At 42.1% G+C, this 144179-nt stretch overlaps 1 protein-coding gene and 2 long non-coding RNA genes across 3 annotated transcripts; all 3 read left to right on the plus strand.

Moving 5' to 3' along the window:
- The first annotated feature begins 10553 nt into the window (after window positions 1-10553).
- Window positions 10554-11796, plus strand: LOC145859314 (uncharacterized). Its single transcript, XR_014379513.1, has 3 exons — window positions 10554-10595; window positions 10725-10805; window positions 10900-11796. It is a non-coding gene; the product is annotated as an uncharacterized LOC145859314 (long non-coding RNA).
- A 24543-nt stretch (window positions 11797-36339) lies between these two features.
- LOC123725439 (B-cell receptor CD22) lies at window positions 36340-44503 on the plus strand. The gene is made up of 9 exons (XM_045690944.2): window positions 36340-36689; window positions 40319-40522; window positions 40700-41038; window positions 41121-41369; window positions 41646-41909; window positions 42227-42317; window positions 42471-42510; window positions 42640-42720; window positions 42824-44503. Exons 3-9 carry the CDS (start codon window positions 40909-40911, stop codon window positions 42890-42892), a joined length of 924 nt encoding a protein of 307 aa, XP_045546900.2. The 5' UTR covers window positions 36340-36689; window positions 40319-40522; window positions 40700-40908; the 3' UTR covers window positions 42893-44503.
- Window positions 44504-61289: 16786 nt separating this feature from the next.
- On the plus strand, window positions 61290-62825 carry LOC106572572 (uncharacterized). The gene is made up of 5 exons (XR_014379514.1): window positions 61290-61415; window positions 61505-61544; window positions 61676-61756; window positions 61926-62008; window positions 62226-62825. It is a non-coding gene; the product is annotated as an uncharacterized LOC106572572 (long non-coding RNA).
- The last annotated feature ends 81354 nt before the right edge of the window (window positions 62826-144179 follow it).

Raw genomic sequence — 144179 nt, forward strand, 5'->3', positions numbered from 1 at the left:
ATACATCCCAAACAGCAGTCATACAGACACAGTAGTGGTATGTGATACCAAATGTACTATTTCACATAAGAGGACATACTGGACACTGAACAAAAATATAAATGCAACATGTAATGTGTTTGTTTCACGAGCTGAAATAAAAGATCCCAGAAATGTTCCATATGTACAAAAAATGTACATCTCTCAAATGATGTGCACAAATTTGTTTACATCCCTGTTTGTGAGAATTTCTCCTTTGCCAAGATAACCCATCCACTTGACAGGTGTGGGATATTATGAAGCTGATTAAACAGCCTTATTATTACACAGGTGCACCTTGTGCTGGGGACAATAAAAGGCCACTATAAATTGTGCAGTTCTGTCACACAAGACAATGCCACGGATGTCTCAAGTTTTGAGGGAGTGTGCAATTGGCATGCTGACTGCAGGAATGTCAACCAGAGCTGTTACCAGATATTTTAATGTTAATTTATCTACCGTAAGCCGCCTCCAACGTCATTTTAGAGAATTTGGCAGTACGTCCAACTGGCCTCACAACCGCAGACCACGTGTAAGGCCACAATCAACAGCACGATCAACTCTATGTGAATGAGATGTATCACGCTGCATGAGGCAAATATGCTTTTTGTTCATATGGAACATTTCTGGGATTTATTTCAGCTCATGAAAAATGGAACCAACACTTTACATGTTGTGTTTATATTTCTTTTTGGTGTAGTTGAAACAGAGACCCGAGATAGAGAATGACTGTCATTATTGTCTCTAAAATAGTTTATTCAGATCCAGGAGGGCAGTATGACATGGAGTTACTCTGTCTGTCACAGGTAATACCGTGTTAAATACTAGATCAAGATTCGATATAAATGTGCCTCATCAATCTACGGACTAACGTAATTTGAATTCAAAGAAAATGAATAGTCTAGGTATTGTAGGCTAGTTCAACACATATCTTGATTTGTGTTTATTCAGTATTAAGATCAGGATGATAGTCTGTACAGACTGTAATAGGAATGGCTTGCATCATTTCTTCAGAAGAGAACTCAGTAAATTCATACAGTATTTTCATGTGTTGTATTTCTCTCCAGATCTTCAGGTAAAGATTACAACTTTACTGTTTTCAAGATGGGTGACCCTGAACTGTGGCACGTGTACTCTGACTGACAACCCCACCTACATCTGGTATAGGAACGGATACAAAGTAAAAGAGGACACATCCAGCCTGTACTCAGACTACATTAGTGATGCAGACAGTTACTCCTGTGCTGTAAAAGGCCATGAGAATCTCCACTCTCCTGCAGTGTGTGAGTGCAGATTCAATTACAGTATTCCTCCTCATTAGGCTATATTCATTCAGTTGGTGAATTACACATCTGAAACACTCATCACACAAAGATCTGAAAAGAATACAGAAAACACTATATTGTCATGTTATTTTAAGGTGTTCGTGGTCAGAACTGTTGGAGTGTGACTTACCCCCATCAGGGAGTCTGTGCCTTGAAGGGGTCATCAGTGGATATATCCTCCACGTATGACAGTGGTTATGATACGATCACATCATCACTCTGGTTTAGTCCTAAACATAATGCCAGCTGGAGTGATAAGTTGATCCCTGAGGACCTAGCCACAGACCCAGGGTATGCAGGTCGTGTGGAGTATGCTGGAGAGAAGGAGAGCGGTCGCTCCACCCTGAGAATCACAGATCTGAGAGAGGAGGACTCTGCTGAGTACAAGTTCATATTCAACACAGAAACCTCAGGATGGGGGTACAGCTTCCCTGGAACAACTCTGACTGTCACAGGTAACAGTGAACTCACAATCTACAGGTGAATGTGACTCCTGTCTGGTGTCGTGTCTTTGGCATCATTAAAACTGAAGACCTATTTATCAAATAACTCTCTGTAATTATTATTACGCGATTAAACTGATTAATCTTGTAACTGTAATTAACTAGGAAGTCGGGGCATCAAGGAAAATATTCAGATTACAAAGTTATAATTTTCCTAATATAACTTTCAGATATTTTAATATCTGATCAATTAGTCTTCAAATTAATGAATTATTATTTACGTCACGTTAGTCTCATTCCAAACATCCTAAATTGTTGGTTATCTGCACAAACCCAGTCTTCACTATGAGTCATCCATACATCAATTGTCTTAAAATCATTTATTTACGAACTAGGTAATTCACAGAAATGCATAACAAACAGTAGATATGTTTACAAGGAAATGATAGGAGAATGTGCCCTAGTGGGCTAAACCGGCATGGTGGCTTGTTAGACGAAAGGGGAGTGGGGGGGTCAACTGAGGAGACACTACAAAGTTGAATATTATAACAATTGAAATGCTAAGCCTTTGCACATGAACGCTCACTCATTCGGGAACAATTGCTATCAATATATATATTTACGCTCAGTGTGTCGTCGGCATCTCTGTTGAAAAGTTTGTTTCTGTTGGAGAGTCTGTCCGCCCTCTCTCTCTCTCTCTCTCTCTGTCGTGGTTAGAATGGATAGTTCAGAGTAACATTCATGTCGTTATAGAATAGCTGTTTCGGCGGTTGTCGGTCTTCGCGTTCAATGATACCGAATTCCTAGCTGCAGACTAGTAATTAATATCAAAGACTTGTTCTTATTCTGTCGGTATCATTAGTCTAAGAGTTTAACCACGTGGTATGGTTAAAAGTTCATCAAGAGAAATGCATGGTCTCAAACCTTGGCCCCCTCGTTATCGAGGTAAGCTGGTCTCCTCTCAAACCTTGGCCATCTCGTTATCGAGGTAAGCTGGTCTGCTCTCAAACCTTGGCCCTCTCGTTATCGAGGTAAGCTGGTCTGGTGATAGAAAACCTTGGTGAGGGTTTTATTCGGAACATCGAAAAGGCTGTCTCATGACGCCAGGTCCTGTCTGTGCCCCTGGGGGCATGCCAAGGACTTAGTGAAACTTTAACCTCTCTAGGCTAGGCGGGACGAATTCGTCCCACCTACGTAACAGCCACTGCCAGCCTGTGGCGCGATTTTCAAAACCTTAAAAATCCTATTACTTCAATTTCTCAAACATATGACTATTTTACAGCCATTTAAAGACAAGACTCTCGTTAATCTAACCACACTGTCCGATTTCAAAAAGGCTTTACAACGAAAGCAAAACATTAGATTATGTCAGCAGAGTACCAAGCCAGAAATAATCAGACACCCATTTTTCAAGCCAGCATATAATGTCACCAAAACCCAGAAGACAGCTAAATGCAGCACTCACCTTTGATGATCTTCATCAGATGACAACCCTAGGACATTATGTTATACAATACATGCATGTTTTGTTCAATCAAGTTCATATTTATATCAAAAACCAGCTTTTTACATTAGCATGTGACGTTCAGAACTAGCATACCCCCCGCAAACTTACGGGGAATTCGCTAACATTTTACTAAATTACTCACGATAAACGTTCACAAAAAGCATAACAATTATTTTAAGAATTATAGATACAGACCTCCTCTATGCACTCGATATGTCCGATTTTAAAATAGCTTTTTGGTGAAAGCACATTTTGCAATATTCTAAGTACATAGCCCAGGCATCACGGGCTCGCTATTTAGACACCCGGCAAGTTTAGCACTCACCATAATCATATTTACTATTATAAAAATGTCATTACCTTTTGTTGTCTTCGTCAGAATGCACACCCAGGACGTCTACTTCAATAACAAATGTTGGTTTGGTCCAAAATAATCCATCGTTATATCCGAATAGCGGCGTTTTGTTCGTGCGTTCCAGACACTATCCGAAATAGTAAAGAAGTGTCGCGCGCTTGGCGCAATTCCTGACAATAAAATTCAAAGTATTCCATTGCCGTACGTCGAAGCATGTCAACCGCTGTTTAAAATCAATTTTTACGTCATTTTTCTCGTAGAAAAGCGATAAAATTCCGACAGGGAATCTCCTTTTCGGCAAACAGAGGAAAAAATCCCAAAGGCGGGGGCGGTCGGGGTCACGAGCATAAGCCCAGTGTCCCTTGATCGGCCACTTGAGAAAGGCGATAATGTGTTTCAGCCTGGGGCTGGAATGACGACATTCTGTTTTTTCCCGGGCTCTGAGCGCCTATGGACGACGTGGGAAGTGTCACGTTAGAGCAGAGATCCTTAGTAAATGATAGAGATGGAAAAGAAGTTCAAGAAATGGTCAGACAGGCCACTTCCTGTAAAGGAATCTCTCAGGTTTTGACCTGCCATTTGAGTTCTGTTATACTCACAGACACCATTCAAACAGTTTTAGAAAATTTAGGGTGTTTTCTATCCATATGTAATAAGTATATGCATATTCTAGTTACTGGGTAGGAGTGGTAACCAGATTAAATCGGGTATGTTTTTTATCCAGCCGTGTCAATACTGCCCCCTATCCCTAAACAGGTTAAACAGAAATACAATTCTCTCACATTATCATTACATAGCATCCCATCATCTCACAAATAGCTTCATCCTTTTTCATTCATTTTATACAACCAGTCTCATACCTGAGACTCTTCTATAAACATGGTTATGGTAATGTGGCGGTATTGTCTCTCATGAGTTTCACAAATTGTACCAAATGGACCAGTTTGTAGCTGGATTCTTCACCGATCTTTTATACCTTCTCCAGAACATAAATGTTGTTCGGTTCTGTCACGCCCTGACCAGGTGAACTCGGGTATTTTGGGTCAGGGTGTGTCATGTTGGGTATTTTTCCTTGGTTTGTTTTCGATGTTTGCATTATAGCCTTGTGTTAGCTCTATGGGGTTTATTTCTATGTTGGGTTCTGTCGATTCCCAATCAGAGACAGCTGTCGCTAGTTGTCTCTGATTGGGATCACATTTAACCTCTCTGGGCTAGGTGGCACCAAATCGTCCCACCTACGTAACAGCCAGTTGAATCCTGTGGCACGATTTTCAAATACCTTAGAAATGCTATTACTTCAATTTCTCAAACATATGACTATTTTACAGCTATTTAAAGACAATACTCTCGTTAATCTAACCACACTGTCCGATTTCAAAAAGGCTTTACAACGAAAGCAAAACATTAGATTATGTCAGCAGAGTACCAAGCCAGAAATAATCAGACACCCATTTTTCAAGCTAGCATATAATGTCACATAAACCCAAACCACAGCTAAATGCAGCACTAACCTTTGATGATCTTCATCAGATGACAACCCTAGGACATTATGTTATACAATACATGCATGTTTTGTTCAATCAAGTTCATATTTATATCAAAAAACAGCTTTTTACATTAGCATGTGACGTTCAGAACTAGCATACCCCCCGCAAACTTCCGGGGAATTTACTAACAATTTACTAAATTACTCACGATAAACGTTCACAAAAAGCATAACAATTATTTTAAGAATTATAGATACAGAACTCCTCTATGCACTCGATATGTCCGATTTTAAAATAGCTTTTTGGTGAAAGCACATTTTGCAATTTTCTAAGTACATAGCCCAGCCATCACGGGCTAGCTATTTAGACACCCAGCAAGTTTAGCCTTCACCAAAATCAGATTTACTATAACAAAAATGTTATTACCTTTGGTGTTCTTCATCAGAATGCACTCCCAGGAATTCTACTTCAATAAGAAATGTTGGTTTGGTCCCAAATAATCCATCGTTATATCCAAATAGCGGCGTTTTGTTCGTGCGTTCTAGACACTATCCGAAATGGTAAATCAGGGTTACGAGCATGGCGCAATTCGTGACAAAAAAATCTAAATATTCCATTACCGTACTTCGAAGTATGTCAACCGCTGTTTAAAATCTATTTTTATGAAATTTATCTCGTAAAAAAGCGATAATATTCCGACTGGGAATCTGCGTTTCGGTAAACAGAGGAAAAAACAGAAAGACGGGGGCGACCAGTGCACGCGCCTAAGCCCACTGTCCCCTGATCGGCCACATGAGAAAGGCGATAATGTGTTTCAGCCTGGGGCTGGAATGACGACATTCAGCTTTTTTCCCGGGCTCTGAGAGCCTATTGGAGCCGTGGGAAGTGTCACGTTACCGCAGAGATCCTTTGTTTTGGAAAGAGATGTCAAAGAAAGCCAATAAATGGTCAGACAGGCCACTTCCTGTAAAGGAATCTCTCGGGTTTTTGCCTGCCATATGAGTTCTGTTATACTCACAGACACCATTCAAACAGTTTTAGAAACGTTAGGGTGTTTTCTATCCATATCTAATAAGTATATGCATATTCTAGTTACTGGGTAGGAGTAGTAACCAGATTAAATCGGGTACGTTTTTTATCCGGCGGTGTAAATACTGTCCCCTAGCCCTAAGAGGTTAAGTTCCTCTTTCCCCCACGCTGTTTGTGGGGTGTTGTCTCTTTGTGTTTGAGCAAGTAACATATCGGCATTGTCTTGGTTTTGTGTACGAGTTTATTTTCAGTGTAAAGAATAAACATGTGTTCGCTCCCAGCTGCGTTTTGGTCCGCTTCCTCGTCACCCGACGACGATCGTTACAGGTTCTCCAGTTCTGTGAGGAGGAAGAAATTCCTTTGTCCTCTCTATGAAAACTCACTCTCTCTCTATAATGTGGCCATGAGGAGAGGGTCTCCTCATAGGAATTTACTACCTCTTCTGACCACAGCAGCCTGGGTGTGGGAGACAGAGGTAGGGGGATGGTGCATAGCAAAGGGCTGGTGCAGAGGGAGGGGGGGTATAGTGCTCGATGTACCCAAAGATTGCAACGTCATGACACTGGTGATGCAACACTTTGGGAACTTTCCCCAAATTCCAGAAATCCTGGTTGGAGGATTAATTCCTTCTGATTCTGGGAATATTCTGGAAAACATGGGGATTTTGGGAGAGTTACCATAATTGTTTAACCCTGTTCCTGCTACAGTGACAATGCAGCAGTGGGTGTTAATTAATGTCTTATTTTACATTGATACAATAGGAACCATCTGCGTAGGAAAGTATTTGTTTATTGTAATAGAGATCAGGTGAGTCAGGGTTTTAATGATGTTTTTTATTCCAGGTCTTCAGGTGCGGATTAAGGATCCAACCAACATCATAGAGGGAAAGGATCTTTGTCTGTTCTGTGAGTCCATATGCTTTCTGCAGGACAACCTCTCTTACATCTGGTACAAGAACAGACAACGTCTGATCGGTCATGAGACTAAGTACCTGTACTTAACCTCTTGGGGCTAGGTGGGACGCTAGCGTGCCACCCGTGGTGCACTCCATCAACAGCAGGTGCATTTCAAGAGCGGCAAATTTGAATCCAAATAAATGTCAAAATTCAAATTTTTCAAAAATACAACTATGTTACACCATTTGAAAGATAAACATCTCCTTAATCTAACCACGTTTTACGATTTCAAAAAGGTTTTACGGCGAAAGCATAAATTTAGAGTATGTTAGGACAGTACATTTACAAGAGTTGTGTGTAATGTTTTGTCAAGTCAAAGACAGGGTCACCAAAACCATAAAACCAGCTAAAATGATACACTAACCTTTTACAATCTCCATCAGATGACACTCCTAGGACATTATGTTAGACAATGCATGCATTTTTAGTTCTATCAAGTTGATATTTATATCCAAAAACAGCGTTTTACTATGGCATTGATGTTGAGGAAATCGTTTCCCTCCAATAACCGGCAGTCAAGTCAGCGTCACAAATTAAATAATTAAAATTAGAAAACATTGGTAAAATATTATATTGTCATTTAAAGAATTATAGATTTACATCTTTTGAACGCAATCAACTTGCCAGATTTAAAAATAACCTTACTGGGAAATCACACTTTGCAATAATCTGAGCACTGTGCCCAGAAAAATACGCGTTGCGATACAGACTAGACGTCATGTTGGGGAGATCTAAAATCGAAAATACTATGTAAATAATCCATTACCTTTGATTCTCTTCATCAGATGTCACTTCCAGGTATCACAGGTCCATAACGAATGTAGTTTTGTTCAAAAAAGCTCATCATTTATGTCCAAAAATCTCCGTCTCGTTAGCACATGATGTAAGCCAGCCGGACTTCTCGTCATGAACGAGGGGAAAAAATATATTTCCGTTCGTTCAAACATGTCAAACGTTGTATAGCATAAATCATTAGGGCCTTTTTTAACCAGAACATGAATAATATTCAAGGTGGACGAATGCATAGTCTTTTATAACGTATTGGAACGAGGGTACCCAACATGAAGTAGCGCGCCAGGTGTCTAATGGGACATCACCGTTCCATGGCTCTTGTTCGGTCAGATCTCCCTCCAGAAGACTCAAAACACTTTGTAAAGGCTGGTGACATCTAGTGGAAGCAATAGGAAGTGCCAAAATATTCCTAAACCCCTGTGTTTTTCAATGGGATAGGTTTAAAGTCAATACAACACATCAGGTATCCACTTCCTGTCAGAAAATGTCTCAGGGTTTTGCCTGCCAAATGAGTTCTGTTATACTCACAGACACCATTCAAACAGTTTTGGAAACTTTAGAGTGTTTTCTATCCATATATAATAAGTATATGCATATTCTAGTTACTGGGTAGGATTAGTAACCAGATTAAATCGGGTACATTTTTTTTATCCAGACGTGCAAATGCTGCCCCCTAGACCCAACAGGTTAAAGCCGGTCAGCAGTGAGGATACAGGCAGATACTCCTGTGCTGTAGCAAACCATGAGGATCTCCACTCTCCTGAAGAGTCTCTCACTGTCACATGTGAGTATGTGGGATATAATTCTAGAACTATACACTGAGTATACAAAACATTAAGAACACCTGCTTTTTCCTTGACATAGACCAGTTGTCCACAACTGGCGGTCCATAGGCCGAATTTGGTTTGCGGGTGGTTTTATTTGGCCCCCCACAAGTTTTCTGAGCAAGGTAAGAGTACACATTGTTGCATTATACTATGTGTACTCTTACCTTTTCTGTCATCCTCTTTACCAGATGGCCAAAGGAACACCTCGGTGTCAGTCAGTCCCTCTGGTGAAATAGTGGAGGGCAGTTCAGTTACTCTGACCTGCAGCAGTTATGCCAACCCACCTGTGGACAAATACACCTGGTACAAGAAGAATGTAACCTCACCAAAAGCATCAGGACAGAGTTACAGCATCACTAACATCAGCTCTGAGGACAGTGGAGAATACTACTGTGAGGCCCAGAATGAAGTTGGAGCAAAAATATCAAAGCTTGTTCCTGTAAATGTTTTGTGTAAGTATTGCATATCATCTCCATTTTCTACTCTATTTTACTTTAATTGTGATTTTACAGAAATATCTTCTGAACTCAAAAGGAAAGTATTGTGACACACTTTTCTATCAGATAAACCAAAGACCACCTCAATATCAGTCAGTCCCTCTGGTGAAATAGTGGAGGGCAGTTCAGTGACTCTGACCTGCATCAGTGATGCCAACCCACCTGTGGACAAATACACCTGGTACAAGAAGAATGTAACCTCACCAAAAGCATCAGGACAGAGTTACTGCATCACTAATATCATCTCTGAGGACAGAGGAGAATATTACTGTGAGGTTGAGAATAAATATGGACGTCTCAACTCTTCTTCTGTGTTTGTGGACGTTCACTGTGAGTACACCTAATCTTCATCTCTTCATTGGTTATCACACAGGTTAACAACAATAAATAATAGTTAGCAATGTTAGACACTTACCATACCATATGACATAGAATTAATAGGCATATCATTAGTAATATTACACACTTGCCATACTATATGACATAGAATTAATAGGCATATCATTAGTAATATTACACACTTACCATACCATATGACATATAATTAGTAGGCATATAATTAGTAATATTACACACTTACCATACCATATGACATAGAATGAATAGGCATATAATTAGTAGGCATATAATTAGTAATATTACACACTTATCAGACCATATGACATAGAATGAATAGGCATATAATTAGTAATATTACACACTTATCAGACCATATGACATAGAATTAAATAAATATTGTTTCATTTTGTTATTCCCTGGTTTCCCTTATATCTCCACCATGCATTTATAATCTCATGATACTACAGCAGTGTTTCCCTGGTTTCCTCTATGTCATATCTCCACCATGCATTTATAATCTCATGATACTGCAGCAGTGTTTCCCTGGTTTCCTCTATGTCATATCTCCACCATGCATTTATAATCTCATGATACTACAGTAGTGTTTCCCTGGTTTCCTCTATGTCATATCTCCACCATGCATTTATAATCTCATGATACTACAGCAGTGTTTCCCTGGTTTCCTCTGTCATATCTCCACCATGCATTTATAATCTCATGATACTACAGCAGTGTTTCCCTGGTTTCCTCTGTCGTATCTCCACCATGCATTTATAATCTCATGATACTACAGCAGTGTTTCCCTGGGTTCCTGTGGTGGTGGTGGTGGTGGGGGCTGTCCTGACTGCTGGAGCTCTTCTAGTCACCATCTACTGCTATATGAAGAGGTGAGACAGCCATCTACATATACTGTATTAGTAACATATCAAACTCCACAAGAGGTCAGTAGAGAGCAGAACTCACTCTGTCCCTCATTACAGGAGATCCACAGGAGGAAGTGATGCCACAGCAGACACACAGGTAATAATGTCAAAAACCTAAGTTATTTCAATCCTATAATACCACAGACATAGACAGTAAGTGAATGGATTCATGTATTTGTGTTTTATGCCGTATTGAGTGTTTGTGTTTCTGTGTCTCTCTCAACAGAGTGTCCATCCTGATCCTAACAGTGAGACGTACACAGCTCTGAACATGAAGACCAGGTCATCAGAGTATGACACCCTTGTAGTAAGTCGCTTATAATGCAGTTTGTGTGTCCATGTACATAACAGTGTTAGAGGGAGTGCTGTGTAAAGTGCTCATTCAATGTGTCTTCTTTCAGAATGTGAGGGGACTCCCCAGTGACACAGCCCCTCAGATAGATACTGAGCTCTCCGATTATGAGAAATGAAGAGAACCACCACAGAACCTGGACTGAAGAGAACCACCACAGAACCTGGACTGAAGAGCTCCAGCATCAAACCAAAGCTAGGCCTCACAATGCTATTCTATTACTATCATATTGCTTTCTAATCTAGAATGTTTAAGACAATGAGCTTTAACTTTTGAGTAAATGATGGAATTTAGATTGTTCTCCTAATGATAAATACAGTATGTGCACTACCGTTCAAAAGTTTGGGGTCACTTAAAATGTACTTGTTTTTGAAAGAAAAGCAAAAAATGTTGTCCATTAAAATAGCATCAAATTGATCAGAAATGCAGTGTAGACACTGTTAATGTGGTAAATTAATATTGTACCTGGAAATGGCAGATGTTTTATGGAATATCTACATAGGTGCACAGAGGCCCATTATCAGCAACCATCACTCCTGTGTTCCAATGGCACGTTGTGTTAGCTAATCCAAGTTTAAAATTGTAAAAGGCTAATTAATCATTAGAAAACCATATTGCAATTATGTTAGCACAGCTGAAAACTGTTGTCTGATTAAAGAAGCAATGAAACTGGCCTTCTTTAGACTAGTTGAGTATCTGGAGCATCAGCATTTGTAGGTTCGATTACAGGCTCAAAATGTCAACTTATCTGTTTACTGTCTATAGATTGTATTGCTTATCTTTTTTCATGGGATTTTATCAATTCCAGATTTTTATAACATATAAAGTTTTGGCTTGTCTTAGTGACACAAAAAGGAATTATATTGACAGGAGATTTTAAATATTTGTAGCTCTCGAGTTGCTCCTGATGTGTTAAATACGTTTTACTTCGTATTGCTGTCAGATATTATTGGGCATTTTATATTTTATATTATGTAATACCATATTGTTCAGTGTCATAATATTATTAATTATTACGTATTTTAGATATATTGACTACATGTTGTAAATAAGCTCAAATATAGACAACAAATAATTGATTCTTTTGTTAATTTACATTGAATCATAACTATCCATTCAGCTTGTTTCTTGTATTTCTGCCTGTTGGACACATGATGGTGCCATTGAACCAAATAACCATGAGTGGCTACACACACACACACACACACACACACACACACACACACACACACACACACACACACACACGTCTAGACCTTGCCAGATTCGTGTGGTACGGGTATGTTGCTCCCTAGACTACTGCAGGAGTACTCTAATGTAAGTTGTCAAACAGATTTCCTGGGTGGTAATGATCTGGATGGACTATTTCTACTTTGATCTTATTTCTTTGGGAATGGTTTGTACTCCTAATGGTGTCTGGAGCTCTACCCCTCTGCCCTATCAGACGCTCAGAAGTCCATCCAGCTCGCCCCTGATTGGCCAAAGGGATACTTCCTCAAGGGAAGTGCACTGATGGGGTTAAAGGTCAGTGTCTGAGCTCTCTACTGTGAAAGTGGAAATTGCTGACAGTGTGTGTGTCTGTCGGTGAAATCTGACTCTCAATCTCTTTTCCTTCATTTTATCTCCCCTCTCTTCCCCCCTGCTCTCTCTCGCTTCATCTCCCCTCTCTCCCCCATCCTCTCTCCCTCCCCTCTACCTCCTCTCACTCACCCCTCCTCCCATCCCTCCCATCTTCTCTCTCCAGCTGTATGGTGAGGCAGAACAGGCCATGGATCAGGAGTTAAAGCTGGATCAGGAGTGAGATGAGTCCTCCACTGAGGTCTTCAACTGCAAGGTCCTGCAGCTCATGGTGAGGGGAGACAGGGGTCAGACTCCAGCGTAATGGAGTTGGTGGTAGTAGAGTTGGATAACGCAATGTGTCTGAAGCTGAGGTTTGGTTTTCTGTCTCTCTCTTTCTCCTGTAGGATCTGGGTTTTGAGGAGGTGCAGAGATAGTTGCTGCTGGAGAAGTTTACCACGGTGCAGGCTGCTCTCGGCTCCCCTCTCAGGACTCCAGTTGTGGACCCCTCCTCCCCTCAGAACTCCAGTTGTGGACCCCTCCTCCCCTCGGTACTCCAGTGGTGGACCTCTCCTCCCCTCAGGACTCCAGTGGTGGACCCCTCCTCCCCTCAGAACTCCAGTTGTGGATCTCTCCTCCCCTCGGTACTCCAGTGGTGGACCTCTCCTCCCCTCAGGACTCCAGTGGTGGACCTCTCCTCCCCTCGGGACTCCAGTGGTGGATCTCTCCTCCCCTCGGGACTTCAGTGGTGGACCTCTCCTCCCCTCGGGACTCCAGTGGTGGACCTCTCCTCCCCTCGGGACTCCAGTGGTGGACCTCTCCTCCCCTCGGGACTCCAGTGGTGGACTTCTCCTCCCCTCGGGACTCTACTGGGTGTGTATGTTTATCTCTGGGTGTCATACCTGGGTTGTTAGTGAGACTCTAGACCATGTTATCCCACTGAGCTAAAGTCTAGGCATTAGCTCCAGGAGCTAACATGAATCTCCAGGTCTAAGACAAGGTTCTCATCATTACAGACCGGCTAAGTTCACTGAAATCACACCGAGTCTGTTGTTTGGTTATTCCATATCTAAATTATACATAATTTAACGTGAGTGTATATATACCTACAGTTATAGGTTCTATAGACTGTCCAGAATAGCACCCTATTCCTACATAGTGCACTACTTTCAACCAGAGCCTCATGGTCTTGGTCAAACAGTGCACTGTGTAGGGGATAGGGTGCCATTTAGGTCACATTCATAATGTTCTGTTGTTGTAAGGTTGCTGTCGTGGATTTATTCTGACCATGGTCCCCTCCCTTCCTCTCATCCTCAGGGGGACCCCTGTCCCTGTCTCTGGGTGGGGTACGTCACCATGGACCTCACTGAGAAACACATGTTGGACCTCTTCAAAACGTATGACCATCATGCCCCATTTCTATCTGTTTTAGTTCAGTATCTATGTTTCTATCTGCATGTTAGAACACACTTGGGAAAGGGTTGGGAATCGGGACCTCAGTCTCAGGGACCTTATTACCAGTTTGTTATTCTGTTTTTGATCCAAATGGATGAGGACATGATTGGGACATATGAAGAGAGACAGGAGGCTGCAGTAATGTTGAGATGCCAGTACGGAGAGCTCTAGTCTAGAACACAGGAACCTTCAGTTGCACTTTGATGGAGATGATGAGGGATGGGTCACATTGTCATGGGTGTCGTAGGGTGTAGACTAAAACGCAGCGGGTAAATGTATACTCATCTTCTTTTTATTAGTGAAGAAGGAAAAACACAAACAAGGTATACAAAAACAAACGAACTAGACAGTCTCGTCAGGCATACAGCAAAACAAGAAACAATCTCCCACAATTCCCAAAACAAACACACTCCTAAATATAGGACCTTCAATCAGAGGCAACGATAGACAGCTGCCTCCAATTGAAGGCCCCAATCCCCATACCTAAACATAGAAATACAATACCCTAGCACAGACATAGAACTAACAACATAGAACTAACCAAAAAACCCCGGACTAATAAATCAAATACCCCTCTACATGAACACTTACTCAAACACACCCTGAACCACATAAAACAAATACCCCCTGCCACGTCCTGACCAAACTAATAAGAACAAATAACCCCTTTACTGGTCAGGACGTGACACACATTATGTGAGTAAACACATTAAGAGACCATATAGAACAGTCAACACTTTGTTATGGATCTGTATTGAAAGAAAACACTACATTGAAAATGGGCTGCATTTAGCCTCTTTAAAAAAATGTAGACCCACTCCTCAAATGAAGAAATGCAAATAGCTATGCAGTCTTTAGCAGTACATCCCTTTCTGACATGCTGTTGATGCATGTGATTGTCTTAAATCCCTGACTACTTTCACAACGTGTCAATCAATCACTAAAATCACTAAATCATATACTTGTGTATACGTACTGTATCATTTTATTTTTACTTACATTTTTTACCTCTGTTTTGGTTGTTACATCAGGGCCAGTATTCATTAAGTGTCTAAGAGTAGGAGTGCTGATGTAGGATCAGGTCCTACCGGTTCATATAATAATGATCTAAAAGGCTAAACTGATCCTAGATCAGCTCTCCTAGTCTACTCTGAGAATATGGACCCTGGACTGTTTTAATGTATCAGGTGGAGTTATTCACCAGCTATAGAGTGAGTTGTTGTTTATGTTTCTAAGACTGCAGGGTGGGAGATGCAACAATGGCCTTGAGAACAGCAGGAAGTGTGTTGGTGGTCTTTCTCTGGTCTGTAGCAGGTAAGGTCTCATTCATAACTGTTTTAGTAATGTTATCTTAATGTTATTCTGGTGTGTTCAGTGACATCATCTGTTAGGGGCTTATTCTGTTTTCTGGAATAGTTGTCTTTCACACCTCACTGAGTGATGCTTAGGCCCTTTCTGTGGTTTCCATTCACACTCAACTCAACAACTACTGTACGGCAACAAAGTATGGACAAACGCTGTTAGTGTGAGCAAATGGGTCTGTAATGTATAATCACTATAATGTGTGACTGTGTTTCAGTGGTACTGGGTCAGTATGTCTGGAGTGTGACTTACACCACTCAGACTATCTGTACCTTGAAGGGCTCAACAGTGGAGCTGTCCTGCTCTTACACATATCCCAGAGGTTATACAGTCACAAAAAAATTCTGGTTTACCAAACTTTATACCGTGACTCTGAGTGATGACCCAGACCACAAAGGTTGTGTGATTTACCATAGAGATAATAAGAATGGTCACACTCTGACAATCACAGACCTGAGAGAGAAAGACTCTAAAGATTTATAACAGATCAGACTGGAGGGAAATATACTGGTGATCCTGGAGTCACTCTGTCTGTTACAGGTACAGTAACATTCTATATACTGGTGATCCTGGAGTTACTCTGTCTGTCACAGGTACAGTAACATTCTATATACTGGTGATCCTGGAGTCTCTCTGTCTGTAACAGGTACAGTAACATTCTATATACTGGTGATCCTGGAGTCACTCTGTCTGTCACAGGTACAGTAACATTCTATATACTGGTGATCCTGGAGTTACTCTGTCTGTTACTGGTACAGTAACATTCTATATACTGGTGATCCTGGAGTCACTCTGTCTGTCACAGGTACAGTAACATTCTATATACTGGTGATCCTGGAGTCTCTCTGTCTGTAACAGGTACAGTAACATTCTATATACTGGTGATCCTGGAGTCACTCTGTCTGTCACAGGTACAGTAACATTCTATATACTGGTGATCCTGGAGTCTCTCTGTCTGTAACAGGTACAGTAACATTCTATATACTGGTGATCCTGGAGTCTCTCTGTCTGTAACAGGTACAGTAACATTCTATATACTGGTGATCCTGGAGTCTCTCTGTCTGTCACAGGGACAGTTACATTCAATATAGCTAAACCGTCGAATTACATTTAGTTATGGAGAATTGTCTTGGTTTGTATAGTCTGTATAACGTAGGATGTCTTCCATCTGTGTATTACAGTGATAACTCAGTGATAAAGGGATTTACAGTGAAATTGTTTTTTGGTCACACTTTAATTGGATGGTCTGGATAGTACATCTGTAGATGCAACTCCATGTACTCCATCAGCAGTGAGGATGAAGACAGTTACTCCTGTGCTGTAAAACGCCATGAGGATCTCAGCTCTCCTGCAGTGTGTGAGTATATACACTGTGGGGATATACAGTACAATAGTTCAGTATTCTACATTCAAGCAAAAGAGACAGGTCTTACTTACCAATCATCATTATAGATAAAAAATATATTTATTTTCCTCATTGTTAATATTATGTTGACTAAATCCACTGTATTTTACATCAGATAAACCAAAGACCATAGTGTCAGTCAGTCCCTCTGGTGAAATAGTGGAGGGCAGTTCAGTGACTCTGACCTGCAGCAGTGATGCCAACCCACCTGTAGACAAATACACCTGGTACAAGAAGAATGTAGCCTCACCAATAGTATCAGGACAAAGTTACAGCAACACCAACATCAGATCTGAAGACATTGGAGAATATTACTGTGAAGCTGGATTGAAATGCTTACTAATGGGTATATTTCCAACAATGCAGAGTAAAACAATGTAAATAGTGACACAAGGAATAAATACTCAGTGAATAACAAGTAAAAATAACATGTCTATTTACCAAATCAAATCAAGTACCTAGTTGATGTGCAGGGATATGAGGTAATTGAGGTGTTTATGTACATACATATAAGGGCAAGGGGGATACCTAGTCAGTTGCATGACTGAAGGCACCACTGAAGGCATTCAACTGAAATGTGTCTTCTACATTTAACCCAACCCCTCTGAAACAGAGCAGCACGGGGGGGGGGGCTGCCTTAATCGACGTCATCGGCGCCAGGGATCAGTTGTTGTTGGGGGTTAACTGCCTTGCTCAAGGACAGAACTGCATATTTTTCCAACTAGCCTGTTCAGGGATTCGAACCAGCGCTCTTAACCTCTAGGCTACCTGCCACCCCATAGGTAGGAGCAAAGTGGCTAGGCATCAGGACAGATAATAGATTAAGATGTAGCAGCAGCTTATGTGGAGTAGTAGCAGCAGCATATGTGGTGAAAGTGTGTGTGTGTGTGTGCGTGTGTCTGTGTGTTTTTGTGTGTGTGGTGTTAGTATCAGTATACATGTGTGCTCATGTTATGTGTGTGTTGGCATATGTCTGATTGTATCACACAGTCGTCTGGAACATCTGGTACTCTCATGCGTGGTTCAGTGTTGCTTGCGTCGAAGCGAGCATAGAAGGCATTTACTGTAGCTCGTCTGATAAGCTTGTGTAACTGGGCAGCTCGCGGCTGGATATCCCTTTGGAATCCGTGATAGTTTGCAAGCCCTGCCACATCCTTCAAGCTTCAGAGCCAGCATAGTAGGATTCAACCTTAGTCCTGTATTGACGCTTTAACGGTTTGATTGCTTAACCTAGGTCGCAGCGAGATTTCGTATAAGTGTCCGGATTAGTGTCCCACTACTTGAAAGCGGTTTTGCCAAAGGGAGGGCAAGGGAGGGCCTTTTATACGTGTGTGGAGTAAAAGTGATCCAGAGTTTTGTCGCCCCTAGTTTCACAGGTGACATGCTGGTAAAAATTATGTAAAAGTGTTTGTTTTCCTGCATTAAAATCACCTTCCATGAGAAACTCTGCCTCTAAATGTGTAATTTTTTGTTTGCTTATGGCTCTTCATAGCTTGTTGAGTGAGGTCTTAGTGACAGCATGGATTTGTGATGGTAAATAGAAAATTATGAAAAATATATTCTGAGCAAAAATATAAACGGAGCATGTAAAGTTTTGATCCAATGTTTCATGAACTGAAATAAAAGATCCCAGAAATGTTCCATAAACACAACAAGCTTATTTCTTAAAAACATTTCCGCACAAATTTGTTTACATCCCTGTTCGTGAGCATTTTTCCTTTGCTAAGATATTCCATCCACCTGATGGGTGTGGCATATCAAGAAGCTGATTAAACAGTATGATCATTACACAGGTGCAACTTGTGCTGGGGACAATTAAAAGGCCACTCTACATTGTGCAGTTTTGTCACAAAACACAATGCCAAAGATGTCTCAAGTTTTGAGGCATGCTGACTTTAGGAATGTAAACTTTAGGAATGTAAACCAGAACTTTAGGAATGTAAACCAGAACTGTTGCCAGATAATTGAATGTTAATTTCTCTACCATATGCCGCCACCAACGCCGTTTTAGAGAATTTGGCAGTGCGTCCAACCGGCCTCAGAACCGCAGACCACGTGAAACCTCACCAGCCCAAGACCTCCACATTCAGCTTCTTCACCTGCAGGATGGGCTGAGAAGAGCCACCTGGACTGCTGATTTAACTGTTGCTTTCCTCAACTGAAGAATATCTGCATAAACTGTCATAAACTGTCTCAGGGAAGTTCATCTGCATGCTCTTCGTCCTCACTAGGGTCTTGACCTGACAGCTGTTTGGCATCGTAATCGACTTCAGTGGGCAAATACTCACCTTCGATGGCCACTGGCATGCTGGAGAAGAGTGCTCTTCATGGATTAATTCCGGTTTCAACTGTACTGGGCAGATGGCAGACAGCGTGTATGGCGTAGTCTGGGCAAGCGTTTTGCTGATGCCAACATGTGAACAGAGTGTCCCATGGTTGCGGTGGGGTTATGGTATGGGCAGGCATAAGCTACAGACAACAATCGATGTCAATTTGAATACAGAGAGATACTGTGATGAGATCCTGAGGCTCATTGTTGTGCTATTCATCCGCCACTGTCACCTCATGTTTCAGTATCATAATGCATGGCCCCATGTCGCAAGGATTGTAAACAATTCCTGGAAGCTGAAAATGTCCCAGTTCTTCTATGGCCTGCATACTCACCAGTCTCCTTTTGAGAATGCTTTGGATGCTCTGGATCGATGAGTACGACAGCGTGTTCCAGTTCCTGCCAATATTCAGCAACTTCGCACAGCCATTATAGATTAGTTGGACAACATTCGACAGGCCACAGTCAACAGCCTGATCAACTCTATGCGAAGGAGATGTGTCGCACTGCATGAGACAAATGGTGGTCACACTAGTTTTCTGATCCACACCCCTACTTATTTTTAATGGTATCTGTGACCAACAGATGCATATGTGTATTCCCAGTCATGTGAAATCGATAGATTAGGGCCTAATACATTCATTTCAATTGACTGATTTCCTTATATGAACTGTAAGTCAGTAAAATGTTGTTTTTTTCAGTGTAGATGACAACTCTCTTGGTAAACAGAATTTTCTACTGTTTATCACAAGGTATTCTAACTCAGGCAAGCAAAACCTTGAGACTTCCTTAACAAAGAGACACACCCCTCCTCCCTTCGACTTACCAGAGTCTACCATCCATTCTTGAAGATGCATACACTCTTAGAGAAAAGGGTTCCAAAAGGGTTCCTTTTAAGTTCTAGATAGAACCCTCTTTGGTTCCAGGTAGAACCCCTTTCAGTTACATGTAGAACACTCTGTGGAAAGGGTTCTACATGGAACCCCAAAAGGTTCTACCTGTAATTCAAAAAGGTTCTTCCTGGAACCAAAAGGTTTCTTGAAAGGGTTCTCCGATGGCGGCAGACAAATAACCCTTTAAGTTTCTAGAAAGCAGAATTTTATTGTGTAGACAAACCAGCAAGATGTATAACTCAAGAAAAACGTATGATATTACAGTTTTCCAGGTCCCGGTGATAGGATAGAACATAGCTCATCCAGTTTGTTCTCCAGTGATTGCACGTTTGCCAATATTTATTTATTTTCTATTTAACCTTTATTTAACTTGGCAAGTCAGTTTTAACCTAATTCTTATTTACAATACAACAGAGGGCAATGGCGGTCTATTTGATCGCCGAATAATCTCATCAGGATGCCTGCTCGCTTGCCTCTCTATCGCCCCCATCTCCTCTTTCGAGTCCCGGGGGATTAGGGCCTGGTCCGGAGTAAGCAGAACGTCAATAATTGCCATCTCGTTGAAGTAGAAATGTTTGTCCATATCAAGATAAGTGATCACTGTGCTGATGTCCGGAAGATGTTTTCGGTCAGAGGAAAGTTATTAAGATTAGCGTAAAAAATACACAAAACAGCAGAGTAGGTCAAAAGCCTGTAATTCAGCTGCCATCCACTGCAGCTCCATCTGCTGTTCACAAGGGCCAACACTGTAACATAATATGATAGTGGCATGTTCTGAGGTACAGACATCAATGTTTGTGTGCTTATTAAATGTGACTTTTTCAAGCCAGTGTCACGTTTCATTAGTTTGTTATGTTGTTATTATGTTGTTATTAGCCCAACATTATTGAGGACATTATTATTAGGTACCGGTACTATACATAATGGCCAACAGTGTCTGTGTCCCAAATGGCACCCTTTTCCCTTAATAGTGTACTGCTATTGACCAGGGCACATAGGGTGCCATTTGGGACACAGTCAGTGTAACTGAATATGAAAGTGGCATTATATAACTGGCCATCGTATGAAGAGACGCTGCAGTAATTGTTGAGATGCCAGTAGGGAGAACTCTAGTCTAGATACTGGAACGTTCAGTTACACTTTGAAGCAGCTGATGAGGAGTGATGGGAATGGGTCATATTTTGCCTCTTTTAAAAATGTAGGGCCCACTCCTCAGAAGAATAAGAAAGGCAACCCTGTTCTGACATACTGTTAATGTATGTTAATGTCTTTATGCCTTGACTAGGCTACTTTTAAAATGTGTCAACCACAGAACTCACACTTACAGTAAGCAACTTATTGTTTCTCTGCACTACCAGTAAGTGTTGTTGGTTTAGATGAACTAACTCAGCATCACCTTCCTGTCATCCATAGACCTCTACAGACTGAACCATATCAGAGTTATTTATATGGACATTATACTGTATGTCCTTCATTAGCACTTTATATTCACAGAATAGTATATGGACAACATGCCCCTCGCAGGTGCCGTGCTAGAGCGGGCATCCAGCCTGGTAGGAGGATGCCTGCGCAGCGCATCTGGTCGCCGGTACGCCTCCGAGGACCAGGCTACCCAACTCCCGCTCTACGCACGGCTACCATCAGGCCCCTGCACAGCCTAGTCCGCCCTGTACAAGCACCCCGCTCGTGCAGGGCTACTAGTTCCATCCAGCCAGGACGGGTTGTCTTCTGGGAAGACTTTCCACTAGATGTTGGAACATTGCTTCCATTCAGCCACAACAGCATTAGTGAGGTCGGCACTGTTGTTGGGCAATTAGGCCTGGCTCGCAGTGTGCGTTCCAATTCATCCCAAAGGTGAGATTGAGGTCAGGAATCTGTGCAGGCCAGTTAAATTCTTCCACAAACTTCGACAAACCATTTCTGTATGGACTTCGCTTTGTGCACAGGGGCATTGTCAGGCTGAAACAGGAAAGGGCCTTCCCCAAACTGTTAGCACAAAGTTGGAAGCATAGAATCATCTAGAATGTCATTGTGCACTGTAGTGTTAAGTTTTCCCTTCACTGGAACTAAGGGGCCTAGCCCGAACCATAAAAAACAGTCCAAGACCATTATTCCTCCTCCACCAAACATTACAGTTGGCACTATGCATTTGGGCAGGTAGCGTTCACCTGGCATCTGCCAAACCCAGATTCGTCCTTCAGACTGAAAGATGGTGACGCGTGATTCATCCCTTCAGAAAACGTGTTTACACCGCTCCAGAGTCCAATGGTGGCGAGCTTTACACCACTCCAGCCGACTCTTGGCTGCTCTGTCATGGGAACCATTTCATGAAGCTCCCGACGAACAGTTGTTGTGTTGATGTTGCTTCCAGAGGTAGTTCGGAACTCGGTAGGGAGTGTTGCAGCCGAGGACAGACAAATTTTACGCGCTTAAGCACTCGGCGGTCCCGTTCTGTGAGCTTGTGTGGCCTACCACTTCGCGGCTGAGCCGTTGTTGCGCCTAGACGTTTCCACTTCACAATAACAGCACTTACAGTTGACCGGGCAGCTCTAGCAGGGCAAAACTTTGACAAACTGACTTGTTGTAAAGGTGGCATCCTATGACGGTGCCATGTTGAAAGTCACTGAGCTCCTCAGTAAGGCCATTCTACTTCCAATGTTTGTCTATGGAGATTGCATGGCGGTGTGGTTGATTTTATACACCTGTCAGAAACAGGTGTGGCTGAAATAGCTGGATCCACTCATTTGAAGGGGTGACCACATACCTTCGTATATATTGTATATTCCGGAGTATATTAATGCCTTGTTTCCTTTTACTCCAGATGTTGTGTTGGAGATGGATCCTACATCTGTGTCAGAGAGGGAGAATGTCACACTGACATATAGAACCATATGTACACTGGACCCCATCACAGCCTACAGTTGGTATAAGAATGGACAGCCTATACCAAACAGCAACACCTACTCTCCTGTCTATATCCTATTCTCAGTCAGCAGTGAGCATACAGGCAGATACTCCTGTGCTGTAGAAAGCCATGAGGATCTCTCCTCTGCTGAAGAGACTCTGTGTCAGATGTAAGTACATGGGGTTTAAATCATTAGTTTGGTACATTAACATTGTAATTATTTTTGATCTATCTCCAGTTGTATTCTTTATTAAGTGACATCATGTTGGAACCTCAGAGCATGTGCTTTTCATTTTTCTCAATGTAATTATTTTAATCTATCTTGTAAAATGCCCCGATGTACTTTATTTGCTAAATCTAATGTCTCCAGAAAGCCAAGATAATATATAATACAACCAAGATGTAAATGTATTTTTAATGGTCCTTCATCAGATGGCCCAAAGAACACTTCAGCATCAGTCAGCCTCTCTGGTGAAATAGTAGAGGGCAGTTCAGTGACTCTGACCTGCGGCAGTGATGCCAACCCACTTGTGGACAAATACACCTGGTACAAGAAGAATGCAGCCTCACCAAAAGCATCAGGACAGAGTTACAGCATCACTAACATCATCTCCGAGGACAGAGGAGAATACTGCTGTGAGGCTGAGAATAAATATGGATGTCTCAACTCTACTTCTGTGCATGTAGATGTTCATTGTAAGTACACCAATCCTTCTCTTTTGATCTGAGATTGACACATTTTATATTTTATTTCACTCATACAATCATAAGTCCAAATGTCATGATGTTCCTCATGTTAAACACTGTTTTAAAACACCGTTTTGCTACATACTGTCCACCAGACGGCCCAAAGAGCACCTCAGTGTCAGTCAGTCCCTCTGGTGAAATAGTGGAGGGCAGTTCAGTGACTCTGACCTGCAGCAGTGATGCCAACCCACCTGTGGACAAATACACCTGGTACAAGAAGAATGTAACCTCACCAAAAGCATCAGGACAGAGTTACAGCATCACTAACATCAGCTCTGAGGACAGAGAGGGATACTACTGTGAGGCTCTGAACATTATAGGGAGAGAGACTATCCCTGTCCATGTTAATGTTATATGTAAGTATGTCACATTCTGTCCATTGTTGGTGCTCTGTAATTTTACAGATTTCATTCTGACATCATGCATTTATAAACCCATGATACTGCAGCAGTGTTTCCCTGGGTTCCTGTGGTGGGGGTGGGGGCTGTCCTGACTGCTGGAGCTCTTCTACTCACCATCTACTGTACTCTGAAGAGGTGAGTCTTTCATTGAGATATACTGTTAGTTACACATCAACCTCCACTAGAGGTCAGTAGAGAGCAGAGCTCACTCTGTCCCTCATTACAGGAGACACACAGGAGGAAGTGATGCCACAGCAGACACACAGGTAATAATGTCAACAACCAAAGTTATTTCAATACCAATGCAGCAGACACAGGCAGGAAGCAAATACATGTATGTATGAGTATTTGTGTTTCTGTGTCTCTCTCTGTTTCTGTGTCTCTCTCTCTCTCTCTCTCGACAGTGTCTCCATCCTGATCCTAACAGTGAGACGTACACAGCTCTGGACATGAAGAGTATGACACCCTGGCAGTAAGTCTGTTATAATGCAGTTTGTGTGTTTGTGTGTCCGTGTACATAAAAATGTTAGAGGGACTGGTTCATCAAGTTCTCATTCAATGTGTCTTCTTTCAGAATGTGAGGGACTCCCCAATGACACAGCCCCTCAGATAGACACTTAGTCCTCTGATTATGAGAACTTAAGAGAACCATCACAGAACCTGGATTGAAGAGAACCACCACATTACCTGGATTGAAGAGAACCACCACATAACCTGAAGAGCTACAGCATCAAACCAAAGCGAGGCTTCACAATACTATTCTCTTACTATCATAATACTTTCTTATCTATTAGGTTTACCAGACAATGAGCTTTAACTTTTGAGTAAATGCTGGAATTTAGATTGTTCTCCTAATGATAAATACAGTATGTATATAGATGATCAATACAGTATGTATATAGATGATAAATGGGATAGATTATGCTTCTGCTCTTTTTCTATAAGATTTTGCCATTTCCAGATTTGATTACATTTCACGTAGAAATATGTTGAACCATTCATTAGCTCTGCTCCTTCAGGGTAGCAGTAAGCTATACCACTCCCCCAGCAGGAACACAGAACCTAACTGGTGGAGGCTGGGGTGGTGGGAGGAGCTAGAAGCCAGCTCATAGTAGCAGCAAGTGGCAGCAGGATGAGTGAGCAGACCTGGTCAGCCTAAATAAACCACCAAATATGGTGGACGTAAATGATACTAGCCTCTAATTGGTGCAATCTCTGCTGATGCGTCAGCTGAGACGGGCACTCAGGTTAATTTTCTGAACTGGCTCCGCTTAATTTCAGAAAGAAAACACCACATAGAAATATGTTTAACCATTTACAGTGCATTCGGAAAGTATTCAGACCTCTGGACTTTTTCCAAATTTTGTTACATTACAGACTCATTCTAAAACGGATTAAATTGATTATTTCCCTCATCAATTTACACACAATACCCCATATTCACAAAGCGAAATGTTTTGTCAATTATAAAAAACAAATACAGAAATACCTTATTTACATAAGTGTTCAGGGCCTTTGCTATCGGACTTGAAATTGAGCTCAGTTGCATCCTGTTTCCATTGATCGTCCTTGAGATGTTTATACAACTTGATTGGAGTCCACCTGTGGTGAATACAATTGATTGGACATGATTTGGAAAGACACATCTGTCTATATATGATCCCACAGTTGACAGTGCATGTCAGAGCAAAATCCAAGACAGGAGTCGAAGGAATTGTCCATAGAGCTTAGAGACAGGATTGTGTTGAGGCACAGATCTGGGGAATGGTACCAAAACATTCTGCAGCATTGAAGGTCCCGCAGAACACAGTGGTATCTATCATTATTAAATGGAAGAAGTTTGGAACCACCAAGACTCTTCCTAGAGCTGGCCGCCCTGAGCCAAACTGAGCAATCGGGGGAGCACCTCAGGGAGGTGACCAAGAACCTTCCCGAAGGACAACCATCTCTGCAGCACTCCACAGATCAGGCCTTTATGGTTGAGTGGCCAGACAGAAGCCACTCCTCAGTAAAAGGCACATGAAAGCCCGCTTGGTGATTGCCAAACGGCACCTAAAGGACTCTCAGACCATGAGAAACAAGATTCTCTGGTCTGTTTAAACCAAGATTGAACTCTTTGGCCTTGAATGCCAAGCGTCACGTCTGGAGGAAACCTGGCACCATCCCTACGGTGAAGCATGGTGGTGGCAGCATCATCCTGTGGGATGTTTTTCAGTCGCAGGGACTGGGAGTTTAGGAAGGATCGAGGCAAAGATGAATGGAGCAAAGTACAGAAAGATCATTGATGAAAACCAGCTCCGGGAGAGCTCAGGACCTCAGACTGGGGCAAAGGTTAACCTTCCAACAAGTCAACGACCCTAAGCACACAGCCAAGACAATGCATAATTGGCTTCAAGACAAGTCTCTGAATGTCCTTGAGTGGCCCAGCCAGAGCCCGGACATGAACCCGATCGAACATCTCTGGAGAGACAGCTGCGCAGCAATGCTCCCCATTCAACCTGACACAGCTTGAGGGGATCTGCAGTGAAGAAACTCCCCAAATACAGGTGTGCCTAGCTTATAATGTCATACCCAAGATGACTTGAGGCTGTAATCGCTGCCAAAGGTCTATCAACAAAGTAATCCGCTAGCGGAACGCCTCACCAATATCCAATGGTATAGAGTGGCGCGAATTACAAATACCTCAAAAATGCAAAAACTTCAATTTTTCAAACATATGACTATTTTACACCATTTTAAAGACAAGACTCTCCTTTATCTAACCACACTGTCCGATTTCAAAAAGGCTTTACAGCGAAAGCAAAACATTAGATTATGTCAGCAGAGTACCCAGCCAGAAATAATCAGACACCCATTTTTCAAGCTAGCATATAATGTCACAAAAACCCAGAAGACAGCTAAATGCAGCACTAACCTTTGATGATCTTCATCAGATGACACACCTAGGACATTATTTTATACAATACATGCATGTTTTGTTCAATCAAGTTCATATTTATATCAAAAAACAGCTTTTTACATTAGCATGTGACGTTCAGAACTAGCATACCCCCCGCAAACTTCCAGGGAATTTACTAACAATTTACTAAATTACTCACGATAAACGTTCACAAAAAGCATAACAATTATTTTAAGAATTATAGATACAGAACTCCTCTATGCACTCGATATGTCCGATTTTAAAATAGCTTTTTGGTGAAAGCACATTTTGCAATATTCTAAGTACATAGCCCAGCCATCACGGGCTAGCTATTTAGACACCCGGCAAGTTTAGCCTTCAACAAAATCAGATTTACTATTACAAAAGTTTGATTACCTTTTGTTGTCTTCGTCAGAATGCACTCCCAGGACTGCTACTTCAATAACAAATGTTGGTTTGGTCCAAAATCATCCATCGTTATATCCGAATAGCGGCGTTTTGTTCGTGCGTTCCAGAAACTATCCGAAATGGTAAATCAGGGTCGCGCGCTAAATATTCCCTTACCGTACTTCGAAGCATGTCAACCGCTGTCTAAAATCTATTTTTATGCAATTTCTCTCGTAAAAAAAGCGATAATATTCCGACCGGGAATCTCCTTTTCGGTAAACAGAGGAAAAAACACAAAGACGGGGGCGGCCAGTGCACGCGCCTAAGCCCACAGTCCCTTGATCGGCCACTTGAGAAAGGCGATAATGTGTTTCAGCCTGGGGCTGGAATGACGACATTCAGGTTTTTCCCGGGCACTGAGAGCCTATGGAAGACGTAGGAAGTGTCACGTTAGAGCAGAGATCCTTTAATGGATAGAGATGGCAAAGAAGTTCAAGAAATGGTCAGACAGGGTACTTCCTGTACAGAATCTTCTCACGTTTTGGCCTGCCAAATGAGTTCTGTTAAACTCACAGACACCATTCAAACAGTTTTAGAAACTTTGGAGTGTTTTCTATCCAAAGCTAATAATTATATGCATATTCTAGTTTCTGGGCAGGACTAATAATCAGATTAAATCGGGTACGTTTTTTATCCAGCCGTGAAAATACTGCCCCCTAGCCATAACAGGTTAATGCAAAATAGATTTGGGGTTTAAAATTCAATTAAGCTGCTTTATTTTAGGGGATTAGTGAAGGCAGGTAATTTTGTACCCTTAGGACAAGGGGAGTATACAGAATGTTAAGACTACACAAGGGTTAATTTGTGATGGAACCTTCAGTAGCACATTGATGCAGCTGATGAAGAGTGATGGGAATGGGTCACATTTTGTCTCTTGTAAAACATGTAGGCCCACTCCTCAAATAAAGAAATGCAACTACAGTATGCTGACTTTAGACCATTTTCTATTTAGATACAGTAACATCCCTTATGTGACATGCTGTTGCTGCATGTTAATGCCCTGACTAGGCTACTTTTAAAATGTGTCAACCACAGAACTCACACAGGCTACGCCTGCTTCTACTAATACTTACAGTAGACTACTTCTTGTTTCCAACCATTACCAAGAAGTTGACCTACTGTTCAAGACCTCTCCCCTTCACTTCACTCTGTAAGTACACTTGAAGATATCTTGAAATATTGTTTTTGGTAATTTGTTTTTAGTCATACATCAAGTATTTCAGGGTAATGTATCGTTTAACTTTTTGTTTTAATTTGACCTGTGTTTTGCCTGTTACTTCAGGGTTCATATTCATGAACAACCTCAGTAGGAGAGGTGATCTAGGATCCATAAAATTATGATCTAAAAAGCAAATCTGATCCTGGAACAGCACTCCTACTCTAAGACACTTCCTGAATATGGCCCTGGCCTCTGTTGATGCGTTTAGTTTAGTTTATTCATGTGCATTTATTTTTTGGTTTGTTTGTTTAGGAGTAGTATTAACATGAGACACAGTGATGGTGGGTTGTGTTTAGGAGTAGTGTTAACATGAGACAGTGATGGTGGGTTGTGTTTAGGAGTAGTATTAACATGACACAGTGATGGTGGGTTGTGTTTTGTTGGTTTAGATGCACACTCAGTGTCAATTCCCTGTTCTACTTTCCTGTCTGTCCTCTGACAGGCCTCCTGAATTATATCAGAAATCTGTATATCATCATTAGACTATACAGAATATGGTTCTCTGTAGCTCAGTTGGTAGAACGTGGCACCTGCAACGTTATGGGTTTGGTTACCAGGACCACCCATATGTAAAATATATGCACATGGCTGTAATTTTCTTTGGATAGTTGAGTCTACTAAATGGCATAATTTATGGACAGCAGACTACAATAAACTACACCGTCAATACAGCAGACTATGGTGATGTTCATTGATGCCTCTGCTAGATAAAGCTACTACCAGTACTGTACAACAGAGGAGGCTGGTGAGCGGATAAATAGGAGGATGGACTCATTGTATTGGCTGGAACGAAGGAACACCCTCCATTTTATTTTGTTCCCATTACTGCACAAATGAATGAGGACCTCAAATGAGGACTAGAGAGTGCAGTAATGTTGAGATGCCAGTAGGGAGAGCTCTAGTCTAGAACACTAGAACCTTCAGTACCAGGAGTAATGGGAATGGGTCATATTTTGCCTCTTTTAAAAATATATTTTCTGACATGTTGTTCATGCATGTTAATTTTTTATTTAACCTTTATTTAACCAGGTAGGCAAGTTGAGAACAAGTTCTCATTTACAATTGCGACCTGGCCAAGATAAAGCAAGCAGTTTCACACATACAACAACACAGAGTTACACATGGAGTAACACAAACATACAGTCAATAATATAGTAGGAAAATACATCTATATACAAAGTGAGCAAATGAGGTGAGATAAGGGCAAAAAAGGCCATGGTGGCGAAGTAAATACAATATAGCAAGTAAAACACTGGAATGGTAGATTTGCAGTGGAAGAAAGTACAAAGTAGAAATAGAAATAATGGGGTGCAAAAGAGCAAAATAAATAAATAAATAAATACAGTAGGGGAAGAGGTAGTTGTTTGGGCTAAATTATAGATGGGCTATGTACAGGTGCAGTGATTTGTGAGCTGATCTGACAGCTGGTGCTTAAAGCTAGTGAGGGAGATAAGTGTTTCCAGTTTCAGAGATTTTTGTAGTTCGTTCCAGTCATTGGCAGCAGAGAACTAGAAGGAGAGGCGGCCGAAGGAGGAATTGGCTTTGGGGGTGACCAGAGAGATATCCCTGCTGGAGCGCGTGCTACAGGTGGGTGCTGCTATGGTGACCAGCGAGCTGAGATAAGGGGGACTTTACCTTGCAGGGTCTTGTAGATGACCTGGAGCCAATGGGTTTGGCGACGAGTATGAAGCGAGGGCCAGCCAACGAGAGCGTACAGGTCGCAGTGGTGGGTAGTATATGGGGCTTTGGTGACAAAACGGATGGCACAGTGAGAGACTGCATCTAATTTATTGAGTAGGGCATTAGAGATTATTTTGTAAATGAGATCGCCGAAGTCTTACATTTCTTAAAACCCTGACTAGACTACTTTTAGATGTATCAACCACAGAACTCACACTTACAGTAGGCTACTTCTTGTTTCTCTGCACTACCAGTAAGTGTTGTTGGTTTAGATGAACTGACTCAGCATCACCTTCCTGTCATCCATAGACCTCTACAGCCTGAACCATATCAGAGTTATTTATATGGACATTATACTTCATTACCACTTTACATTCACAGAATAGTATTTGGACAACAGGCTACATTAGACTATATATGGACAACAGGCTACATTAGACTACAGTGCATTCGGAAGGTATTCAGACCGCTTGACTTTTTCCACATTTTATTAAGTTACAGCCTTATTCCAAAATTGATTATATTATTTGTTTTCCTCGTCAATCTACACTCAATACCCCATATTGACAAAGCAAAAACTGGTTTTTAGAAATGTATTAAAAAACAGAAATACCTTATTTAACATAAGTATTAAGACCCTTTGCTATGAGACTCGAAATTTAGCTCAGGTGCATCCTCTTTCCATTGATCATGCTTGAGATGTTTTTACAACTTAATTGGAGTCCACCTGTGGTAAATTCAATTGATTGGACATGATTTAGAAAGGCAAGTTTGGAACCACCAAGTTTCTTCCTAGAGCTGGCCGCCCGGCCAAACTGAGCAATCAGGGGAGAAGGGCCTTGGTCAGGTAGGTGACCAAGAACCCGATGTTCACTCTGACAGAGCTTCAGAGTTCCTCTGTGGAGATTGGAGAACCTTTCAGAAGGACATCCATCTCTGCAGTCCACCAATCAGGCTTTCATGGTAGAGTGGCCAGACAGAAGTCACTCCTCCATGAAAGGCACATGACAGCCCACTTGTAGTTTGCCAAAAGGCACCTAAAGGACTCTCAGACTATGAGGATCACAATTCTCTGGTCTGATGAAACCAAGTCTGAAGGAAACCTGGCATCATCTCTACGGTGAAGCATCGTTGTGGCAGCATCATGTGGCAGGTAGCCTAGTGGTTTGTTTTCAGTGGCTACCTGCTGGGGCGGCAGGTAGCCTAGTGGTTAGAGCGCTAGGCCAGTAACCGAAAGGTTGCTAGATTGAATCCCCGAGCTGTCAAGGCTGCCAAGGTAAAAATCTGTCGTTTTGCTCCTGAACAAGGCAGTTAACCCACTGTTCTTAAGTTGTCATTGTATATAAAAATTTGTTCTTAACTCACGTGCCTAGTTAAATAAAGGTAAAATAAAACATTTGCAGAGAAGAATGTGAGAAACTGCCCAAATACAGGTATGCCAAGCTTGTAGTGTCATACCCAAGAAGACTCAAGGCTGTAATTGCTGCCAAAGGTGCTTCAACAAAGTACTGAGTAAAGGGTCTGAATATTTATGTAAAAGTGATATTTCAGTTTGTTATTATAGGGTATTGTGTGCAGATTGATGAGGGAAAAAAACTATTTAATCCATTTTAGGATAAGGCAAAATGTGGAAAAAGTCAAGGGGTCTGAATACTTTCCAAATGCACTGTGTATATGGACAACAGGCTACATTAGACTATATATGGACAACAGGCTACATTAGACTATATATGGACAACAGGCTACATTAGACTATATATGGACAACAGGCTACATTAGACTATATATGGACAACAGGCTACATTAGACTATATATGGACAACAGGCTACATTAGACTATATATGGACAACAGGCTACATTAGACTATATATGGACAACAGGCTACATTAGACTATATATGGACAACAGGCTACATTAGACTATATATGGACAACAGGCTACATTAGACTATATATGGATAACAGGCTACATTAGACTATATATGGATAACAGGCTACATTAGACTATATATGGATAACAGGCTACATTAGACTATATATGGATAACAGGCTACATTAGACTATATATGGATAACAGGCTACATTAGACTATATATGGATAACAGGCTACATTAGACTATATATGGATAACAGGCTACATTAGACTATACAATATGAACAGCAGCATTCAATACTGCTAGCTAAGGCTACTGCTGCAATTTACACAAGGGTCAACAATGTAACAGAATATGACAGTGCCATGTTGTACAGTGTTTTTTTGCTTAAATGTGAATGTGTCAAGTAGTAGACAGTGTTCTGTTTCACTATTCAGATTTATTGTCAGTTTGTTATGTTTTATTAGCCCATCATTACTTAGAACATTTTTTTAGGAGATTGTAGTAATGTTGAGATGCCAGTAGGGAGATCTCTAGTCTAGAACACTGGAACCTTCAGTACTACTTTGATTCATCTGATGAGGAGTGATGGTCATGGGTTTTAAATGGAATGGGTTCTAATTGAATGACATCATGGAACTTTGACCTGTATATACAGAACTCAGAAGGGCAAGGCAGCACATTCTAAGAAATGGTTAACATTCTAAATAGTAAAGAGGGCTTACCGTTGTGTCAGAAATCACCTAGAAACCACACCAAGCCCTCTGTAGTCGACACATTGTTTAAATGATTCTCTGTGTAGTCAAAATATCACATTGAAAAAATGACACATTTAGCTTATTTAAAAAATGTAGTCCCACTCCTCAAATGAAGAAAGGCAACTAGATATGCAGTCTGTTGCACAATTTCTATTGAAATGCAGTAACATCCCTTTTCTGACATGCTGGTTTGGTTATCATGCGTGTTAATGACTTAAAGAGGAAGGAGAGGACAGTTAAATGTGTGTCAACCACAGAATTCACACTGACTCACTGTACAAGACCTCTCCCCTTCACTCTAAGTACTCTTGACAATATCTTGAAATATAGTTTTGGGTTATTGGATTTTAGTCATTAGTCATATTCTTGAGGGTAATGTATCATTTTACTTATTGTTATGTTTTGAGCTGTGTTTTGGTTGTTACACCAGGGCAAGTATTCATAAAGTGTCTCAGTGTCGGAGTGCTGATCTACACAGGGATGAGATGATTAACTAGGGTAAAAAAGACATGCAAACAAACATTGTAACACTGCACGTGGGCCTGTGTGTGTGTCTGCGTGTGACACAGTGGGTTTATCTGAGAGCTCTTCAAGACCAGACTGATAGGGAGTAGAGTTGACATCTATACTGTGTAGGATGTGTGTTTTAACTTTTCTACATCCATAACAATCATCTCTCTAGACTTTGATACAGACTCCATTGGCCTAATGGATCTTCACTACAGATGCAGGGTAGCTACACTACATGACCAAAAGTATGTGGACAACTGCTCATCAAACAACTAATTAAAAAATCATGGGCATTAATATGGAGTTGGTCCCTGCTATAACAGCCTACACTATTTTGGGAAGGCTTTCCACTAGATGTTCAAACATTGCTGCTTGGACTTGCTTCCATTCAGCCACAAGAGAATTAGTGAGGTTGGGCACTGATGTTTGGGGAATTGGGTTGGCTTGCAGTCGGCGTTCCAATTCATCACAAAGGTGTTCAATGTGGTTGAGGTCAGGGCTCTGTCAGTTCTTCCTCCTCGACAAACCATTTCTGTATGGACCTCGCTTTATCCACGGGGGCATTGTCGTGCTGTAACAGGAAAGTGCCTTCCCCAAAACTGTTGCCACAAACTTGGAAGCACATAATTGTCTAGAATGTCATTGTATACTGTATCGTTAAGATTTCCTATCACTGGAACTAAGGGGCCTAGCCTGAACCATGAAAAACAGCCCCAGACCATTATTCCTCCTCCACCAAACTTTTGAGTTGACACTTTTTTGGGGGGCTGGTAGTGTTTTCCTGTCATCCACCAAACCCAGAAACGTCCGTCGAACTGCCAGATGGTGAATCGTGATTCATCACTCCAGACAACACGTTTCCACTGCTCCAGAGTCCAATGGCGATGAGTTTTACACCACTCCAGCCGACGGTTGGCATTGCGCATGGTGATCTTAGGCTTGTGTCCGGCTGATCCGCCATGTTAACCCTGTTCTAGCAGGGCAGAAATGTCTCAAACTGGAAAGGTGTCATCCTTTGAAGGTGCCACATTGAAAGTCACTGAAGTCTTCAGTAAGGCCATTCTACTGACAATGTTTGTCTATGGAGATGGCATGGCTGTGTGCTTGATGTTATACACCAGTCAGCAACGGCAGTGGATTAAACAGCTGAATCTACTCATTTGAGGTGTCCACATTATTTTCTATATATAGTTTCCCCACAGGAACATTAAACCAACAACTTGACAAAATGGGGACATTGTTGGTCCCCACAAGGTCAAATGCTATTTTTAGGAATCAGTGTTAGGTTTAAGAGCGTTTCTATTTATGCTGGTATCAACCCTTGTGTTGCATGGGCCTAATTCAACTTTCCGCCCTGTTTCTATATTGTACATCCAACCCTTCTGGAGACGGCGGGAGAACACGAAAGGCCCAAGTTCAACAGGAGGAAGACAATTATTGATAAAGTGCTGAGGATAAGAAGTTAGAATTAGGTTTAGGAGTTAGGGAAAATAGGATTTGAAAGGGACTGAATTGTATGTCCCCACAAGGTGGAATGCGCAAGACTGTGTGGACGTTTTAACTACTCTTTGTCCGTTTACTATAAAATAGTAAACGGACAATAAATGTTGTTAGTCCCCATACGATCAAATGCTATTTCTAGGGGGTTTAGGGTTAAGATTTGAATTAATGTTAAATAAGGTTTAGGAGCTAGGGTTAGTAGGTTTTGGGGTTAATGTAATGGAAAATAGGATTGTGAACAGGACTGAATTTTGTGTCCCCACAAGGATAGTTGTACAAGACTGTGTGCATGTGTATGAGCCACTTGCTGTTTAGCCTCACAGCTTGGGGATAGGAGCTATCATTGAACCTGGTGGTCAGTCTTTAGGCTGCTGTACAGCTTGACAGACCATAGATGGTTGAGCATTTATCTACCTATATTTAGGGTTCTGAGATAGAACAGCTTCAGAACAAGCAATGTAGAAATATGTATTTACAGCACATCTGTAGATGTTGATCCATAGTGCAATAGAGTATTCACACACACAACCATATACAGAGGTAGGATCTTACATTATCTTGCATCAACAGGAAAAGTGAATTCTGTGGATTATAATTAATGTGGTGGTTGACACTTTTCATTAGGTAAAATCAAGTCTGACATTTTATATTACAAACATTAGCGTCACGTTGTATAAATGACAGGAGACGGGTGCAGGAATACGTAATAGGAGGTTTTAAGACGCGTACTACAAGTGCACAATACACGAAAGCCGAAACAACAAAGCACAGGTACTCACAAGACCAACGGACAAGGGAACAACAATTGACCAAGACAATGGTGAACAGAGGGCAGATTTATAAAATTACTAATCAGGGGAAATGGAAACCAGGTGTGCGTAATTAGACAGTTCAGTGACGCCTAGAAAGCCGGTGATGTAGACTTCCAGAACTGGTGCACGGAATAAACAGCTGTACTGCATGGATCTGTGACAGTTGGAGGCCTTTTTAAATCTTGAATACACAGCAAGTTTGCATTTCCAGGAAGCAGGAACATTTTCTAAAGTGATCAAATTAAGATCCTACATCTGTAGCACAAAATAGCGCAACACAATATGAGCCTGGTTCATTTTCAGTAATGAGGCCCTGTAACCCATTTACAGTTTCTCCTTCAATGTATCAGGTGGAGTTATTCACCAGCTATAGAGTGAGTTGTTGTTTATGTTTCTAAGACTGCAGGGTGGGAGATGCAACAATGGCCTTGAGAACAGCAGGAAGTGTGTTGGTGGTCTTTCTCTGGTCTGTAGCAGGTATGGTCTCATTCTTATCTTTTAGTTGTTCTTTTTAATAATCTACAAACATTTCTAAAAGGTTAATACTCATAATATTATTCTGGTGTGTTCTGTTAGGCATCTCCACTTAAATAGTTTTCTGTGGTTTCCATTCACACTCAACTATAGCAACAAAGTGGAGACAAACCCTACTGTTAGTGTGAACCAATAGATCTTGTCCTAATTCTGATACCATTGTGTTGTGTGACTGTGTTTCAGTGGTACTGGGTCAGTATGGCTGGAGTGTGACTTACACCACTCAGAGTATCTGTGCCTTGAAGGGGTCAACAGTGGATCTGTCCTGCTCTTACACATATCCCAGAGGTCATAAAGTCACAACAACCTTCTGGTTCACTAAAATTGATGCTTTGGAAAATGATGTAAATCTGAGAGATGACCCAGACTACAAAGGTCATGTGACGTACCGTAGCGATAAGAATAAAGACTGCACCCTGAAAATCACAGACCTGAGATTGAGTTACTCAGCTGAGTACACTTTCAGATTCATAACAGATCAGGAAGGAGGGAAATATTCTGGCTATCCTGGAGTCACTCTGTCTGTTACAGGTACAGTGATATTATATATAGTGTTGATCTGTTTAATCACTCTGTCTGTTACAGGTTCAGTGATATTATATATAGTGTTGATCTGTTTAATCACACTGTCTGTTACAGGTACAGTGATATTATATATAGTGTTGATCTGTTTAATCACTCTGTCTGTTACAGGTACAGTGATATTATATATAGTGTTGATCTCTTTAATTGGTTCAGGATAATTGTCTTGATTTGTATTTAAATAATATAAATATGAAAGTATGGTTTTTTTGGAAGAAGCTAGCTAGCTAACGAAGAACAACAAAGAATATCTAGTTAACAGAAGAAAAGAAAAAGAAAATCAGGACAGAAGAAAAAGGATATCAAAGTGAAACAGTTCTCTAAAGACACAAGAGACAATAATACAAGAAACAACACTTCTGTAGCTTGTCAACTATGTGTCTGTCTATCCCTGTTCTCTCCTCTCTGCACAGGCCATACAAACGCTTCACACCGCGTGGCCGCTGCCACTCTAACCTGGTGGTCCCAGCGCGCACGACCCACGTGGAGTTCCAGGTCTCCGGCAGCCTCTGGAACTGCCGGTCTACAGCCAACAAGGCTGAGTTCATCTCAGCCTATGCTACCCTCCAGTCCCTAGACTTCCTGGCACTGACGGAAACATGGATTACCACAGATAACACTGCTACTCCTACTGCTCTCTCTTCGTCTGCCCACGTGTTCTCGCATACCCCTAGAGCATCGAGCCAGCGGGGTGGTGGCACTGGAATCCTCATCTCTCCCAAGTGGACATTCTCTCTTTCTCCCCTGACCCATCTGTCTATCTCCTCATTTGAATTCCATGCTGTCACAGTTACCAGCCCTTTCAAGCTTAACATCCTTATCATTTATCGCCCTCCAGGTTCCCTTGGAGAGTTCATCAATGAGCTTGACGCCTTGATAAGTTCCTTTCCTGAGGATGGCTCACCTCTCACAGTTCTGGGTGACTTTAACCTCCCCACGTCTACCTTTGACTCATTCCTCTCTGCCTCCTTCTTTCCACTCCTCTCCTCTTTTGACCTCACCCTCTCACCTTCCCCCCCTACTCACAAGGCAGGCAATACGCTTGACCTCATCTTTACTAGATGCTGTTCTTCCACTAATCTTATTGCAACTCCCCTCCAAATCTCCGACCACTACCTTGTATCCTTTTCCCTCTTGCTCTCATCCAACACTTCTCACTCTGCCCCTACTCGGATGGTATTGCGCCGTCCCAACCTTCGCTCTCTCTCTCCCGCTACTCTCTCCTCTTCCATCCTATCATCTCTTCCCTCTGCTCAAACCTTCTCCAACCTATCTCCTGATTCTGCCTCCTCAACCCTCCTCTCCTCCCTTTCTGCATCCTTTGATTTTCTCTGTCCCTTATCCTCCAGGCCGGCTCGGTCCTCCCCTCCTGCTCCGTGGCTCGACGACTCACTACGAGCTCACAGAACAGGGCTCCGGGCAGCCGAGCGGAAATGGAGGAAAACTCGCCTCCCTGCGGACCTGGCATCCTTTCACTCCCTCCTCTCTACATTCTCCTCTTCTGTCTCTGCTGCTAAAGCCACTTTCTACCACTCTAAATTCCAAGCATCTGCCTCTAACCCTAGGAAGCTCTTTGCTACCTTCTCCTCCCTGCTGAATCCTCCTCCCCCTCCCCCCCCCCTCCTCCCTCTCTGCGGATGACTTCGTCAACCATTTTGAAAAGAAGGTTGACGATATCCGATCCTCGTTTGCTAAGTCAAACGACACCGCTGGTCCTGCTCACACTGCCCTACCCTGTGCTTTGACCTCTTTCTCCCCTCTCTCTCCAGATGAAATCTCGCGTCTTGTGACGGCCGGCCACCCAACAACCTGCCCACTTGACCCTATCCCCTCCTCTCTTCTCCAGACCATTTCCGGAGACCTTCTCCCCTTCCTCACCTCGCTCATCAACTCATCCTTGACCGCTGGCTACGTCCCTTCCGTCTTCAAGAGAGCGAGAGTTGCACCCCTTCTGAAAAAACCTACACTCGATCCCTCCGATGTCAACAACTACAGACCAGTATCCCTTCTTTCTTTTCTCTCCAAAACTCTTGAACGTGCCGTCCTTGGCCAGCTCTCCTGCTATCTCTCTCAGAATGACCTTCTTGATCCTAATCAGTCAGGTTTCAAGACTGGGCATTCAACTGAGACTGCTCTTCTCTGTGTCACGGAGGCTCTCCACACTGCTAAAGTTAACTCTCTCTCCTCTGCTCTCATCCTTCTAGACCTATCTGCTGCCTTTGATACTGTGAACCATCAGATCCTCCTTTCCACCCTCTCCGAGTTGGGCATCTCCGGCGCGGCCCACGCTTGGATTGCGTCCTACCTGACAGGTCGCTCCTACCAGGTGGCGTGGCGAGAATCTGTCTCCGCACCATGCGCTCTCACCACTGGTGTCCCCCAGGGCTCTGTTCTAGGCCCTCTACTATTCTCGCTATACACCAAGTCACTTGGCTCTGTCATATCCTCACATGGTCTCTCCTATCATTGCTATGCAGACGACACACAATTAATCTTCTCCTTTCCCCCTTCTGATAACCAGGCGGCGAATCGCATCTCTGCATGTCTGTCAGACATATCAGTGTGGATGACGGATCACCAGCTCAAGCTGAACCTCGGCAAGATGGAGCTGCTCTTCCTCCCGGGGAAGGACTGCCCGTTCCATGATCTCGCCATCACGGTTGACAACTCCCTTGTGTCCTCCTCCCAGAGTGCTAAGAACCTTGGCGTGATCCTGGACAACACCCTGTCATTCTCCACTAACATCAAGGCGGTGACCCGATCCTGTAGGTTCATGCTCTACAACATTCGCAGAGTACGACCCTGCCTCACACAGGAAGCGACGCAGGTCCTAATCCAGGCACTTGTCATCTCCCGTCTGGATTACTGAAACTCGCTGTTGGCTGGGCTCCCTGCCTGTGCCATTAAACCCCTACAACTCATCCAGAACGCCGCAGCCCGTCTGGTGTTCAACCTTCCCAAGTTCTCTCACGTCACCCCGCTCCTCCGCTCTCTCCACTGGCTTCCAGTTGAAGCTCGCATCCGCTACAAGACCATGGTGATTGCCTACGGAGCTGTGAAGGGAACGGCACCTCCATACCTTCAGGCTCTGATCAGGCCCTACACCCAAACAAGGGCACTGCGTTCATCCACCTCTGGCCTGCTGGCCCCCCTACCTCTGAGGAAGCACAGTTCCCGCTCAGCCCAGTCAAAACTGTTCGCTGCTCTGGCACCCCAATGGTGGAACAAGCTCCCTCACGATGCCAGGACAGCGGAGTCAATCACCACCTTCCGGAGACACCTGAAACCCCACCTCTTTAAGGAATACCTAGGATAGGATAAAGTAATCCTTCTAACCCCCCCCCCCTTAAAAGATTTAGATGCACTATTGTAAAGTGGTTGTTCCACTGGATATCATAAGGTGAATGCACCAATTTGTAAGTCGCTCTGGATAAGAGCGTCTGCTAAATGACTTAAATGTAAATGTAATGTAAATGTAAAATAGGAATGTCTGAATTGATGATTTGAGAACGTCCGCTCCTGCCTCATTTCAACTAGATAACAGGTCATTGAGGGTTTAATGTTGTTATCTACTCCAGACCTGCAGGTGAAGGTGACCACTACATGGTGGTCAACGACACTGACCTGTAGCACCACCTGTACTCTGACTGGTAACTCCACCTACATCTGGTACAGGAACAGTAAGATTGTACAAGCGGCCTCCTCCCCCTCGTACTCAGTCTACTTCAAAACTGAAGACAGTTTCTACTGTGCTGTAAAAGGCATCAATTCTCCTGCAGTGTGTGAGTGTGACTAATACACTATTTAAAGTCTGTCAAAATCATCCGATACATCATTGTTCAGTATTGATGTTTAGTGAAACAGACATCAAATAGGGCTACTATTTCATTTAGATTAATGGTTGTTGATTTTACAGTTCTAAATACGTACACTGTTTGAAAAATGTACTTGTGTTTCAGCTGTTAGGGCTCAGAGTTATTTCCATGTGACTTACACCCATCAGAGGATCTGTACCTTGAAGGGGTCATCAGTGAACATATCCTGCTTTTATACATATCCCAGTGGTCATACAGTCTCTGAAACAAACTGGTATATAAAAGGAAAACTTCATGAGGCCCCTCAAATCCTGAGCCTGGGTTATGGAGGTCGTGTGGAGTACCTTGGAAATATGCAGAGTGACTCCACCCTGAGAATCACAGACCTGAGAGAGGAGGATTCAGCTGAGTATAAGATTAGATTCAGAACAGATCAGACAAACTGGGAGCCCACCTTCCCTGGAACAACTCTGACTGTCACAGGTAACACTACATGACACATCTTATCAATACTGAAAACGATTACTTAGTGATATACTCAGTGTTTTAATCCTCTTTCATTTAGGTCTTCAAGTGAAGGTGACTCCTGCCACTGTGACAGAGGGACAGACGGTGATACTGACCTGTAGCACCACCTGTACTCTGACTGACAACCCCAACCCCACCTACATCTGGTACAAGAATGGACATGTAACCACCCAATCTAACAGTCTGTTCCTTAAGCCAGTCAGCAGTGAGGATGCAGGCAGATACTCCTGTGCTGTAGAAGGCCATGAGGATCTCTACTCTCCTGAAGAGACTCTCACTGTCACATGTGAGTATGTGTGATACACCTCCAGTTGTATTCTTTTAGTAACATCTTATCTATTCTTTCTATCTATTATTTCAATCTATGTCCAAGTTCCATGATTGTACTCATCTCACTACTGTAGGGAACTACAAGTACTTCACAAACACTGTATTGTTACATTAATGTGTAAGTTACACATATTTATATTAATATTTATTTTATTTTAATAATAAGTAAGTTATATGATGCACCTCATGTAAAGCTCTATGTATGAACAATGTGTTACATATTGTCCACCAGATGGCCCAAAGAACACCTCAGTGTCAGTCAGTCCCTCTGGTGAAATAGTGGAGGGCAGTTCAGTGACTCTGACCTGCAGCAGTGATGCCAACCCACCTGTGGACAAATACACCTGGTACAAGAAGAATGTAGCCTCACCAAAAGCATCAGGACAGAGTTACAGCATCACTAACATCATCTCTGAGGACAGAGGAGAATATTACTGTGAGGCCCAGAATGGAAGAGGATCTATGAACTCTACAGCTCTGATGATCATTGTAGCAGGTATAGTTACATCTTCAATACTTCAATACAAAACTACATGGTTCAATCTAATGTTAATACTTTGAATTTGGCTTATTTTACTTTGGTTTATAATTAAACACTGAGTATACAAAACACTAAGAACACCTGTTCTTTCCATGACATAGACAGGCTGACCAGGTGAATCCAGGTGAAGCTTTGATCCCATATTGATGTCACTTGTTAAATCCTCTTCAATCAGTGTGGATGAAGGGGAGGAGACAGGTTTTACCAAATTATATTTGTTTTTAGTTTATTATATCATGCCATGTACTCATATCATCCATATTTTATTATAGAGAAACAGACCTCAGTTCTGACTGCAGCTGTAGGAATCACAGTGGTTGTTCTGGTTCTCATCCTCTGTCTCCCTTGCTTCATGTGGTTCAGGTGACATACATTTTTTTTCACCTTAGCACCCTGATTTGTTATGAATGCATTAATATATTCATTCATTCATTAATGTGCAAAACTTGATTTGTAACATGTCAACTTCCACTGGAGGTCAGTAGAGAGCAGAACTCACTCTTTCCCTCATTACAGGAGATCCATAGGAGGAAGTGATGTCACAGCAGACACACAGGTGATGATATCAGCTATGCCTCCACCTCCACACCTGGTGACATGAATTTACTATGTCACAACAGTCTCTCTCATACTATTTTCACTGTTACCGTGACAACGCTCTCTCTCTCGCTTTCTCCCTGCACAGAGTGTCCATCCTGACCCTAACAGTGACACGTACACAGCTCTGAACATGAAGACCAGGTCACCAGAGTATGACACCCTGGCAGTAAGTGTGTGTGTTTGTGTGTGTGTTTGTGTTTGTGTGTGTGTTTGTATCCATAAAAATGTTATAGAGTTGTGTGTAATGTGTTCATTGTGTTTTCTTTCAGAATGTGAGGGACTCCTCTAGTGACACAGTCCCACAGATAGATGCTGAGCCCTCAGATTATGAGAACTAAAGAGAACCACCACAGAACCTGGACTGAAGAGATCCACCACAGAACCTGGACTGAAGAGAACCACCACAGAACCTGGATGAAGAGCTTCAGCACCAAACCAAAGCTAGGATTTACACCTCTATTCTCCTGCTATCATATTGCTATCATATCTAAACGGCTTTCCAGATAATGAGCTCTAACGTTTTAGAAAATGATGTCATTATTTTATTTTCTTGTTAAGGAAAGGGAAACGGGGATACCTAGTCAATTTTACAACTGAAGGCATTCAACTTAAATGTGTCTTCCGCATTTAACCCAACACCTCTGAATCAGAGCGATGCGGGGGGCTGGCATAATCGACATCCTCATCTTCGGTGCCTGGTGAATAGTGGGTTAACTGCCTTGCTCAGGGGCAGAACGATAGATTTATGTAATTATGCTTATTGGTGACATGTCAAGAAGTTTTTCCTAAGCTTTAACTTCTGAGTAAATGCTGGAGTTGAATTCTCTTTCCTTGTAATGATAATTATGTATATCGATGATAAATAAGATAGATTATGCTTCTGCTCTTTTTCTATGAGATTTGACCATTTGTAGATTTTCTGTAACACAAAAAGCCCACTTTTCTGTTTACTCTCAGTAGATTAATATTATGTTTCTGCTCTTTTTCTATGGGATTTGCCTTTTCCAGATTTTTATAACAAAAATAGGTCTACATTTCTCAGTGACTAATGTGGATAATATTGATAACAGCTTTTTATTACTTCTAGCTCTTGGACCAGGTTTCTCCTAATTATTTACTTTGTATTATTGCACTTTTTATATTCATTATTATTTTATATTAGGTAATAGCATATTGTTCAGAATCATGATATCACTTATTTTATTATCAAATTATTAATTATTACCTATTTTAGATACATTAAATATGTTTACCTTTGCAGTTTTTACAATTTGGTTTAGTGTCAATACAGTATAAGCGCCATGTTGTAAATAAGCTCAAAGTTCAAGCTAAGAAATACATAGATTATTTGATCAACTATTAATACATTGATTCATAACTTTTTCCACTCTGCTGTTGTTTCTTGTATTTCTGCCTATTGGACACATGATGTCACCATTGAACAGATCAACACCCAGCACTGTTCCTCACAAACTACATGCACGCACACACACTAGTGGTGCACCAGTCAGCTGTTTGTTAACCCGCAACCGCCCGTAACTGCTAATAACCCATCTGCAACCTCACGACTATGTGATAAAGTGAAAATCTGAGGCCCTCACTAACCTGCAAATATAGAAAATTCGCTACAGGCTACAGTCAAAGACTGTGAAGGATTTTTTGACAAGGGGGGCAGGATTTATTTTTTGCCTGATTTAGACATGTTTCTGATTATCATTTCAGACATTTTGGTGGGCAATTTGTTCGTCAACTTGTCCATAATTTCTAGATGCGTGCAGCCGCGACACATCATTCATGGCAGGTGTGGCAGAGCGCCATCTGTTTTGAGCCCCACCTGTTTAGCTTTTTTTAGTTGCTTTTTTAATGTTATTTTGGTATTAATACATGACACATATCGGTTTGCAAACAATGTAAAAAAATAAATAAAGCATTGAGTTAATAAAGTCACATACCAACATGGTCTCTTTTATCCTTTCTTGAGTAAAGTAGCTCCAAAATGCAGGTGTTTCAGCCTAGCTCAGTGCTTTCTGTGGTGGTGGGGCAGCCAGCGGAAAATACAGAGCGTAGGGGTTGGTAATGTTCTCTAGTTGCGCCGTGATTGGCTCAGTGTTCTGTCACTCATGGGGACACTACGTCACTGCAAAATCTACGGAGAGAGCTCAAAAATTCAAGCCCCTTGGGTGCTGCCATAGAGTTACATTAGAAGTGCCCATCCAAGGTTCAAGGTCATAGGCCACAGACAAAATTACGTCAAATCACATTATATCTAGCGTATCTCTGATTGGACTGTTCATGTCAACATCATACTTTTAAAATCTTAGCTAGCAAGCTAGACAAGCAGTCATCATCATGCATCAAATCGGCAATCTACTGGCAAATCCTTCTCAAACCTTGTCATATGATGAGAAATTAGAGATACAACGTATCGGTGCTCATCGGCCATTGGACATAAACATTACACAACAAGCTGGAAATCGCAAATTCAACAATGAGTGCTAAGGTGCCACTTCAGCCCCGGGTTTGATCCCAGGCTGTGTTACAGCGCGGCTGTGACAGGGAGACCCATGAGGCGGCATTGTGCCCAGGGTCGTCCGGCTTGGGGGAGGGTTTTGCAGGCCGGGATGTCCTTGTCTCATCATGCTCTAGCAACTCCTTGTCGCGGGCCTGGCGCCTGCAAGCTGACTTCGTTTGTCATTTCGACAGTGTTTCCTCCAAAACATTGGTGCCTGCTGTTTGTCCTCCTGTCCAGGGGGTGGAGCTGGAGAGCACCAGGCTGGTGATCAGGTACCCAGACTGCTGGATGCAGAGAACCCCTCCCTCTTCTCAGTGGACCAACCCTATAGGCCTCAACACCTCCTCAGCCTCCCAGTACGCCTCCACAGGGTAAGTACATCAGTCAAAACATCAGCTATCATTTATAAACATATACAAGCATTTGTAACGGGTTAATTATGAGTTATTCTAAAGTGTTACCAATCAACTCATATCAACTTTTGAAATGTACAATGGACAAACAAATAGAGCACAGGCATGCAGGTGCTTGTGTTTTCATACTGTTTGTGTGTCTCTCTTTCCCAGAGCCCGATCAATGGTGACGAGTGTTTCTTCTAGGGGTTATTATTTTTTAGACAAGAGGAAAGAGTGTCTCCTATATGGAATTTATTATTATTCATGTATTATTTACAATGACGGCATACACTGGCCAAACCCAGACGACGCTGGGCCAATTGTGTGCCACCCTATGGGACTCCCAATCACAGCCAGTTGTGATACAACCTGGATTCAAACCAGGGTGTCTGTATTGATGCTTTGAGGTCTGAGATGCAGTGCCTTGGACCGCTGCGTCACTCGGGAGCCCGGGAGCCCAAGGATCATTTAGCTCTTTGATTAACAAAGTTAAAAGAAACCTCGAAGTATTAAAAAATAGATTGAAAAAAAATGTTTGAAAATAAAAATATTTTGGGCCTTGTTATTAGCCAACCAGTGGTCACCAACCAGTCGATTGCATTCGACTTGTCGATCTCCAAGGCATTTTTTTACATTTCCGTTAAAAAAACAACGATAAAGCCATGTGTTCCTATTTTTTGTATTAGTCTTGGGCTGTTGGTGGTAGGTGCAGCCAATTCAACTGCCCTGCACACCGAGTAGGCAGACTGTTGCCATTTCATGTTTCTGAAGGTACAAACTCTGCCTTCCCGGTGGGCCTGGAGAGGAAATCAAGTGCACTATAAGCTTACCTGCTGGCCAATCAGATTGTTCAGATGACCAAGTCCGCAATGACGTAGCAGGCACCAAAGAAAGCTACGGTAAAATGTATACTGTGAGATTTCAAAATGTTTAAAACCATGATTAGAGAGAGATTGTCAACGAATACAGCAAAGAGCTGCTGTTTTTACAAGTGACTTCATGTTTAAGTTCTTACTCAGCACTGTCAACACTTTGTACTCAACATTTTTATAAGCAATAAAATGCACTTTCTTCCTATTTCCACTCAGAGGTACAACAAGCAGAATGAGTAGGAAAGTGTCTCTATAGGCTTGCGTTGTTATTATTAGCGGCTTGGGTATTTTTTAATATTGAGGAATATTTCACTTTCTCTGTTCATAGGAGTAACAACATGAATTTGTGCATGAGGCAGAAGTAATACGGTGCGACTCGAGGTTCACCATCAGCTGGAAGACGTTGTCCCTTTATGGTCAGTGTCAGTGGAGGAAAGGGAGAGCGGAGGGACTCAAATGGCAGGCCAAAACCTGAGAAGATTCCATGCAGGATGTGGCCTGTCTGACAAGCTGTGTTTCATCTTGGCTCTTTTTATTGAAGACTGAGGATCTTTGCTCTAACGTGACACTTCCTACGGCTCCCATAGGCTCTCAGAGCCCAGGAAAAAGCTGAACGATATCGAGGCAGCCTCTGGCTGAAACACATTATCGCTTTTGGCAAGTGGCCGATCAGAGTACTATGGGCTTAGGCGCGTGCCCGAGTCGACCGAATTTTTTATTTTCTTTTTCTGTTTACCTAAACGCAGATTCCCGGTCGGAATATTATCGCTTTTTTATGAGAAAAATGGCATAAAAATTTATTTTAAACAGCGGTTGACATGCTTCGAAGTACGGTAATGGAATATTTAAAAAAAAATTGTCACGAATTGCGCCATGCTCGTCACCCTTATTTACCCTTTCGGATAGTGTCTTGAACGCACGAACAAAACGCCGCTGTTTGGATATAACTATGGATTATTTTGAACCAAACCAACATTTGTTATTGAAGTAGAAGACCTGGGAGTGCATTCTGACGAAGACAGCAAAGGTAATAACATTTTTCTTATAGTAAATGTGACTTTGCTGAGTGCTAAACTTGCTGGGTGTCTAAATAGCTAGCCCTGTGATGCTGGGCTATCTACTGAGAATATTGCAAAATGTGCTTTCACCGAAAAGCTATTTTAAAATCGGACATATCGAGTGCATAGAGGAGTTCTGTATCTATAATTCTTAAAATAATTGTTATGCTTTTTGTGAACGTTTATCGTGAGTAATTTAGTAAATTCACCGGCAGTGTTCGGTGGGAATGCTAGTCACATGCTAGTCACATGCTAATGTAAAAAGCTGGTTTTTGATATAAATATGAACTTGATTGAACAAAACATGCATGTATTGTATAACATAATGTCCTAGGGTTGTCATCTGATGAAGATCATCAAAGGTTAGTGCTGCATTTAGCTGTGGTTTGGGTTTATGTGACATTATATGCTAGCTTGAAAAATGGGTGTCTGAATATTTCTGGCTGGGTACTCTGCTGACATAATCTAATGTTTTGCTTTCGTTGTAAAGCCTTTTTGAAATCACTAACCTTTGATGATCTTCATCATGTAATTCAGAGTAAAAGACAATCAGAAACAGAATCATTAAAAAGAATGATGACATTATGGTAATACAAATTCAGGGGAGCAGATGTTGCACCCGAAAATATCTTTTGATAGATATATTTATATGGAAATCACATTTTACGTCTTTTAAAAATGTAGGCCCACTCCTCAAATAAAGAAATGCAACTACGGTATGCTGTCTTTTGTTCATTTTCTATTTAGATACAATAACATCGCTTTAGTGACATGTTGTTCACACATGTTAAAATCCTGACTAGGCTACTTTTAAAATGTGTCACCCACAGAACTCACACTTCGGCTACGCCTGCTTCTACTAATACTTACAGTAGACTACTTCTTGTTTCCACGCAGTGACAGTAAGTTGACTCACTGTACAAGACCTTCCCCTTCACTTCACTCTGTAAGTACTCTTGACAATATCTTGAAATATTGTTTATGTCATATGTTTTTCTTGTAATATATCATATATTTCAGGGTAAGACGTACTGTATCTTTTACTTTTTGTAATGTTTTGAGCTGGTGGTTTGGTTGTTACATCAGGGTCAGTATTCATAAGTGTATCAGAATATGAGTGCTGATCTAGGATCAGGTTCACCTCATCCAAATAATTATGATCTAAAAGGCTAAACTGATCCTAGAACAGCACTACTACTCTGATACACTTTCTGAATACCGGCCCTGGACTATGTTGATGTGTTTAGTTTAGTTCAGTTTATTCATGTGCATGTTTTTTTGTGTGTGTATATGTGGGTTGTGTTTAGGAGTAGTTTTAACATGAGGCACAGTGATGGTGGGTTGTGTTTAGGAGTAGTATTAACATGAGACATAGTGATGGTGGGTTGTGTTTAGGAGTAGTATTAATATGAGACACAGTGATGTTGGGTTGTGTTTAGGAGTAGTATTAACATGAGACACAGTGACGGTGGGTTGTGTTTAGGAGTAGTATTAACATGAGACACAGTGATGGTGGGTTGTGTTTAGGAGTGGTATTAACATGAGACATAGTGATGATGGGTTGTGTTTTGGAGTAGTATTAACATGAGAGAGTGATGGTGGGTTGTGTTTAGGAGTAGTATTAACATGAACAACAGTGATGGTGGGTTGTGTTTTGGAGTAGTATTAACATGAGAGAGTGATGGTGGGTTGTGTTTAGGAGTAGTATTAACATGAGAGAGTGATGGTGGGTTGTGTTTAGGAGTAGTATTAACATGAGACAGTGATGGTGGGTTGTGTTTAGGAGTAGTATTAACATGAGACAGTGATGGGGGGTTGTGTTTAGGAGTAGTATTAACATGAGACACAGTGATGGTGGGTTGTGTTTAGGAGTAGTATTAACATGAGACAGTGATGGGGGGTTGTGTTTAGGAGTAGTATTAACATGAGACACAGTGATGGTGGGTTGTGTTTAGGAGTAGTATTAACATGAGACAGTGATGGTGGGTTGTGTTTAGGAGTAGTATTAACATGAGAGAGTGATGGTGGGTTGTGTTTAGGAGTAGTATTAACATGAACAACAGTGATGGTGGGTTGTGTTTAGGAGTAGTACTAACATGAGACACATTGTGAAACATTAGACTATGCGAGTATGGTCCTCTGTAACTTAGTTGGTAGAGCACGGCACCTTCAACAACACTGGAACCTTCAGTAGCAGCTGATGAGGAGTGATGGGATTTAGTCACATTTTGCCTCTAAAAAATGTATGGCCTACTCCTCAAAGGCAACTATTTTCTGACATGTTGTTCATGCATGTTAATGTCTTAACGCCTTGACTGGGCTACTTCTAAAATGTGTCAACCACAGAATTCACACTTACAGTAGGCTACTTCTTGTTTCTATGTACTGCCAGCATCATCTTCCTGTCACCCATAGACCTCTACAGCCTGAACCATATCAGAGTTCTTTAAATGGACATTATACTGTATGTACTTCATTAGCACTTTATATTCACAGAATTGTATATGAACAACATGCTACATTGGACTATATGTGACCCATTTCAGGAAACTAGACCTGTGGCGCGGGTCACTACTTCACAGGAGAGCCATTTGAAGGTAAATGTTTTTTATCAAAATGAGTTTTTTGGTAGAAATGCCTTCTCGAACATGTGAACTTTCATGTGCCTTAATAACAAACTTGTATGCCAACTGTAAATACGAATAAAATGGTTAAATTACTAGCCTAGTTGGTTTAGCCACAGAAAATGCCAGCAACCTTCCCACTAGCCATGATTGGCTGAGATAATGAGTGGGCTGGACATGCCGAGAGATGAGTTTTGATTGGTCTGCCATAGAGCCCTCTTCTGTCTATTTGAGCTGGTCAGTATGTGTAGGTAATCCTGTCTAACGTGGTAATCCTGTCTAGAACATCCTGACCGGTTGCATCACCGCCTGGTATGGCAACTGCTCAGCATTTTACCGTAAGGGGCTACATAGGGTAGTGCGTACGGCCCAGTTCATCACTGGGACCAAGCTTCCTGCAATCCAGGACCTATATAATAGGTGGTGTCAGAGGAAAGCCCATAAAATTGTCAGAGACTCCAGTCACCCAAGTCATAGACTGTTTTCTTTGCTACCGCAAGGTAAGCGGATTAAATCTTCAAACTAAGGGCAACCATGGCATCTGACAGGAGACATGTCCATCCATGAATGATGTAGTAAGATAATCTAGCTCGCTACAATTTCAGATGTTACATTTTTTATTTTGACAGGAAGGGGTTTCATTTCAAGTTAGTGTACTGTTAGCTAGCTAGCTAACATTAGCTGGTTGGCTCGCTAGCTAACGTTACGTGAACGATTTTATTATCTGTATCTCAGAGCTATTTGCTTGGCTAGCTATAGCCTAATCTCCTGAGTGGTGCAGGGGTCTAAGGCACTGCATCTCAGTGCTAGAGGCATCACTACAGACCCTGGTTCGATCCCAGGCTGTATCACAACAGGTTATGATCGGGGGCCCCATAGGTCGGCGCACAATTGGTCTGGGGAGGGTTTGGAAGGGGTAGGTCGTCATTGTAAAATAAGAATTTGTTCTTAACTGACTTGCCTAATTAAATGAAGATTAAATAAAATAATATTAGCTAGCTAACATTGAACCTGGCTCGCTAGCTAACTTTAGGTGTATGATCTTATTATTTGTATCTCAGAGACATTTGCTTGGCCAGCTATAGCCGAATGTTAGCTAGCTAACATTGGACCTGGTTGGTTAGCTACCTGAAGATTCATGCAGGGTAGTAAAGTCATGAGTTGGGATTATGGTTCATTGGTTACCTAGCTAGCTAGCTACATATCTTAACCTCTCTAGGGTCGGCGGGACGAAATCGTCCCATCTACTCAACAGCCAGTTGAATCCTGTGGCACGTTATTCAAATACCTTAGAAATGCTATTACTTCAATTTCTCAAACATATGACTATTTTACACCATTTTAAAGACAAGACTCTCGTTAATCTAACCACACTGTCCGATTTCAAAAAGGCTTTACAACGAAAACAAAACATTAGATTATGTCAGCAGAGTACCCAGCCAGAAATAATCAGACACCCATTTTTCAAGCTAGCATATAATGTCACATAAACCCAAACCACAGCTAAATGCAGCACTAACCTTTGATGATCTTCATCAGATGACACACCTAGGACATTATGTTATACAATACATGCATGTTTTGTTCAATTAAGTTCATATTTATATCAAAAAACAGCTTTTTACATTAGCATGTCACATTCAGAACTAGCATACTCACGATAAACGTTCACAAAAAACATAACAATTATTTTAAGAATTATAGATACAGAACTCCTATATGCACTCGCTATGTCCGATTTTAAAATAGCTTTTCGGTGAAAGCACATTTTGCAATATTCTAAGTAGATAGCCCGGCATCACAGGGCTAGCTATTTAGACATCCACCAAGTTTAGCCCTCACCAAAGTCAGATTTACTATAAGAAAAATGTTATTACCTTTGCTGTTCTTCGTCAGAATGCACTCCCAGGACTTCTACTTCAATAACAAATGTTGGTTTGGTTCAAAATAATCCATAGTTATGTTCAAATATCCTCTGTTTTGTTCGTGCGTTCAAGACACTATCCGAATGGTAAAGAAGGGTGACGCGCACAACGCATTTCGTGACAAAAAAATTCTAAATATTTCATTACCGTACCTCGAAGCATGTCAACCGCTGTTTAAAATACATTTTTATGCCATTTTTCTCGTAAAAAAGCGATAATATTCCGACCGGGAAAGCGTGTTTAGGTTCAAAGGGAGAGAAAATAAAAACATGGGGTCAACTCGTGCACGCGCCTCAGTCCCATTGTCCTCTGATAGAGCACTTACCAAAAGCGCTAATGTTTTTCAGCCAGTGGCTGGAATTACATCATTCAGCTTTTTCCCGCCTTCTGAGAGCCTATGGGAGCCGTAGGAAGTGTCACGTTACAGCAAAGATCCTCAGTTTTCATTAAAGAGAGCCAAGAAGAACAAGAACTTGTCAGACAGGTCACTTCCTGTAAGGAATCTTCTCCGGTTTTTGCCTGCCATATGAGTTCTGTTATACTCACAGACACCATTCAAACAGTTTTAGAAACTTTAGGGTGTTTTCTATCCAAAGCCAATAATTATATGCATATTCTAGTTTCTGGGCAGTAGTAATAACCAGATTAAATCGGGTACGTTTTTATCCGGCCGTGCAAATACTGCCCCCTACCCCCAACAGGTTAACAAAAGACTCCACTATGCAATTTGGGTGCGTTCGTAAATTCAGTCTGGCCATCTGATCCGATTTTAGAGGCCTCTCGTCTAAGTGTGCCAGAGTGCAGAATAACTGAAGAATTTACAAACGCTCAATGTCCGTTGAATATTGCCGTTGTCAGTAATCATCGGCAAAAAATTATAATTCAGTTGTTGCCAGCAGCACAGTTACAATCACCAACGCTCTGGATAGCATGAAAACAGTCTAACCAGCACTGCTTGGGCGAGTACAATGGACAGAGTGGGGTGTTCTCTCATTTGTGTCTGGAAGTAGCTAGCAAGCTAGCCAATGTTAGCTAGTTAGCTTGGGTGCTTGACTGCTGTTGTTAGTACAGAACGCTCAGCTCAACCCAGAGATGGGTGGGGCTAAAGCTTACAGTGAGGGAAAAAAGTATTTGATCCCCTGCTGATTTTGTACGCTTGCCCACTGACAAAGAAATGATCAGTCTATAATTTTAATGGTAGGTTTATTTGAACAGTGAGAGACAGTATAACAACAAACAAATCCAGAAAAACGCATGTAAAAAATGTTAGAAATTATACATTTATTTGAATTTTAATGAGGGGAAATAAGTATTTGACCCCCTCTCAATCAGAAAGATTTCTGGCTCCCAGGTGTCTTTTATACAGGTAACGAGCTGAGATTAGGATCACACTCTTAAAGGGAGGGCTCCTAATCTCAGCTTGTTACCTGTATAAAAGACACCTGTCCACAGAAGCAATCAATCAGATTCCAAACTCTCCACCATGGCCAAGACCAAAGAGCTCTCCAAGGATGTCAGGGACAAGATTGTAGACCTACACAAGGCTGGAATGGGCTACAAGAGCATCGCCAAGCAGCTTGGTGAGAAGGTGACAACAGTTGGTGCGATTATTCGCAAATGGATGAAACACAAAATAACTGTCAATCTCCCTCGGCCTGGGGCTCCATGCAAGATCTCACCTCGTGGAGTTGCAATGATCATGAGAACAGTGAGGAATCAGCCCAGAACTACACGGGAGGATCTTGTCAATGATCTCAAGGCAGCTGGGACTATAGTCACCAAGAAAACAATTGGTAACACACTACCCCGTGAAGGACTGAAATCCTGCAGCGCATGCAAGGTCCCCCTGCTCAAGAAAGCACATATACCTGCCCGTCTGAAGTTTGCCAATGAACATCTGAATGATTCAGAAGACAACTGGGTGAAAGTGTTGTGGTCAGATGAGACCAAAATGGAGCTCTTTGACATCAACTCAACTCACCGTGTTTGGAGGAGGAGGAATGCTGCCTATGACCCCAAGAACACCATCCCCACCGTAAAACATGGAGGTGGAAACATTATGCTTTGGGGGTGTTTTTCTGCTAAGGGGACAGGACAACTTCACCGCATCAAAAGGACGATGGATGGGGCTATGTAGCGTACATCTTGGGTGAGAACCTCCTTCCCTCAGCCAGGGCATTGAAAATGGCTCGTGGATGGGTATTACAGCATAACAATGACCCAAAACACACGGCCAAGGCAGCAAAGGAGTGGCTCAAGAAGAAGCACATTAATTAAGGACAACAAAGGAAAGGTATTGGTGTGGCCATCACAAAGCCCTGACCTCAATCCTATAGAAACTTTGTGGGCAGAAGTGAAAAAGCGTGTGCGAGCAAGGAGGCCTACAAACCTGACTCCATTACACCAGCTCTGTCAGGAGGAATGGGCCAAAACTCAGCCAACTTATTGTGGGAAGCTTGTGGAAGGCTACCCGAAACGTTTGACCCAAGTTAAACAATTTAAAGGCAATGCTACCAAATACTAATTGAGTGTATGTAAACTTCTGACCCACTGAGAATGTGATGAAAGAAATAAAACCTGAAATAAATCATTCTCTCAACTATTATTCTGACATTTCACATTCTTAAAATAAAGTGGTGATCCTAACTGACCAAAGACAGGGGATTTTTGCTAGGATTAAATGTCAGGAATTGTAAAAACTGAGTTTAAATGTATTTGGTTAAGATGTATGTAAACTATCGACCTCAACTGTACCATTTTGTAGCTCTGAGTCTATACTTTTATCCAATGTAAAAAAGCCGGGCGGTCACATATATGGATACATGCTACATTAGTCTAGATATGGATAACAGGCTACATTAGTCTAGATATGGATAACAGTCTACATTAGTCTAGATATGGATAACAGTCTACATTAGACTATATATGGATATCAGGCTACATTAGACTATATATGGATTTCAGGCTACATTAGACTATACAGTATATGGACAGCAGCAGTCAATACAGCAGGCTATGGTGATGATGATAATGATGTCTCTGTTAGCTAATGCTACTACCAGTACTGTAGACAAGTGCCAACAGTGTAACATATATGATAGTGGCATGTTGTAATACTACAGACATCAGTGTTTGTGCGCTTAAATGTGACTTTATCAGGTCGTAGCCAGTGATGTGTCTCACCATTCTATCTGATATATTGTCAGTTTGTAATGTTGTTATTAGCCCAACATGATTGAGGATATTATTATTTGGATGGTGCAGCAATGTTGAGATGCCAGTAGGGAGAGCTCTAGAACCATCAGCAGCACTTTGATACAGCCAATGAGGAGTGCAAATTGAATGGGTTTGTAGAATAGAATGATTGACATGGAACTGACCAAATGTAAATGGAACTTTGACCTGTTCCATGTAGAACTCAGAGGGACAAGGCACATTCTAAGATATTATAAACATTCCATATAGAATAGTCAACATATTGTTAACATGGTTCTGTATTTATATAAAAGTGGAAATGGGGGACATTTTGTCCATTATAGAAATGTAGGGCCCACTCTAATACAGTAACCTCCCTTCTCTGACATGTTGTTCTGATCGTCATGCATGTTAATGACTTAAAGAGGAAAGGACAGTTATGCATCAGCTACTTGTGTCCCGACTACTTTAAATATGTATCAGCAAGTTGACTCATTGTACAAAACCTCTCTCCTTCACTTCACTCTGTAGGTACTCTTGACAATATCTTGAAATATAGTTTTTGGTTATTTGTTTTTAGTTATTAGTCATATACTTGAGGGTAATGTATCTCTCACGCCCTGACCTGAGAGAGCCTTTTTTATGTCTCTATTTAGGTTTGGTCAGGGTGTGATTTAGGTGGGCATTCTATTTCCTTTTTTCCATGCTTTGTATTTCTTTGTTTTGGCCTGGTATGGCTCTCAATCAGGGACAGCTGTACATCGTTGTCGCTGATTGGGAGTCATACTTAGGCAGCCTGTTTTCCTTTGGGGTTTGTGGGTAGTTATTTTCTGTTTTATGAGTATACCTGACAGAACTGTTTGGCTGTCGTTTGTTTTTTCCCGTTGTTTAAGTGTTCTCTTAATATAATAAAGAAGATGAGCACGATACACGCTGTGCCTTGGTCTACTCCTTCAGACGGCCGTTACTGTATCATTTTACTTCTTGTTATGTTTTGAGCTGTGTTATGGTTGTTCCATCAGGGTCAGTATTCATGAAGTGTCTCAGTGTAGGAGTGTTGATCTACATAGTTATGAGATGATTAACCAGGGTAAAAAAGACATACAAACAAACATTTGAATCTCTGCTCAGTGTGCATGTGTGAATGAAACAGTGGATTTATCTGAGGGCCCTTCAGGACTAGACTGATAGGGAGTAGAGTTGACATCTATACTGTGTAGGATATGTGTTTTAACTTTTCTACATCCATAACAACCAGCTCTCTAGACTTTGATACAGACTCCATGGGCTTATTTGCCTTCCCTACGTGTGTGTGTGTGTGTGTGTGTGTGTGTGTGTGTGAGAGAGAGAGAGAGTCACTTGCTGTTTGGTCTCACAGTTTGGGGATAGGAGTTATCATTGAACCTGGTGGTCAGTCTTTAGGCTGCTGTGCAGCTTGACGGACCGTAGAGGTTTGAACATTTATCCTTCCATATTTGGGGTTCTGATAATAAAACAGCTTCAGAACAATCAGTGTATAAATATGTGTTTGCAGTACTACACATCTGTTCAATAAGTGATTGATTGTTGTTGTTTCTAATGGAGATGATAATGATGATGACTATTTTATACATTAAGAATGTATTTTTGTATCATACTTCATGTCAGATTAAATAGACAGACGTAGACAGACATGCAACACGTCACACACATTACATACATAGTGCAATAGACTTCCAGACAGACAGTATTCACATAGACAACCATATAGCACAATACAACACAACACAATATGAGCCTGGTTCATTTTCAGTAATGAGGCCCGGTACCCCATTTACAGTTTCTACTTCAATGTATCAGGTGCAGTTACTCACCAGCTATAGAGTGAGTTGTTGTTTATGTTTCTAAGACTGCAGGGTGGGAGATGCAACAATGGCCTTGAGAACAGCAGTAAGTGTGTTGGTGGTCTTTCTCTGGTCTGTAGCAGGTATGGTCTCATTCTTATCTTTTAGTTGCTCTGTTTAATAATCTACAGACATTTCTAAAAGGATAATAATCATAATGTTATTCTGGTGTGTTCTGTTTGGAGTCTCCACTTCACTTTAAATAGTTATCTTTCACACCTCACTGAGTGACACTTATCTGTGGTTTCTATTCACACTCAGCATCTACGGCAACAAAGTACGGAAAAACTTTACTGTCAGTGTGAGTCAATAGACCTTGGCTTAATTCTGATACCATTGTGTTGTGTGACTGTGTTTCAGTGGTACTGGGTCAGAATGGCTGGAGTGTGACTTACACCACTCAGAGTATCTGTACCTTGAAAGGGTCAACAGTGGAGCTGTCCTGCTCTTACACATATCCCAGAGGTTATACAATCACAACAACCTTCTGGTTCACTAAAATGTATGCTGTGGAGAATTATGTGAGTCTGAGTGATGACTCAGACTACAAAGAACGTGTGACGTATCGTAAGGATGAAGTAAATGGACACACCCTGACAATCACAGACCTGAGAGAGAGTGACTCAGCTATGTACATGTTCAGATTTAAAGATCAGACTGGAGGATGGAGATATACTGGCAATCCTGGAGTCTCTGTGTCTGTCACAGGTACAGTAACATTCTATATACTGGTGATCCTGGAGTCACTCTGTCTGTAACAGGTACAGTAACATTCTATATACTGGTGATCCTGGAGTCTCTCTGTCTGTCACAGGTACAGTAATATTCTATATACTGGTGATCCTGGAGTCTCTCTGTCTGTAACAGGTACAGTAACATTCTATATACTGGTGATCCTGGAGTCTCTCTGTCTGTCACAGGTACAGTAACATTCTATATACTGGTGATCCTGGAGTCTCTCTGTCTGTAACAGGTACAGTAACATTCTATATACTGGTGATCCTGGAGTCTCTCTGTCTGTCACAGGTACAGTAACATTCTATATACTGGTGATCCTGGAGTCTCTCTGTCTGTAACAGGTACAGTAACATTCTATATACTGGGGATCCTGGAGTCACTCTGTCTGTAACAGGTACAGTAACATTCTATATACTGGTGATCCTGGAGTCTCTCTGTCTGTCACAGGTACAGTAACATTCTATATACTGGTGATCCTGGAGTCTCTCTGTCTGTCACAGGTACAGTAACATTCTATATACTGGTGATCCTGGAGTCACTCTGTCTGTAAAAGGTACAGTAACATTCTATATACTGGTGATCCTGGAGTCACTCTGTCTGTCACAGGTACAGTAACATTCTATATACTGGTGATCCTGGAGTCACTCTGTCTGTAAAAGGTACAGTAACATTCTATATACTGGTGATCCTGGAGTCACTCTGTCTGTCACAGGTACAGTTACATTCTATATACTGGTGATCCTGGAGTTACTCTGTCTGTAACAGGTACAGTAACATTCTATATACTGGTGATCCTGGAGTCACTCTGTCTGTCACAGGTACAGTAACATTCTATATAGTTAAACTGTTGAATTCCATTTAGTTCAGGAAAATTGTCTTAGTTTTTTATTTATGTCTGTATAACATAAGATTTCTTCCATCTTTGTATTAGAGTGATTAGTCAGTGATAAAGGGATTTACAGTGATATTGTTTTTTCTCCAGGTCTTCAGGTGAAGGTGACTGGTAGACATCAGGATAAGACACTGACCTGTAACACCACCTGTACTCTGACTGACAACCCCACCTATATCTGGTACAAGAACGGACACAAAGTAAAGGAGGACACTTCCAGCCTGTACTCAGACTACTTTAATGATGCAGACAGTTACTCCTGTGCTGTAAAAGGGCATGAGGATCTCCACTCTCCTGCAGTGTGTTAGTGTTGACTTTGTAAACAACATTTCATACAAAATTTCATACAAATGTTAATTAAGTGCTTTCAAATACAAAAATGTTCTCAAGTTGTGGGACAATCATTTGTATTTGCTGTGAATGTGACATCCACTTCTGCTTTAGTTCCTTATCTTTTCCCAAGCTGTGTTGAGTGGGCTTCAAGATTATATAATCAAATTCATGAAAATGCGGTCATTTAAGATTGTGGTAATCCTTAGGGTGTTTGGTTGAGCTTGCAGAGATTAACACAGAGACCAGGAGGTTTTAGTCAGCAAACACGACTTTACTAGGCCATAAAATACACATAAAGAAAATTACGTAGGTTTGGCTCAGCCCTTCTTCTCAGCTTTGGCTTTGTGTCGGTCTCTCCCAGTGCTTTTCCGCGGTGTGCCACAGTGCTCCTTTTTTTGTAGCCTCCATGGCTGGTTGGCACTTTCCCCTAATTACCTCCACTTGGGAGCCATCCGTGTCGGTGTGCCCAGCTCGGGTACTCCCAGCAGAGGGCGCCAACGTTGCGGCACGTACCTCCCCTCCATTACCCTCCCCCGGGGTAGACCTTCAGGGATACCACAAGATACATACAATTATATTCATGTCACTGGGAGAATTTACTTCTACCAGATGCCTTTCATGAAGACCTTTGCGCTACGTTTTGCACATAGAACACCCATTCAATTTTCAAAAAGTGAAGACTACAAACATTGAAAAACTACAAAGCTGAAGGGGTGGTCACTTCCTCGTTACATTTACAGCATATAATTATGGTTTACCAAACAGTTTAGCAGTAATTATTATTTTCCTACTTTATTAACAACATACGTGTATACTGGTAGGTATTGTAATTAAAGATTTATGCAAGGTGTTCTGTTGTCTTCTTGTATTTCAGGTAAGAACTGTTGGAGTGTGACTTTCACCCCTCAGAGTATCTGTGCCTTGAAGGGGTCAACAGTGGACATATCCTGCTCTTACACATATCCCAGTTATCATCAGATCAAAACAGCTTTCTGGTTTACTAAATGGTCCGGTATGGATGCTGAAGATCTGAGCTCGGTGCCAGGGTATGAGGGTCATATAGAGTACCTTGGGGATAAGAAGAGTGACTGTACCCTGAGAATCACAGACCTGAGATTGAATGACTCTGCTGGGTACAGGTTCAGATTGATAACATCCGGAGAAAAGTTTGCTGGCTCACCTGTCTCCCTGACTGTCACAAGTAATCTGTCACTCATCTCACATCTATTACTCTAATTACCTTCTTAAGGGCAGTCATACAGACACCGTGGTGGTATGTGACAGAAACCTAGTAATTAATATAAGAGGAAATATATAGGAGGATAATAATGATTTGTTTCCTTTTATTCTAGATGTTGTGTTGGAGATGGATCCTACATCTGTGTCAGAGAGGGAGAATGTCACACTGACATGTAGAACCAAATGTACACTGGACCCCATCAAAGCCTACAGCTGGTATAAGAATGGACAGCCTATACCAAACAGCAACACCTACTCTCCTGTCTATATCCTATTCTCAGTCAGCAGTGAGGATACAGGCAGATACTCCTGTGCTGTAGAAGGCCATGAGGATCTCCCCTCTGCTGAAGAGACTCTCAGTGTCAGATGTAAGTACATGGGGTTTAAATCTTTAGTTTGGTATATTAATATTGTAGTGACAGATATTAGCTCCACATGATACTTTAATAGATCATCTTCAGTAAGAGGGTGAATCTAAAAGTCATTTTGTGGAAAAGTACCTCATTTTTACTATTTTTAAATCCACTGTATTTTACACCAGATGGTCCAAGGAACACCTCAGTGTCAGTCAGTCCCTCTGGTGAAATAGTGGAGGGCAGTTCAGTGACTCTGACCTGCAGCAGTGATGCCAACCCACCTGTGGACAAATACACGTGGTACAAGAAGAACGTAACCTCACCAAAAGCATCAGGACAGAGTTACAGCATCACTAACATCATCTCTGAGGACAGAGGAGAATACTATTGCGAAGCTAGCAACATTAAAGGGACAGAGACTTCCATCCCTGTCCATATTAATGTCATGTGTAAGTATGTCATGTTCTGTCTATTTCTGGTGCTCTGTGATATGTCTGTTTTAACAGATACGCACAATAAACACATGTACACATGGGTTTTGTGTTGTAGATATGTGGTAGTAGAGTAGGGGTCTAAGGTCATATACTTAATGTGTTGTGCAATCTGTAGTGAATGTATTGTAATGTTTTTAAAAATGGAATAACTGCCTTAATTTTACTGCCTTAATTTTGCTAATGGGTATCCATAATAAATACAACTACAAACAGATATATGTTCTAACCTCTTAACACTTAAACCCATGATACTGCAGCAGTGTTTCCCTGGGTTCCTGTGGTGGTGGTGGGGGCTGTCCTGACTGTTGGAGCTCTTCTACTCACCATCTACTGCTATGTGAAGAGGTGAGGATTTTCTAGCCAGGGTTAAATATAAAATGTATATAAACCTCCACTAGAGGTCAGTAGAAAACTCACTCTGTTCCTCTGTACAGGAGATCCACAGGAGGAAGTGATGCCACAACAGACACACAGGTGATTATATCAGTTACACCTCCACCTCCACATCTGGTGACATTAATCTACTATATCACGATAGTCTTTTTCACACTATTTTCACTATTACCATGTTCTCTCTCTCTCTCTATTTCCCTCTCTCTGCACAGAGTGTCCATCAGGACCCTAACAGTGACACGTACACAGGTCTGAACATGAAGACCTGGTCACCTGACTACGACACTCTGGAAGTAAGTCTCTTATTATGTGTTTGTGTTTTATACAGTATTTGAATGTGTTTAGAGAAAATGATAGAGAGTGGTGTCACAAAGTGCTCATGCATTTCTCTCTCTCCTCCATCCCTCCCTCCCTCTCACACTCTCTCTTTGCCTCTCTCTCACTCTCTCGTTCTCTCCACAGAGTGTCCATCCTGACCCTAACAGTGACATGTGCACAGCTATGAAGAAGAAGACCAGGTCACCAGAGTGACACCCTGGCAGTAGGTGTGTGTGTGTGTGTGTGTGTGTGTGTGTGTGTGTGTGTGTGTGTGTGTGTGTGTGTGTGTGTGTGTGTGTGTGTGTGTGTGTGTGTGTGTGTGTGTGTGTGTGTGTGTGTGTGTGTGTGTGTGTGTGTGTGTGTGTGTGTGTGTGTGTGTGTGTGTGTCCATAAACACTTCATGAAGTGGTGTGTAAAGTGCTCATTCAATGTGTCTTCTTTCAGAATGTGAGGGACTCCCCCAGTGACAGAGCCCCTCAGATTATGAGAAATGAAGAGAACCACCACAGATTCGGGACTGAAGAGAACCACCACAGATTCGGGACTGAAGAGAACCACCACAGAACCTGGACTGAAGAGAACCACCACAGAACCTGGACTGAAGAGAACCAACACAGAACCTGGACTGTGGAGAACCATAACAGAACCTGGTCCGAAGAGAAGAGAACCACCAATGTTTTTTCCTTGTAATGTTAATTGTATATATTGAAGATAAATAGGATGGATTATACTTTTACTCTTTTACAATGGGACATTTCCCGCCAAAAGAATGACATAATGTACTTTTCTCAGCAACTAATATGGATAATATTGAAAACAGCTTTTAATATTTTTCGCTCTCTGACTTTGTTGCTCCTGATGTGTTAATTGATGTACTTTGTAGTGCTGTCAGTCATTATTGTGCCATGGCATTTATGAAAAGGAATTTCATAATCACGCTTGTTTGATGATGAAATTATTCATGATTATGTACTTCCGAAACAGTGTGATTCAGTGTAAATTATGCATTTTGTTGTAAACGAGCTCAAAGTTTAAGACAATAAATACAAAAAAAATGTTGCGTGAAATATTACAGCCTAGTCTGTCATTCTTTATTATCTGTTAACTTGAAAATCTTAAAAAGCTGAATTTATAGACGTTTGTATTTTTTAATTTTATTTCACCTTTATTTAACCAGGTAGGCTAGTTGAGAACAAGTTCTCATTTGCAACTGCGACCTGGCCAAGATAAAGCAAAGCAGTTCGACACATACAACAACAGAGTTACACATACAATCAATAATACAGTAGAAAAATCTGTATACAGCATGTGCAAATGAGGTAGGATAAGAGAGGTAAGGCAATAAAAAGGCCGTGGTGGCAAAGGAATTACAATATAGCAATTACATAAAGCTATGTACAGGTGCAGTGATCTGAGAGCTGCTCTGACAGCTGGTGCTTAAAACCTGTTAGGGCTAGGGGGCAGCATTGACACGGCTGGATAAAAAACATACCCGATTTAATCTGGTTACCACTCCTACTCAGTAACTAGAATATGCATATACTTATTACATATGGATAGAAAACACCCTAAATTTTCTAAAACTGTTTGAATGGTGTCTGTGAGTATAACAGAACTCAAATGGCAGGTCAAAACCTGAGAGATTCCTTTACAGGAAGTGGCCTGTCTGACCATTTCTGGAACTTCTTTGCCATCTCTATCATTTACTAAGGATCTCTGCTCTAACGTGACACTTCCCACGTCGTCCATAGGCTCTCATAGCCCGGGAAAAAAGAGAATGTCGTCATTCCAGCCCCAGGCTGAAACACATTATCGCCTTTCTCAAGTGGCCCATCAAGAGACACTAGCTTATGCGCGTGACCCCGACCGCCCCCGCCTTTGGGATTTTTTCCTCTGTTTGCCGAAAAGGAGATTCCCTGTCGGAATTTTACCGCTTTTCTACGAGAAAAATGACGTAAAAATTGATTTTAAACAGCGGTTGACATGCTTCGACATACGGCAATTGAATACTTTGAATTTTATTGTCAGGAATTGCGCCAAGCGCGCGACACTTCTTTACTATTTCGGATAGTGTCTGGAACGCACGAACAAAACGCCGCTATTCGGATATAACGATGGATTATTTTGGACCAAACCAACATTTGTTATTGAAGTAGACGTCCTGGGTGTGCATTCTGACGAAGACAACAAAAGGTAATGACATTTTTATAATAGTAAATATGATTATGGTGAGTGCTAAACTTGCCGGGTGTCTAAATAGCGAGCCCGTGATGCCTGGGCTATATACTTAGAATATTGCAAAATGTGCTTTCACCAAAAAGCTATTTTAAAATCGGACATATCGAGTGCATAGAGGAGGTCTGTATCTATAATTCTTAAAATAATTGTTATGCTTTTTGTGAACGTTTATCGTGAGTAATTTAGTAAAATGTTAGCGAATTCCCCGTAAGTTTGCGGGGGGTATGCTAGTTCTGAACGTCACATGCTAATGTAAAAAGCTGGTTTTTGATATAAATATGAACTTGATTGAACAAAACATGCATGTATTGTATAACATAATGTCCTAGGGTTGTCATCTGATGAAGATCATCAAAGGTGAGTGCTGCATTTAGCTGTCTTCTGGGTTTTGGTGACATTATATGCTGGCTTGAAAAATGGGTGTCTGATTATTTCTGGCTTGGTACTCTGCTGACATAATCTAATGTTTTGCTTTCGTTGTAAAGCCTTTTTGAAATCGGACAGTGTGGTTAGATTAACGAGAGTCTTATCTTTAAATGGCTGTAAAATAGTCATATGTTTGAGAAATTGAAGTAATAGGATTTTGAAGATTTTGAAAATCGCGCCACAGGCTGGCAGTGGATGTTACGTAGGTGGGACGAATTCGTCCCGCCGGTCACATAGAGGTTAATCTAACCACACTGTCCGATTTCAAAAAGGCTTTACAACGAAAGCAAAACATTAGATTATGTCAGCAGAGTACCAAGCCAGAAATAATCAGACACCCATTTTTCAAGCTAGCATATAATGTCACAAAAACCCAGAAGACAGCTAAATGCAGCACTAACCTTTTATGATCTTCATCAGATGACACACCTAGGACATTATGTTATACAATACATGCATGTTTTGTTCAATCAAGTTCATATTTATATCAAAAAACAACTTTTTACATTAGCATGTGACGTTCAGAACTAGCATACTTCCGCAAACTTCCGGCGAATTTACTAACAATTTACTAAATTACTCACGATAAACGTTCACAAAAAGCATAACAATTATTTTAAGAATTATAGATACATTACTCCTCTATGCACTCGATATGTCCGATTTTAAAATAGCTTTTCGGTGAAAGCACATTTTGCAATATTCTAAGTACATAGCCCGGCATCACAGGGATAGCTATTTAGACACCCAGCAGGTTTAGCACTCACCAATATCAGATTTACTATAAGAAAAATGGTCTTACCTTTCCTGTTCTTCGTCAGAATGCACTCCCAGGACTTCTACTTCAATAACAAATGTAGGTTTTATCCAAAATAATCCATAGTTATGTTCCAACAGCGACGTTTTGTTCGTGCGTCCCAGACACTATCCCAATGGTAAATAACGGTCGTGCGCACGGCGCATTTCGTGACAAAAGATTTCTAAATATTTCATTACCGTACTTCGAAGCATGTCAACCGCTGTTTAAAATCAATTTTTATGCCATTTTTCTCGTAAAAAAGCGATAATATTCCGACCGGGATCTGCAATTAGATAAACAGCCGAAGGAAAATATATCACTGGGTCGAATCGGGCACGCGCCTAATTCCATTGTCCTCTGATGGGCCACTTGGAAAAGGCGATAATGTGTTTCAGCCTGAGGCTGCCTCGTCATCGTTCAGGTTTTTCCCGGGCTCTGAGAGCCTATTGGAGCCGTGGGAAATGTCACGTTACAGCTAAGATCCTGACTCTTCAATAAACAGAAGCAAGAACAACAACACCTTGTCAGACAGGCCACTTCCTGCATGAAACCTTCACAGATTTTTGCCTGCCAAATGAGTTCTGTTATACTCACAGACACCATTCAAACAGTTTTAGAAACTTTAGGATGTTTTCTATCCATATGTAATAAGTATATGCATATTCTAGTTACTGGGTAGGAGTGGTAACCAGATTAAATCGGGTACGTTTTTTATCCGGACGTGAAAATACTGCCCCCTATCCCAAACAGGTTTAAGCTAGTGAGGGAGGTAAGAGTCTCCAGCTTCAGAGATTTTTGCAGTTTGTTCCAGTCATTGGCAGCAGAGACCTGAAGGAGAGGCGGCCAAAGGAAGAATTGGCTTTGGGGGTGACCAGTGAGGTATACCTGCTGGAGCGCGTGCTACGGGTGGGTGCTGCTATGGTGACCAGTGAGCTGGGATAAGGTGGGGCTTTACCTAGCAGAGACTTGTCGATGACCTGGAGCCAATGGGTTTGGCGACGAGTATGAAGCGAGGGCCAGCCATCGAGATCATACAGGTCGCAGTGGTGGGTAGTATATGGGGCTTTGGTAACAAAAGGGATGTCACTGTGATAGACTGCATCCAATTTGTTGAATAGAGTGTTGAAGGCTATTTTGTAAATGACATCGCCTATGTCGAGGATCGGTAGGATGGTCAGTTTTATGAGGGTATGTTTTTTTTGCGAAATAGGAAGCCGATTCTAGATTTAATTTTGGATTGGAGATATTTCCCTCATTAAAATGCAAATCAATTTATAACATTTCTGACATGGGTTTTTCTGGATATTTTTGTTGTTATTCTGTCTCTCACTCTTCAAATAAACCTACCATTAAAATTATAGACTGATCCTTTCTTTGTCAGTGGGCAAACGTACAAAATCAGCAGGGGATCAAATACTTTTTTCCCCCACTGTAGGTATTTGTAGTTGTCCACATATGCTAAGTCAGAACCGCCCAGAGTAGTGATGCTGGACGGGCGGGCAGGTGCAGGCAGCGATCGGTTGAAGAGCATGCATTTAGTGTTACTTGCATTTAAGAGCAGTTGGAGGCCACGGAAGGAGAGTTGTATGGCACTGAAGCTCACCTGGAGGTTAGTTAACACAGTGTCCAACGAAGGGCCAGAGGTATACAGAATGGTGTCGTCTGCGTAGAGGTGGATCAAGGAATCACCGGCGAGAGCGACATCATTGATGTATACAGAGAAGAGTTGGCCTGAGAATTGAACCCTGTGGCACCCCCATAGAGACTGCCAGAGGTCCGGACAGCAGGCCCTCCGATTTGACATACTGAACTCTATCGGAGAAGTAGTTGGTGAACCAAGCGAGGCAATAATTTGAGAAACCAAGGCTGTTGAGTCTGCCAATAAGAATGTTGTGATTGACAGAGTCGAAAGCCTTAGCCAGGTCGATGAATACGCCTGCACAGTAATGTCTCTTATCGATGGTGGTTATGATATCGTTTAGGACCTTGAGCGTGGGTGATGTGCACCCAAGACCAGCTCTGAAACCAGATTGCATAGAGGAGAAGGTACGGTGAGATTCGAAATGGTCGGTAATCTGTTTGTTAACTTGGCTTTCAAAGACCTTAGAAAGTCAGGGTAGAATAGATATATTCTGAAAATAAATGTTCAACTACTAACTAAGGCTGGTATTTTGCTCGGACCCTTATGTGATCCTAGCATAAATCCTAATTGGATGTTCCGTTGTGCATGTGCGTTTATGCTTACACAAGCGCACATGTCAAGGGAAGGAAACCAAGTATCCTGGCAGATTACAACTTGTTCAGAATGGGTCTGACGTAGTCAGGTAATTTTCAGGTTAATGCCTGGGGGTCAGTCAGAATTGGTGTCGAGGGAGTCTGTAGTAGTTTTACTACCAGTCACTGTCTTCCACTATTGTAGTGGCGGTAGGTATGAAGAAGTCTACTTCGTAGCTATGTTATTCATGGAGGAGCTAACCTCACGACGGAAGTACTCTAAGTATTGGACCAGTCGTACGCGGTGTGATCATGGTTCATGACTTCTAATAACTTTTCTCCTGAACAGAGGGTTCTATTTATTAGTGGTATGTGTGTTAACCATTGGAAGAGTGCAGTACATTGCCAGACAAGACCACCTTGTTGACCTGATAGCCAGCGAGGTGAGACAAGTAGTCTCACCAACAGCATACATGGTGGGGGGGGTGCTAATTTTGGAAGTGGGCTGCTCATTTGATGGCTACATGGAGCAGGCCTTTACAGAGAAACTGATTTAATACCAGCCCCTCGTGGTGCTTGGACAGCCTGGGTGGAGGTGCAAGCTGGTGGAGCTGATATTTCTCTGTCTCGGCCACTGACACAGGCTTGCAGTGGTTGGTCCAGATTGAGGGCCTGACAAAAACTAGGGCAAAGAAACTGGCTAGATACTGCTCTGTTTCAGCTGTCGTGGGCAGCCTATGTGTTTGGAGAAGGAGGTGCTTTTTTGCAATGTAGACAAGGACTTTTGAAATGTTCAATTTTATTGATGGATTCAAATAAAGTATTTAAAATGTGTGTGACACAGTGGATTTATCTGAGGGCCCTTCAGGACCAGACTGATAGGGAGTAGAGTTGACATCTATACTGTGTAGGATGTGTGTTTTAACTTTTCTACATCCATAACAACCAGCTCTCTAGACTTTGATACAGACTCCATGGGCTTATTTGCCTTCCCTACGTGTGTGTGTGTGTGTGTGTGTGTGTGTGTGTGTGTGTGTGTGTGTGTGTGTGTGTGTGTGTGTGTGTGTGTGTGTGTGTGTGTGTGTGTGTGTGTGTGTGTGTGTGTGTGTGTGACAGTGGATTTATCTGAGTGCCTTTCAGGATCAGACTGATAGGGAGTAGGGTTGACATCTATACTGTGTAGGATGCGATTGTGTGTGTTGTTGTGGAAATTCTAATCAAGTGTGGGAGACTTTGTTGTTTCTTCAAACAATTGTTAGGTTCTTATTTTTCAGAGTGAATAACTCACGGACACTAGAGAAGCTTTAACAACGTTTTTTTCTGCCCAAAGGTTCTGTACAGCTGTATTCAGACAACCCAACATTTTTCACATCACAGTTATATACATCCCACTTAAGACACTCCTCCTCTCCAATCCTTACATCTTATGGTTCTACAGGAAGAAGGTAACAGGATACTAAACCCTTATTACTCCCTTCAGGGGATCTGACCTCACCTCCTGACCTCAACCCCTCCTTCACCTAATCCACAGATGTCCATCTGTCTCCCCTATAGCAATCCTCTGATCTCCACCCGTCCAGCCAGCACATTCCACAGCCACTCTGTCTTTCCACAGATCTAACTCCTTAACCTCTCTAGGATAGGTGGCACCAAATCGTCCCACCTACGTAACAGCCTGTGTAATCCTGTGGCGCGTTATTCAAAAACCTTAGAAATGCAAAAACTTCAATTTTTCAAACATATGACTATTTTACACCATTTTAAAGACAAGACTCTCGTTAATCTAACCACACTGTCCGATTTCAAAAAGGCTTTACAATGAAAGCAAAACATTAGATTATGTCAGCAGAGTACCCAGCCAGAAATAATCAGACACCCATTTTTCAAGCTAGCATATAATGTCACATAAACCCAAACCACAGCTAAATGAAGCACTAACCTTTGATGATCTTCATCAGATGACAACCCTAGGACATTATATTATACAATACATGCATGTTTTGTTCAATCAAGTTCATATTTATTTCAAAAACCAGCTTTTTTTAACAATTATTTTAAGAATTATAGATACAGAACTCCTTTATGCACTCGCTATGTCCGATTTTAAAATAGCTTTTCGGTGAAAGCACATTTTGCAATATTCTAAGTAGATAGCCCGGCATCACAGGGCTAGCTATTTAGACACCCACCAAGTTTAGCCCTCACCAAAGTCAGATTTACTATAAGAAAAATGATATCACCTTTGCTGTTCTTTGTCAGAATGCACTCCCAGGACTTCTACTTCAATAACAAATGTTGGTTTGGTTCAAAATAATCCATAGTTATGTTCAAATATCCTCTGTTTTGTTCGTGCGTTCAAGACACTATCCGAAGTGTAAAGAAGGGTGATGCGCACGACGCATTTCATGACAAAAAAAATCTAAATATTCCATTACCGTACTTCGAAGCATGTCAACCGCTGTTTAAAATCAATTTTTATGCCATTTTTCTCGTAAAAAAGCAATAATATTCCGACCGGGAATCTGTGTTTTAGTACAAAGAGAGAGAGAAAATAAAAACATGGGGTCGCCTTGTGCACGCGCCTCAATCTCATAGTACTCTGACCGACTATCCAAACGCGCTAATGTTTTTCAGCCAGGGGCTGCCTCGACATCATTCAGCTTTTTCCCGGGTTCTGAGAGCCTATGGGAGCCGTAGGAAGTGTCACGTTACAGCAAAGATCCTAAGTTTTCAATAAAAAGAGTCAAGAAGCTCAAGGAATGGTCAGAGAGGGCACTTCCTGTACAGAATCTTCTCAGGTTGTTGCCTGCCATATGAGTTCTGTTATACTCACAGACACCATTCAAACAGTTTTAGAAACTTTAGGGTGTTTTCTATCCAAAGCCAATAATTATATGCATATTCTAGTTTCTGGGCAGTAGTAATAACCAGATTAAATCGGGTACGTTTTTTATCCGGCCGTGTAAATACTGCCTCCTAGCCCTAACAGGTTAACAGACACATCAATTGTATAGGTTAAGAGCCCAACGAACAAGGTGTCAGTTTATGGGTGTCAGTTTATATAAGAAAAGTACAGCCTCCCTTTGGGTGGTGTGACAAACAGAACAACAGCAATGAGGAAGTACTGGTTGGTGACCTTAACCTCTTGGGGCTAGGTGGGACGCTAGCGTGCCACCCGTGGTGCACTCCATCAACAGCAGGTGCATTTCAAGAGAGGCAAATTTGAATCCAAATAAATGTCAAAATTCAAATTTTTCAAAAATACAACTATGTTACACCATTTGAAAGATAAACATCTCCTTAATCTAACCACGTTTTACGATTTCAAAAAGGTTTTACGGCGAAAGCATAAATTTAGAGTATGTTAGGACAGTACATTTACAAGAGTTGTGTGTAATGTTTTGTCAAGTCAAAGACAGGGTCACCAAAACCATAAAACCAGCTAAAATGATGCACTAACCTTTTACAATCTCCATCAGATGACACTCCTAGGACATTATGTTAGACAATGCATGCATTTTTAGTTCTATCAAGTTCATATTTATATCCAAAAACAGCGTTTTACTATGGCATTGATGTTGAGGAAATCGTTTCCCTCCAATAACCGGCAGTCAAGTCAGCGTAACAAATTAAATAATTAAAATTAGAAAACATTGGTAAAATATTATATTGTCATTTAAAGAATTATAGATTTACATCTCTTGAACGCAATCAACTTGCCAGATTTAAAAATAACCTTACTGGGAAATCACACTTTGCAATAATCTGAGCACTGCGCCCAGAAAAATACGCGTTGCGATACAGACTAGACGTCATGTTGGGGAGATCTAAAATCGAAAATACTATGTAAATAATCCATTACCTTTGATTCTCTTCATCAGATGTCACTTCCAGGTATCACAGGTCCATAACGAATGTAGTTTTGTTCAAAAAAGCTCATCATTTATGTCCAAAAATCTCCGTCTCGTTAGCACATGATGTAAGCCAGCCGGACTTCTCGTCATGAACGAGGGGAAAAAATATATTTCCGTTCGTTCAAACATGTCAAACGTTGTATAGCATAAATCATTAGGGCCTTTTTTAACCAGAACATGAATAATATTCAAGGTGGACGAATGCATACTCTTTTATAACGTATTGGAACGAGGGTACCCAACATGAACTTGCGCGCCAGGTGTCTAATGGGCCATCATCGTTCCATGGCTCTTGTTCGGTCAGATCTCCCTCCAGAAGACTCAAAACACTTTGTAAAGGCTGGTGACATCTAGTGGAAGCAATAGGAAGTGCCAAAATATTCCTAAACCCCTGTGTTTTTCAATGGGATAGGTTTAAAGTCAATACAACACATCAGGTATCCACTTCCTGTCAGAAAATGTCTCAGGGTTTTGCCTGCCAAATGAGTTCTGTTATACTCACAGACACCATTCAAACAGTTTTGGAAACTTTAGAGTGTTTTCTATCCATATATAATAAGTATATGCATATTCTAGTTACTGGGTAGGATTAGTAACCAGATTAAATCGGGTACATTTTTTTTATCCAGACGTGCAAATGCTGCCCCCTAGACCCAACAGGTTAAAGGACTATGGAACTGAGAAACTGTCGTTGGCCTGTGCTGAGGTCTTGTTGAGAAATATTGCGCCATTTCTCAATGCTCATTGTCTCTACACTGTTCTAAAAGAAACCGAAACCATATGTCCTGCTTGTCTCGTACAGCTTAATTCAGTCTACTGCTAAATATGGAATAACAGCACTTTGTCTGTAAGTCCAAAACCAAAGGTCAGTCACATAGACAAAGGGGATGTGTTCTAGCAGAGGGAGCAAGTCTCATTAGTACATCATATGACTTTAGTTAAATGCATAGATACACTAAATAAACATTATTACAGCATTTTTGGACGCAATACAGTGCATGTGTGAGCCTGTGTGTGTGTGTGTGAGCCTGTGTGTGTGTGTGTGTGTGTGTGTGTGTGTGTGTGTGTGTGTGTGTGTGTGTGTGTGTGTGTGTGTGTGTGTGTCTGTCTGTCTGTCTGTCTGTCTGTCTGTCTGTCTGTCTGTCTGTCTGTCTGTCTGTCTGTCTGTCTGTCTGTCTGTCTGTCTGTCTGTCTGTCTGTCTGTCTGTCTGTCTGTCTGTCTGTCTGTCTGTCTGTCTGTCTGTGTCACATGCTGTTTAGACTCACAGCTTGGGGATAGGAGTTATCATTGAACCTGGTGGTCAGTCTTTAGGCTGCTGTACAGCTTGATGGACCGTAGAGGATTGAACATTTATGCTCCTATATTTGGGGTTCTGAGAATAAAACAGCTTCAGAACAATCAATGTAGAAATATGTGTTTACAGTTCTACAGATCTGTTCAATAAGTGACTGTTGTTGATGATTATTCTCATTGTGATGATGGTGATGATGATGATGACTTCATTTTATCTATTGGGAAATTGTCACGTCCTGACCAGCAGAGGGAGTAATTGTATTAGTTTTGGTCAGGGCGTGGCAGAGGTTTTTGTGTTTTGGTATGTGTGTCTACGTTCTGTCTAGCTATGGTTTTCTATGTATAGTTAATTGGGGTGGGACTCCCAATTGAAGGCAGGTGTGTTGAGTTGCCTTTGATTGGGAGTCCTATATTAGTAGGGTGTGTTTGTCTGTGTGTTTGTGGGTAATTGTTTGTGAGCACTGCGTTTGTTAGCCTGCTACACTGTTGCCGTCGTGAGTAATGTTTATTGTTTTTTTCCCTGTGGATGCTTTTCTCGTGTTTTGATTAAAAAGATGAGTATCCACATTCCCACTGCGCCTTGGTCTTCTCTCCACTATGACAAATGTGACAGAATTACCCACCACAAAAGGACCAAGCAGCGGAGGAGGAGGGAGCCACAGGAGAACAGCGTTGATGGATGGACTTGGCAGAAGGAGCGAAGATTCTGGGAGGACAAGTTAAGGGAGCTAAGGGAACCCGAGAGGCAGCCCCAATAATTTTTTTTGGGGGGGGCACAAGGGCTGTTTGGCGGGGCGAGATTGGAGCCCCAGGCCAGCTCCCCGTACCCTTGTAGGGCAGAGACAGACTGGACAGGTCCCGTGCTTTGGGGTTGGGGCTGTGGTGAGGCCTGGGATTTTCAGGCCGGTAGGCACAGTACCAGCGCCCCGCATGTGCCAGGGCGAAGTAAGCATCGAGCCTGAAGGGGTGATGCCAACCCTGCGCTCAAGACCGCCAGTGCGCCTCTCTTTCCTGCTATACGCACTAGCATGGAGGTGCGTGTCTCCAGGCTGGCACGTCCAGTACCAGCCCCACGCATCAGGCGTCTAGTGCGTCAGCCCAGCCTCGCCAGTCAGGAGCTGCCAGAGCTGCCCGCCAGTCAAGAGTCGCCAGAGCTGCCCGCCAGTCAAGAGTCGCCAGAGCTGCCCGCCAGTCAAGAGTCGCCAGAGCTGCCCGCCAGTCAAGAGTCGCCAGAGCTGCCCGCCAGTCAAGAGTCGCCAGAGCTGCCCGCCAGTCAAGAGTCGCCAGAGCTGCCCGCCAGTCAGGAGCTGCCAGAGCTGCCCGCCAGTCAAGAGTCGCCAGAGCTGCCCGCCAGTCAAGAGTCGCCAGAGCTGCCCGCCAGTCAGGAGTCGCCAGAGCTGCCCGCCAGTCAGGAGTCGCCAGAGCTGCCCGCCAGTCAGGAGTCGCCAGAGCTGCCCGCCAGTCAGGAGTCGCCAGAGCTGCCCGCCAGTCAGGAGTCGCCAGAGCTGCCCGCCAGTCAGGAGTCGCCAGAGCAGCCCGCCAGTCAGGAGCCGCCAGAGCCGCCCGCCAGTCAGGAGCCGCCAGAGCGGCCAGTCAGGAGCCGCCAGAGCGGCCCGTCTGCCCTCCGGCCCAGCCCGAGTGGCCCTGCTGCCCTCCGGCCCAGCGCGAGGGGCCCGCCTGCCCGGCGCAGCTATCGGCGCCACCGAGGTGGGCGACGCCGAAGGTGGAGCGAGGTCCACGTCCCGCACCTGAGCCACCTCCAGGATAGGTGGGTTGGGGAGGGAGGGTGTAGCACAGTGCCGTCGTTGACGGCAGCCACCCTCCCTTCCCTCCCTTATTGTTTAGGGGGTATTGTTTATTGGTTTTGTTGGGGTATTGGGGATTTTTTGTGTTTTCTTTTTTAAGGTGCATTCCGGTTTATGCACCGTTAGGGGGGGGGGGGGGTACTGTCACGTCCTGACCAGCAGAGGGAGTAATTGTATTAGTTTTGGTCAGGGCGTGGCAGAGGTTTTTGTGTTTTGGTATGTGTGTCTACGTTCTGTCTAGCTATGGTTTTCTATGTATAGTTAATTGGGGTGGGACTCCCAATTGAAGGCAGGTGTGTTGAGTTGCCTTTGATTGGGAGTCCTATATTAGTAGGGTGTGTTTGTCTGTGTGTTTGTGGGTAATTGTTTGTGAGCACTGCGTTTGTTAGCCTGCTACACTGTTGCCGTCGTGAGTAATGTTTATTGTTTTTTTCCCCTGTGGATACTTTTCTCGTGTTTTGATTAACCTCTTACATCTAGATGTTCCGCTAGCGGAACACCTGCTCCAATATCCAATGATGGGCGTGGCGCAAAATACAAATTCCTCTAAAATCCGAAAACTTCAATTTTTCAAACATAAGACTATTTTACAGCATTTTAAAGACAAGACTCTCGTTAATCTAACCACACTGTCCGATTTCAAAAAGGCTTTACAGCGAAAGCAAAACATTAGATTATGTCAGCAGAGTACCCAGCCAGAAATAATCAGACTACCCATTTTTCAAGCTAGCATATAATGTCACAAAAAACAAAACCACAGCTAAATGCAGCACTAACCTTTGATGATCTTCATCAGATGACAACCCTAGGACATTATGTTATACAATGCATGCATGTTTTGTTCAATCAAGTTCATATTTATATCAAAAAACAGCTTTTTTACATTAGCATGTGACGTTCAGAACTAGCATACCCCCCGCAAACCTCCGGTGAATTTACTAAATTACTCACGATAAACGTTCACAAAAAGCAGAACAATTATTTTAAGAATTATAGATACAGAACTCCTTATGCACTCGATATGTCCGATTTTAAAATAGCTTTTCGGTGAAAGCACATTTTACAATATTCTCAGTAGATAGCCCGGCATCACAGGGCTAGCTATTTAGACACCCACCAAGTTTAGCACTCACCAATATCAGATTTACTATTAGAAAAGTTTGATTACCTTTCCTGTTCTTCATCAGAATGCACTCCCAGGACTTCTACTTCAATAACAAATGTTGGTTTGGTCCAAAATAATCCATCGTTATATCCAAATAGCGGCGTTTTGTTCGTGCGTTCTAGACACTATCCGAATGGTAAATAAGGGTCGTGCGCATGGCGCATTTCGTGACAAAAGATTTCTAAATATTTCATTACCGTACTTCGAAGCATGTCAACCGCTGTTTAAAATCTATTTTTATGCCATTTTTCTCGTAAAAAAGCGATAATATTCCGACCAGGAATCTGTGTTTCGGCAAATAAAGGGAAAAACAGAAAGACGGGCGGCCAGTGCACGAGCCTAAGCCCTTTGTCCTCTGATAGACCACTTAGCAAAAGCGCTCGTGTGTTTCAGCCAGGGCTTTGAATTACGTCATTCAGCTTTTTGCCGCCTTCTGAGAGACCATGTGAGCCGTAGGAAGTGTCACGTTACAGCAGAGATCCTTTGTAATGGATAGAGATGGCAAAGAAGTTCAAGAAATGGTCAGACAGGGTACTTCCTGTACAGAATCTTCTCACGTTTTGGCCTGCCAAATGAGTTCTGTTATACTCACAGACACCATTCAAACAGTTTTCGAAACTTTGGTGTGTTTTCTATCCAAAGCTAATAATTATATGCATATTCTAGTTTCTGGGCTAATAATCAGATTAAATCGGGTACGTTTTTTATCCAGCCGTGAAAATACTGCCCCCTAGCCATAACAGGTTAAAAAGATGAGTATCCACATTCCCGCTGCGCCTTGGTCTTCTCTCCACTACGGCACATGTGACAGAAATAGTTTTTCATCATACAGCATGTCATCTTAACCCTCCTGTTGTGTTCATTTCATGTTAATTCATTCTGAGTTCCCGGTCCAAAATGACCGACCCATTATAGCTGATTATAAATCCATAATAACACATATATTATCACCTAATGTTGTGTTAGATCTTTTTATAAACTTAAGTTCTTGTGAACATTACAAGTTTTGAACTTCTATTTGCTATTTATGGCCTGTAGGGCTCATTGACCTGAGCTCATACAACTTGTTTTTGAGTAAAAAAGCATAATGTGTGGATTATTTTGACTATAACAAATAATCAGATGAAACATATTGTGCTATTTATCACAGACTACTTTGTGTCAAAGTTTAACAAGGACTCCCTCCTCCTCACCAGTGTTATGATCAAAGATATGATCAAGAGCCTCACACACAATATATATCGTTTGGTCATTGTGCTGCCACTGAATGAATTGTGAGCAAGGCCCCCAAAAAGTTGTATATACCAGAGCTGCGAGAAAAGTTCTATATATTATTGAAACAATGTTGCGACTGTTTGTGAAAATGCCAATAGGTGTGTTCCCGTGGGGAAAGGTTCCCATGGGGATTGCCAGGGGAGTGAGGTGTGTGTGTGTGTGTGTGTGTGTGTGTGTGTGTGTGTGTGTGTGTGTGTGTGTGTGTGTGTGTGTGTGTGTGTGTGTGTGTGTGTGTGTGTGTGTGTGTGTGTGTGTGTGTGTGTGTGTGTGCTCAAACACACATGCATGTGGGGGTTCGGGAGAGGAAGTGTGTCCATCTGATGAATGGTTATGTGCCTGAACTCAATTTTATACACTAATTGTAGTCTCACCCATTCATTTCTAATGACTGGTCATTTTTGACCGGGAACACCACAGGTGTACAAAAGTGAAATAAAACACCCAAAATGTAATGAAAATCACCAAAATGTATTTTGTGTTTTCAGATGCCCTGTGTGGACAAAGTCATCGAACATTACGACAATCAGATTAAATTAACTTCATTTTTCAGAGAGAAAACTTGTAAATCGGTCCAATTGGACCGGAACACAGCAGGAGGGTCAAATAGACAGATGTAGACAGACATGCAACACGTCACACACATTACATACATAGTGCAATAGACTTCCAGACAGACAGTATTCACATAGACAACCATATAGCACAATACAACACAACACAATATGAGCCTGGTTCATTTTCAGTAATGAGGCCCTGTACCCCATTTACAGTTTCTACTTCAATGTATCAGGTGGAGTTATTCACCAGCTGCCTGTTCACCCCGCTATCATCCAGAAGGCGAGGTCAGTACAGGTGCATCAAAGCTGGGACTGAGAGACTGAAAGGCCATCAGACTGTTAAACAGCCATCACTAACATTGAGTGGCTGCTGCCAACATACTGACTCAATCTCTAGCCACTTTAATAATTAAAAATTGGATGTAATAAATGTATCACTAGTCACGTTAAACTATGCCACTTCATATAATGTTTACATACCCTACGCTACTCATCTCAAATGTATATACTGTACTCTATACCATCTACTGCATCTTGTCTAAACATGTAACAGTGATGCCAACCCACCTGTTGACAAATACACCTGGTACAAGAAGAACGTAACCTCACCAAAAGCATCAGGACAGAGTTACAGCATCACTAACATCATCTCTGAGGACAGAGGAGAATATTACTGTGAGGCCCAGAATGGAAGAGGATCTATGAACTCTACAGCTCTGATGATCATTGTAGCAGGTAAAGTTACATCTTACATAACTACACATAGGCTTTTCAACTCGGCAAAAAAAGAAACGTCCTCTCATTGTCAACTGCGTTTATTTTCAGCAAACTTAACATATTTAAGGAAATATTTGTATGAACATAACAAGATACAACAGCTGAGACATGAACTGAACAAGTTCCACAGACATGTGATGAACAGAAAGAGAATAATGTGTTCCTGAACAAAGGGGGGGTCAAAATCAAAAGTAACAGTCAGTTTCTGGTGTGGCCACCAGCTGCATTAAGTACTGCAGTGCATCTCCTCCTCACAGACTGCACCAGATTTGCCAGTTCTTGCTGTGAGATGTTACCCCACTCTTCCACCAAGGCACCTGCAAGTTCCCGGACATTTCTGGGGGGAATGGCCCTAGCCCTCACCCTCTGATCCAACAGGTCCCAGACGTGCTCAATGGGATTGAGATCCAGGCTCTTTGCTGGCCATGGCAGAACACTGACATTCCTGTCTTGCAGTAAATCATGCACAGAACCAGCAGTATAGCTGGTGGCATTGTCATGCTGGAGGCTCATGTCAGGATGAGCCTGCAGGAAGGGAGGAGGATGTCTTCCCTGTAACGCACAGCGTTGAGATTGCCTGCAATGATAACAAGCTCAGTCCGATGATGCTGTGACACACCGCCCCAGACCATGACGGACCCTCTACCTCCAAATCGATCCCGCTCCAGAGTACAGGCCTCGGTGTAATGCTCATTCCTTCGACAATAAACGTGAATCCGACCATCACCCCTGGTGAGACAAAACTGTGACTCGTCAGTGAACGGCACTTTTTTCCAGTCCTGTCTGGTCCAGCGACGGTGCGTTTGTGCCCATAGGTGATGTTGTTGCCGGTAATGTCTGGTGAGGACCTGCCTTACCACAGGCCTTCAAGTCCTCTGTCCAGCCTCTCTCAGCCTATTGCGGACAGTCTGAGCACTGATGGAGGGATCGTGCATTCTTGGTGTAACTCGGGCAATTGTTGTTGCCATCCTGTACCTGTCCCGCAGGTGTGATGTTCGGATGTACCGATCCTGTGCAAGAAGACCTGAACACAACAAACCCAGAAACAAGAAGACCTGAACACAACAAACCCAGAAACAAGAAGACCTGAACACAACAAACCCAGAAACAAGAAGACCTGAACACAACAAACCCAGAACCAAGAAGACCTGAACACAACAAACCCGGAACCAAGAAGACCTGAACACAACAAACCCGGAACCAAGAAGACCTGAACACAACAAACCAGAACCAAGAAGACCTGAACACAACAAACCCAGAACCAAGAAGAACTGAACACAACAAACCACGAACCAAGAACACCTGAACACAACAAGTTTGAAAAAAACGCTCTATATAGACCCATATATTCAAACTAAGTGATATAATAATATACACTGAGTGTAGAAAATATTTGGAACATGATACACTTTTCCATTCACCCTCTGAAAGGCACACATATACAATCCACACACAATTTGACACAATAATCCCAGACAGGTAGGCAGGCAGACAAACAGTTCAATATGTGTATCATTGGTCATAGGTATGGTGTGACAGTGCCAGTGATATCAACTGTGAAATTCAATGCTATCGATTTTTTGTTTGCCAGTGTTAGATTTTCTGGGGTGAAGTTTGTGAAAATCAAATTGTGAAAAGGGCAGGAGGGTATCCGATACTTTGAGGTGAGCATGGAAGTGTCAGTGCTTGAGAAGAGGTTTGTGTGTGTGTGTGTGTGTGTGTGTGTGTGTGTGTGTGTGTGTGTGTGTGTGTGTGTGTGTGTGTGTGTGTGTGTGTGTGTGTGTGTGTGTGTGTGTGTGTGTGTGTGTGTGTGTGTGTGTGTGTGTGTGTGTGTGTGTGTGTGTGTGTATGTGTGTGTGTGTGCACCTCTGGTTGATGACCTCTCACCTTTGTGTTTGAGGAAGTTGAAGGAGCGGAAGAAGCACCATCTGCTCCCCCCTCCAGCCTCCTTGGGGGTCTTGGAGCCACCCTCATCCCTCAGCAGCAGGGAGAACTCAGCCCCCGGGAGGTCGATAAGGGTCACGTTACTCAGCATCCTCTGACTCCGCTCATTTCTTCTCAGATTGGCCAGATATAAAAAATAGGCGGGATGAGCGGCATAGATTTGCATATGTCGCTCTATGATTGGATTGTTTGAATTAATTTTAATTGAGGACCAATTGAGGAAAAACAACAGCATTGATGAAATACTTTTTGGAAAATGTGAATCCCTCACCCGGTTTCCTGTTTCTTGTTCCCTGGCAAAGATTTCAGCATCATCTCTTATTCTCTGCCCCCTGGCCACAGCCCTTTCTGACAGCATCCCGATTCTCCACCCTTCCTGAAGCGTGCACTTTCATACTTTTTTCGCAAGGATTTAGCCAACAAAGATGGAAACTCAAGCCAGCCAGTGTTCACACCAATTCCAAGATGGGAAGTGTGCACTTGCACACTTGGGAAAGGGTGGAGAATGGGGATCTCTCAGGCACCTTATTGCCAGTTTGTTATTTTGTCATTGAACCAAGTGAATGAGGATATGATTGGGATATATTAGTCTCCCTAGGCAGACAGGTTGCCTCCCACAATGTTAACAATGTTCTTGCTGTTTCACTAGGTCTGGGATTTCCTAGACTAGTAGAGACATATGAAGACTGTAGTCTGCAGTAATGTTGAGATGCCAGTAGGGTGCGGTCTAGTCTAGACCACTGGAGCCAAACATACTCACCTTTCATTTGTGCTGGAACTTTCAGTTGCACATTGATGCAGCTGATGAGGAGTGATGGGAATGATGGGTCTTTTAAAAATGTAGGCCCACTCCTCAAAGAAAGAAATGCAAATATGCTGACTTTTGTCCATTTTCTATTTAGATACAGTAACATCGCTTTAGTGACATGCTGTTCACACATGTTAACATCCTGACTAGGCTACTTTTAAAATGTATCAACCACAGACCTCACACTTAGGCTACGCCTACTTCCACTAATACTTACAGTAGACTACTTCTTGTTTCCACGCGTTGACTCACTGTGCAAGACCTCTCACATTCACTTCACTCTGTAAGTACTCTTGATAATATCTTGAAATATTGTTTGTCATATGTTTTTCTTGAAATATATCATATATTTGAGGGTAAGACTTACTGTATCGTTTACTTTCTGTAATGTTTTGAGCTGGTGGTTTGGTTGTTACATCAGGGCCAGTATTCATAAAGTGTATCAGAATATGAGTGCTGATCTAGGATCAGATTGACCTCATCCAAATAATGATGATCTAAAAGGCAAAAGTGATTCTAGAACAGCACTCCTACACTGATACACTTTCTGAATACCGGCCCTGGACTGTGTTGATGTGTTTAGTTTAGTTCAGTTTATTCATGTGCATGTTTTTTTTGTGTGTGTATGTGGGTTGTGTTTAGGAGTAGTTTTAACATGAGACACAGTGATGGCGGGTTGTGTTTAGGAGTAGTATTAACATGAGACACAGTGATGGTGGGTTGTGTTTAGGAGTAGTATTAACATGAGACACAGTGATGGTGGGTTGTGTTTAGGAGTAGTATTAACATGAGACACAGTGATGGTGGGTTGTGTTTAGGAGTAGTATTAACATGAGACACATTGATGGTGGGTTGTGTTTAGGAGTAGTATTAACATGAGACAGTGATGGTGGGTTGTGTTTAGGAGTAGTATTAACATGAGACACAGTGATGGTGGGTTGTGTTTAGGAGTAGTATTAACATGAGACACATTGATGGTGGGTTGTGTTTAGGAGTAGTATTAACATGAGACAGTGATGGGGGGTTGTGTTTAGGAGTAGTATTAACATGAGACACAGTGATGGTGGGTTGTGTTTAGGAGTAGTATTAACATGAGACAGTGATGGTGGGTTGTGTTTAGGAGTAGTATTAACATGAGAGAGTGATGGTGGGTTGTGTTTAGGAGTAGTATTAACATGAACAACAGTGATGGTGGGTTGTGTTTAGGAGTAGTACTAACATGAGACACATTGTGAAACATTAGACTATGCGAGTATGGTCCTCTGTAACTTAGTTGGTAGAGCACGGCGCCTTCAACAACACTGGAACCTTCAGTAGCAGCTGATGAGGAGTGATGGGAATTGGTCACATCTTGCCTCTAAAAAATGTATGGCCCACTCCTCAAAGGCAACTATTTTCTGACATGTTGTTTATGCATGTTAATGTCTTAACGCCTTGACTGGGCTACTTTTAGATGTATCAACCACAGAATTCACACTTACAGTAGGCTACTTCTTGTTTCTATGGACTGCCAACATCACCATTCTGTCACCCATAGACCTCTACAGCCTGAACCATATCAGAGTTCTTTACATGGACATTATACTGTTTGTACTTCATTACCACTTTATATTCACAGAATAGTATATGAACAACACGCTACATTAGCCTGTTGCATCTAGGCGTTCCGCTAGCCAATATCCAATGGAACAGCGTGGCGCAAAATACAATAACCTCAAAAATACAATAATTTCAATTTCTCAAACATACGACTATTTTACACCATTTCATAGATACACTTGTCCTTGATGTAACCACATTGTCCGATTTCAAAAAGGCTTAACAGCGAAAGCTAAACATTAGATTATGTTAGGAGAGTACATAGACCAAAATAATCACACAGCCATTTTCCAAGCAAGCATATATGTCACAAAAACCCAAACCACAGCAAAATGCAGCACTAACCTTTGATGATCTTCATCAGATGACACTACTTGGACATTATTTTATACAATACATGTATGATTTGTCCAATCAAGTTTATATTTATATCCAAAAACAGCTTTTTACATTGGCGTGTGATGTTCAGAACATGTATTCCCACAAAAAACTTCCGGTGAATTTACAAAATTACTCATCATAAACGTTGACAAAACACATAACAATTATTTTAAGAATTATAGATACAGAACTCCTCTATGCACTCGATATGTCCGATTTTAAAATAGCTTTTTGGTGAAAGCACATTTTGCAATATTCTAAGTACATAGCCCAGCCATCACGGGCTAGCTATTTAGACACCCGGCAAGTTTAGCACTCACCAATATCAGATTTACTATTACAAAAGTTTGATTACCTTTTGTTGTCTTCGTTAGAATGCACTCCCAGGACTGCTACTTCAATAACAAATGTTGGTTTGGTCCAAAATAATCCATCGTTATATCCAAATAGCGGCGTTTTGTTCATGCGTCCCAGACACTATCCTAAATGGTAAATAAGGGTCCTGCGCATGGCGCAATTCGTGACAAAAAAAATCTAAATATTCCATTACCGTACTTCGAAGCATGTCAACCGCTGTTTAAAATCCATTTTTATGCAATTTTTCTCGTAAAAAAGCGCTGATATTCCGCCCGGGAATGTCCATTTAGCTAAACAGAGGAAAGAAAAGAAAGCTTTCGGTCGACGCGGGCACGAGCCTGAGTCTCACAGTACTGTAACCAGCCACTACCCAAACGCGCTACTTTGTTTCAGCCAGAGCCTGCAAAGCCACGATTCAGCATTTTACCGCCTTCTGAGAGCCTATGGCAGCCGTAGGAAGTGTCACGGGACAGCTAAGATCCTCACTCTTCAATAAACAGAGACAAGAAGAACGACACCTTGTCAGACAGGCCACTTCCTGCATGAAATCTTCTCAGGTTTTGGCCTGCCATAGGAGTTCTGTTATACTCACAGACACCATTCAAACAGTTTTAGAAACTTTAGGGTGTTTTCTATCCAAAGCCAATAATTATATGCATATTCTAGTTACTGGGCAGGAGTAGTAACCAGATTAAATCGGGTACGTTTTTTTTCCAGCCGTGTCAATACTGCCCCCTAGCCCTAACAGGTTAAATGAAATGATATTAGCTAGCTAACATTTAACCTGTCTCACTAGCTAACTTTAGGTGTATGATCTTATTATTTGAGACATTTGCTTGGCCAGCTATAGCCGAATATTAGCTAGCTAACATTGGACCTGGTTGGTTAGCTACCTGCAGATTCATGCAGGGTAGTAAAGTCATGACTTGGGATTATGGTTCATTGGTTACCTAGCTAGCTAGCTACATGTCTTAACAAAAGACTCCACTATGCAGGTAACCATTTTGGGTGCATTCGTAAATTCAGTCTGGCCATCTAATCTGATTTCAGAGCACTCTCGTCTGAGTGTGCCAGAGCGCAGAATAATTGATGAATTTACAAACGCCCAATGTCCGTTGAATATGGCCGGTGTCAGTAAACATTGTTGCCAGCAGCACAGTTACAGTCACCAACGCTCTGGATAGCATGAAAACAGCCGAACCAGCTCTGCTTGGGCGAGTAAAATGGTCAGAGTGGGGTGTTCTCTCATTTGTGTCTGGAAGTAGCTAGCAAGCTAGCCAATATTAGCTAGTTAGCTTGGGTGCATGACTGCTGTTGTTAGTACACAACGCTCAGCTCAACCCAGAGATGGGTGGGGCTAAAGCTTAATTAAGAGGGCATGACCGATGCTGAATTGGTGTAGACAAAGAAGAGCTCTTCAGTAGGCACCAAACTATTCAAAGGCCATTTACTCAAAAATGAGTTTACAAGTTTATCAACCTTCAAAGCAAAATTACTTTCCCATTGTTCCTCAACTGCAGGGCATGGTGTACAGTTGAAGTCGGAAGTTTACATACACTTAGGTTGGAGTCATTAAAACTAGTTTTTCAACAACTCCACAAATTTCATGTTAACAAACTATAGTTTTGGAAAGTCGGTTAGGACATCTACTTTGTGCATGACACAAGTAATTTTTCCAACAATTGTTTAGAGACCGATTATTTCACTTATAATTCACTGTATCACAATTCCAGTGGGTCAGAAGTTAACATACACTAAGTTGACTGTGCCATTAAACAGCTTGGGAAATTCAAGAAAATGATGTCATGGCTTTAGAAGCTTCTGATTGGCTAAATTACATAATTTGAGTCAATTGGAGGTGTACCTGTGGATGTATTTCAAGGCCTACTTTCAAACGCAATGCCTCTTTGCTTGACATCATGGGAAAATCAAAAGAAATCAGCCAAGACCTCAGAAAAGAAATTGTAGACCTCTGCAAGTCTGGTTCATCCTTTGGAGCAATTCCCAAATGCCTGAAGGTACCACGTTAATCTGTACAAACAATAGAACGCAAGTATGAACACCATGGGACCACGCAGCCTTCATACCGCTCAGGAAGGAGACGCGTTCTGTCTCCTAGAGATGAACGTACTTTGGTGCAAAAAGTGCAAATCAATCGCAGAACAACAGCAAAGGAACCTGTGAAGATGCTGGACGAAACAGGTACAAAAGTATCTATATTCACAGTAAAACAAGTCCTATATCGACATATCCTGAAAGGCCGCTCAGCAAGGAAGAAGCCACTGCTCCAAAACAGCCATAAAAAATCCAGACTACGGTTTGCAACTGCACATGGGGACAAAGATCATACTTTTTGGAGAAAAGTCCTCTGGTCTGATGAAACAAAAACAGAACTGTTTGGCTATAATGACCATCGTTATGTTTGGAGGAAAAAGGGGGAGGCTTGCAAGCCGTAGAACACCATCCCAACCGTGAAGCACGGGGGTGACAACATCATGTTGTGGGGGTGCTTTGCTGTAGGAGGGACTGGTGCACTTCACAAAATACATGGCATCATGAGGGAGGAAAATTACGTGGATATATTGAAGCAACATCTCAAGACATCAGTCAGGAAGTTAAAGTTTGGTTGCAAATGGGTCTTCCAAATGGACAATGACCCCAAGCATGCTTCCAAAGTTTTGGCAAAATGGTTTAAGAACAACAAAGGAAAGGTATTGGTGTGGCCAACACAAGCCCTGACCTCAATCCTATAGAAAATTTGTGGGCAGAACTGAAAAAGCGTGTGCGACAAGGAGGCCTACAAACCTGACTTAGTTACACCAGCTCTGTCAGGAGGAATATGCCAAAATTCACCCAACTTATTGTGGGAAGCTTGTGGAAGGCTACCCGAAACGTTTGACCCAGTTAAACAATTTCAAGGTAATGCTACCAAGTACTAATTCAATGTATGTAAACTTCTGACCCACTGAGAATGTGATGAAAGACATAAAAGCTGGAATAAATCATTCTCTCTACTATTATTCTGACATTTCACATTCTTAAAATAAAGTGGTGATTCTAACTGACCTAAGACAGGGACTTTTTGCTAGGATTAAATGTTAGGAATTGTAAAAAATGAGTTTAAATGTATTTGGCTAAGGTGTATATAAACTGTCGACTTCAACTGTACCATTTTGTAGTCTATACTTTTATCCAATGTAAAAAAAAACACAATTTCAAATTTTGCTACGTTAAAACAATTTGAGCCGGTTGGTCACATATATGGATAACTTGCTACATTAGCCTAGATATGGATAACAGGCTACATTAGTCTAGATATGGATAACAGGCTACATTAGTCTAGATATGGATAACAGGCTACATTAGTCTAGATATGGATATCAGGCTACATTAGACTATATATGGATAACAGGCTACATTAGTCTAGATATGGATATCTGACTACATTAGACTATATATGGATAACAGGCTACATTAGCCTAGATGTGGATAACAGGCTACATTAGTCTAGATATGGATAACAGGCTACATTAGTCTAAGTATGGATATCAGGCTACATTAGACTATATATGGATAACAGGCTACATTAGTCTAGATATGGATAACAGGCTACATTAGACTATATATGATAACAGGCTACATTAGTCTAGATATGGATAACAGGCTACATTAGACTATATATAGATAACAGGCTACATTAGACTATATATAGATAACAGGCTACATTAGACTATATATGGATAACAGGCTACATTAGATTGTACAGTATATGGACAGCAGCAGTCAATACAGCAGGCTATGGTGATGATGATACTGATTCCTCTGCTAACTAATGCTACTACCAGAACTGTACACAAGGGTCAACAGTGTAACATAATATGATAGTGGTATGTTGTAATACTACAGACATCAGTGTTTGTGTGATTAAATGTGACTTTATCAAGTAATAGCCAGTGATGTGTTTCACCATTCTATCTGATGTATTGTCAGTTTGTAATGTTGTTATTAGCCCAACATTATTGAGGACATTATTATTTGGATGGTGCAGTAATGTTGAGATGCCAGTAGGAGGAGCTCTAGGACCATCAGCAGCACAATGATGAAGCTGATGAGGAGTGCAAATTGAATGGGTTTGTAGAATAGAATGAATGACATCATGGAACTGACCAAATGTAAATGGAACTTTGACCTGTTCCATGTAGAACTCAGAGGGACAAGGCAACACATTCTAAGATATTATAAACATTCCATATAGAATAGTCAACATATTGTTAACATGGTTCTGTATTTAATAAAAAGTGGAAATGTGGGACATTTTGTCCATTTTAGAAATGTAGGGCCCATTTTAATACAGTAACCTCCCTTTTCTGACGTGCTGTTCTGGTCCTCATGCATGTTAATGACTTAAAGAGGAAAGGACAGTTATGCATCAGCTACTTGTGTCTCGACTACTTTAAAAATGTATCAACCAGTTGACTCACTGTTCAAGACCTCTCCCCTTCACTTCACTCTGTAGGTACTCTTGACAATATCTTGAAATATAGTATTTGGTTATTTGTTTTTAGTTATTAGTCATATACTTGAGGGTAATTTATCATTTTACTTCTTGTTATGTTTTGAGCTGTGTTTTGGTTGTTACATCAGGGCCAGTATTTATAAAGTGTCTCAGTGTAGGAGTGTTGATCTGCATAGGGAAGAAATGATTAACCAGGGTAAAATAGACATGCAAACAAAGATTTGAATCTCTGCTCATTGTGCGTATGTGAATGAAACAGTGGATTTATCTGAGGGCCCTTCAGGACCAGACTGATAGGGAGTAAAGTTTACATCTATACTGTGTAGGATGTGTGTTTTAATTTTTCTACATCCATAACAACCAGCTCTCTAGACTTTGATACAGAACCCATGGGCCTTCACTACTGATTGTGTGTGTGTGTGTGTGTGTGTGTGGTGTGTGTGTGTGTGTGTGTGTGTGTGTGTGTGTGTGTGTGTGTGTGTGTGTGTGTGTGTGTGTGTGTGTGTGTGTGTGTGTGTGTGTGTGTGTGTGTGTGTGTGTGTGTGTGTGAGAGAGAGAGAGAGACACTTGCTGTTTATCCTCACAGTTTGGGGATAGGAGCTGTCATTGAACCTGGTGGTCAGTCTTTAGGCTGCTGTACAGCTTGACGGACCGTAGAGGATTGAACATTTATCCTCCTATATTTGTGGTTCTGAGAACAAAACAGCTTCAGAACAATCAATGTAGAAATATGTGTTTACAGTTCTACAGATCTGTTCAATAAGTGATTGTTGTTGTTTATAATGGTGGTGATGATAATGATGACAACTATTGTATACATTCAGAATTTATTTTTGTATCATACATCATGTCAGCATAAATAGACAGATGTAGACAGACATGCAACACGTCACACACATTACATACATAGTACAATAGACTTACAGACAGACAGTATTCACATAGACAACAATATAGCACAATACAACACAATATGAGCCTGGTTCATTTTCAGTAATGAGGGCCTGTACCCCATTTACAGTTTCTACTTCAATGTATCAGGAGGAGTTATTCACCAGCTATAGAGTGAGTTGTTGTTTATGTTTCTAAGACTGCAGGGTGGGAGATGCAACAATGGCCTTGAGAACAGCAGGAAGTTTGTTGGTGGTCTTTCTCTGGTCTGTAGCAGGTATGGTCTCATTCTTATCTTATACTTGCTCTGTTTAATAATCTACAGACATTTCTAAAAGGTTAAGAATCACAATGTTATTTTGGTGTGTTCTGTTAGGAGTCTCCACTTCAGTTAAATAGTTTTCTTTCACACCTTACTGAGTGATGCTTATCTGTGATTTCCATTCACACTCAACTCAACAAAGTGAACAAAACATTTACAGTCAGTCATCTAGCAGACAATCCTATGCAGAGCAACAGAAGTCAAGCGCCAAGCCCAAGGGCACGTTGACAGATCTCCGACCATGTCAAATATGGGCCCAAAACCAACAACCTTTTGGCCACCGGCCCAAGCTCCCAACCGCCAGGCCACCAACCATCAAAGATCCTCCCACAGTTCCCCGAGAGCTGCCCCTCAACCAACCTCACTCAAAACAGGCATTGGATGTAACAGCATTGCCCCTCAGTGTCATTCAAAATGTATTGTTTGTTTATTTTGACATCATTTTTTACTTTTATCTTTGACTGTCATTCAATCCCCTACACAGCAACTCCACTCCCACATCTCTACTCTCACAACTCTCAGTTTCCTTCAGCCCATCCCACCTATCTCTGCTGGCCACACTCTTTGGATTTCTACACACCATGTATCTTTCAACTATGCTGTGATGTTTAACATACAATTTGAATATATGTTATCAAATTGAATCCACAGATTGTGAGTTGATTCCTAAGAGTGTTAGTATATTAGTAATTGACTGACCAGTTCTCTCCAGATCTCCCAATGATGCTGTTTATATGGTCAGTTTTAGATTAATGTTATGCTTTTTCAGGTCATTCCTGAACCTGAGACCTGCAAAAGGCTACCCGAGGGCAATAACAGAACAAATGGTCTATTGATTTTGTATCCACACAACAAAATCTGAAGAGCTACGATAACTGAATGCCCCAAATATTCAACACTTTGTTGGTGGCAAGAATTTTGTAGAATCATTTTAGCTGAAAAGCAAGAAATCTTGAGTCGTTTTAAATATACAGTTAAAGTCGGAAGTTTACATACACCATACGCCAAATACATTTAAAGTCAGTCTTTCACAATTCCTGACATTTAATCCTAGTAAATATTTCCTGTCTTAGGTCAGTTAGGATCACCACTTTATTTTAAGAATGTGAAATGTCAGAATAATAGTAGAGAGAATTATTTATTTCGATCTTTAAGTACGATCTTTGTCCCCATGTGCAGTTGCAAACCATAGTCTGTTTTTTTATGGCGGTTTTGGAGCAGTGGCTTCTTCCTTGCTGAGCTGCTTGTCAGGTTATGTCGATATAGGACTTGTTTTACTGTGGATACAGATAATTTTGTGCCTGTTTCCTCCAGCATCTTCACGGGGTCCTTTGCTGCTGTTCTGGGATTGATTTGCACTTTTCATACCAAAGTACGTTCATCTCTAGGAGACAGAATGCGTCTCCTTCCTGAGCGGTATGACGGCTGTGTGGTCCCTTGGTGTTTATACTTGCATACTATTGTTTGTACCGATGAATGTGGTACCTTCAGGCCTTTGCTCCCAAGGATAAACCACACTTGTGGATGTCTCCAATTTTTTTTCTGAGGTCTTGGCTGATTTATTTTTGATTTTCCCATGATGTCAAGCAAAGAAGAACAGAGTTTGAAGGTAGGCCTTGAAATACATCCACAGGTACACCTCCAATTGACTCAAATGATGTCAATTAGCCAATCAGAAGCTTATAATGCCATGACATCATTTTCTGGAATTTGCCAAGCTGTTTAAAACCTGTTGGGGCTAGGGGGCAGTATTGACAATTTCGGAAAAAATATGTGCCTATATTAAACTGCCTCCTACTCAAACTCAGAAGCTAGGATATGCATGTTATTAGTAGATTTGGATAGAAAACACTCTGAAGTTTCTAAAACCGTTTGAATGGTGTCTGTGAGTATAACAGAACTCATATGGCAAGCAAAAACCTGAGAGAAATCCTACCAGGAAGTGGAAATCTGGATGCATGGGCTCTCTTCAAGTCGTTTCCTATTGAATACACGGTGACGTAGTAATAATTGTGCACTTCCTACGGCTTCTTCAAGATGTCGACAGTCTTTACAAAGTTGTTTGAAGCTTCTACGATGAACAGAGCCCGAATGACAAGGAGGGGAAGTTGTTGAGGCATGAGGTGACATCACTTCTTGGAGCGCGTTCACGAGGGAGGATCCTCCCGTTCCAAAACCTTTTTCAAGACACAGGAACCGTCCGGTTGAAATATTATTGAATCTTCATGTTCTGAAGGTCCTAAAGATTGATGTTTTACAACGTTTGACATGTTTGAACGAACGTAAATACAACTTTTTTTTACTTTTCGTCGCGACATCATCCACGCGCTTTCTACACTTGTAGTAGCTTACTGGACGCACGAACAACAAGGAGTTATTTGGACATAAATTATGGACTTTATCGAACAAACAACATTTGTTGTGGACCTGGGATCCCTGGAAGTGCCTTCTGATGAAGATGATCAAAGGTAAGGGAATATTTCTAATGCAATGTCTGATTTTAGATGACTCCAAGATGGCGGCTATCTGTATAGCCTGGTGTATTTTTCTGAGCTCAGTACTCAGATTATTGCAAAGAGTGCTTTCCTCGTGAAGCTTTTTTGAAATCTTTCATAGCGTTTGCGTAAAGGAGATGTTCGTCTATAATTCTTTGAATGATAGTTTAATTTTGTATCAATGTTTATGACAAGTATTTTTGTAAATTGTGGCGTTGATTCACCGGCAGTATTTGAGGGAAAATATTTTCTGAACGTCACGCGCCAATGTAAAATGCTGTTTTTATATATAAATATGAACTTTATCGAACAGAAAATGCATGTATTGTGTAACATGATGTCCTAGTGTCATCTGATGAAGATCGTCAAAGGTTAGTGCTGCATTTAGCTGTGTTTTGGGTATTTGTGATGCATGCTAGTTGCTAGGAAAATGGCTGTGTGGTTGTTTTTGTCGATGGACTCTCCTAACATAATCTAATGTTTTGCTTTCGCTGTAAAGCCTTTTTGAAATCGGACAACGTGGTTCGATTCAGGAGAAGTAGTCATATGTTTGAGAAATTGAAGTTGAAATTATAGCATTTATGAAGTATTTGTATTTCGCGTCACGCGATTCCACTGGCTGTTGACTAGGTGGGACACAAATGTCCCACCTTGCCCAGGGAGGTTAATGGCACAGTCAACTTAGTGTATGTAATCTTCTGACCAACTGGAATTGTGATACAGTGAATTATAAGTGAAATAATCTGTCTGTAAACAATTGTTGGAAAAATTACTTGTGTCATGCACAAAGTAGATGTCCTAACCGACTTACTAAAACTAGTTTGTTAACAAGACATTTGTGGAGTGGTTGAAAAACAAGTTTTAGTGACTCCAACCTAAGTGTATGTAAACTTCTGACTTCAACTGTATATATATCAACTCATACACCCTGTACCATGGAATTGGTACAAAAAAAAATCTCTTCCCAGGTTTTTTTTAATCTGTATGGCACAGCTGTCAACATCCTGGTCCTCAAACGAAACTGGTATTGTTAGAGCCGATTTGGACATATTTGTATAAAAGACAGAACATTCAGAGCTCCATGTATATTTGTGTAAATATGAATGTATATGATGAAATATTAGGTACGTACCTGTATGATTTATATTTACCTGTTTGAGATGTATTCATTTGTTGTTAGTGTAACTTAGTTTTGTCCCCCCCCTCTTGCCCATTCATTGTACTGCAGTAAGTGTGTTAGGATAAAAGCAGGAAGTTGGGCCTTTGGGGGGAGGAGTCCTTGCTAGACGCGGGAGCGGTATAGTTTTTTGACCATACAGACATACAGACAGGTCATATTGTGTATTTTCCATATCAAGTAACCTATGTTTTAAGTTGATTGGATATTCATTTTCCTGTTAGATATAAGAAGAATAAACATTTTTGTTGCACCATATCCCTGGATCACATTGAATGTTTGGCTTTTTGGAAACCTTGAGTGTGGACTGTATGCGTACCAAACAACCCCGCTTCAGGCTTGGGCAGTGGCTATGGTAAAGAGGAAAAGAAGCCACTACATTCAAGTCAAAAAACTCCGTGAAGGATTGCTATCGGAAGGAAATCTCCGGTTTTGGACACACACTGGATATTATTCTATTTGTAATTGCATTCGTACCATAAGGACAGCTCGCTTGACAATTAAACAATTAAGATGTTTAAGATTGGGAAACACTGAGATCCTATGCACAATGTAACCTAATCATATGTCTAATATTTGGCCTAACGTGGAAATGCAATGCATCCACGCAACGAATGATACTGCGTGTTCAAACTTCATTAAAGGGACAAAACGTATAAAGGGATGAAATGTTTAAAACGCAACTAAAATGCCGAACTTGCACATGTTCAATTCAAAATGGGTCAATATGCTGAAATGGATGACTGTGTTTTAAAGCATTAAAGGAGGTCTAAAGGGGCATTACGTTTAACAATCAAACCAACAACTGTGTCATTGTAAATTGAGTGAACTAAAAGTGAATGATGGAGGATGAAATCCCAAATAAGACTCCACTGGAGAGGGCAGAGGATCATTTAAATTCACTATATGCAGCCCGGAGAGGCAAACTTGGAGCGTGTACACGCAAAATTAATGAAATAAAAGTCCTTCTTGTTGATGGAGGAAACATTGAAACTGTGAATGAGAGTCTTGAAGCATTTGATGCTGTTCTCAATGACTTTAAGCATGCTCATGAATCTGTGCTAGAGCTGGCCACAGAGGAGGAACAAGAACAGGAGAGCATGAACTATTATCAACCAAGAATGAGAACTTATGAACATTTCCTGAAAGAGGTGGAAATATGGAAAAAAGCTGAAGTTGAGCCACAAACGCTCATTGAACCACACGACAGCATTTCCAATGTGTCAAAAACATCAAGTAAAACAAAGTATTCTAAGACGGCTTCCTCAGTGTCGTCTGCACGCCTAAAAGCTGAGGCAGAACGAGCAGCTCTACTAGCTCGCCAAGCATCATTACAGGACAAGCATGCACTGGAACTGGAGAAAGCTCAACTGGAACAACAGAAAGCTCAACTGGAACAACAGAGAGCTCAACTGAATGTTAGGATGGAGAAAATGCCACTGGAAACGGACATAGCAGCATATAATGCCAAACTGAAGGTCCTGGAGAGTGTTGAGTCAACTTCGCAATCCCATGCTGTGGCAGCCCATTTACTAAGCCAAGAAGATGGAATGAACTCTTATTTTGAGAACCAGGTACCTGAGGTCTATGTGGAACCTGAAACATCACCTGTTGAGTTTGCTGCATTAGGTGCAGTTCCAAATACCCCACTACAAAGGGTTTTACAACAACCGACAACAAAGCCATCAAAACCTATTCAGAAAACAGTCATGAACCACACCCTTCAGCAGCCAACAGCAAGGTCTAGCAATCAACACAGAATCAACACTGCAGGTATCAGCGATAATGCCAGCCATGATAACCTCTCTACTGTCATGCAAAGGCAGAATGAAATTGCTGACCTCCTTGTACTACAGCACAAACAGGCCACACTCCCTGTTAGGGAGATACCTATGTTTGACGGTGATCCTCTAAACTTTAGGCCATTCATGCGTGCATTTGAACATGGTATAGAAGATAAGACGAGCAGTCACCAGGATAGGCTCTATTACCTGGAACAGTACACCACTGGTCAGCCCAAGGATCTGGTACGTAGTTGTCTGCATATGGAAGCCAGAAGAGGCTATGCAGAGGCTAAGAGGTTGTTAAAGGAACACTTTGGCAATGAAATCAAAGTCACCACTGCTTACATGGAAAAAGCTTGGAACTGGACAAACATCAAACCGGATGATGGAAAGGGACTGGGTGGCTATGCACTCTATCTTAGAGGTTGCTGTAATGCTATGCAAGACCTACAGAACATGGAAGAGCTTAATCTTCCCTCCAACATAAAGTTGATCATGTCAAAACTTCCCTACAAACTAAGGGAAAAATGGAGGTCTACGGCATGTGATATTTTAGAGAGAAGACACCTGAGGGCCCAGTTCAGTGACCTTGTGACGTTCATGGAAAAACAGGCCAAAATACTGCAGGATCCGTTGTATGGAGATATTCAAGATCCCCTGTTCAACAAAAAGTTTTTAAAAACCAGAACAGAAGCTGACTTTAAACAGCAGTTCAAGTCCAAGAGTAGGGGAAGCAGCTTTGCCACTGCAGTAGCTGTAGCAGCAGATTGTGACTCTGAAAAACCTCTAAAAGAACAAACATTAAAAGTAAGGAGACCAGGCACCTATCCTTCTGACGCTCCCAGTACCTCATGCGTATTTTGTGCTGGAGAGCATTTATTGGTCGACTGCCAACAGGTGAAGGCACAGCCACACGAATCCAAGGTTGAGTTTCTGAGATCAAAAGGCCTTTGTTTTGGCTGTTTGATGAGAGGACACTTAAGCAAAGAATGTAAAAGAAGGATGACCTGTCAGAGCTGTCAAAGAAAGCACCCCACTATCCTGCACATTGAAGGAAGAGAGAGATTTAGATCTCAAAAGGCAGATATGAGTGGTGTAGCAGTAAAGCGGGAGGAGACTGTCAGCAGTGCTCTTGTCTCACTGGAAGCTGGTGACGATACCGGGGCCGGTACAGATTGTGCACTTGCAATTGTGCCAGTTCAAGTAAAGGTGGCAAATGGAAGCAAGTCTGTGTTAACCTATGCGTTTCTCGATTCTGGTAGCTCGGCAACATTTTGTACGGAGAGACTCATGAGGCAGCTGAATGCTAAATGCAGTGAGACTGAAATTCTGCTACGCACAATGGGGCAGGAGAGTCCTACCAAGAGCTTTGAGATATCTGGATTAGAGATTGGCAACGTGGAAGGCAACACATTTCTTGCATTACCAAAGGTCTACACCCAAAATAAGATCCTAGTGACAAGAGAGAACATTCCCACTCAGAAAGATCTCAAAAGGTGGCCATACCTGAAAGGGGTTCAGTTGAAGGAAATTGATGCCGACGTCGAACTCCTGATTGGCGTAAATGCTCCAAAGGCAATGGAACCCTGGCAAATCATAAATAGCCAAGGCAACGGACCGTATGCAGTGAAAACCATCTTTGGATGGGTGATGAACGGTCCTCTTAACAATTGTACCATGGCAGAAGAATCTGGATGTCCTACGGTGATGGCCAATCGTATCTCAATGGCCGACCTGGGGGTTCTTCTTGTAAATCAATACAACCATGACTTCCCTGAGAGAGAGTATGAAGAGAAGAGTGAGATGTCAGCTGAGGATCGTAAGTTTATGGAGATAGTATCAAGCTCCATAACCCTCAAAGACCATCACTATTACTTACCGTTGCCCTTTCGCAACAAACAGGTAGTCCTGCCGAACAATCGTGACATGGCAAAGCAGCGGGCTCTAAATATCATAAGGAAGTTTAAGAAGGATGAAGGTTACGCTGCAGAGTACAAAGGCTTCATGGAAGAGATGATAACAAAAGGTTATGCCGAGAAGGTACCACAAGAACAGCTTCTCAGAGAGAAAGGCAAGGTATGGTACATACCACACCATGGCGTTCACCATAAGCGCAAAGGAACAATACGAGTGGTGTTTGACTGTTCATCATCCTATAAAGGTACATCTCTTAACAGTGAACTCCTTCAAGGCCCTGACCTGGCAAACACGCTTATAGGAGTCTTGCTAAGATTTCGGCAAGAGCACATTGCCATGATGGCAGACATCGAAGGAATGTTCCATCAAGTACGTGTCCACGAAGATGACTTGGACTTCCTGCGATTCCTATGGTGGCCGGATGGTGACACTAACAAAAGATTGGAGGAGTACAGAATGACAGTACATCTTTTCGGTGCTATATCCTCTCCAAGTTGTGCAAATTTTGCACTACGAAAGACTGCAGAAGACAACTGGGAGAGGTACGATGAAGAGGTGATTCAAACAGTGAAGTCCAACTTCTACGTTGATGACTGCCTCAAGTCAGTGGCCACAGAAGAACAAGCCATAGCTCTCACAAAAAACCTCAGGGATGTGTGCTCTCAGGGTGGGTTCAAATTGACCAAGTGGGTCGGCAACAGCCGTGCTGTGCTGACTTCTATCCCTGATGAACACAAAGCCAAGCAGATAAAAGAACTGGACCTGGACAGAGAAAAGCTGCCTGTTGAAAGGGCACTTGGAATCCGATGGAACATTGAAAGAGATGTGTTTACCTTCCGAGTCATTGTCAAGAACAGACCCCTTACAAGAAGAGGTATTCTCTCTACTGTCAGCTCTGTTTATGATCCATTAGGTTTCCTCGCACCATTCGTATTAAAGGCAAAGCAAATTCTTCAAGTGCTCTGCAAGCTAAAGTGTGGATGGGACGAAGTCATCCCCGAAGAACACTCTATTTCATGGAAGAGATGGCTCTCAGAGCTAGACCAGCTTTCTAGATTCCAGATAGACAGGTGTATGATGCCTGAGAACTTTGGTCAAGTCAAGACCGCACAGCTGCATCACTTCGGTGACGCAAGTGAGCAAGGTTATGGCACGGCAAGCTACCTTAGGTTCACAAACGGTATGGGAAAGGTCCACATTGCATTCATACTGGGGAAATCAAGGGTCACTCCACTCAAGCAGATGACGATCCCCAGGCTGGAACTTGCTGCAGCAACATTGGCAGTGAGAGTGGACAGGATGTTAAGGTTGGAGCTCCAGATTGAACTTGAGGAGTCAACTTTCTGGACAGACAGCCAGTCTGTGCTAAAATACATCCGCAACGATACCAAGAGATTCCATACCTTTGTGGCTAATAGGGTTGCTATGATCCGTGACCTATCGAAAGCAAAACAGTGGAGGTATTTGAACTCCAAACACAACCCAGCCGATGATGCTTCAAGAGGATTACATGTTGAAATTTTCCTGAACTCAAAGAGATGGCGCAAAGGACCAGAATTCCTGGAGAAAACAGAAACACAATGGCCAGAAGTCCCCGAGGAGCTTGGCTCCATCCCTTCAGATGATCCAGAGGTGAGAAAAGACGTCATCGTAAACAGTACATGTGTGGAAGAAAAGAGTCCGACCAGCAAACTGATCGAGTACTATTCAACATGGAACAGCTTGAAGAAAGCAGTTGCCTGGATGCTGAAACTGAAGAGACTTCTTATACAGTTAAGCCAGAAAAGGAAAGTTCTCACACAAACTGATCCAGGTTCAGATCAGAGTCTGACAAACTCACTGAAGGAACAAATTGACAAGTTCAAACTGACATTTGGAAAAGAAAGTCTGTCTGTGGATGACCTAGATGAAGCAGAAAAGGCCATCATTCGATTTGAGCAACTACAGCACTATAAACAAGAAATTACACTAGTTGTGAAAGGAAAACAATGTGCCAAGAGAAATGGCTCAATCTGTAAGCTTGATCCAATTGTTGACAATGGCATTCTGAGAGTGGGAGGAAGGTTAAGCAAAGCTGCTATGCCTACGGAACTAAAGAATCCTATGATCCTACCCAAAGACTCCTACATCTCCAGACTGATCTTACTCCACATCCATGAGCAGGTTGGCCACTCTGGGAGAGGGCACATGCTTTCTAGACTTCGCCAGCGATATTGGATACCCTGTGCCAACTCCTTAGCAAGGAAGATCCTTAAGAGCTGTGTCTTCTGCAGGCGGATGCAAGCTAGAGCTGGAGAACAGAAGATGGCCGACCTTCCACAAGATCGGGTGTCACCTGATTTGCCGCCTTTCACCCATGTGGGCATAGATTACTTCGGCCCCATATAGGTGAAGCGAGGCCGCGTTCATGTGAAGCGGTATGGTGTGATCTTTACTTTCCTTGTAAGTCGAGCTGTCCATCTAGAAGTTGCTAGTTATCTGGATACTGATTCCTGCATCAATGCCCTGCGCAGGTTCATCTGTCGAAGGGGCCCAGTCACAAGTATCAGAACAGACAATGGCACCAACTTTGTTGGAACACACAGAGAGCTCGGAGAAGCTCTGAAAGAGCTGGATCACAACAAGATTCAAAATGAATTACTGAAGGAAGGAGTGACATGGTCATTCAATCCTCCCTCTGGAGCCCACCATGGCGGGGTATGGGAGAGGTTGATCAGACTAGTAAAAAAGATCCTCTATTCAGTCCTTAAAGAGCAAGTACTGGATGATGAGGCTTTGCAGACAGCCTTGTGTGAAGTTGAGGCAATCATGAACGACAGACCAATCACAACTGTAACAAATGACCCTAATGATCTAGAACCCCTGACTCCGAACCATCTGCTTCATCTGAAAGCAAAGCCAGTCCTGCCACCAGGACTATTCCAGAGAAGCGACCTATACTCACGAAGGAGATGGAAGCAAGTACAATATATTACTGACCTCTTCTGGAAGAGATGGATCAGGGAGTATCTTCCACTTATGCAGGAACGGAACAAGTGGAACAAAACTAAGAGAAACTTCAGTCCTGGTGACCTTGTGGTCATCGTCGACGACACCGCCCCTAGGAACTCTTGGCTAATGGGGCATGTGGTGGAGGCTTTGCCAGGGGCCAAAGGTCTTGTCCGGAGCGTCTTGGTTAAGACCAAGACCAATATCTTACAGAGACCTATCAATAAACTCTGTCTTCTCCTGGAGGCAGCGGAGTGAGACACACACACACACACACAGTGCTCCATCTTTGAATCACGTGCACCTCTGATTCGTTGATGTTGTACTCTTACATTCTTTGATGTCGTAGTCATACATTTTTTGGACGTCATACTCTTGACATTTTTGGAAGTTGAACACCTGAACACTTCAACTCAGACTGAGATCTACAGACTATTTTCCTATATGGCACCTTGTATATTTGTATATAGCTATGAACTGTAATAGTGCTCTGGTATAGAATGTTTTGTGTATTGGCTCTACGTTTGAATATTAAGTAATTGTTGTCCATTCAGTGCAGTCAACAATTAGGGGCCGGTATGTTAGAGCCGATTTGGACATATTTGTATAAAAGACAGAACATTCAGAGCTCCATGTATATTTGTGTAAATATGAATGTATATGATGAAATATTAGGTACGTACCTGTATGATTTATATTTACCTGTTTGAGATGTATTCATTTGTTGTTAGTGTAACTTAGTTTTGTCCCCCCCCTCTTGCCCATTCATTGTACTGCAGTAAGTGTGTTAGGATAAAAGCAGGAAGTTGGGCCTTTGGGGGGAGGAGTCCTTGCTAGACGCGGGAGCGGTATAGTTTTTTGACCATACAGGTATACTTTCCTATTTATGCTGTTTTTGTTCCTCCGGCAGTTTTGATCCTTTATGTTGGGCAGACACACCAGATCCCTACCTCCCGCCGCTGCCACCTGCCGCCTCCATTTGTGTAATGCTGTAATCAATTGGTTGTAATCTTGGACTGAGCAGACCCTCCCATACAATTCCAATAACTCCATGAAATACATAATTCTACCTTACCAATTTACAATATAATTTGAAAACAAAATACCCTTTTCAAACATATGTTCCATAAATACAGGTCTTTTATCAACCAGCACATTTGAGGTCAGCCATAATATGTGTTGTAATATTTGTTCTGTCTTTTCTGGGGGATGAAATTGAAACCAGCTCTGCAATGCTTTTTTTGGAAAATAGATACTTTGAAGAATGTTTCATTTCCAATTAATTGAAAATTAGACATGGCAATCTGTACAAAGACAAAGAGGCAATTTTTAAACAAGGGATGAGCTTTTCTTAGTAATCTATTTGAGAACCATTTTGGGTTCAAGTAAAACTTTTGTATAAGTGAAGCTTTCAGAGAGAGTTTTAGTGCTTTTATATTTAGTCCAAACCCACCCAGTTATATCATGACACAAGGCGAGAACCAGATGCAGACACAGGAGGCAGATGGTTGGAGTCTTACAATGTTTATTAATCCAAAAGGAGTATGCAAGAGAATGGTCGTGGACAGGCAAAAAGGTCAAAACCATATCAGAGTCCAGGAGGCACAGAGTGGCAGACAGGCTCGTGGTCAAGGCAGGCAGAAAGGTCAGGCAGGGGGGTACATAGTGCAGAAACAGGCAAGGGTCAAAACCGGGAGGACTAGAAAAAGGAGAATAGCAAAAAGCAGGAGAACGGGAAAACCGCTGGTTGACTTGACTTAAACATACAAGACGAACTGGCACCGAGAGACAGGAAACACAGGGGTAAATACACTGGGGAAAATTAGCGACACCTAAAGGGGGTGGAGACAATCACAGGGACAGGTGAAACAGATCAGGGCATGACAAGTTCATTTTCATTATATGTTTATAAATGTGAAATTTGACTTCGCCACTTCAGCATGATTTTGCGTCACAGTTAATGCCACGCCAAGTTACTGGCCAGAAGGTTGAGGGTTCGCCGATCACCACCGACGAGATCACTCTCCCTGCCTGTTTCTTTACACTACGATCTGAGCCTGCTGCAGACAATGATCAGCTAGGTGAAAATCAGATTTTCAACATTTTGATGCCATATTTATTTATACAGTATATAAAATATATGCAACAAATTTTCCACCAACAGGTTTCTGTGCCAATGCACCACACAACCAATAAGCAAAAGCATAATGACTTCGAGCACTTCAATATCATGGTTTGCGTTTTTAACACCACAATCAATACTCGATCTCAATCTGGACAAACAGAGACTACATCCCTCCTTATCTTGTAGTCTTACCCAGTATTGAAGGCTTGGCTTGACAATCTCTGAATGTCGTTGAACTTTTTGGTGTTTTGTAACGGATGTCTCTTTCCATTCATCAAATGGTCACTTCACAGTTTAAATTGATTGATGGATTGATTTTATTTGTCAGTTAAAAAAACACATGTATATACACACAGTTATTTAAAAGTGACCAGTATTGCACAATGCAGTCAGGGACTTATTTCCATTGTGGTCGCTATCTTTAACATAAATGCATATACAATTACATAGATACAGACACATTATAGAAATGCAGACAAAAATGCTTGACCTCCAGATGAGTATGAAGGGGGAGTTTAAGTACAATTCTTACAAGCCTTTGGCTGGTCTGTAGCTTATTCTTTAGATGTTTGGGGCTGCTGGTGAAGCAAATATTTTAAAATCTGCATAGAAATAGCATGCACATTTTCCCATCAGAGTTGTGTTTCCAACAAATTGAGTTTTTGCGCATAAAAGTCTGTGTAAATACGTAGTGCACATATAAATAACTTTCGGGATTAACTTCCCATGTACCAAATAAAAAATACAAGTTAAATGGGTTTCCATCTCATTTTCAACTCTATAAATATTTTAAACTACAGGCCTACTGATGGTTTTGTCACAAAAACATGTTGCGTTATTGTTAATGGATTTTTTTTTATCTTAATGATAATAATTAGCAATCAATAAGCCTTGACTAATCCCCAGGTTTTGTAAGACAATGGGTTAAATAATTAGGCAAGGACTCAACTTTCTGCAAAAGATCTGTACAGTTTTATTCAGAGAACGTTCTGAGGTCCAAATAACAAAGACATTTATTTTATAGTTCCCTCCCTGCTAACGCACATACAAACTTCACAAACACTAGATATATGAAACACTCCTCGGATTTCTCACAACCCAGCGCTGTCTGTGCTCCCCCCCCCCCAAGATTAGAGAAACCTTGGAGAGGTACCTCCCGGTTTTCTCCAAAGTCTCTCCAAGTTTCTAGGTCGGGTAAAACAGATGCCTACTGTTCTCTTAGGCCCACTAAAACACACACACACACATTTTGTCCCGGGCCTCTACTAGACCTTATGGGACTAACCATTCAGTACCTTAATTATTCATTATCCATTATCAGTTATATAGTGAATGTGCCAACTCTGATATTGGCATGTGCTCTCCAGCCAACAGCTTGCAGAGACAGTGCAGCTGTAGCCTACATGATGCTATTATTATGTACAAAAGTGTACAATTATTTTTATTTGTCAAACGGCAGCCAAGCATCAATCAACACGTCACCAGAATAAGACCCTCGATATTTATTGAAAGGAGCATCAAGCTCATCACCGTGCACTTTCACCACTTTGTGAGGTTCATCATCATTTATTTAATCGGTAGCCTGATAAATGCTTTCCCATGATGTTGTGACATTTTCTATCCAACATGTACTTTATTTGCATAAAAAAGTTGGTTGGATCCGGGTTAGTGTCGAGCCATTTTGAGGTTCCTGGAATTATATTTTGGACGAATGTGCGCATGACTAAAGGAGACTTTTGAAGTAGCCTAATCAGATTACAACATTGTGACTGGTTGTGTTTATGCCACATATAAAAGGTAATACATTTTAAATGATTATTTAGGTTATATTGAAGCCTTACTTCTTAGGTACGCGAGGAATAGCCACTCGGATTGGAGAGGAGGCAGATCATGCTTTAAGATTTCCTGAATAACTGGACCTGCCGGGAGAATATATGGCCACGTTATTATAGGAGGACATGGGAGAATGATGCTCTGAAACAGACAGCGGATCTCAGTATCAGAAACACAGTCAGACTGGCCTGCTACTGTGCCTTACTAGACCTTATAAACTGTCGTAGACCCACAGCTGATCCAAATGGAAGGAAACATTCAAATCACAGGGCTTTTGCGCCATTATTCAAATGACATTTTCACTACAGTAGAATTGTGTACTCACTTAAAAACAATATTGAAACTATTCATTGCATTGTTGTTTTGTAGTCTAGCCTATGTAGGATCATTGTATTGTCCCTAAGCAAGATCATTAGGGGAGCTTATTAAAATGTGTGTCTCATGTTCTTTCTTGCGCAATGATGCACCTGGTCTCTCTGCTGCCTATCAGCTATTCTGATTTGTTCTTGTGGATTCATATTGAAAATGTATGCAGCTTTGAATGATTTTATGTGTGGTATGATTGCTAATTAGCCAATTACAGATCTGGACAAACGATCCACCTACCACTATTGTCACTATGAATGGTGGATTTAGGGCAGCATAGACAGTTAGACTGGTAGACTATACTGACCTGTGGTAGGTAGACTATATTGACCTGTGGTATAGTAAAAGTTACCACGTGTAAAAATGTAGTGCATAATGGAAGTACCAAAACACCTTGATATAGTGGAGGCGCATACAAGATGAGGAGGACATTTGGCTAGCATAGAAGACATTATATAGTAAACCTGAAAAATAACGCATTTTACCCAGAGAAACAACACACTACCCTCCCCTGTGGCCAATAAAAAAAACACACAACCCTCCCCAAAGCAACAAAAAGTTTGACAACTCTTTCTGCTATTTTGGACCCCCCAGTAAATTGTGATCTGTCCCTAACACGTTAGTGAAGGAAATTAAGAAATAGAAGCCTGGCTCAAGTAGAAGCCTGTCTGTAATAAAGCATCTGTTGTGTTCCGTTATTTAAAGGTAAGCAAATAAACGCCCAAACTAATTGAAGTTTTACAGTAGGCCAGGCCTCACAAACTATAGTAGCACGGCACACCTTGATCGGTTGTCTCTCGATCCGTCCCTTAGTCTGTGCCAACAGACCTTGGCTTAATTTTGATACAATTGTGTTGTGACTTTTTCAGTGGTACTGGGTCAGGATGGCTGGACTGTGACTTACACCAAGAATAGTATCTGTGTCTTGAAGGGGTCTTCAGTGGAGCTGTCCTGCATGTACACATATCCCAATGGTACAGTTACAACAGCCTTCTGGTTCACTGAATTGGGGACTGGTAAAGAACCTGACAGTCTAGGTCAGGACCCAGAGTATGCAGGTCGTCTGGAGTATCATGGAGATAAGAAGAAAGACTCTATCCTGAAAATCACAGACCTGAGAGAGAGTGACTCTGCTGAGTACAAAATCAGATTAATAACAGATCAGGCAGGAGGGAAATATATTGGCAGTCCTGGAGTCACTCTGTCTGTCACAGGTACAGTTACATTCAATATAGCTAAACTGTTACTGTAAATTCCAATTAGTTCAGGAAAATTGTCTTGGTTTGTATTTATGTCTGTTTAACAGGATTTCTTCCATATTTGTATTAGAGTGATACGTCAGTGATAAAGGGATTTACAGTCGTGGCCAAAAGTTTTGAGAATGACACAAATATTAATTTCCACAAAGTTTACTGCTTCAGGGTCTTTAGATATTTTTGTCCGATGTTACTATGGAATACTAAATATAATTACAAGCATTTCATAAGCGTCAAAGGCTTTTATTGACAATTATATGAAGTTGATTCAAAGAGTTAATATTTGCAGTGTTGACCCTTCTTTTTCAAGACCTCTGCAATCCGCCCTGGCATGCTGTCAATTAACTTCTGGGCCACATCCTGAATGATGGCAGCTCATTCTTGCATAATCAATGCTTGGAGTTTGTCAGAATTTGTGGGTTTTTGTTTGTTCACCCACCTCTTGAGGCTTGAGCACAAGTTCTCAATGGGATTAAGGTCTGGGGAGTTTCCTGGCCATGGACCCAAAATATCGATGTTTTGTTCCCCGAGCCACTTAGTTATCACTTGCCTTATGGCAAGGTGCTCCATCATGCTGGAAAAGGCATTGTTCGTCACCAAACTGTTCCTGGACAGTTGGGAGAAGTTGCTCTCGGAGGATGTGTTGGTACCATTCTTTATTCATGGCTGTGTACTTAGGCAAAATTGTCAGTGAGCCCACTCCCTTGGCTGAGAAGCAACCCCACACATGAATGGTCTCTTGATGCTTTACTGTTAGCATGACACAGGACTGATGGTAGTGCTCACCTTGTCTTCTCCGGACAAACTTTTTTCTGGATGCCCCAAACAATCGTAAAGGTGATTCATCAGAGAAAATGACTTTACCCCAGTCCTCAGCAGTCCAATCCCTGTACGTTTTGCAGAATATCAGTCTGTCCCTGATGTTTTTCCTGTAGAGAAGTGGCTTCTTTGCTGCCCTTCTTGACACCAGGTCATCCTCCAAAAGTCTTTGCCTCACTGTGCGTGCAGATGCACTCACACCTGCCTGCTGCTATTCCTGAGCAAGCTCTGTACTGGTGGTGCCCCGATCCCGCAGCTGAATCAACTTTAGGAGACGGTCCTGGCGCTTGCTGGACTTTCTTGGGCGCCCTGAAGCCTTCTGCAGAAATGCAGTGGAAATGTTTTTGGGGGATTCAGTTCATTTGCATGGCAAGAGGGACTTTGCAATTAATTGCAATTCATCTGATCACTCTTCATAACATTCTGGAGTATATGCAAATTGCCATCATACAAACTGAGGCAGGAGACTTTGTGAAAACTAATATTTGTGTCATTCTCAAAACGTTTGGCCATGACTGTACAGTGATACTGTTTTTTCTCCAGGTCTTCAGGTGAAGGTGACTGGTAAGACACTGACCTGTAGCACCACCTGTACTCTGACTGACAACCCCACCTACATCTGGTACAAGAACGGACACAAAGTAAAGGAGGACACTTCCAGCCTGTACTCAGACTACTTTAGTGATGCAGACAGTTACTCCTGTGCTGTAAAAGGCCACAAGGATCTCCACTCTCTTGCAGTGTGTGAGTGTGGACTTTTTAAATACAATTTTCATACAAATAAAATGTTGTTTCAGTTTGTGAGATTATTATAATTTTATTTTTTGTTAATGTGCCGTCCACTTCTGCTTTAGTTCCGTATCTTTTCCCACGCTGTGTGGAAGGGCTTCAAGATTGTATATCAAATTCATAAGATATATTAAATTATATTCATGTTTGTGGGTGAATTTACTTCTACCAGATTCCTTTTATGAAAACCTTTGCTCAATATGTTGGCACATTGAACACCCATTCATTTTAATGTATTTTTAAAGTTTAGAAACTACAACGCTGAGAGGGTAGTCACTTCCTGGTTACTTTCACAGCATATCATTATGGTTTTCACTACTGTAATTATTGTTTTCCTACTTTATTAACAACATAAGTGTATACTGGTAGGTATTGCAATGAAAGACTTATGTAAGATGTTCTGTTGTCTTTTTGTATTTCAGGTAGGAACTGTTGGATTGTGACTTACACCCATCAGAGTATCTGCGCCTTGAAGGGGTCAACAGTGGACATATCCTGCTCTTACACATATCCTAGTGATCATGAGATCAAAAATACTTTCTGGTTTACTAAATGGGAGTCAGATATGGATCCTGAAGATCTGAGCTCAGTGCCAGGATATAAGGGTCATATAGAGTACCTTGGAGATATGAAGAGTGAGGGTACCCTGAGACTCACAGACCTGAGAGTGAGTGACTCTGCTGGGTACAGGTTCAGATTGATAACATCCGGAGAAAAGTTTGCTGGCTCACCTGTCTCCCTGACTGTCACAGGTAATCTGTCACACATAGGGCTGTTACGGTGACCATTTTACCGCCACACAGCCAGTCATGAGTCATGAGGCCTGTCAAATTCCACGTGACTGTTTAGTCACGGTAATTAGCCTTCTCCAAGCTCAGATGCTGCTGATGGTCATTAGTAGCCTACCAAACGTACTAACTGCCTGGTACTCAGCAATCTATTGCCCCTCTAATAACTCTGACATCAATGCAAATGTAATCAAAAATCTAATCAAACATGAGCTCATGTTGTGCAACATTTCTATAGGCTATGCAATTGCGTGAGAAAACTGAGTGATGGCCTCTATTAAAAAGAGAAGGATCCCAACAGCTTTCTATAGGCTAGGCCTACTATATTTATTTCTCAACTTTCCAAATATCAAGCACATTACTGCCCTTTACAGCAAGAGTATAGCCTACCTGGCTATCATGAAAAGTAACCATGGGAAAAGCGGCCTCCATTCGCTATTTAAGTGCATAAATTATGTATTTTCTTCCCCTGCCCACATTTCTAGATAGGTGCATGATCAAATAAAATTGTATTTGTCACATGCGCCAAATACAGCAGGTGTAGACCTTACCGTGAAATGCTTACTTACAAGCCCTTAAAACCTCTACAGGATTGGTGTCCCGCCCCGTGGGACGGTTAGGATAACTTAGTCAAATGTGATTAGCATGGGGTTGTAAGTAACAAGAACATTTCACAGGACATAGACATATCTGATATGGGATATGAAAGCTTAAATTCTTGTTAATCTAACTGCACTGTCCAATTTACAGTATCTACTACAGTGAAATAATACCATGCTATTGTTTGAGGAGAGTGCACAGTTATGAACTTGAAAATGGATCAATAAACCAATTAGGCACATTTGGCCAGACTTGATGCAACATTTTGAACAGAAATACAATGGTTCATTGGATCAGTCTAAAACTTTGCCCAAACACTGCTGCCATCTAGTGGCCAAAATCAAAATTGCTTCTAGAGTCCTACGTCATATATTGGCTTTTCTCTTGCATTTCAAAGATGATGGTACAAAAAAACATTGTAAAAAGCATCTTTTACCAGATCTAACGTGTTATATTCACATTTCCACAAACTTGAAAGTGTTTAGATTTACATTTTAGTCATTTAGCAGACGTTCTTATCCAGAGCGACTTACAGTAGTGAATGCATACATTTCATTTCATGCATTTAAAAAAAAAAGAAATTTTGTACTGGCCCCCCGTGGGAATCGAACCCACAACCCTGGCACACACCATGCTCTACCAACTGAGCCACAGTTGGATGTATTCAAATGGTGTCAAGAATATGCATATCCTTGCTTCAGGTCCTGAGCTACAGGCAGTTAGAATTGGGTATGTCATTTTAGGTGAAAAAAAAAGAAAAGGGTTTGATCCTTTTAACCATCACTGCAGTTTTAAGAAAATAGATAATAAAAAGTAACACAATAAAATAACAATAACGAGGTTATATACAGGTGGTACCGGTACCGAGTCAATGTGCGGGAGTACAGGTTAATCAAGGTAATTTGTACATATAGCTAGGGGTAAAGTCACTGTGCATAGATAATAAATAGCGAGTAGCAGCAGCGCAAAAACAAAGGGGGGGGGGGGGGTCAATGCAAATAGTCTAGGTGGCCATTTGATTAACTGTTCAGCAGTCTTATGGCTTGGGGGTAGAAGCTGTTAAGGAGTCTTTTGGACTGAGACTTGGCACTACGGCACTGCTTGCCGTGCGGTAGCAGAGAGAACAGTCTATGACTTGGGAGACTGGGGTCTTTTTGGGCCTTCCACTGATCATGCCTAGTACATAGATCCTTGGTCCCAGTGACGCACTACCCTCTGTAGTGCCTTAACCTCTCTAGGGTAGGGGGCAGTATTTGCACAGCCGGATAAAAAACGTACCCGATTTAATCTGGTTATTACTACTGCCCAGAAACTAGAATATGCATATAATTATTGGCTTTGGATAGAAAATACCCTAAAGTTTCTAAAACTGTTTGAATGGTGTCTGTGAGTATAACAGAACTCATATGGCAGGCAAAAACCTGAGAAGATTCCTTACAGGAAGTGCCCTCTGACCATTTCTTGGGCTTCTACACTCTCTTTATTGAAAACTGAGGATCTCTGCTGTAACGTGACACTTCCTACGGCTCCCATAGGCTCTCAGAAGGCGGCAAAACGCTGAATGATGCCTTTGCAGGCCCTGGCTGAAAAACAGTAGAGCATTTGGATAGTGGTCGATCAGAGAACAATGAGACTGAGGCGCGTGCACGAGGCGACACCATGTTTTTATTTTTTCGTCTTTGAACGAAAACAGGGTTTCCCGGTCGGAATATTATCGCTTTTTTACGAGAAAAATTGCATAAAAATTGATTTTAAACAGCGGTTGACATGCTTCGAAGTACGGTAATGGAATATTTAGAATTTTCTTGTCACGAAATGCATCGGGCGCGTCACCCTTCGTCACCCTTTGGATAGTGTCTTGAACGCACGAACAAAACAGAGGATATTTGAACATAACTATGGATTATTTTGAACCAAACCAACACTTGTTATTGAAGTAGAAGTCCTGGGAGTGCATTCTGATGAAGAACAGCAAAGGTAATCACATTTTTCTAATAGTAAATCGTAGTTTGGTGAGGGCCAAACTTGGTGGGTGTCAAAATAGCTAGCCATGATGGCCAGGCTATCTACTCAGAATATTGCAAAATGTGCTTTTGCCGAAAAGCTATTTTAAAATCGGACATAGCGATTGCATAAAGGAGTTCTGTATCTATAATTCTTAAAACAATTGTTATGTTTTTTGTGAACGTTTATCGTGAGTAATTTAGTAAATTCACCGGAAGTATGCTAGTTCTGAACATCACATGCCAATGTAAAAAGCTGTTTTTTGATATAAATATGAACTTGATTGAACAAAACATGCATGTATTGTATAACATAATGTCCTAGGAGTGTCATCTGATGAAGATCATCAAAGGTTAGTGCTGTATTTAGCTGTGGTTTTGTTTTTTGTGACATTATATGCTAGCTTGAAAAATGGGTGTCTGATTATTTCTGGCTGGGTACTCTGCTGACATAATCTAATGTTTTGCTTTCGTTGTAAAGCCTTTTTGAAATCGGACAGTATGGTTAGATTAACGAGAGTCTTGTCTTTAAAATGGTGTAAAATAGTCATATGTTTGAGAAATTGAAGTAATAGCATTTCTAAGGTATTTGAATAACGCGCCACGGGATTCCACTGGCTGTTGAGTAGGTGGGACGATTTCGTCCCACATACCCTAGAGAGGTTAAGATGCTGAGCAATTGCCATAGCAGGCGGTGATGCAACTGTTCAGGATGCTCTCGATGGTGCAGCTGTAGAACTTTTTGAGGATCTGGGGACCCATGCCAAGTCTTTTCAGTCTCCTTAGGGAGAAAAGGCATTGTTGTACCCTCTTCACGACTGTCTTGGTGTGTTCAGAAAACATCAATCAAATGGATTTATAAAGCCCTTCTTACATCAGCTGATGTCACAAAGTGCTGTACAGAAACCCAGCCTAAAACCCCAAACAGCAAGCAATGCAGGTGTAGAAGCACGGTGGCTAGAAAAAACTCCCTAAAAAGGCCAGAACCTAGGAAGAAACCTAGAGAGGAACCAGGCTATGAGGTGTGGCCAGTCCTCTTCTGGCTGTGCCAGAGATTATAACAGAACATGGCTAAGATGTTCAAATGTTCATAGATGACCAACGTTCATAGATGACCTAATTACAGTGGTTGTCTAGGGTGCAACAGGTCAGCACCTCAGGAGTAAATGTCAGTTGGCTTTTCATAGCCGATCATTGAGTGTATCTCTACCGCTCCTGCTGTGTCTAGAGAGTTGAAAACAGCAGGTCTGGGACAGGTAGCACGGCCAGGTGGACAGCAAGGAGTCATCAGGCCAGGTAGTCCTGAGGCATGGTCTCAGGTCCTGAGAGAGAGAGAGAGAGAGAGAGAGAGAGAGAGAGAGAGAGAGAGAGAGAGAGAACTTAAAATTCACACCGGATAAGACAGGAGAAATACTCCAGATATAACAGACTGACCCTAGCCCCCAGACACATAAACTACTGCAGCATAAATACTGGAGGCTGAGACAGGAGCGGTCGGGAGACACTGTGGCCCTGTCCGACGATACCCCCGGACATGTCCAAACAGGCAGGATATAACCCCACCCACTTTGCCAAAGCACAGCCCCCACACCACTAGAGGGATATCGTCAACCACCAACTTACCATCCTGAGACAAGGCCGAGTATAGACCACAAAGATCTAAGCCACGGCACAACCCAAGGGGTTAGTTTGTTGGTGATGTGGACACCAAGGAACTTGAAACTCTCAACACGCTCCACTACAGCCCCGTCAATGTGGGTGTGTTCGGCCCTCCTTTTCCTGTAGACACCACACTGCCGGGTCTCTGACCTCCTCCCTATACGCTGTCTCATTGTTGTTGGTGATCAAGCCTGCCACCATTGTGTCGTCAGCATACTGAATGATGGTGTTGGAGTCGTGCTTGGCCACACAGTTGTAGGTTAACAAAGAGTACAGGAGGGGACTAAGCATTCTCCCCTGATGGGCCCCAGTGTTGAGAATCAGCGTGGCAGATGTGTTGTTGCCTACCCTTACCACCAGGGGGCAGCCAGTCAGGAAGTCCAGGATCTAGTTGCAAGGGGAGGTGTGTAGTCCCAGAGTTCTTAGCTTAGTGATGAGCTTTGTGGGCACTATGGTATTGAATGGGAGCTGTAGTCAATGAACAGCATTCTCACATAGGTGTTCCTTTTGTCCAGGTGGGAGAGCAGTGCGGAGTGCGATTGAGATTGCATAATCTGTTGGGGCGGTATGTGAATTGGAGTGGGTCTAGGTTTTCCAAGATTATTGTGTTGATGTGAGCCATGACCAGTCTTTCAAAGCACTTCATGGCTACCGACGTGAGTGCTATGGGGCGGTAGTCATTTAGGCAGGTTACTTTTGCTTTCTTGGGCACAGGGACTAATATGGTCTGCTTGAAACATGTAGGTTTTACAGAGAGGTTGAAAATATCAATTAAGACAGTTGGTCAGCGCATGCTCTGAGTACATGTCCTGGTAATCTGTCTTGCCCCGCGGCCTTGTAAATGTTGACCTGCTTAAAACCTGTTAGGGACAGACGATCCGCTAGTGGAATGCCTCACCAATATCCAATGGTGGAGCGTGGCGCGAAATACAAATACCTTAAAAATGCTATAACTTCAATTTCTCAAACATATGACTATTTTACACCATTTTAAAGACAAGACTCTTGTTAATCTAACCACATTGTCCAATTTCAAAAAGGCTTTACAGTGAAAGCAAAACATTAGATTATGTCTGGAGAGTACCCTGCCAAAAATAATCACACAGCCATTTTCAAAGCAAGCATATATGTCACCAAAACCACAGCTAAATGTAGCACTAACCTTTGATGATCTTCATCAGATGACACTCCTAGGACATTATGTTATACAATAAATGCATGTTTTGTTCAATCAAGTTCATATTTATATCAAAAAACAGCTTTTTACATTAGCATGTGATGTTCAGAACTAGCATACCCACTGCAAACTTCCGGTGAATTTACTAAATTACTCACGATAAACGTTTACAAAAAACATAACAATTATTTAAAGAATTATAGATACAGAACTCCTTTATGCAATCGCGGTGTCAGATTTTAAAATAGCTTTTCAGCGAAAGCACATTTTGCAATATTCTGAGTGGATAGCTCGGCCATCACAGGCTAGCTAATTTGACACCCACCAAGTTTGGTGCTCACTAAACTCAGAATTACTATAAGAAAAAATTGGATTACCTTTGCTGTTCTTCGTCAGAATGCACTCCCAGGACTTCTACTTCAACAAGAAATGTTGTTTTGGTTCAAAATAATCCATAGTTATATTGAAATAGCTCCGTTTTGTTCATGCGTTGAGGTCACTATTCTAAGGGTGCATTTCGTGGCAAAAAATTTAAAAATATTCCATTACCGTACTTCAAAGCATGTCAAACGCTGTTGAAAATCTATTTTTATGCTATTTTTCTCGTAAAATATAGATAATATTCCAACTGGTAGATGTTATATTCATTCATAGACTGAAAGAAAAACATGGAGTTGTCTCGTGGACGCGCATTCCAGTGTCATTGTTCCCTGCCTGTCCACTCACAAAAACTCCTGCTGTTTTTCGCCCAGAGACTGCAGAGACATCATTCCACTTTCTGGCGCCTTCCAAGAGCCAATGGAAGCCTTAGAAAATGTCACGTTACAGCAGAGATGCAGTATTTTCGATAGAGATGCCACAGAAGGAGAACAAATTGTCAGACAGGGAACTTCCTGTATGGAATCTTCTCAGGTTTTGGCCTACCATATGAGTTCTGTTATACTCACAGACACCATTCAAACAGTTTTAGAAACTTTAGAGTGTTCTCTATCCAAATCTACTAATTATATGCATATTCTCATTTCTGGGCAAGAGTAGTAACCAGTTTAAATCGGGTAAGTTTTTTATCCGGCTGTGCAAATACTGCCCCCTAGCCCCAACAGGGCAGTCCTACAGACATGGTAGTGGTATGTCACAGAAAAATACCTAATTTAGTATTGCACATAAGAGGACATAATATACAATTCATGCGGAAAGTATTCAGACCCCTTACCTTTTTCCAAATTTTGTTACATTACAGCCTTATTCTATAATGGATTATGTTGTTTTTTCCCTCCATCAATCTACACACAATACAAAAACTTTTCTTTTTTTTTGCAAATATATAAAAAAATATATATATATTTATCACATATTACAGCCTTGAGTCTTCCTGGGTATGGTGCTACAAGCTTAGCACACCTGTATTTGGGGAGTTTCTCCCATTCTTCTCTGCAGATCCTCTCAAGCTCTGTCAGGTTGGATGGGGAGAGTCGCTGCACAGCTATTTTCAGGTCTCTCCAGAGATGTTTGATCGGGTTCAAGTCCGGGCTCTGGGTGGGCCACTCAAGGACATTCAGAGACTTGTCCCAAAGCCACTTCTGCGTTGTCTTGGCTGTGTGCTTGTCCTGTCGGAAGGTGCCTTTTGGAAAACTCCAAGCGGGCTGTCATGTGCCTTTTACTGAGGAGTGGCTTCTGTCTGGCCACTCTACCATAAAGGCCTTATTGGTGGAGTGCTGCAGAGATGGTTGTCCTTCTGGAAGGATCTCCCGTCTCCACAGAGGAACTCTGGAGCTCTGTCAGAGTGACCATTGGGTTCTTGGTCACCTCCATAACCAAGGCCCTTCTTGATCACTTGATCACATTGATCACTTTGGCCGGGCGGCCAGCTCTAGGAAGAGTCTTCGTGGTTCCAAACTTCTTCCATTTAAGAATGATGGCGGCCATTGTGTTCTTGGGGACCTTCAACGCTGCAGAAATGTTTTGGTACCCTTCCCCAGATCTGTGCCTCGACACAATCCTGTCTCGGAGCTCGACGTACAATTCTGTCGACATTGTGTCTTGGTTTTCGCTCTGACATGCACTGTCAACTGTGGGACCTTATATAGACAGGTGTGTGCCTTTCCAAATCCTGTCCAGTCAATTGAATTTACCACAGGTGTACTCCAATGAAGTTGTAAATATATATCAAGGATGATCAATGGAAACAGGATGCACCTGAGCTCAAATTCGAGTCTCATGGAAAAGGGTTTGAATACTTATGTAAGTAAAGTATTTTTTTTATTAATTTGTAAAAAATAAATACATCTAAAAACCTGTTTTTGCTTTGTCATTATGGGGTATTGTGTGAAGATTGATGAGGGAATTGATGATCAATTTTAGAATAAGTCTGTAACATAACAAAATGTGAAAAAGTCAAGGGGTCTGAATAGTTTTTCGAATACACTGTATATTAATTGTTTTATTTTTACTCTAGATGTTGTGTTGGAGATGGATCCTACATCTGTGTCAGAGAGTGAGAGTGTCACACTGACATGTAGAACCAAATGTACGCTGGACCCAATCAAAGCATTTATTTGGTATAAGAATGGACAGCCTATACCAAACAGCAAAACCTACTCTCCTGTCTATAGCCAATTCTCAGTCAGAAGTGAGGATACAGGCAGATACTCCTGTGCTGTAGAAGGCCATGAGGATCTCCCCTCTCCTGAAGAGACTCTCACGGTCAGATGTAAGTTTAAACCTTTAGTTTGGTATTTTAACATTGTAGTGACAGATATTAGTTCCACGTGATACTTGAATTGATCATCTTCAATAAAAGTGTGAATTTAAGAGTCATTGTGTGGAGAAGTACAGTTGGAGTCAGAAGTCTACTTACACTTAGGTTGGAGTCATTAAAACTTGTTTTTCAACCACTCCACAAATTTCTTGTTAACAAACTACAGTGGCTTGCAAAATAATTCATCCCCCCTTGGCATTTTGTTGCCTTACAACCTGGAATTAAAATAGATTTTTGCAGGGTTTGTATCATTTGATTTACACAACATGCCTACCACTTTGAAGATGCAAAATATTTTGTATTGTGAAACAAACAAGAAATAAGACAAAAAAACTGAAAACTTGAGCGTGCATAACTATTCACCCCCCCAAAGTCAATACTTTGCAGAGCCACCTTTTGCAGCAGTCTCTTGGAATATGTCTCTATAAGCTTGGCACATCTAGCCACTAGGATCCTTGCCCATTCTTCAAGGCAAAACTGCTCCAGCTCCTTCAAGCTGGTTGGGTTCCGCTGGTGTACAGCAATCTTTAAGTCATACCACAGATTCTCAATTGGGTTGAGGTCTGGGCTTTTACTAGGCCATTCCAAGACATTTAAATGTTTCCCCTTAAACCACTCGAGTGTTGCTTTAGCAGTAAGATTAGGGTCATTGTCCTGCTGGAAGGTGAACCTCCGTCCCAGTCTCAAATCTCTGGAAGACTGAAACAGGTTTCCCTCAAGAATTTCCATGGATTTAGCGCCATCATTCCTGAAATTCTGACTAGTTTCCCAGTCCCTGCCGATGAAAAACATCCCCACAGCATGATGCTGCCACCACCATGCTTCACTCTGGGGATGGTGTTCTCATGGTGATGAGAGGTGTTGGGTTAGCGCCAGACATAGCGTTTTCCTTGATGGCCAAAAAGCTCAATTTTAGTCTCATCTGACCAGAGAATCTTCTTCCATATGTTTATGGAGTCTTCCACATGCCTTTTGGCGAACACCAAACATGTTTGCTTATTTTTTTCTTTAAGCAAAGGCTTTTTTCTCTCCACTCTTCCCAAAAGCCCAGCTCTGTGGATTGTACGGTTTAAAGTGGTCCTATGGACAGATACTCCAATCTCCGATTGTGGAGCTTTGCAGCTCCTTCAGGGTTATCTTTGGTCTCTTTGTTGCCTCTCTGGTTAATGCCCTCCTTGCCTAGTCCGTGAGTTTTGGTGGGCGGCCCGCTCTTGGCAGGTTTGTTGTGGTGCCACATTCTTTCCATTTGTTAATAATGGATTTAATGGTGCTCCATGGGATGTTCAAAGTTTTTTTATAACCCAATCCTGATCTGTACTTCTCCACAACTTTGTCCCTGACCGGTTTGGAGAGCTCCTTGGTCTTCATAGTGCCGCTTGCTTGGTGGTGCCGCTTGCTTGCTTGGTGGTGCCGCTTGCTTTGTGGTGTTTCAGACTCTGGAGCCTTTCAGAACAGGTGTATATATACTGAGATCATGTGACAGATCATGTGACACTTAGATTGCACACAGGTGGAGTTTATTTAACTAATTATGTGACTTCTGAAGGTAATTGGTTGCACCAAATATTATTTAGGGGCTTCATAGCAAAGGGAGTGAATACATATGCACGCACCACTTTAACGTTTTTAATTTTTTTGAATATTTATAGTAGTATTTTTTTTCATTTCACTTCACCAATTTTGACTACTATTGACTAAAATCAATTTAAATTACAGGTTGTAATGCAACAAAATAGGAAAATGCCAAGGGGGGTGAATACTTTTGCAAGGCACTGTATAGTTTTGGCAAGTTGGTTAGGACATCTAGGTGGTTAGGACATCTAACCAACAATTGTTTACAGACAGATTATTTCACTTATAATTCACTGTATCACAATTCCAGTGGGTCAGAAGTTTACATACACTAAGTTCACTGTGCCTTTAAACAGCTTGGAAAATTTCAGAAAATGATGTCATGGCTTTAGAAGCTTCTGATAGGCTAATTGACATCATTTGAGTCAATTGGAGGTGTCCCTGTGGATGTATTTCAAGGCCTACCTTCAAACTCTGTGCTTCTTTGCTTGACATCCTGAGAAAATCTAAAGAAATCTGCCAAGACCTCAGAGAAAAAATTGTAAACCTCCACAAGCCTGGTTCATCCTTTGGTGCAATTTCCAAACGCCTGAAGGTACCACATTCATCTCTACAAACAATAGTGCGCAAGTATAAACACCATGGGACCACGCAGCCGTCATACCACTCAGGAAGGAGACGCGTTCTGTCTCCTAGTGATGAATGTACTTTGGTGCGAAAAGTGCAAATCAATCCCAGAACAACAGCAAAGTGAAAATGTGATGTGAAAATGCTGGAGGAAACGGGCATAAAAGTATCTATATCCACAGTAAAACGAGTCATATATCGACATAACCAGAAAGGCCGCTCAGCAAGTAAGAAGCCACTGCTCCAAAACCACCATTAAAAAAAGACACACTACGGTTTGCAACTGCACATGAGGACAAAGACTGTACTTTTTGGAATTGTGAAAAACTGAGTTTAAATGTATTTGGCTAAGGTGTGTGTAAACTTCCGACTTCAACTACATTTGTGGAAAGTTAATATAATATTTTTAACTGACCTAATTTGTACTCTTACTAAATCCACTGTCTTACACCAGATGGACCAAGGAACACCTCCGTGTCAGTCAGTCCCTCTGGTGAAATAGTGGAGGGCAGTTCAGTGACTCTGACCTGCAGCAGTGATGCCAACCCACCTGTGGACAAATACACCTGGTACAAGAAGAATGTAGCCTCACCAAAAGCATCAGGACAGAGTTACAGCATCACTAACATCAGCTCTGAGGACAGAGGAGAATACTACTGTGAGGCTAGCAACGTTGAAGGGACAAAGACTTCCATCTCTGTCCATATTAATGTTATGTGTAAGTATGTCATGGTGTGTCTTATTTCTGGTGCTCTGTGGTACGACAGATTTGACTGATATACATACCAGTTAGAAGTTTGGACACATCTACTCATTCCAGGGTTTTTCCTTTATTTTTTACTATTTTCTACATTGTATGATAATAATAATAATAGTGCAGAATGCCAAGAGTGTGTAAAGCTTCATCTAGACAAAGGTGGCTACTTTGAACAATCTCAAATATAAAATATATTTTGATTTGTTTAACACTTTTGGTTACTACATGATTCCATATGTGTTTTTTCATAGTTTGGACATCTTCACTATTATACTACAATGTTGAAAATGTAATACAAATAAAGGAAAACCCTTGAATGAGTAGGTGTGTTCAAACTTTTGACTGGTACTGGTATTATCAACCCATGATCCTGCAGCAGTGTTTCCCTGGGTTCCTTTGGTGGGGGTGGTGGGGGCTGTCCTGACTGTTGGAGCTCTTCTAGTCACAATCTACTACTATATGAAGAGGTGAGGATTTTCTAGACAGATTTAAATATAACCATATTTTAAACCTCCACTAGAGATCAGCAGAGATCTGAACTCACTCTGTCCCTCTGTACAGGAGATCCACAGGAGGAAGTGATGCCACAACAGACACACAGGTGATTATATCAGTTACACCTCCACACATGGTGACATTAATTTACTGTGTCATAACAGTCTCTTTCACACTATTTTCACTGTTACCATGTTCTCTCTCTCTCTATTTCCCTCTCTCTACACAGAGTGTCCATCAGGACCCTAACAGTGACACGTACACAGGTCTGAACATGAAGACCTGGTCACCTGACTACGACACTCTGGAAGTAAGAATCTGATTGTTTGTTTAGAGAAAATGATAGAGAGGTGTCTCAAAGTGCTCATGCATTTCCCCTCCCTCTCTTTTTCTCTCTACAGAGTGTCCATCCTGACCCTAACAGTGACATGTGCACATCTCTGAAGAAGAATACCAGGTCACCAGAGTGACACCCTGTGTGTGTGTGTAAACATTTTATGAAGTGTTGTATGAAGTGCTCATTCAGTGTGTCTTTGTTCAGAATGTGAGAGACTCACCCAGTGACACATCCCCTCATATAGATAGTGAACCACCACAGAACCTGGACTGAAGAGAACCACCACAGAACCTGGACTGAGGAGAACCACCACAGAACCTGGACTGAGGAGAACCACCACAGAACCTGGACTGAGGAGAACCACCACAGAACCTGGACTGAGGAGAACCACCACAGAACCTGGACTGAAGAGAACCACCACAGAACCTGGACTGAAGAAAACCACCACAGAAACTTGCATTAAAATAATCAATGCAGAACCTGGACCTAGAAGGTTTTCCAGAGAATGAACTTTAACTTCTCCGTAAACACTGAAGTTGAATGTTTTTTCCTTGTAATGTTAATATATATTGAAGATAAATTGGATGGATTATACTTCTACTCTTTTACAATGGGACATTTCCCCATTGTAAAATATGTATAATTTTGAAAACAGCTTTTAATGTTTTGCTTTCGGACCTACCGTAATTTCCGGACTATTAAGCGCACCTAGTATAAGCCGCACCCACTGAATAAAAAAATAAAAAAATAATTTTGAACATAAATAAGCCGCACATGTCTATAAGCCGCAGGTGCCTACCGGTACATTGAAACAAATTAACTTTACACAGGCTTTAACGAAACACGGCTTGTAACAAAAATAAATAGGCTTTAACGAAACACGGCTTGTAACAAAAATAAATAGGCTTTAACAAAACACGGCTTGTAACAAAAATAAATAGGCTTTAACGAAACACGGCTTGTAACAAAAATAAATAGGCTTTAACAAAACACGGCTTGTAACAAAAATAAATGGGCTTTAACGAAACACGGCTTGTAACAAAAATAAATAGGCTTTAACGAAACACGGCTTGTAACAAAAATAAATAGGCTTTAACGAAACACGGCTTGTAACAAAAATAAATAGGCTTTAATGAAACACGGCTTGTAACAAAAATAAATAGGCTTTAACAAAACACGGCTTGTAACAAAAAATAAAAATGTAGCAGTAAGCTTTAGTTTTCTTTTTGCACTGAGTCAATTCCTCACGCTGCTGTTTCCAACGTCTTATCATCGACTCATTAAGACCAAGCGCCCGTGCAGCAGCTCTATTTCCTTTTCCAACGCCAGATCAATCGCCTTCAACTTGAAAGCTGCATCATATGCATTTCTCCGTGTCTTTGCCATGATGAGGGTGACAAAATGACTACCGTAATCAGAATAATGGGAAGTTTGAGAGCACTCAATTTAATCTAAACAGTAAACAAAGTTGTTTGACCTTAACCCGTTCGGCAATTTTATTGGTCTAATGAAAGCTTCATGCCGCCAAAAAACTGAGCAAGTCACAGAATTCGTTTATTTATTTTTTTTTAAAGCGGGAGAAATCCATATATTAGCCGCGTCATTGTTTAAGCCGCGATGTTCAAAGCGTGGGAAAAAAGTTGCGGTTTATAGTCCGGAATTTACGGTAGCTGCTCCTGATGCGTTAATTGATGTACTTAGTATTGCTGTCAGACATTATTGTGCCATGGCATTTATGAATATTGATATCATAATCACGCATGTTTTATGGTGACATTTTTTATGATTATTTCCAATAGTGTAATTCAGTGTAAATTATGCATTTTGTTGTAAATGAGCTCAAAGTTCAAGACAAATACAAATAAAATGTTGCTTTAAATATTACATTCTAGTCTGTCATTCTTTATCTGTTAACTTCAAAATCTACAAAATTCAAAGCCAACTCGGTGTCAACCCAGAGGTAAATAGAAAAATAAATAGTACTTGATTTTTGTAAACCTACACACAATACATATTTTAAGGATAGTTTTCATTTTCGGTTATCAAGACTGAAAATGTGTATAATTTCTGCTCATTGTAAGAAAACTAGCACTGATGCGAACGTGTCCCCATCGTGTGCATGTTGTCTGTGTGTGCTCTTTAGTTACTAGATAACTGCTCTCACCTTGTCTGGTGGAGTAACATGATGGATATGGAGAATGTCTCTGCTCTGGAGGTGGGACTGGTTAGTAGAAGCCCTGGATGATTCTGCAACATTCAAAACCAATGAATAAACCCTAAGGACTTGACCGGTTAGCGGATTAAGATTAAGAGTACGGCTTGTCTGGCAAGCTGTACTCTTGACCCACCGTGTGTGAAGTGAGATGGGAAAGGAGAGCATCTGGAACAGCCAGCTGAATCCCTGAATTTCCCTGAAACACAAATAAAAAAAACTATTTGGGTGGGATCAGGACAACTTAAAAGCAAGGATTTGGATAGGAAAATGTATGTGTAGTGTATATCACGTGCGAATAATGATCCTGATAGACAGAGATGCCTGATACAATAATGATTATCCCATCTATGCTACCCTGTGAAAGGTTTCCCACTGACTCTTCAGTTTCTCTTACCCCGTACAGGCGTGTCCCCATTAAATTCATCCTGGCTGGGGTAGAGGGAGAACAAGACCGGCTTTTCTGCCTTCTTTGGGACTGCCCAGGTGAACTTCTGGATAGTCTTGCAACAAACATGTAAGCACTGTAATGAACATGAGGGGAGACAGAGAGCTGGTTTCAAGCGCAGGGCGCAGCAGGTCCAGCAGCTGGGTCCAGGGGCAGGCAGAAGGTCATACACAGAGGGTCCAAAAGGGCAACAGTACAGGCAGGGAAAAGGCTAGCAACGTAGTCCGGGAGATCAGGCAATAGGTAGTAACAGGAAATCCGATAGGCTAAAGTACAGGCAGGGAGTAGGCAAAAGGAATTGTTAGTGAGGCTGGCAAAAACGATCATAAACGGGAGGAGTAAATCACAGGAAAACAGCGCTCCAAAAGAAGTGTCACAAAACAAACAGTACCTCGCAGTGATGGGGTGCAAAGAACTGAACAACTCATCCGAGTTGGGCATGTCCGGCGCGGCTCACTCTTGGATTGCGTCCTAACTGACAGGTCGCTCCTACCAGGTGGCGTGGCGAGAATCCATCTCCGCACCACGTGCTCTCACCACTGGTGTCCCCCAGGGCTCAGTTCTAGGCCCTCTCCTATTCTCGCTATACACCAAGTCATTTGGCTCTGTCATATCCTCACATGGTCTCTCCTATCATTGCTACGCAGACGACACACAATTAATCTTCTCCTTTCCCCCTTCTGATAACCAGGTGGCGAATCGCATCTCTGCATGTCTGGCAGACATATCAGTGTGGATGACGAATCACCACCTCAAGCTGAACCTCGGCAAGACGGAGCCGCTCTACCTCCCGGGGAAGGACTGCCCGTTCCATGATCTCACCATCACGGTTGACAACTCCATTGTGTCCTCCTCCCAGAGTGCTAAGAGCCTTGGTGTGACCCTGGACAACACCCTGTCGTTCTCCGCTAACATCAAGGCGGTGACCCGATCCTGTAGGTTCATGCTCTACAACATTCGCAGAGTATGACCCTGCCTCACACAGGAAGCGGCGCAGGTCCTAATCCAGGCACTTGTCATCTCCCGTCTGGATTACTGCAACTCGCTGTTGGCGGGGCTCCCTGCCTGTGCCATTAAACCCCTACAACTCATCCAGAACGCCGCAGCCCGTCTGGTGTTCAACCTTCCCAAGTTCTCTCACGTCACCCCGCTCCTCCGCACACTCCACTGGCTTCCAGTTGAAGCTCGCATCTGCTACAAGACCATGGTGCTTGCCTATGGAGCTGTGAGGGGAACGGCACCTCCGTACCTTCAGGCTCTGATCAGTCCCTACACCCAAAGAAGGCCACTGCGTTCATCCACCTCTGGCCTGCTCGCCTCCCTACCTCTGCGGAAGCACAGTTCCCTCTCAGCCCAGTCAAAACTGTTCGCTGCTCTGGCACCCCAATGGTGGAACAAGCTCCCTTACGACGCCAGGACAGCGGAGTCAATCACCACCTTCCGGAGACACCTGAAACCCCACCTCTTTAAGGAATACCTGGGATAGGATTAAGTAATCCTTCTAACCCCCCCCCCCTACCCTCCCCCCCAAATAAGATATAGATGTACTATTGTAAAGTGGTTGTTCCACTGGATATCATAAGGTGAATGCACCAATTTGTAAGTCGCTCTGGATAAGAGCGTCTGCTAAATGACGTAAATGTAAACAGTATTCACATAGGCAACCATATAGAACAATACAACACAACACAATATGAGCCTGGTTCATTTTCAGTAATGAGGCCCTGAACCCCATTTACAGTTTCTACTTCAATGTAAAGTTATTCACCAGCTGTTGAGTGAGTTGTTGTTTATGTTTCTAAGACTGCAGGGTGGGAGATGCAACAATGGCCTTGAGAACAGCAGGAAGTGTGTTGGTCTCTGGTCTGTAGCAGGTAAGGTCTCATTCATAACTGTTTTAGTAATGTTATCTTAATGTTATTCTGTTGTTTTGAGTGACATCATCTGTTAGGGGCTGTTAGGGGCATCTGTTAGCAGTCCATTAATCAGCACGTGTGTGTGTGTGTGTGTGTGTGTGTGCATGTGTGTGTGTGTTTGCTGTGGGGTTGAAGCGATGAACCCATAGGCTTGGCTCTCTCATCCCTTCCAGGCTCATATTTTCCAGACTTTAACGTTTTAGTTGAATTCTCTTAACTTGTAATTATAATTATGTATATTGGTGAAAAATGGGTTGGTTTATGCTTCTGCTCTTCTTCTGTGTGATTTTAACAATTTCATGATTCGTGATCACATTCTCAGTGATTAATATGAATAATATTGATAAAAGCTTTTTAATATATTTTGCTCTTGGACCAAGTTTCTCCTGATGTGTTTAATGATGTTTTACTTTGTATTGCTGTCAGACATTATTGCTCAATTAATATGTTATATTATGTAATACCATATTGTTCAGTGTCATGATATTGCTTGTTTTATTATCACTTTTGTAATTATTACCTATTTTAGATACATTGAAGACAATTTTACATGTGCATTTCTTACATTGTGGTTAATTGTCAATAGAGTTTAAACATCATGTTGTAAATAAGCTCAAAGTAAGACAATAAATGAACCAAACAATAAATTGACTATTTGATGAACTATTAATACATTGATTCATAACTATTTCCTCTCTGCTGTTTCTTGTGTTTCTGCCTATTGGACACATGATGGAGCCATTGAACCATATAAGCATGAGTGGCTAGGCTATATGCTAGCCAGGGATACTCCACTGCCCTTACCTAGAACTGTTTATCAGCACACACACACATGTGCGTCCATGTGTGTGTAATGGGTGTCCCGCCCCCTCAGCCAGGGCAGCACATCATAGGCTATAGTTAGACTCAGATGACCGACAAACTAAAAACAATTAGAAAAGTCCCCCTACACACACACACACACACACACACACACACACACACACACACACACACACACACACACACACACACACACACACACGCAGACGCAGACGCAGTGTAAAAGCTTGGTAATAGGTGAAAGATATAGAGAATTAAGTTGATGACTTTCATTGTTCAGGACTTTTTTGTCCCTTAGCAGTCACTCTATCAGAGCCAAGAATGTCAGTGTGTCTGTCTGTCTGTCTGTCTGTCTGTCTGTCTGTCTGTCTGTCTGTCTGTCTGTCTGTCTGTCTGTCTGTCTGTCTGTCTGTCTGTCTGTCTGTCTGTCTGTCTGTCTGTCTCTTTGCTCCTCTTCCTCCTCCCCTTCCTCCCCTCGTCTTTTTCCTCCTCCTCCTCCCCCTCCACTCTTCCTCCTCCTCCCCCCACCCCCTCCCCTTCCTCCCCTCTTCCTCCTCCTCCGCTCTTCCTCCTCCTCCCCCTCCTCACCCCCCCTCCTCCTCATCCCCTTCCTCCCCTCTTCCACCTCCTCCTCCTCATCTTCCCCCCCTCTCCCTCTTGCTCCTCTTCCTCCTCCCCTTCCACCCCCTCCTCCCCCTCCTCCACCTCCTCCCCCTCCCCAACTTCCTACCCTTCCTCCCCTTTTCCTCCTCCTCCTCTCCTTTTTCCCCTCTTCCTCTTGGTCTTCTTCCTCTCCTTCCTCCCCTCTTTCTTCTCCTCCTCCACCTCCTCCCCTGCTCTCCCTCTTTATCTCCCACTGCCCAATCTACACGGACATCTCAATTCTCAAGCAAAAGAATAGCAAAACTGTAGTGAGACTTACTTTTGATCTTGAAAGAGAAGTTTAAATCTTTCATATGTGTATAAACTACAATTAGATACAAACCTCTACCCTTGAAGAGGTTTCTCTGGTCGGAACTACAGAACAACCCAACCGATTTCTGCTATTGTTGTGGTAGACATCCTCTTCTAGGGCTTCTAAGGCTCCTAGCCCCATCAAAGATCATGGGGGGGCAGTGGAGCATCTGTGTGTGTGGGGGGGGAATAAAAACTTTTTTTTAAATGAGTGTACCATTAGAAAAGTTATCCCTTTCAGACAAAAGAATACTGTAGATATTCAGATAGCTATATTTTGTTATATATTTTTTCCTTCTTCTTAGTTTACCTTTCACTTACTTAGCTTGCTAATGCAGCTAATTTAGCCTACTCAACCTACCTGACTCAAACAGAAATGAATGCTATTTATCTTAGCTAACTGGCTAAAGCTATCCAACACTGCAACTCTTCCAAGTCAAGGTAAGCTTTCAGTTTAAAAAATGTTTTACCACCGGGGCCCGCCAGTGTAACTGCTTAACTGCTTGCTGTACACTATACTGTGTGATTGTACACATGGATTCTTGGTTAGTTTGAGTAGCTATGTTAACTATGCCATTAGCTAATATGGTGACAACAATGTAGGCTGTGTAGCGGTTAGTGGTTATGGTATGAAGGTTTGGCTTGGAGAGGTTATTTTGCATGGTCACAGACAGCTGTTGTATTGTGTACTGAAGTCCACAAGCGAAGGGAAAAGATGAGAGGAGTAGTGCGTAGATACGAGAAGGAATTATACAACGAGCAAAGTGATGACGCTGTATGTGGCTGCTACGAAATTGAACTGTGTGAGCAGATGATCAGGGGTGTATTCATTCCGGTGATTCTGCTGTAAAACGTTTCTTAAACGAAAGCAAACGGATTGAAACGGGGATGGTCCTACCTGAATTTGTCCAATACAAACTCTTGTTTAATTATATCTCCCAATTGAATGTGTCACTGTTTGTCACCTTGATTGTGTGTGTGTGTGTGTGTGTGTGTGTGTGTGTGTGTGTGTGTGTGTGTGTGTGTGTGTGTGTGTGTGTGTGTGTGTGTGTGTGTGTGTGTGTGTGTGTGTGTGTGTGTGTGCGTGTGTGTCTGTGTGTGTGTTTCAGTATTTCCTGTTCAAAGACACAGCTGCTACTGACACTAAACAACCCATAACCCCCTCAATATATACAATAATCTATATTACTACAGTAGGCCTCAATACATACAATAATCTATATTACTACAGTAGGCCTCAATACATACAATAATCTATATTACTACAGTAGGCCTCAATACATACAATAACATATGTTACTACAGTAGGCCTCAATACATACAATAATCTATATTACTACAGTAGACCTCAATACATACAATAATCTATATTACTACAGTAGTCCTCAATACATACAATAATATATGTTACTACAGTAGTCCTCAATACATACAATAATCTATATTACTACAGTAGTCCTCAATACATACAGTAATATATGTTACTACAGTAGGCCTCAATACATACAATAATCTATATTACTATAGTAGTCCTCAATACTTACAATAATCTATGTGACTACAGTAGACCTCAATTCATACAATAATCTATATTACTACAGTAGTCCTCAATACATACAATAATCTATATTACTACAGTAGTCCTCAATTCATACAATAATCTATTCTACTACAGTAGGCCTCAATACATACAATAATATATATTATTAAAGTAGGCCTCAATTTATACAATAATCTATGTCACCTACTGTACAGTAGACCTCAATACATACAATAATCTATGTTACTACAGTAGGCCTCAACACATTCAATAATCTATATTACTACAATAGGCCTCAATACATATTTTAATATATGTCACCTACTGTACAGTAGTCCTCAATACATACAATAATCTATATTACTGCAGTTCGCCTCACTACATACAATAATCTGTGTTACTACAGTAGGCCTCAATACATACAATAATCTTTATTACTACAGTAGGCCTCAATTCATACAATAATCTATGTCACCTACTGTACAGTAGTCCTCAGTACATACATACGTACAATAATCTATTTGACTACAGTAGGCCTCCAACTCAAAACAAACTCAAAGGGCCAGTTTCCCGGACACACATTTTGCCTAGTCCTAGATTTAAAAGTAAATCTCTGTAGAGCACGGTTTTTAGTCCAGGACCTGGCTGAATTACATTTCCATTTTAGTAATTTAACAGACGCCCTTATCCAGAGCGATTTACAGGAGCAATTAGGGTTAAGTGCCTTGCTCTGCGTTGTATTGTGATAAATCACTTGTTCTACTACCCTTCGTGTGTTGCTCCAGCAACACAAGGTTGATACACAGAAGCCATATTGCACAATGCTCCTGAGGTCTCACTACATGAAGGGACTTCCCCAGCAATTTTCATCCTGTGTAGACCACATCGATGTTGTCTACAAATGTCTTACAAGAGAGCATTTTATGTCTTCTAGATCAAATCAAGTCAAAATCAATCAAAATCTAATTTTATTTCTCACATGCGCCAAAAACAACGGGTGTAGACTTAACTGTGAAATGCTTGCTTACGTGCCCTTCCCAACGATGCAGAGTTAAACAATTATAATAAAAATAAAAATAGTAACATACACAAGAATGGAGCTATATACAGAAAGTACGAGCGCATAATCTGTGTGCAGAGGTACAAGGTATTTGAGGCAGACATGTACATGAAGGCAGATTTTGGGACAGTCTACAAAGTGAAGTTTCCCTAACTAAGGTTTGGGACACAGACCTCGGGCTAGACAAAGCAACAATGCACTTTGGTCGTCCAGTTTCTATTGTACTGGGCTCATTCCATTGGTGGGCCGAACACTCTAGTCCTTCGAAAGCCCAACGGTCGCAGCCGCGACCTTCAGATGACCTTCAGATGAACTTCAGATGACCTTCTATTATGGTTCCCTTTTACCTTCAGGAGGTGACCTTTGAACTTTGGGATATGTGAAGACTGGTATATTATGTAAGATAATACAACCCACTGTTCTTTGATCCTGGTCTTGGAGACCCACAATATGCTTTTGTTCCAGCCCAGCACCAACACGCCTGATTACATTAATCAATCTGGAGTTAGGATTATCATTGTTATCAGTTATGAAATCATAACAAAGACATTACAGTAAAATCCCACTGACTACCCAGCTAACTCACCGTCCAGAATACGTCCAGACTACAGGACTAAGACGTCAGGGGATTTTCTGAGAGCCATTTTTTTTAAAGAACTCAGAAAAGTGTTTGGTATTTCCTGGTTGTTCCATATTTGATAAATAAAGGCCCATCAGCCGTGCAGACCAGACCCTATGACCTATGAGCTAAACTGGTCCTCGGTGTGTGTGTGTGTGTCTCGAGCCCATTGTCTCGGAATCTGTTATCATTATACAGCAGTTTCCTCTGGCAGCCTTGAGAGAGAGGGAGAGAAAGAGAGAGAGAGAGAGAGAGAGAGAGAGAGAGAGAGGGAGAAAGAAAGAAAGAGAGAAAGCAAGAAAGAAAGAAAGAAAGAAAGACAGAAAGAAAGAAAGAAAGAAAGAAAGAAAGAAAGAAAGAAAGAAAGAAAGAAAGAAAGAAAGAAAGAAAGAAAGAAAGAAAGAAAGAGAGAAAGAAAGAAAGAAAGAAAGAAAGAGATGGAGAGAAAGAGAGACTGAGAGATTAATAAGAATAGTAACAAAATTGTAGACCTTTGGAATACACATTTTAGATAAACAGATTGCATATACAGGCAACTGACAAAATAAAATAAACTTGAGTAAATGAGGGAGGGACACAGTGTATTGAAAGCAGGTGCTTCCACACAGGTGTGGTTCCTGAGTTAATTCAACAATTAACATCCCATCATGCTTAGGGTCATGTACTAAAATGTCATTATTTTGCCCATCATTTTGGCTACCATGGCTATGCCACCATAGGATGACAATGCCCCCATTCCCATGGACACGAGTGGTCACTGAGTGGTTTGTAAACCATATGCCATGACCGTCTCAATCACCAGATCTCAACCCAATTGAACACCTATGGGAGACTCTGGAACGGTGCCTGAGACAGTGTTATCCACCCCCATCAACAAAACACCACATTTATTGTGGAAGAATGGTGTCGCATCCCTCCAATAGAGTTCCGGACACTTGTAGAATCTACGCCAAGGTGCATTGAAGCTGTTCTGTCTCGTGGTAGCCAAACGCCCCAATTAAGACACTTTATGTTGGGGCTTCCTTTATTTTGGCAGTTACCTGTAAATTGACAGTACAAAGTTTTTATGAAATTAACATCACATAAAAATGTTTTTATATTTTTTATCTACGGGCAAGTCAGTTATCTACAAAGTCAATTTTGTTGTCGGCTGCTGTTGGTTGACCCAGACAAAACGCCAGCAAACACGTGATGTCATAGGGAGGAGGGGGGAGAGGAGGGGAGGGGAAGAAAGGAGGGGAGGAGAGGAGAGGAGAGGGAAGGAGGATGGGAGGAGAGGAGTAGGACAGGATGAAGGGAGGAAGGAGAGGAGAGGAGAGGAGAGGAGAGGAGAGGAGAGGAGAGGAGAGGAGAGGAGAGGAGAGGAGAGGAGAGGAGAGGAGATGAGAGGAGAGGAGAGGAGGAGAGAGGAGAGGAGAGGAGAGGAGAGGAGAGGAGAGGAGAGGAGAGGAGAGGAGAGGAGAGGAGAGGAGAGGAGAGGAGAGGAGAGGAGAGGAGAGGAGAGGAGAGGAGAGTGTGTTTGTTTTTAAAATCAGGAAGGGGGGTGGAGAGAGTGAAAATAGAGAGAGAAACAGACATGGTGAAATAGACCGACTGTTATTTCAGACACATTACGTGCTTGACTCACACACACTGGCACACATTGACGCACACACACACACCCTGGCACACGCACACACAAACACATGCGCGTGCACGTTCAGACACAGTGACACAAGCACACAGACGGTGACACACACAATCATAACACTTCTAGTGAGTCATTGTACAACCATTCACTGATCCACGGTGTTAATGATCTACTTATACACTGGACTATAGCTCAGACTAAGGTTGTGTCCCTAACAGTACCCCATTCCCTATATAGTGCACTACTTTTCACCAGACCCACAGGGGGCTAGCCAAGAGTAGTGCTCTATATAGGGAATAGGGTACCGTCTTAGACCAAAGCCACTGTCAAACACATTAGGTCACTGATCTCAGACCAGTGTGAGGGTTATTGTGTATCAAGTGTTACTGCTGATCTCAGACCAGTGTGAGGGTTAATAGTATCAGTGTAACTGCTGATCTCAGACCAGTGTGAGGGTTAATAGTATCAGTGTTACTGCTGACCGTAGACCAGTGTGAGGGTTAATAGTATCAGTGTAACTGCTGATCTCAGACCAGTGTGAGGGTTAATAGTATCAGTGTTACTGCTGATCTCAGACCAGTGTGAGGGATAATAGTATCAGTGTTACTGCTAATCTCAGACCAGTGTGAGGGATAATAGTATCAGTGTTACTGCTAATCTCAGACCAGTGTGAGGGATAATAGTATCAGTGTTACTGCTGATCTCAGACCAGTGTGAGGGTTAATAGTATCAGTGTAACTGCTGATCTCAGACCAGTGTGAGGGTTAATAGTATCAGTGTTACTGCTGACCGTAGACCAGTGTGAGGGTTAATAGTATCAGTGTAACTGCTGATCTCAGACCAGTGTGAGGGTTAATAGTATCAGTGTTACTGCTGACCGTAGACCAGTGTGAGGGTTAATAGTATCAGTGTAACTGCTGATCTCAGACCAGTGTGAGGGATAATAGTATCAGTGTTACTGCTAATCTCAGACCAGTGTGAGGGATAATAGTATCAGTGTAATTGCTGATCTCAGACCAGTGTGAGGGTTAATAGTATCAGTGTTACTGCTGACCTCAGACCAGTGTGAGGGTTAATAGTATCAGTGTTACCGCTGATCTCAGACCAGTGTGAGGGTTAAAAGTATCAGTGTAACTGCTGATCTCAGACCAGTGTGAGGGTTAATAGTATCAGTGTTACTGCTGATCTCAGACCAGTGTGAGGGTTAATAGTATCAGTGTAACTGCTGATCTCAGACCAGTGTGAGGGTTAATAGTATCAGTGTAACTGCTGATCTCAGACCAGTGTGAGGGTTATTGTGTATCAGTGTAACAGCTGATCTCAGACCAGTGTGAGGGTTATTGTGTATCAGTGTAACTGCTGATCTCAGACCAGTGTGAGGGTTATTGTGTATCAGTGTTACTGCTGATCTCAGACCAGTGTGAGGGTTATTGTGTATCAGTGTTACTGCTGACCGTAGACCAGTGATCATTTTATCAGTGGACTGGACAGTATGAATTATGGTTTCATTAGATGCACTATGCAGGAATCGCTCCGTCATTTCCTGGTCGCCAAAGTTGGCCTAATTTCAGTTGATGTGACAAAACAAGAAATTATAGTGTAGAAAATCATTGTACCATCTAAATTGCTGTGAAATATATTTTCCAGAACCAATATTGTATTTTCTACTGTTTGAATCTGGTGTAAAAGATGACAACACTTAATAGAAATAGCGCAAATACATCAGATCTAGTGCTTCTTAGACTTGCTTTCAATGAGAATGACAGATCGATCTATAACTCACATTTCTATGTGAATTTGGTCCAAAAGGTTACATGTTGCAGCTTTAAATACATCAGCGTAACATAGTTTCTGCTCACAGAATAACCACCGGCTGACTACTCATCTGATACAATGTGAGGATGAGGAAATGGTTACAAACATGCGTGAGCGTTAAAGCAGGCCAACACCAATATCCTTGTCTGGCGGTGTTCCGTCAAAAACATCCCCCACGTAAAGGGGGATCCCTAGTCAGCTGTACAACTGAATGCATTCATTACGCATTTAACCCGACCTCTCTGAATCAGAGAGGTGCATCATCAGCGCCCGGGTAACTGAGGGTTAACTGCCTTGCTCAGGGACTCTGGACACCTGTGATGTCACAGATAAGGAATTCCCCTCCTGCGAGAGAGCATGGGGGGGTGGTTAATGTGTGACACAAGGAAAACAGACAGCTCTCACACACACTGCAGACAGAGTGGGTCAGAGTTGCTATTTATTTCTTACCTTTATTTAACTAAGCAAGTCAGTTAAGAACAAACTCTTATTTTCAATGACGGCCTAGGAACAATGTGTTACCTGCCTTGTTCAGGGGCAAAACAACAGATTTTTACCTTGTCAGCTTGGGGATTTGATCTTGCAACCTTTCAGCTACTAGTTTAATGCTCTAACCACTAGGCTACTTGCTAGGTGAGACTTGAACCACAACAGAACTTAGTAGACTGAAGAGACTCACGCTATACAATCAAAGGATTCATTGATAGATGAGAAGGGTGTGTGTGTGTGTGTGTGTGTGTGTGTGTGTGTGTGTGTGTGTGTGTGTGTGTGTGTGTGTGTGTGTGTGTGTGTGTGTGTGTGTGTGTGTGTTTGTATGGGTGTGTGTATGTGTGTGTATGTGTGTTTGTATGGGTATGTGTGTGTATGTGTTCGTGTGTGCGTGTGTGTGTGTGGGGGGGGGGTGGGTGGGTGTGTGAGCAAGAGATTTATGAGAACACATCAGACAGATGTACAGACAGACAATGTTCACAGAGTCATGTTTGTCAGTGTTCGAAGGTTGCAACCTTCAAAAGAGAGAGATTTCTCGATGGTTAGTGCAATCCGGGATCCTTGGGACGTCCCTAAACCCTAGCCTTGACCCATACCCTTAACTGTTTCAAATGTCTACTTAAATAGGATGATGTCAGAGTTGTTTCCATTTCTCTATAGGCAACCTTTTACAACATATCTATCTCTCCTCTCAATTCTCTCTCCTCTTTCTGTCTCCTTTTTCCCTCCATCATTTCTCTCTTGTTGTCTTTCTGTCTATCTCTTCTTTACCCCTATCATTTTCTTTCTTTACTTTCTACCTCCCTCCCTCTCCTTCTCTCTCTATGTCCCGTCTTGCCCTGTCTCTCACCTCTCCTTCTCTCTCTATGTCCCTTCTTGCCCTGTCTCTCACCTCTCCTTCTCTCTCGATGTCCCAACTCTTGCCCTGTCTCTCTCTCCTTCTCTCTCCACGTCCCAAGTCTTCCCTGTCTCTCTCTCCTTTTCTCTCCACGCCCCAAGTCTTGCCCTGTCGCTCACCTCTCCTTATCTCTCTTATCTCTTCCCCTTCTACTATCGCTCCGAGGTCTCTGTGGAAACACCATACAGTAAACTCACCTATCCATGATGCCGAGCAGCTGTTGTTATTGTTTCGATTTTCACTTGTTACTCTCTGTTGACTCTGTTTCAAATGACACTTTTATCAAACAAGACCACACAGATAACCGTGTATGTGTGTGTGTGTCTGTCCGTGTGTCTGTCCGTGTGTGTGTGTATGTGTGTGTGTGTGTGTGTGTGTAGTGTGTGTGTGTGTGTGTGTGTGTGTGTGTGTGTGTGTGTGTGTGTGTGTGTGTGTGTGTGTGTGTGTGTGTGTGTGTGTGTGTGTGTGTGTGTGTGTGTGTGTGTGTGTGTGTGTGTGTGTGTGTGTGTGTGTGTGTACTGCTAAAGCAGTGAGATGAATACCCCTGCAATCAGATTAAAAACAGATTAAAAAGATACTGTGGTCAGAGTTGTGAAAGCATTCAGTGTGTTTCTCTAGGCGTGGCTGTACCCAGATCAGGTAGTGTGTGAGAGTCTCTAGATTCTACAACATCCTCTTGGTTCCAACCATCAAAGCCTTAACCTCTCTATTGTTCCTTGTTCTGAGGAGAAATACAAGTCGTACTGCGTTAGGTTTTGAAGTCTGGATAGAGAGAAGGATGGAGGGAGAGAGAGGGGGATGATGGTGGGGGGGATGAGGGAGGAGGGGGGTTGAGGGGATACTGCCAGTACCTGAGTCACATCGGAAGAGAGACTTAGTTGATTCTTCTCCGAAGCCAGAACGTCAGAACATGCCGGTCGGAACAGGAAAGGGAAGACACCTGGGAATGAGAATGAAAACAGAGGGAAGGAGGGAGAGGAGAGGAAAGGGTGATCGCTTAAGACATGGGATACAGACCGGAGGTGTGGAGGTGTGTGTGTGGGTGTGTGAGTGTGTGTGCGCGAGGGTGTGTGCGTGTGTGTGTGTGTGCGCGAGGGTGTGTGTGTGTGTGTGTGTGTGTGTGTGTGTGTGTGTGTGTGTGTGTGTGTGTGTGTGTGTGTGTGTGTGTGTGTATTAGTATTCTTTCTTTCTATTCCATACAGTAGCGGATACAACTCTCTATCTGGTGTGATGTGGTCTGGAATGGTAACACAGGCTTGAATACTGTCCCAGGTGAGACTGTGGGGGAATTTCCCAACCCTAACCATAACCCAAACCAACAGGAGAGAGAGGACATTTAAACAAGCATGGCACAGAGGTTTTCATTACATATAACTGGTCTATAACTAGGAACCAGAGGTTTTCATTACATATATGTGCAGGTAGGGAGAGATGGAGGGATGGAGGGAGATGTGGAGGGATTTGATTGGCTGGCCATGGCTGGTGTAGCTGCCTTCTGAGAATTCGTAGGCAATCGAATAAACCACCACTGCCTTCCATTCTGCTAGCAAACATGCAATCCTTGGAAAATAAAATAGATGACCTACGCGGAAGATTAAACTACCAACGGGACATTCAAAACTGTAATATCTTATGCTTCATGGAGTAGTGGCTGAACGACGACATTATCAACATACAGCTGGCTGGTTATAAGCTGTATCGGTAGGATAGAACAGCGGCGTCTGGTAAGACAAGGGGCGGCGGACTATGTATTTTTGTAAATAACAGCTGGTGGATGATATCCTCTTGACGTTACCCTAGGATAGGGGGCGCCACAGCGCATTTTGGAAAAAATTCGTGCCTATTTTCAACGGCCTACTAATCAGACTCAGAAGCTAGGATATGCATATAATTAATACCTGTGGGTAGAAAACACCCTAAAGTTTCTAAAACTGTTTGAATGGTGTCTGTGAGTATAACAGAACTCATATGGCAGTCAAAACCCCGAGACCGATTGAACCAGGAAGTGGAATTCTGAATTGTGGACTCAACTTCACGTCGTCGCCTATAATTCACACCGTGAGATATCGTTTATTGAGCACTTCCTATTGCTTCCACAAGATGTCGCCAGTCTTTACAAAGTGTTTTGATCCTTCTACTGTCGAAACTCAGTGAATGAGACGCGTTGGAAATTGGTCACAGCGGGAGGGCCATCACCATTATGACGCCGGCGGCCCTGTCTACCCCCACCTTTGGAAACGTTTTGAAACACATTGAAATCGTCCCCCTCGAATCTTATTGGCTCTCTTGTTGAAACAGGCTCTGAAGATTTATGTTATACAACGTTTGACATGTTTGAACGAACCTAAATGTGAAAAAAAAGTACTATTTCGAAACCACTGTGGCGCGCAAGGCAGATTAGTTGGATATGCCCTTCGGATGCACTAACATCAGCAAGCTAATGGAACATAAAGGATGGACTTTTTCGACCAAAAATACATCTGTTGTGGACCTGGGATTCCTGGAAGTGCTTTCTGATGAAGACAACTAAAGGTAAGGGATTATTGACAATATTATACAACATCAGATGTGATATGCGATTGTTCCAAGATGGCGCCGAGCTGTATTTAATTGCTCATTTTCTGAGTATCGCATCCCCTTTTATCGCTAAGTGTGATTACCCAGTAAAGTTATTTTTAAATCTGGTATGACAGGTGCTTTCAAGAGATATTCATCTATAAATCTTAGAATGACAATATTACATTTTAAAAATGTTTTCGAACAGTAATTCAGTAAAATGTAGCACTGTTTCCCTGGATGCATTTGACGGGAAAATAGTCAACGTCAGACGCCGATGTAAAATGCTGTTTTCATATATAAATATGAACTTTATTGAACAAAAGAATGCATGCATTGTGTAACATGATGTCCTAGGTGTGTCATCTGATGAAGTTTGTAAAAGGTTAGTGCTGCATTTAGCTGTTTTTTGGTTATTTGTGATGCATGTGTTTGGTCGGAAAATGGCTATGTTGCTGCTTTTTACGATGGACTCCTCTAACATAATCTAATGATTTGCTTTTCCTGTTAAACCTTTTTGAAATCGGACGACGTGGGTCGATTCAGGAGAGGTGTATCTATAAAACGAAAAAATATATATATATATATATTTTTCAAATTATAAAATGTTGTTATGCTAATGGCGATATGATTTTTCGCTGGATTTTGATCCCGCTGACGGGATGAGACGCTGAAGAGGATATCTAAGGAAGTCTCGAGGTTTTACTCGCCTGAGGTAGTGTATCTCATGATAAGCTGTAGACCACCCAATCTACCTAGAGAGTTTTCATCTGTATTTTTCATAGCTGTCTACATACCACCACAGACTGATGCTGGCACTAAGACCACACTGAATGAGCTGCATTCTGCCATAAGCAAACAGGAAAACGCTCACCCAGAGGCGGCGTTTCTAGTGGCCATGGACTTTAACGCAGGGAAAGTCTCACCAAATTTCTATCAGCATGTTAAATGTGCAACCAGAGGGAAAACAACTCTGGACCACCTTTACCCCACACACAGAGACTACAGCTACAGGACTGATTTGCTAGTACAGACTGGAATATGTTCCGGGATCACTCCCATGGCATTGAGGAGTACATCACATCAGTCATTGGCTTCATCAATAAGTGCACCGATGACGTCGTCTCCACAGTGACCATACATACATACCCCAACCGAAGCCATGGATTACAGGCAACAGCCACACTGAGCCAAAGGTTAGAGCTGCCACTTTCAAGGAGCGGGACTCTAACCCGGAAGCTTATAATAAATCCTGAACCATCAAACAGGCAAAGCGACAATACAGGACTAAGATAAAATTGTACTATACCGGCTCTGACGCTCGTCTGATGTGGCAGGGCTTGGAAACCATTACAGACGAAAAAGGGAAGCACAGCCGAGAGCTGCCCAGTGACACGAGCCTATCAGCCTACCAGCCTACCAGAGCTAAACTACTTCCAAGCTTGCTTCGAGGCAAATAACACTGAAACATGCATGAGAGCACCAGCTGTTCCGGAAGACTGTGTGATCATGCTCTCCGCAGCTGATGTAAGTAAGACCGTTAAACAGGTCAACATTCACAAGGCCGCAGGGTTGACGGATTACCAGGACGTGTACTCCGAGCATGTGCTGACCAACTCACAAGTGTCTTCACTGACATTTTCAACCTCTCCCTGTCTGAGTCTGTAATACCAACATGTTTCAAGCAGACCACCATAGTCCATGTGCCCAAGAACACTAAGGTAACCTGCCTAAATGACAACCGACCCGTAGCACTCACGTCTGTAGGCATGAAGTTCTTTGAAAGGCTGGTCATGGCTCACATCATCACCATTATCCCAGAAACCCTAGACCCACTCCAATTTGCATACTGCACTAATAGATCCACAGATGACGCAATCTATATTGCACTCCACACTGCCCTTTCCCACCTGGACAAAAGGAACATCTATGTGAGCATGCTATTCATTGACTACAGCTCAGCGTTCAACACCATAGTGCCCTCAGAGCTTATCAATAAGCTAAGGACCCTGGGACAAAACACCTCCCACTGCAACTGGATCCTGGACTTCCTGACGGCCGCCCCCAGGTGGTAAGGGTAGGTAACAACACATCCACCACGCTGATCCTCAACCCAGGGGCCCCTCAGGGGCGAGTGCTCAGTCCCCTCCTGTACTCCCTGCTCACTCATGACTGCATGGCCAGGCACGACTCCAACATCATTAGGTTTACCGATGACACAACAGTGTTAGGCCTGATCACCAACAACGACGAGACAGCCTATAGGGAGGAGGTCAGAGACCTGGCCGTGTGGTGCCAGGACAACAACCTCCATCTTAACGTGATCAAGACAAAGGAGATGATTGTGGACTACAGGAAAAAGAGGACTGAGCACGCCCCCATTCTCATCGACGGGGCTGTAGTGGAGCAGGTTGAGAGCTTCAAGTTCCTTGGTGTCCACATCACCAACAAACTAACATGGTCCAAGTACACCAAGACAGTCGTGAAGAGGGCACGACAAAACCTATTCCCCATTAGGAGACTAAAAAATTTGTCATGGGTCCTCAGATCCTCAAAAGGTTCTACAGCTGCACCATCGAGAGCATCCTGACTGGTTGCATCACTGCCTGGTTTGGCAACTGCTCGGCCTCCGACAGCAAGATGGGAATGGCCCAGTACATCATTGGGGCCAAGCTTCCTGCCATCCAGGACCTCTACACCAGACAGTGTCAGAGGACGGCCATAAAAATTGTCAAAGACTCCAGCCACCCTAGACATAGACTGTTCTCTTTGCTACCGCACGGCCAGCGGTACCGGAGCCGGAGTCTAGGTCCAAGAGGCTTCTAAACAGCTTCTACCCCCAAGCCATAAGACTCCTGAACATGTAAACAAATGGGTACCCAGACTATTTGCATTGCCCCTCCCCTTTTACACTGCTGCTACTCTCTGTTGTTATCGTCTATGCATAGTCACTTTAAAAACTCTACCTACATGTACATATTACATCAATTACTTCGACTAACTGGTGCCCCGACACATTGACTCTATACCGGTACCCCCCTGTATATAGTCTCGCTGTTGTTATTTTACTGCTGCTCTTTAATTACTTTTTTTCTTTTTTTTTTACTGCATTGTTGGTTAGGGGCTCGTAAGTAAGCATTTCACTACACCTGTTGTATTCGGCGCATGTGACTAAGCAAATTTGATTTTGATTTGAGTTAGGGAGGTAGGGAGGGAGGGAGGGATTTGAATGGCTGGCCATGTGGCGTGGGAATACAAAGATATTAGGAGTGAGGGATGTGAACGGAGGTCAGGGATTAGGTAATAGGAGCGAGGCATGTGTGCGGAGGTCAGGAATTCGGTAGTAGGAGCAAGACATGTGAGCAGAGGTCAGGGATTAGGTAATAGGAGCGAGGCATGTGAGCGGAGGTCAGGGATTAGGTAATAGGAGCGAGGCATGTGAGCGGAGGTCAGGGATTAGGTAACAGGAGCGAGAGATGGTTCAGATGAGAGGAGAGTCATCTAAACGTGTTGATATTTATCTCTATGAAAGCAGGACAGGGATCATCCTGGATTACGTCATCTCTGCCGTGTGTGTGTGTGTGTGTGTGTGTGTGTGTGTGTGTGTGTGTGTGTGTGTGTGTGTGTGTGTGTGTGTGAGTGAGTGAGTGAGTGAGTGAGTGAGTGAGTGAGTGAGTGAGTGAGTGAGTGAGTGAGTGAGTGAGTGAGTGAGTGAGTGAGTGAGTGAGTGAGTGAGTGAGTGAGTGAGTGAGTGAGTGAGTGAGTGAGTGAGTGAGTGAGTGAGTGAGTGAGTGAGTGCGAGAGAGAGAGAGAGGGGGAGAGAGAGAGAGAGAGAGAGTTTGTGTCAACCACTCTGCCTGAAGGGATGACTGACTGAGTGACTAATTGTCATGTCTGCTCATGCATGCACACACACACAACACACATAAACATGCACACACACACACACGCACACACTGATCCCAGGTATAGCCTCCAGGTCCACTTTCTCAACTGTGGTTTGAGTAGGAAGCCTGGATGTTCCCTTTCCCTACATATTCTCCTCTCTCTTTCTCTCTCCTCCTCTCTCTCTTTCTCTCTCCTTCTTCTCCCCCTCTTTCTCTCTCATTCTCCTCCCTCTCTCTCTCTCTCTTTCTCACGCTCTCCTTCTCCTGTCTCTCTTTCTCTCTCCTTCTCCTTTCTCTCTTTCTCCTCCCTCTCTCTCTCCTTCTCCTCCCTCTCTGTCTCTATCCTTCTCCTCTCTCTCTTTCTCTCTCCTTATCCTCCCTCTCTTTCTCCAACCACAGCCCCGGGACTTCCATACCAACACCTAAACCACCAGTATCCTCCTCCAGCTCCAGCATGATCCAATGATCTCATTATCCCCTCTATGTATGTCATTATCTTTACCTCTCTTTTCCAGCTGTTTTAAACACTCCCTCGTTCCTCAAGAGGCCTTACTGTGATGTTATTTCATTGGAGTTAGATTGTTCCCTTGTTCCATTGTCTCAGTGTATGCGTCCCAACCTATTCCCTACACAGTGTACTAGTTTTCACCAGAGCCCTATGGAGCCTAATCAATCGTAGTGCATTTTGTAGGGGATAGAGTTCCATGTGGGATGCGGCCAGTCTGTTAGGTAAAGCCAGTAATGACTCAGACATAGATCTAGTCATTTCTTCAGTTAGAAACAGATCTATGTTACAGTACTGTCAGACTCCAGCCACCCTAGTCATAGACTGTTCTCTCTGCTACCGCACGGCAAGTGGTACCGGTGCGCCAAGTCTAGGTCCAAAATTCTCCTTAACAGCTTCTACCCCCAAGCCATAAGACTACCGAACATCTAATCAAATGACTACCCAGACTATTTGCATTGTCCCCCCCCCCCCCCCTCTCTTTTTATGCTGCTGCTACTCTCTGTTATTATCAATGCATAGTCACTTTAATAACTCTACCTACATGTACATATTACCTCAATTACCTCGACTAACCGGTGCCCCCGCACATTGACTCTGTACCTTTACCCCCTGTATATAGTCTCACTATTGTTATTTTACTGCTGCTCTTTAATTATTTGTTACTTTTATTCTTATTTCTGTAGGTATTTTTCTTAAAAGGGGCTTGTAAGTAAGCATTTCACTGTAAGGTCTACACCTGTTGTATTTGCATGTGACAAATAACATTTCATTTGATTTGATTTGATACACACTGTATATCTACATTTTTGTGTGTAATTCCCACAGGATTGCGTGTTGTGTGTGTGTGTGTGTGTGTGTGTGTGTGTGTGTGTGTGTGTGTGTGTGTGTGTGTGTGTGTGTGTGTGTGTGTGTGTGTGTGTGTGTGTGTGTGTGTGTGTGTTGTCTTAGTACACACACAGACCTCCCATTGATCTGCCTGGGTCTTTATGATGATGTGGATCTACAGTATTATAGGATTTAGCTGACTAGGACACCTGCATGGCAAGACACCAACGTTACGTGTGTGTGTGTCCTAAAAAAACAAGGTTGCGTGTTCAATTCCAGTGGTAGACACTTGTTTTGTATGTTCTTGTTTTAATCCTATCCCAAACCTTAACCCTTACCTTAACCATTCAGAATGAATGCCTGAACTTAAAGTTTTAACCCTAACCAAAACCTTAACTTCCAAATTTGACGTTTGGAGAAACGGAACGATGCGGAACAGGAGGAGCAAGAGCAACAAAAAATTGACGTTTGGAGAAAAGTGCAAAAACATCTAATTCTCCAGTGAGACTGTGAGAGCTTGTTGCATATTTCACACAATGATTGTATTATATCTGAATTTTCTTCACAGTAATCATTTCAAGGAACACAATACGTTGTGTCATCACTAGTCACTGGAATTTATAAGTCATCACCACATAATAAGGAGGTTATGTCCCAAGTCTGTGTCTGAAATTGGACCATATTCCCTATGTAGTGCACTACTTTTGACCAGGGCCCTGGAAAAACTAGTGCACTATGTAGGGAATAGCCTCAGCTCAAGTGTGAGCTGTTCTGTGGACTGAGTGGTGGTGTGAAGACACGCACACCATCCACAGGAAGTGGCTGAGTATAAACAGGAAGTTGAGAGGACAGTGAGATGTGATTGTGTAAGGGGGGATGCAGACAGAGAACACACGCGTCAAGCATGCACAAACTCACAAACACATACATGCATGCACGCATACGTACACTCACATTCATACACGCACACACTTCCGCACACACATATATGCATGCATGCACTTGCACACACACCTGTGTCTGTGTCTGTGTCTATTTCCATCTATCTGTTTTTCTTCCTGTCTATCTGTCTATCACGTTACAAAAACAAATGATAGTCCCACTAAGTGCAAACCAGATGGGATGGCTGGTTAATTGTGCCTAAATAATACTAAATAAATAAATAAATGACAGTGTCACCAGCGACGCACTCCCACGCCATCACACCTCTTCCTCCATGCTTCACGGTGGGAATCACACATGCGGAAATCATCCGTACACCTACTCTACATCTCACAAAGACACAGCGGTTGGAACCAAAAATCTCAAATTTGGACTCATCAGACCAAAGGACAGATTTCCACTGGTCTAATGTCCGTTGCTCATGTTTCTTGGCCCAAGCAAGTCTATTCTTATTATTGGTATCCTTTAGTAGTGGTTTCGTTGCCACATTTCGACCACGAAGGCCTGATTCACGGAGTCTCCTCTGAACAGTTGATGTTGAGATGTGTCTGTTACCTGAACTCTGTGAAGCATTTACAGTTGAAGTCGGAAGTTTACATACACCTTAGCCAAATACATTTAAACTCAGTTTTTCACAATTTCTGACAATTAATCCTAGTAACAATTCCCTGCTGTAGGACAGTTAAGATCACCACTTCATTTTAAGAATGTGAAATGTCAGAATAATAGTAGAGAGAATGATTTATTTCAGCTTTTATTTCTTTCATCACATTCCCAGTAGGTCAGACGTTTACATACACTCAATTAGTATTTGGTAGCATTGCCTTTAAATTGTTTAACTTGGGTCAAACGTTTTGGGTAGCCTTCCACAAGCTTCCCACAATAAGTTGGGTGAATTTTGGCCCATTCCTCCTGACAGAGCTGGTGTAACTGAGTCAGGTTTGTAGGCCTCCTTGTTCACATAAGCTTTTTCAGTTCTGCCCACAAATTTTCTATAGGATTGAGGTCAGGGCTTTGTGGCCACTCCAATACCTTGACTTTGTTGTCCTTAAGCCATTTTGCCATAACTTTGGAAGTATGCTTGGGGTCATTGTCCATTTGGAAGACCTATTTGCGACCAAGCTTTAACTTCCTGACTGATGTCTTGAGATGTTGCTTCAATATGTCCACATAATTTTCCATCCTCATGATGCTTTTGAATTTCCCATGATGTCAAGCAAAGTTTGAAGATAGGCCTTAAAATAAATCAAATTTACTCCAATTTACTCAAATGATGTCAATTAGCCTATCAGAAGCTTCTAAAGCCATGACATAATTTTCTTGAATTTTCCAAGTTGTTTAAAGGCACAGTCAACTTAGTGTATGTAAACTTCTGACCCACTGGAATTGTTATACAATTAATTAGAAATTAAATAATCTGTCTGTAAACAATTGTTGGAAGAATTACTTCTGTCATGCACGAAGTAGTTGTCCTAACTGACTTGCCCAAACTTGTGGAGTGGTTGAAAAATGAGTTTTAATGAATCCAACCTAAGTGTATGTAAACTTCCAACTTCAACTGTATTTGAGCTTCAATTTCTGAGGCTGGTAACTCGAATGAACTTATCCTCTGCCTTGAGGTATCTCTGGGTCTCCCTTTCCTGTGGCGGTCCTCATGAGAGCCAGTTTCATCA

Source organism: Salmo salar, chromosome 12 (assembly GCF_965601325.2).
Source record: "Salmo salar chromosome 12, fSalSal1, whole genome shotgun sequence".
In the NCBI taxonomy this organism is placed as follows: Eukaryota; Metazoa; Chordata; class Actinopteri; order Salmoniformes; family Salmonidae; genus Salmo; species Salmo salar.

Excerpts from the sequence above, each read along its gene's own strand:
- LOC123725439 (XM_045690944.2), top strand. The coding sequence starts at position 40,909 with ATGCAGAGTGACTCCACCCTGAGAATCACAGACCTGAGAGAGGAGGAT. Across the intron at positions 41,370-41,645 it reads AGAGACTCTCACTGTCACAT|ATGGCCCAAAGAACACCTCA; the intron begins GTGAGTATGTGT and ends ATTGTCCACCAG. Across the intron at positions 42,511-42,639 it reads ATGTCACAGCAGACACACAG|AGTGTCCATCCTGACCCTAA; the intron begins GTGATGATATCA and ends CTCCCTGCACAG.